Here is a 144179-nt window from a genome sequence, read left to right as displayed (position 1 = left end):
GAAAGCAGTCATGACTTTACATAAGCCTGAGACTATATTTTATAACTTTCTCAGTATGTTACTTTTTTCATATATGCAAATTCAATTAAAAATTTTTTAATTAAATAATTTGGTGCTATTCGAGCATTGACTGTCAGGTAGAGATAACTATTCCAAAATAAACTGAATATAATATTGAGTTGCATTTCTAGGTAAAAACATCTTTGTGTTGGTGAAGTGCCAAAATTTTGTCAATGCCTTATTTTTAAGTGAGCTTCCCAGGCAGTGGTAAAGAACGTGCCTGCGAATTCAGGAGATGAAAGAGACCTGGGTTCAGTCCCTGGGTTGGGAAGATCCCCTGGAGGAGGGCACGGCAACCCACTCCAGTATTCTTGCCTGGAGAATCCCATGGACAGAGGAGCCTGGTGGGCCACAGTCCATGGGGTTGCAAAGCTGGACGGAACTGTAGCAAACTGCACGTGTTGTCATATTGATCTTACACGTTGCAGTACAGTCATCCATTGGTGCCGGCCCTTTGTGAACACCGAAACCTGCCAGTGCTCAAGACCTTGTACAACAAAATGGTGGAGCATCTGCGTGAGCCTACACATCCTCCAGTATACTTTATTATTTCTTCCAATTTTATTGAGATATAATTGATAAGGGCTTCCCGTGTGGCTCTGCTGGTAAAGAATCCACCTGCAATGTGGCAGACCTGGGTTTGATCCTTGGGCTGGGAAGATCCCCTGGAGAAGAGAATGGCAACCCACTCTAGTATTTTGGCCTGGAGAATTCCATGGACTGTTATAGTCCATGGGGTCGCAAAGAGTCGGACACGACTGAGCAATTTTCATGTAAAAATAGAGATTCTGATTATGTATTATGGGCTTCCCAGGTGGTGCTAGTGGTAAAGAACCCACCTCCCAATTCAGGAGACGGAAGAGACGTGGGTTCAATCTCTGGGTCAGGAAGATGCCCTGGAGAAGGAAATGGCAACCCCCTCCAGTATTCTTGCCTAGAGAATCCCATGGACAGAGGAGCCTGGTGGGCTACAGTCCATGGAGTCACAAAGAGTCGGACACGAATGAAGCATGCAGGTAGTTGATATGCAACATGGTATGTTTTAAGGCATACATCATAATGATTTGATTTATATACATTAAGAAGTGATTGTCACATTAAGTTTTAGTGGACTTCCAAGTTTTGTGAACATCATCTCACATAGATAAAAAAATGAAAGAAGCACAAAAATACCTTTGTCTTGTAGAGAACTCATGATTTACTCTTCAGAACTTTGATAAATAACAGCAGTATGAATTATATATTTATCACATTGTACATTATAGACATAGTATTTATGTATCTTATAACTGGAAGTTTGTGCCTTTTTGACTGCCTTGATCCAGTTGCCCCTTCCTCCAATTCCTGCTTCTAATAAACACAAATCTGATCTCTTTTTATGAGTGAGTGAAGTGAGTTTTAGAAGTATAATTGAACTACAATAGTACGTTAGTTCTTGCTACACAATATTGATTTGATACTTCTACCATTTCAAACTGATCACCCTAAGTCTGCTTACAATATGCCACCACACAGATATTACATAGTTGTTGATTATATTCTCCACACTGTATGTTTCATAATGACTCACTTACTTTGCAATTGGAAGTTTGTACTTCTTAATCTCCTTCCTCTATTTCTTTCCTCCCTTTACCTCCCTCCTCTCTGACAACCCACCTGTTTATTCTCTGTATTCATAACTCTGTTTCTCTTTCCTTGTTTTTTGTTCATTTGTTTTGTAGATTGCATGTATAAGTAAAATGCAGTACTTGTCTTTCTCTGACTTATTTCACTTAGCCTAATACCCTCTAGGTCATCCACATTGTCACAATGGCAGGATTTCTTTTTTATGGCTGAGTAGTATTCCATCGTGTGTGGGTATATGCATGTTTTCTTTATCCATTCATCCATCGATGGGCACTTTGGTTGCTTCCATATCATGGCTATTGTAAATAATACTGCAGTTAGCATAGGGGTGCATATATCTTTTCTAATTAGTGTATGTGTGTGTTTTGCTTTCTTAGGATAAATACCCAGGAGTGGAACTGCTTAATCATATGGTACTTCTACTTTAAATTTTTTTTTTTTTTGAGGAATCCCCATACTGTTTTCCATAGGGGCTGCACCAATTCACATTCCCACCATCAGTACACAGGGTTCCCTTTTTTCCACATTCTCATCAGCACTTGTTATTTGTTTTATTTTGCATAACTGCCATTCTGACAGGTGTGAGGTGGTATCTTATTGTGGTTTTGATTTGCATTTTTGTGATGATTAGTGTTCCCCAGGTCTTCCTGGTGGCTCAGATGTTAAAGCATCTGCCTGCAATGTGAGAGACCAGGGTTTGATCCCTGGGTCGGGAAGTTCCCCTGGAGAAGGAAATGGCACCCCACTCCAGTATTCTTGCCTGGAGAATCCCATGGATGGAGGGGCCTGGTGGGCTACAGTCCATGGGGTCGTAAAGAGTCGGGCACGACTGAGCGACCTTACTTACTAGTGCTTCCCAGGTGCACTGGGGGTAAAGAACCCGCCTACCAGTACAGGAGACAGAAAGAGATGCAGGTTCGATCCCTTGGTCAGGAAGATCCCCTGGAGAAGGGAATGGCAACCCACTCCAGTATTCTTGCCTGGAGAATCCCATGGATGGGGAGCCTGGTGGGCTACAGTCCATGGGGTCACAAAGAGTCAGACACAACTGAGTGACTTCGCACAGCACAGATGATTAGTGATTTTGAGCATCTTTTCATGTCCCTGTTGGTCATCTGTATGTCTTCCCTAATGTCTTTTGCCCCTCTTGAACATAGAGTGATGGGAAGGTACCATGTAATTGTTGAATATGTCAACATATTGCATGCATGGTCCCTGAAAGTGGATTCAGACTCTGGTTAAGTCAAAATGGGGAGACCTCTAGGAAGAGAGGGATGTATTGTAGCCCACACATGGCCCTGGGAAGCTGTCTCATGAAAATGCATTCAGCTACTGCTCATCTTCACCAAACATTCTCTTCGTGCTATGCTATGCTAAGTCACTTCAGTCGTGTCTGACTCTGTGTGACCCCATACACGGAAGCCCACCAGGCTCCCCTGTCCCTGGGATTCTCCAGGCAAGAACACTGGAGTGGGTTGCCATTTCCTTCTCCAATGCATGAAAGTGAAAAGTGAAAGTGAAGTCGCCTAGTCGTATTGGACTCTTAGTGACCCCATGGACTGCAGCCTACCAGGCTCCTCCGTCCATGGGATTTTCCAGGCAAGAGTACTGGAGTGGGGTGCCATTGCCTTCTCCGTTTTCGTGCTAAGTGAAAGTCAAAGTTGCTCAGTCGTGTCTGAGTCTTTGTGACACCATGGACTGTACAGTCCATGAAATTCTCTAGGCCAGAATACTGGAGTAGGTAGCCTTTCCCTTCTCAGGGGATCTTCCCAACTCAGGGATTGAACACAAATTTCCTGTATTGCAGGCAGATTCTTTACCAGCTGAGCCACAAGGGAAGCCCAGGAACACTGGACTGGGTAGCCTATCCCTTTTCCAGTGGATCTTCCCTACCCACGGATCAAACGCAGGTCTCTTGCATTGCAGGTGGATTCTTTACCAGCTGAGCTATCAGGAATTAAAAAGATATGGTCCTTGTCTTGAAGAGGTCACAGTACCAAATAATTAAGCCCATTCTTATGAGTTATATGAATAATGAAAAGTGTATTTCCCTTATATTTAAGTGTATTTCCCCTTAAATCTGTGGATTTAATATGCAGTGAGCGATTTCACTTTGACTTTTCACTTTCATGCATTGGAGAAGGAAATGGCAACCCACTCCAGTATTCTTGCCTAGAGAATCACAGGGACGGGGGAGCCTGGTGGGCTGCCGTCTATGGAGTCGCATAGAGTTGGACATGACTGAAGCGACTTAGCAGCAGCAGCAGCATGGAGTATGTTGCTAGTAGTTTCTGGAATAACATTTAAATCTTCCCTAGTAAAACACACAACTCTAGACCTTAAAGGAAATGAGACGTATTTTTTGTTAATAAAAAGGAGATGATACCTTTCTCTCCCAATTTCCACCTCTAATCTGAGGACAGGGCCTTTTCTACCTCTGGATGTGTTTGGCTGTACATGGATACAATGTTAATTACTCTCTTCTTAACCATACCTCAGCTGTGTGGGTCCCATGTCTCCTAGATGTGGGGTGAGGGGAGGAACGGGACACATCATCCTAATGATTCAGTTGTAATTCCACCCCTTACTTTTACTAAACCACCACTCACATGCTGCTTACTACATGCCAGACACTGTCTTGAGTTCCTTGCAAATATTAACTCACTGAATCTCTCACCTCTAATGATACACGTTGCATGGTTCACGCCCAAAGTGCTGATGCTTATAGCACTTTGCATCACTGCTGTCCATCAAAATAGACACATTTCTGCCCAGTCTTCCTCACAAGGCTGTATCATAAGAGGTGAAAGCTTTTATATCTCATTGGCTTTATCCCGCCTGTAACTGGCATGAGCATCAGATTGTTTTTGACTCCATTGCTTTGTTTTACTTTAAAAATCTAAGTATTGTTTTGTTCAGGTTTTGCTGATTTATACATATATCTATTTTTTTTTTAATGTGACATTTTAACCAAAATATGGGGCTTCTCCCTGGCTCAGTGGGTAAAAAATCTTGCAGTACAGGAGACACAGGAGACCCAGGTTCGAGCCATGGGTTGGTAAGATCCCCTGAAGGAGGAAATGGCAAACCATTCCAGTATTCTTGCCTGGAGAATCCTATGGACAGAAGAGCCTGGTGGGCTACAGTCCAGGGAGTTGCAAAGGGACATGACTGAGCGATTAACTTTAACCAAAATATACTTAAATATTATTGTTATTTAAAATGTCAGTTTTCTTTTGTTGGAAAAAATGCAGTTTGCAAGCACTTTGTGCATTTTCTCCCTTGAATCCTCAAACTGAGATGATCACAAACATTTGGTTCTGAGGATCAGCTAGACAACTTCTCTTTCCATTGTTAGGTTATCATTAACTAGACAGTCTGAAAAAACTCTCTCACTACAGGCAAAGAAACAAACACTAGATCAAATCTAACAAATGTAAGTATATGTCCTTTAAATGCAGAACTGAACTCACAGGAAGAAAGGGAAATCTCTAAGGCCAAAACCAGAAAAGGGTTTGAGAATCAGAGAAGCATCTGAGCAGATGTCAGTGCTGCCCAGGAGAAAGCTGGACTGGTTCAGGTAATGAGCAAACTAAGGATGAGACCCCCCAAAAAAAGACTTAAAAACACACCTACCCTCACTGGGTTACTCGGGTTATGGCAGCAAGCACTGCATATCAGTGGGTGCAGAATAAGCTCTTCAATAAATGGTGACAGGACAACTGGTCATCCATTTGGAGAGAAAGACAGTGGAATCTCTACCTGACACCGTTTAAACAAATCGATGTCAGATGAATTAAAGACCTACACATAAAACTTTTAGAATCCAGGAAAAGATAAGACTTTGTTCTAAACAAGATACAAAAAGTGCTAACACTTAAGGAATAGATAGATAATTCAACTACCTGAAAATGTAAGCTTCTCTACATCAAAAGATACCATAAAGAACATGGAAAACTAGGAATAAAATAAATATAAAAAATAAAATTAGAAATATATAAAATAAGATAAAAACCTTAAAAAACTAGGAATAAAGCCACAATATGACCCAGCAATCTCACTCCTAGGCATATACCCTGAGGAAACCAAAATTGAAAAAGACACATGTATCCCATGGTTCATTGCAGCACTATTTACAATAGCTAGAACATGGAAGCAACCTAGATGTCCATCGACAGATGAATGGATAAAGAAGTTATGGTACATATGCACAATGGAATATTACTCACCCATAAGAAGGAACGCATTTGAGTCAGTTCTTATGAAGTGGATGAACCTAGAGCCTATTATACAGAGTGAAGTAAGTCAGAAAGAGAAAGATAAATGTCATTCTAATGCATATACATGGAATCTAGAAAAAATTTATTTACAGGGCAGCAATGGCAAAACAGACATAAAGAATAGCTTTTGGACATGGGGAGAGGGGAGGAGAGGGTGAGATGTATGGAGAGAGTAACATGGAAACTTAGATTACCATATATAAATATGGGAATTTGCTATATGGCTCAGGAAACTCAAATAGGGTCTCTGTATCAACCTAGAGGGGTGGGATGGGGAGGGACATGAGAGGGAGGCTCAAAAGGGAGAGGATATATGTATAACTATGACTGATTCATGCTGAGGTTTGACAGAAAACAAGCAAAGTCTGTAAAGCAATTATCCTTCAATTAAAAAGTAAATAAATTAAAAAAAAAATGTGAAAAGACTGGCCCCCTGGGGGAAGATGGGGCAAGATGTTCATAACATGTAACTGATATAAGGTGTATATCTGGAGTTTATACAGGACTGTTTCAAAGGAATAAAGAACACCATGCAACAGAAAAATGGATGGACCATTTAAACAAACGTTTCCCAGAAAAGGACACCTGAACGATTTTCTCTTTATGAGGAGCTTATTAAATGAAGCTCTACCCTAATCCAGGAAATACATATTGTAACTGTGATGAGACCCTATTTCACAGCCATCATCCAGTTGGCAAAAACAAACACTGTATAAAGTGTCAGTGAGATTTAGAGCCCAAGAAACTCCAGTATACTGCTACTGGACTCTGGACTACTACACCTGCTTTGGGTAGCAAGGTAGTGAGATCTAGAAAGTCAAAGAGGCATGTGTCCTTCAGCCAGTAATTCCACTCTGAAATATGCAGCCTACAGAAAACTCCACTATAAGTGCATAAAGACAATAACCAACAAAGGCATTGCTTGTGATAGGAAAAGAATTAGAAATAACCTAATACTCATCAACAGGAGAATGACTGAATAAATCATGATTTATTCATACAGGAGCATACCAAACAGCAGGGAAAAAGAAGGCATTACCATTACACGTATCAACAAGGATATGTCTCCAAAACACTGACTAAAAACTAAAGCCAGTTGTGACAGAGTACACAGAATGTACTCTGTGTTTATAGAATGTTTATAGAAATAGAATGTTTATAGGAATGTTTATAGAAAGCTTAAAGAACTGCAAAACTAAAGATAGTGTTTAACAGACACAGTGAGGTAAAACTGAAGAAAAGCAAGGGAAGGGTTGTTGCAAAAGACAAGACAGTGAGTCCTTCTGTTGGGATCCTGGGAGAGGATATACAAGAACGGTAAGGCTTTTGCAAAGCTTGGTGGAGAGCATGCGTGTGTTCACTCATTATTCTCTGAACTGTACATGTCAACTACCTATACTTATTATGTGTCTCACAATTGTAAATCCAAAGAATATTCAATGCAGAAAAAGTTTAAGGAAGTTTAAACACGCATACCTTGCCTTTAAACATACATACTTAAACACACTGTTTAAGAAAAAATGGAAAGCATGCGTAACTATAACATATTGTGTTGTCTGTGTATCTATATGTAGTAAAAATAAAAAGCAAAATCAGGAAGGTTGGACAAGAAGGGAACACAAAGGGCTTCAACTGTATTTGATACATCATATTTCTTTATTTCTTGAATAGTGGATGGAATAAGAGTTGATTACAATATTCCAGAGACAACTTTGCTTCTTTACTAAGGTTAGCACTTAACCCTTTCTAAAAACTCCGTTCCCCCTCTTTCCTGGTTATGTTGAGGAAGACGGTCAAGAGAGTGAAATAGTGGAAGATGTGACAAGGCTCCCATCATCCGAAGTGAAATCGTGACTCATTCTCTCGTGAGCAGATCCTCAGTTTGCACAGTAAGTTTCAAAAGACATTTGAATGTGTTAGTCGCTCAGTCATGTCTAACTCTTTGCAGCCCCATGAACTGTAACCCTCCAGGCTTCTCTGTCCTTAGCTTTTTCCAGGCAAGAATCCTGGAGTGGGTAGCCATGCTCTCCTTCAGGGTATCTTCCCAACCCAGGGATCAAACCCCAGTTCTCCTGCATTGCAGTCAGATTCTTTACCATCTGAGCCACCAGGGAAGCCCCCAAGTAAACTTCTACTTGATCTTTGAAAAGGGATGTGATTGAAATAAATACTCTCTTAAGTTTGGGGAAAAAAACCTCATATTTCCTTAGGGGGTCTTCATTCCAAGTATTCCCATGCTGTATGTAATTTAATGGAATATATATATAAATTATATATTAAGATTTCTTTAGACAAATTAAACAATTTATCATGACTCCACATACATCTTCAGTGGTTATTGACCAGGTCATAAAAATGTCTCATCTAATTAAAAATTAAAAGAAGGCTTTTCACTAAAGTTTTAATGGACAGTTTTAAATGTACATTGTGCTTTACATAAAGTGGAGAAAAGAGATAACAAGATTTTCTTTCAAGAGGCGTATATCAGAAATAAACAACATAAAAAATGCATGTAATAGTCTCATTGAGTGAAAATGTTTATACTATTAACTCTTATTTTTAATAATAATAAATTTGTGGCTCAGCTGGTAAAGAATCCGCCTGCAATGCGGGAGACCTGGGTTCAGTCCCTGGGTTGGGAAGATCCCCTGGAGAAGGGAAAGGCTACCCACTCCAATATTCTGGCCTGGAGAATTCCATGGACTGTAGAGTCCATGGGGTCACAAAGAGTCAGACACGACTGAGTGACTTTTACTTTCACATGATACATAATTTAAAAAATTATGTATACTCCATCCAATTTTTGTCCCCCGGTAACAAAGTTTCTCTTCTTGGAGGCAAACCATGTTATCAGTGTGTTCCCACTGATATATTTCAGTATACTTCTATTGATATTCCATACATATACAAACATGAATACCTCTTTCAGTGAAAATGGTATCACACTGTATATACAGTTCTTTACTTTGACTTTTTTCATTTACATGTCTTTGCTGTCTTCCCATGAGAAGAACATTCTTTCCAATGTACAGATGTAAAGTTAAGACTCTTAACCAATCTTCTACTGATGAACCTTACTGTTTATGGTGCTGCTACTGCAAATAATGTTGCAAAGAATGAACTTTGGTTTGTCATTCCCCAGATTAGAGGTCTATTTTCAGGGCAAATCACTAGAATTAGAATTGCAGGGTTAGAAGTGCTTTACACAGTTATACAAATGTGTGCTTCTCCTAACAGTGAGTGAGGGTCCCTCCACTATACCTTTCCCATTGTTAGTTGAACTGGCTTTGTATGGTGTCAACTCGCTAACCTTGGAATGACTTCTCCAATTTTTATTTCCTGTAGGGAAATTTGCACAGTAGTTGAAGGCAGAAGAGAAGGAGCTCTGAGTAGCTCACTGGTACTAGGGCAGCTTGCAAGGCATGCTGGTTTGCTGGCTCGCCTTACTGGTGCAGGGAGGCATCCAGGCTCATAGCTACCTTAAGCTCCTCCAGATCCTGCCAAATTTCCTCCTTCACATTCTTCGCTCACGGATTCTTTGCTTACAGCTTGATGGCAAAGGACCCCAGCTTTTCCTGCAGGTCACCAGCAGCATCAAGCCTGCAGAGGGTGAAAGATACCCTCGTGGGTTACAGCTTATTCTCATCCTCCCCATTTCACATCCAGCTTATCTTCCTGACTTTCAGAATGAGCTGACTGCAGAGGCAGCAGCTTTGCACAGACCTCTCCCTCAACTCCCACAATCCCGTGAGGTCTACTTCCTCTAGAAAATTGCTTATTCGTTATCACAGTGACTTTGCTTCTCTAACTGAACTCAAACTGATAACAATGGTGCTTCAAACTTTTTTGCTAAGAAATAGGTGAATCTCAGTATCTTTTACTTTTTATTTCTAAAAATTTCCCCCAATAATTTTGATTCGCATTTCTCTTATGAATGATGTAGAACATCTTTGAAAAGTTGAAAGTTGGTTGCACAGTTGTGTCCTCCTCTGCGATCCCATGGACTGTAGCCCGCCAGGCTCCTCTGTCCTTGGAATTCTCCAGGCAAGAGTCCTGGAGTGGGTTTCCATTTCCTCCTCCAGGGAGAACATCTTTATGTTTGTCTAAATGCCTTTTGAGGGCTTCCCCTGGTGGCTCCGCAGTAAAGAATTGTACCACAATGCAAGAGACCGCAGGTTGGATCCCTGGGTCAGGAATCTCCCCTGGAGAAGGAAATGGCAGCCCCCTCCAGTACCCTTGCCTGGGAAATCCCATGGACAGAGGAGCCTGTGGGCTACAGTCCATGGGGTCACAATAGAGTCAAATACAACTTAGCAACTAAACAGCAAAAAAGCCTTTGAATTTTCCTCTCATTGATCCTTCATATCCTTTGCCTAATTTTTCCAATAGGTTTTGGCTTTTTCCACATCAATTTGTATGAGCTTTTACTATATTTGGGAAATTACGTTTTGCTTATATGTTGAAGCAATGCTAGTTGCTACAGTAGATGACCGCACACATAAGTTTCTCGGTAACAAATCCCATTGCTGCTTGCAATCCTCCAAGCAAAAATCCAGGAACCAAGAGTCCCCCCATTTTGTGGCTCTGGCATCTTCAACATGTCATTTTCAAATACTCCCAAGACTTTTGTGTTCATCTACATTTAAGCTAGCAAATGGGTAAAGGATTTGGAGTATCAGTTGTAAAAAACAAAAACAAAAACAACTTGGTATACTAGAAACAGAGGAGAACTTCTTCCACATGATAAAGGGTGTTTTTAAAGGACCCAAAGCTAACATCATACTCAATGGCCAAAGACCGAAAGCTTTTCCTCCAAGATCAGGAATAATACAAGGCTGCCCACTTTCACCACTTCTATTCACCAATGTATAGGACGTTCTAGTCAGAACAACTGGGCAAGAAAAAGAATTAAAAGGCATCTACTATGAAGAAGGCTGAGCGCCGAAGAATTGATGCTTTTGAAATGTGGTGTTGGAGAAGACTCTTGAGAGTCCCTTGGACCACAAGGAGATCCAACCAGTCCATTCTGAAGGAGATCAGCCCTGGGATTTCTTTGGAAGGAATGATGCTAAAGCTGAAACTCCAGTACTTTGGCCACCTCATGGGAAGAGTTGACTCATTGGAAAAGACTCTGATGCTGGGAGGGATTGAGGGTGGGAAGAGAAGCGGACGACAGAGGATGAGATGGCTGGATGGCATCACTGACTCGATGGACGTGAGTCTGAGTGAACTCCGGGAGTTTGTGATGGACAGGGAGGCCTGGCGTGCTGCGATTCATGGGGTCACAAAGAGTCGGACACAACTGACTGAACTGAACTGAACTGAACACTGGAAAAGAAGACGTAATATCAATTTTGTTGACAGATGCTTATTAGTTCTAACATTTTTCAAATGGAATCTTTGGAGTGGAAAACAAAGACACGGGATTAAAAAAAAAAAATCAACCCAAAAGCTAGATGCATTTTCTTAAAGATTTTTTTTGGACTTGGACCATTTTTAAAGTTTTTATCAAATCTGTTACAATATTGCTTTGGCTTCCAAGTATGTGGGATCTTGGCTCCCTGACTAGAGATTGAACCCGCACTCCCTGCATTGGAAGGCGAAGTCCTCCACTGGACCACGAGGGAAAGTCCCAAGTTAGATGCATTTTATACGCTGACAATGAACAATTCAAAAAGAAAATTAAGAAGTTCCATTTACAATAGCATCAAAAAGAATATAATACTTAGGAATAAACTTCACCAAGGAGGCAAAAGATTTGTGTACTGAAAACTGCAAAGCACTGCTCAAAGAAATAAGACACAAATAAATGGAGAGACACCTTGTGTTCACAGACTGGAAGACTTAATATTGTTACGGTATCAATAGTACGCAAAGCCATCTACAGAGGCAATGCAATCTCCATCCAAATACCAGTGATGTTTTTTTGCAGAAGTAGAAAAATCAACCCTACACTGAAAATTCAAGCGCTAATCATGGTTTCCTATGTTTTCATGAAAGACTCCCCAGGTGGCTCAGAAGTAAAGAACCCACCTGCCAAGGAGGAGATGCAGGTTTGATCCCTGGATTGGGAAGATCCCCTGAAGAAGGGAACAGCAACCCACTCCAGTATTCTTGCCTGAAGAATCCCATAGACAGAGGAGCCTGGCACACCATGGTCCTTGGGGCTGCAAAGAGTCTTTGTTAACTAACGTAATCCAACTAGTATTTCTCATACTTTAATGAATTTATAAATTTAGGATCTTGTTAAAACACAGGTTCTGACTCAGTCGGTCTGAGGTAGAGCCAATGGGTCTTTTCTGTCAAGTCCCCAGATGATGTCTAGACGCACTGGCATCACCTAAGTACTTATTATGCCTGAGTAGCTCAGGATTTAGGAGACATCTACCTACATGGCGCCCTACTCTGGTCTATGAGACCTGCCTCCCCTCACCCTCCCCATACCTCTTTGCTTCATCTCTTGCCATTCCTGCCATCCCTCATTCACCTCAAGCCACACTGGCCTCCCTGCTGTTCCTCATAAACAAGAAGCACATTCCTGTCTCAGAGCTTTGGAGCTGACCATCCTCAGCCTGGAGCACTCTCCCCACATGCCCTGTGGGCAAGGCTTGCTCCGGGGTGTGCACGCTAAGTCACTTCAGTCATGTCTGACTGTTTCCGACCCCATGGACTGTAGCCTGCCAGGCTCCTCTGTTCATGGGATTCTCCAGGCAAGAATACTGGAGTGGGTTGTCATTCCCTTCTCCAGGGGACCTTCTGACCCAGGGATCGAGCCTGTGTCTCCTGTGACTACTACACTGTAGGCAGATTCTTTACTGCTGAGCCAATGGGGAAGCCCGCTTGCACCTGTACTTCCGTTTGCTGCACAAATGGCACTGTATGGGCAGGTTTTCTCTGACCATCATTTATAAAACAGGACTCCCGCTACCCAAAGACCTAACACTGGAAATATGTTTGTGTTTACTGACTGTCCCCCATCCGAATTGTAAGTTCCATGTCTATTTTATTCATTAGTGTATGGCCAGTGCCAAGAACAGTCTGAGCTTATAGTAGGTAGTTAACACATACTAATTTGAGTGAATATTAGACAGCCATTTAGCTATATTACAACTTAAAAATCCAAAATCAGGTATCAGTTGTCACCATGTTTCTTACTTAAAATTGCTGGCTTATTTTAGTATAATATCGTATTTGTTGATAATGGGATAAAGTTATAGGCAAGAAGTTTTGAAAAGTTCTCCAAATGATGTGTTTGGTGAGCTATCATTCCGTCTTTGAAATGCATATAGCATGTGAGAAGATTACATATATGAGGCTGGCCCATCTCCACTAGGAATTCAAGGACAATTGAAGGCCACCTTTTTTCAGACTTGGTATTTAGAATCTGCTGACTGTGTCATGCGTTCTGTATGCCCACTTCAGTTAAGATCTCTTGGCTAAAAGAAACAAAGACTGACTCCAGCAAGGATTCAAGGAAAAAAAGGCTCTTGCTGGGAAGTATAAAACTGGGAACAAGAGCACCATTTTGCCTCGTAGGGATGGCGGTGCTAGAAATCTCAGTGTCAGGAGCTTTTGGATCTTAATTCTAATGTTGAAGCAGGAATACGATCAGTTCCTTTCCGCACATCTGTTCTTCTCTCTTTGCTGTCTGACTTTCTCAGCCTCGTTTTCTTTCTTTAACGCACTGCTTATGCTAACTCATGGCTTCTTTTCCTTTATAACCTTCTGGCTTATACATATGCATTATGGCCCATCTCGCCTCTCTTTCCATTATGATTGTAGTTTCAGCTCCCATAGTTAACTTCTCTTCTTTTTTCAGGCTCCCAACAGCAATTCTGCATGAGTAAATGGGTTCGCACCAGCTGGTATTTTTGCATCTGGCCTGGGTAGTTGGAAAAGGCAATGGCACCCCACTCCAGTACTTTTGCCTGGAAAATCCCATGGACGGAGGAGCCTGGTAGGCTGCAGTCCATGGGGTTGCTAAGAGTCAGACACGACTGAGTGACTTCACTTTCACTGGGTAGGATGGCTGCCTTTGGGCCAGCTTCCTGTTGCTTGTCCAGTCAGGAGTGGCCAGTGGCCTGGGGACAAGTGGTTCTACCCTGTGATGACCTTTGTATCCGTAAAGCAGTTCTCTTTCGAGGGGCTGCATGTATGACTGAGGTGGGGGAGTACCCACATGCTTCCTCAAAACTTTTTTCCTTCTCCTTTTCATTGATGGAGCGGACTCTGGAAATTTCTTATGACTCACCCCCGGTCCAGGAAGACTTTCCTCAGGCTGGTTAGAAGCCCGACTTCTGTGAGAAGCTTTTTGTTGGGACCTATCTCATACTGTCTAATAAGTGTTTCATACTTGTACCTTCCACCTTAGTGTGAGCATCTCTGGCTAAGAAAACTATACTTTTCATTTAAAATATTTATGAAATATCAAATATTTATGGTAATTGGTGATAATCATCAATTTCTTGCCTCTTACACATCCACCTTTCTTTGCCCCTTTTCATGATAGTAGAGCTGGTCCCTGGAAACATCTTTCCTTTGCCAGCTATGAAATGCCAAACTTCGCCAATAGAGGGCGCAGAAGACACACTGCAGAGCCACAGCAACAGGCTTGCGGATTCTGGTGGGCTTCCCAGGTGGTGGAGAATCCACCTGCCAATGCAGAAGACGCAGGTTGGATCCCTGGGTTGGGAAGATCCCCTGGAGGAGGAACCGGCAACTCACTTCAGTACTCTAGCCTGGAGAATCCCATGGATATAGGAGCCTGGTGGGCTAGAGTCCATGGGGCCGCAGAGAGTCAGACATGACTGAGCATGCATGAATGCACAGATCAACAGTGGCCCTTTTCCTCTGGCAAGCTTCTTCATCACTGCCAGGATGTGTGCTCCATGCCCTCTTTGAGGAGTTCTGAGTCTCAGCCACGGGGAGTTTCCTCTGGTAATCTCTGGGTCTTTTAATGGCCACTCTCGCTCTAGCTGGAGGAAGTAGATGCATTTTTTTTGCACCTGTTACTCTAAGGATGCCTTAGAGCACAGGTCCCCAACCTCTAGGAACCTAATGCCTGATGATCTGAGATGGAGCTGATGTAATAACAATAAAGGGCACTATTAATAAATATAATGCCCTGAATCATCTTGAAACCATCCCTCCCACCCCCAGTCCATGGAAAAATTGTCTTCCATGAATCTGGTCCCTGGTGCAAAAAAGGCTGGGGATCACTGCTTAGAGCTCTACTTCTTTCAGTAGTAAACCACCTTCCAGAAGCTAAAAATTCTTTACATTTTCCCTCTTCAACTAGCTGAGTAATAGCTGTCCTCTGAATGGACCCTGGCTAACATAACATGTAATGAGGCTTTTATGGTGTTTTTAAATGGACCCATAAATAAATAATTTTCTCCATTTTAATTTCTAACATGGTAAATATTGACAGATATAATCCATACAGAGAAAAAGTTTTAGGGGTCCTCAAAAAGTTTTAATAGTATAAATGTTTCCTGAGATATAAATATTTGAAAACAGCTGCTTTATTTCAAGTCTTCTCCGTGTTTTGTTTTTTTCAGTATTTATTTATTTTTATGGCCGTGCTCGGTCTTTGCTGCTGCTGCAGCTACTCTCCAGTTGTGATGGGTGGGTCTCTCGCGGTGAATTTTCTGGTCGGGGAGCCCAGGCTCCAGGGCACATGGGCTTCAGTAGTTGTGGTGCGTGGGCGTAGTTGCACTGCAGCATGTGGAATCTTCCCTGACGAGGGGCTGAACCCATGTCTCCTGCACTGACAGGTGGATTCTTAACCACCGGACCACCAGGGAAGTCCCTTCTCATTGTTTTGCCATACTAATGCACATTGCATATCTGAATTTAAACACAGATCTAATGTATATAAAGCTGTAGGTGAGGCTGACAAAATGTTTAACTCTTGAAAACTTGAAACCTTTTTGTCTCATCCAGAACCTTCATTAAAAAAATAAAAGAGACCACTCCTTAAAGTTAACAATGTGGCGGTGGTGGTTTAGTCGCTCAGCCGTGTCCAGTTCTTTGCAACCCCATGGACTGTAGCCTGTCAGGCTTCTCTGTCCATGGGATTTTCCAGGCAAAAATACTGGAGTGGGTTGCCATTCCCTTCTCCAGGGGATCTTCCCCGCCCAGGGATCAAAACCCTCACCTCCTGCTTGGCAGGCAAATGTAAAATACATCAGCTGGGATTACTTGACATGATAAGGAAGCTATAAGGAAGGATTTGGTGAAACTTAGAAGGCAGAGAAGATTCTCTGGGAAGGATACCTGGAACAAACTGAGAGGTGGTGGGTGAAAGCTCAGTTTTGCCTGAGATCCTGACTTCCTTCCTTCCTACCACAAAAATCTCATCATACTGTGTCAGAAACTGCAGCTTAAACGGTAAAGTTTCTGAAAGAAACTTAGAGTCCACAGGGAAGACTGGGAAGTAAGGAAGATACCAGGAGAATCTAGCAGGAGGATCAACCAAGAGGATGTGGGGATGTTTGCTGGGGAGAGGGTCATAGAAGACTTCTTTGGGCAAGTTCTTCCCCCACCTCTTTGCCTGGCGAGAGGAGACTGGCATCCAAGAAGTCAGGTGTGGGAAAAGGACGGTGGTAGCTAGGAGTGATGCCAACCAGGGGGCACATCACGATGCGACTTCTAGTTCACGTCTATGTTTTATTCTGGGGACACTGAGGGAGAGGAGGGGCATATGGTGGGTAGGAGGAGGGCATGGAACATTTTAAGTATGCAGGAAACCACAGATTTTTGTTTTGTAGAGGCAAACATCAAACAAACCACATGAGGAAATATTACATTGAGAACAAGACTAGGAAGCATATCATTGTTATTATTCGACACTCCCTTGGAGATCATATCTCACCAATGCAATAAGACTACAAAAACACATGATCTACAAATCCATTCATTCAGTTGAAAATATTTATGAAACACCTACTGTGGGTCAGGCATTGGCCCATATTTAAGGATATAGCAGTGAACAACAACAAAAGAGCCTTCATTTCATCAAGCCTCATTCTAGAAGAGCCAAACTGAAATCTGACCTCTCAGCATTTCATGTAGTTCAACGCTTGGTTCTTGACTTCACCTGTTTTGATTTTTTTTTTTTTTTTTTTGCCTTGGTATCCTGACTTCACACTTTTTGTTTTTTCCCCCTATCTCTCCAGCCTCTCTCCTCCTTCCCCAGTTCCACTTTATTGGCCTTTTTTTCCTATGCTACCGTGAAATGCTGATGTTTGATATGGGCTCTTCTCTCCTAACCGTACTTGCTTTCCTTCCATGCTAACATCCAGTCCTACGCTGTGTTACGAAGTGCAGGTAGAAAGGTAATATAAAACCTAGTTTTTATTTCACTTTCAAGTTCTATTAAATCTTTCTTGAACTGTTGATCTTTGCCATCTCCAATCTTCCCCATTACTGTGAATGCAATCACTATCCACCCAGGATCTCAAGCTATAAATGTGAGAGTCACTCTTAACACTTCACTCCCTAAGCTGCTTGGCTCAATTTGCCACTAACACCCACAGATTTTTACCATCAACATATATTTCAAATCTGCCCACGGCTACTACGCTGTTTCAAGCCACCATCAACTCTCACCTGAAACAGCCACTCAACTAGTTTCTCTGTTGCCTTGTTTGCCTTTTCTAAGTTCATTTCCACACAAGAACTTCACTGGTCTTTAGGAATGTACGTTACTCAGAAAATGATGGACATACCTCAAAAGGATACAGGAATCACCTTAAAAAGGAGTTCTTACTGTCCAAATCTGGGACAGTTTTGAGAATCAAAGAAAGTCATGACACAGATCACAGCCCATTGACTAAAAAGGAATGCACAAATCCATGCTGATACATACTTAAGTGAAACAGAAAAACTACTTTTTGCAACAGAATGTCAAACAATAATGTAGAAGAAGTGAGTTTTTAAAAATCACTATGGATGATACCACTCTAATGGCAGAAAGTTAAGAGGAACTAAAGAACCTCTTGATGAGGGTGGAGGAAAAGAGTGAAAAATCCAGCTTAAAATTAAGTATTAAAAAAAACTAAGATCATGGCATCTGGCCCCATCACTTCATGACAAACAGAGGGGGAAAAAGTGGAAGTAATGACAGATTTCCTCTCCTTGGGCTCTAAAATCCTTGCAGATGGTGACTGCAGCCATGAAATTAGATGACTGTTTCTTGGCAGGAAAGCTATGACAAACCTAGACAGTGTGTTAAAAAGCAAAGACATCACTTTGTCAACAAAGGTCCATAAAATCAAGGCTATGGTCTTTTCAGTAGTCACGTATGGTTGTGAGAGCTGGACCGTAAAGAAGGCAGAAAGTGTAGTCACTTAGTCGTGTTAGACTCCTTGCAACCCCATGGACTGTAGCCTATCAGGCTCCTCCGTCCATGGGATTTTCCAGGCAAGAGTGCTGGAGTGGATTGCCATTTCCTTCTCCAGGGGATCTTCCCAACCCAGGAATCGAACCCAGAATTGAACCCGAGTCTCCTGCATTGCAGGCAGATGTTTTATCATCTGAGCCACCAGGGAAGCCCAAAGAAGGCAGAGTGCTTAAGAATTGGTGCTTCTGAACTACGGTGCTGGAGAAGACTCAAACCAGTCAATCCTAAAGGAAATCAGTCCTGAATATTCATTGGAAGGACTGATGCTGAAGCTCCAATACTTTGGCCACCTGATGCCAAGAGCCGACTCATTGGAAAAGACCCTGATGCTGGGAAAGATTGAAGGCAGAAGGAGAAGGCAACAGAGGATGAGATAGCTGAATGGCATCACCTATGCAATGGATATGAACATGAACTTGGGCAAACTCCCGGAGATGGTGAAGGACAGGGAAGCCTGGCATGCTGCCAGGCTTGGGGTCTTGATGAGTCCAGCACAACTTGGTGACTGAACAACAACAAACAACAAGTTCTGTGGTGATCACAGTAATAACTGACTCAGCCAAGAGTCATTAATGGATGCTAAAATTAATAGGGCAAAGCTTGATGAAAAACAAGATATTTATACAGATATAAATATCAAAATATGTTCCATCACACTGCTTATTAATTACAAAGAGGAAAAACAGTTAACTTTACAGTGAGAAACTTGCCATATACTAATTTAAGCAAGTGATCAAATTTAAGGTAAACTGTAATTATTATTCAGTTCAGTCCAGTCGCTCAGTCGTGTCCGACTCTTTGCGACCCCATGGACTGTAACATGCCAGTTCTCCCTGTCCATCACCAACTTCCGGAGTTTGCTCAAACATATGTCCATTGAGTCGGTGATACCATCCAACCATCTCATCCGCTGTCATCCCCTTCTCCTCCTGCCCTCAATCTTTCCCAGCATCAGGGTCTTTTCAAATGAGTCAGCTCTTCGCATCAGGTGGCCAAAGTATTGGAGTTTCAGCTTCAACATAAGCCCTTCCAATGAACACCCAGGACTGATCTCCTTTAGGATGGACTGGTTGGATCTCCTTGCAGTCCAAGGGACTCTCAAGAGTCTTCTTCAACACCACAGTTCAAAAGCATCAATTCTTCAGCGCTCAGCTTTTTTTATAGTCCAACTCTCACATCCATACATGACTACTGGAAAAACCATGGCTTTGACTAGATGGACCTTGATGGCAAAGAAATATCTCTGCTTTTTAATATGCTGTCTAGGTTGGTCATAACTTTCCTTCCAAGGAGTAAGCATCTTTTAGTTTCATGGCCACAGTCACCATCTGCAGTGATCCTAGAGCCCAAAAACATGAAGTCTGCCACCGTTTCCACTGTTACCCCATCTATTTCCCATGAAGTGATGGGACCCAATGCCATGATCTTAGTTTTCTGAATGTTGAGCTTTAAGCCAACTTTTTCACTCTCCTCTTTCACTTTCATCAAGAGGCTTTTTAGTTCTTAACTTTCTGCCATAAGGGTGGTGTCATCTGCGTATCTGAGGTTACTGATATTTCTTCCGGCAATCTTGTTTCCAGCTTGTGCTTCATATGCAGAGTAATTGTTATTATATTATTACAAACTAACATAACATGTCTCCTAATATGACACAGAGTGTATAACATCACTTATGCAGTATTTCAGACAAAAGGCATAACCTGAATCTGCTTATGAGGAAACAACAAACAAACCCAACTGAGGGCACTCTACAAAATAAATGGCCTGTTCTCTTAAAAAATGGCAAAATCATGAAAAAGAAAGGCAAAAAAACTGCTCTAGATTGAAGGAGACTAAAGAGATATAAAACTGTGCACAGTCAATGATTCAGGATTGAATCCTGGGTTAGAAAAAAACTTGCTATAAAAGAACAATATTGGGAAATTGACAAAAATTGAAAAAGATCTGTTGATTTAAGATCTATTGACTAAATAGTTGTATCGATGTTAAGTTTCCTAATTTTGTTCATTGTACTGTGGTTATATAAATCCTTGTTTTTAGGAACTATAAATTGAAGTGTTTTGGGGGTAATGCGGCATCTTCAACTTAATTTCAAGTAGTTCAGGGGGAAAGTGTATATAGAGTTGATTTTCATTATTTGCGGTGATTATGTTCTATTAAGTTGCAGAGCACTGAATTAGCAAATACTCAAAAAATTGTGCCTTGGGGAAACACAGAGTTAAGTTCCTGTAAGCCTCTAGTTATGTTTTTTTTTCCACCTGTCAATATGTTTTGTTGACACTTGTTTAATACACTTGTGTTTAATGACACTTGTTTTATGTGTGTTTCTGTTTCTGCGTGTGTGCATGCGAAGTCACTTCAGTCGTGTCTCCTGTGACCCTATGGACTGTAGACTCCCAGGCTCCTGTGTCCATGGGATTCTCCAGGCAAGAACACTGGAGTGGGTTGCCATGCCCTTCTTCAGGGGATCTTCCCAACTGAGAGACTGAATCCGCCTCTCTTGCATCTCCTGCGTTGGCTGGTAGGTTCTTTACCACTAGTGCCACCTGGGAAGCCCATGTTTAAAGATACCTTATTTAATATACATTGTTGATTCATTAACACTGAACTCATAACCAACAGCACTATTACTCATGCCTGAATGAAGCATCTCTAACACATAAATTCTCTCTGAAAGGCATCTCACAGCCTTCCTGTGCTCAGGGACACGAGGCAGCAGCTTAGTACTGTGCCTGGGCATTTTAAACAGTGACACCATCAACAGGAAGGACAAGAATATGAAAAACATGGCACTAAACAGACTCCAAAAAGGATACTTGCTCACAGTAGGAGTGCTAACACAAAAAGGCAGAGCACCACCGTGTTTGAGCTCAACTGGGAATGCGCACATTTGGCAACTAAAATTTTCCTGGCTCTGCAAATGTCTTCAGTAGACCTTGAAAGTACCATGGGGGTACAAATAAATTGTAGCAAGTAGGTAAATTTGCAAATACAGAATGTGTGAGTAATGAGGATTGAGTGTGTATGTTTACTATATATGTATACACACACACACTTATACTTAATGAGATTGAACAAATGGCGAACAAATCAAAATATTAAAACTGGTGGATCTCCATATGGAGAGGATATGGGAGTTGTAAATACTGTTTCTTACAACTCTTCTCTAAATTTGAAATTACTGCCAAATAAAAATTTTTCAAATATAAATTAATTAATTTTACTCCTCTGCTTAAAATATTTGAATTGCTTTCATTTGTACATCACATGACCTGTAAGCCCTGAAGGTGGTCAAGCCCCTTTGGGCCTATCCAAAGGTCATCTAGGCCACTATTCCTCTAATTCAGTCTCATAAACCGAAGTGAAGTTGCTCAGTCGTGTCCGACTCTTTGCGACCCCATGGACCGTAGCCTACCAGGCTCCTCCATCCATGGGATTTTCCAGGCAAGAGTGCTGGAGTGGGTTGCCATTTCCTTCTCCAGTGGATCTTCCCGACCCAGGGATTGAACCCGGGTCTCCTGTGTTGTAGACAGACGCTTTACCATCTGAGCCATCAGCAAAGTCCAGTTCAGTCTCATAGGTATTCTTTAATTCCTGGAGTGCTTCTTTCTCTAACTCCTGAGCTAAATTAGATCCTGTCCATTAAGGTGTCCTGAAGCACCTTGTTCTTTTTCTTCCACAGCCTTTATCATAATTTGTACTTATACTTACAAACAATGATGTGTTCTTGTTTAATAAATATTATGTGTAAAACAATCATTAAGACATTTTAGAAGTATGGAATTATGCAAATGACTTGATTTAAATGTTTAGGCATGGAAAATTATTGAGGCAAAGATAAGGTCTAAATCGTGTACAAAAATCATACTTGTCCTTCACATAGGAGCAAGCATACAATGGATAAGGATTAGAAAGTAATATGCAAAAATGAGAATTCAGCTAGAATGATGAAATTATAAGCAGTTAAAAATAGATATTGTTTTCTTTTTGGTTCCTTTTAGTAAGAAAGAAAAATAGTTCTAAATCAAAGGATGATGATAATAACTACAATGTCAAGAATAGTTTGAAGATAATCTCTCTTACTACAGACCAGAGAATAGAATGGAAAGCCACGGTTGGAGGCATGAAGCGAGCCCAGTTAGCATAATTTAAATAAACACACTTGGGTTTGAACTAAGAGTGATGGTGCAAATGAGAGAAGTCGATGGATTACAGAGATATTATAGATACGCCAGGACTGACAAGATCTAAGACTAACTGAACAGGGTGAAAAAAGAGGGAAAACTCAAAAACTCTAATTTTAAATCTTAGGGAACTAGAAAGCAATTCACTGGTTCACTGCAAAAGGGATCATAGGAGAAAAGGCAGGTTTGCAGGTGGCATAATAAATTTACTTTGAACCTGTGGGACATCCAGGTGAAGACAGTAGGCAGCTGTCTACATAAGTCTGGAAAAGGGAGAAACTGGGCCAAAGATAGATAGATCTGGAAGTCATATAAAGACAGAAATTAAGCCAAGGAAAGTATAGGCTTCCCAAGTGGCGCTAGTGGTAAAGAACCTGCCTGCCAATGCAGGAGACAAAAGAGACGCAGGTTTGATCCCTGGGTTGGGAAGATCCTCTGGAGAAGGGCATGGCAACCCACTCCACTATTCTTGCCTAGAGAATCCCATGGACAGAGGCAACTGGCAGGCTACAGTCCATAAGAGTTGCAAAGAGTCAGATACAACTAAAGCAACTGAGCACACGTGCACGCAAAGATAGTATAGCCTGAGTACACAGAGCTGAAGTATTAACCCGATTAGACACCAGGAAGACACAGACAAGATGGAATTTCTGCCCCTAGTGGCCGGTCTAGGGATAGAGTCGGAGAAGTAATCTTTGTCTTTCTTCTATGTATTCGATACTCTCTTCTAGTTCTGAAATGAACATGACAGAGTCTCAGCTACCAGGAAGTTCACAATCTAGAGAGAGAGCATAGACAGAAAGAACAACTCGGGTACAATAACGTAGTCCGTACGATGGTAAGGTGCTGTGGCAAAGAAGAGGCACTGAATTCATCCAGTGCAGGCTGTAGCCTGTTGAAGGGTATACTGGAATTGACCAGGTAGAATGTTTCAGATGGGGAGGGCTTTTAAAGGGAGGTGAACCACTGTATGAAAAGGCATTGGTTTTCATACCAATGAGGTATGAGAGAAAGGCTGAGAGAAAGTTTAGGACATCTGGGAAGCTACCGTAGTTGTATATGGGGCCAGTTGAAGGTGCCCAGCTTTGTGAATTCAGTGAAGTTTACTGGATATTATGGACAGGAGATGAGGGAGAACTTAACTGTGTTTACAGATTTCAAGTGTTACTAAGAATACATACTTTAAGTCTGCGTTAATTTTTGATTATGTAAATATTCATTCATTGTTTAAAAAAATTAGAGCATACGAGAGAAATTTCTTTAAAAACGACCACTTGGACTATCCCTAAATAGAGATGTCCTCTGTTAACAAGATTGGTGTATATTCTATATTTTCTTCTGAGCATATATCTGTTTATTGGTTACAAATGTTTTTTAATTTACAAAAAAAATGGAGTCATACTTTGTATACCAATCTCTTTTTTTCATTTAACTACATGCCATGATCATTTTTCTCATAAATGCACCTCTAAAAGTATATATCTTAATGCTGATTAATATTTCATAGTGTGAATAGATTTCTTATGTTAGGATCATTCAGCTGTATCCAATTTTTCGAGGAGCTTGACTTTCAAATACTAAAAATTTTAAAAAGTGGCTCAGACTTCATTAACCTTTAATGAAGCCACCCAAAATTGAATTTATTCATTAAGTCAAAACTCTTTAACAGTTTGAGCAGGAATTCCCTTGTGGTCCAGTGGTTAGGTCTCGGAGATGTAGGGTGGGGGGCAGGATCCTCCAAGCCGTATGGCAAGACCAAAACAGAAAGAGAGTGAGCCACATTCCTTTAAGAGGATAGGAATGACACAGTGGTGTTCTGTTGCAGAAAGTATGTAAACCATCTGATGCAAAACACAGATACTGGACTAGGCTCAAGGTACAGAACTTGAAGGCGCACAGTCATTTCTGGCACACTTTGAAGGTGAGGCCATAGCCATTTTAGTCAAATAGTTATGTTTTCTTAGGCAGATTTTTCAGCTGATCTCATTTCACAAATAAAGACGGTTTCCTATTTAAATCCTAAGGAGTAATAAACTTCTACTCATTTTGTGGAGACTGTAGGTACTTGGAAAATCAAATGGCCAATAATTGACACCTTCTACTTGGTAACTGTGCATGTGTGTGTGTGCACGCGCGCGTGCACCCAGTGATGTCTGACTCTTCGTGACCCCATGAACTTGTGGCCTGCCAAGCCACTCTGTCATTGGAATTTTCCAGGCAAGAATACTGGACTGGGTAGCCATTTGCCACTCCAGGGGATAACTATAGGGCTTCCTAGATGGCTCAATGGTAAAAAATCTGCCTGCCAATGAAGGAGAGACAGGTATGATCCCTGGATTAGGAAGATCCTCTGGAGGAGGAAATGGCAACCCACTCCAATATTCTTGCCTGGAAAATCCCATGAACAGAGGAGCCTGGCAGGCTACAGTCCATAGGATCGCAAAAGGTTCGACATAACTGAGTAACTAAGCATGTATGCAGTATGTAAAATAGTAAAATAGTCAGAACATAGATTTTATATTTGTTCAGTTTTATCACCTGAGTTAATAAGGAGAATATCTGGACAATAAATGACTTAATCCCTCATTTAGAAGGTGCTAAGGGCTTTCCTGATGGCTTGGCAGGTAAAGAATCTGCCTGCAATGCAGGAGACATGGGTTCGATTTATGGGTCAGGAAGTTGCCCTGGAGAAGAAAGGGCAACCCACTCCAATATGCTTACCTGGAGAATTCCATGGACAGAAGAGCCTGGTGGGCTGCAGTCCATGGGTTATAGAGTCAGACATGACTGAGTGACTAAACATTCACTCACACTCAAGGGCTTCCCAGGTGGCGCACTGGTAAACAATCCACTTGCAAAATCAAGAGACACAAGAGAACTGGGTTTGATCCCTGGGTTGGAAAGATCACCTGGAGGAGGAAACAGCAACCCACTCCAGTATTCTTGCCTGGAGAATTCCACGGACAGAGGAGTCTGGCAACCTATAGTCCATGGGGTGGTAAAGGGTTGGATAGAACTGAGTGACTGAGCACATACACACATGATCTGAATACGTGTAACTCCCCAAAACTCATATCTTGAAATCCTAATGCCCAAAGGTGATAGTATTAGTAAGGTGGGGCTTTGGGGAGGTGTTAAATCATGAAGGTGGAACCCTCATGAATGGAATTAGTACACTGGACTAAGGCAAATGAACAAGGATTTTTTCATCTTTAATTTGAATTTGAACATCTTTAATTTCACAAATACTTTAACAGCTAAATCTAATAAAGTGTTAGTCACTCAGTCGTATCTAATAAAATCAAGATACAATCTCCCCCCTACATTTTTCTTTTCTTACATAGAATGCATTTTGCCTCACTATATGAACTGTTTTATTATGATAAATTTCTATAGAAAGGAAATGTAATAAACACAATTATTGCTAAACTCCAAATTCAGGACAAGTATTGTAGTTACTAGAACTGGGTAAAGAGCAGTAAATTTTTAAGTAGAAAATTAAAGCTCCCATTAGTGCAGCAAATTACCAAGCAAATGTAAACAATTAAAAAAGAAATGTCCAAGGTCACCTTAAAGAGAAAGTATACTTCCTCAGTCAGGTCTCTTTGTAACTTGAAAGAAGTTATTTACATACCTAAATACAGTATGTGAATTGGGGGTGGGGTTTAATGGAGTTTTAGAAAAGGGTAGTTTGCAGAGCAAACTTCTGAGACTTTCTTTCTTCAGCTGAACAATTTGTCCACTGTGGAAAGAGCAGGTCTAAAATTCATATCCACTAGGTGGTTTTGCTTCCCTGAAAATGTTGCATTGTCGTTGTTTGGTCACTAAGTTGTGTCCGACTCTTCCAACCCCATGGACTGTAGCCCACCAGGCTCCTCTGCCCATGGGATTTCCCAGGGAAGAATACTGAAGTAGGTTGCCATTTCCTTTTCCAGAAAATGTTGCAAGGCTCCATTTAATTCATTTACTTAGCAAATATTTACTAAATACCTTTTCAGTGCAATGTATTTTGCCAAGAGTTGTGTGTGGAGGATACAAGAATCACTAGTGGAGCAGTGGGAAGAGATGTGCTTTGGGATCAAACAGACTGGTTAGATCCCCAGCTTCATGGATAAATTACTCCTTTGCAGTTTTTTTTAAGCCAGTACAAACCCACTCCAGTATTCTTGACTGGAGAATCCCATGGACGGAGGAGCCTGGTGGGCTACAGTCCACAGGGTCGCAGAGTCGGACTCGACTGAGGGACTTCACTTCAAGCCAGTAAAATGAAGTTTTTTGTTTTTGTTTTAAAAAGGAAGAGGAAAGGAAGAAAGCAAGAAGGAAATGTAAATATCTGTGACAAGAACACAAGAAGTACTCAATAAATCAGGTTTTCCTCTCTTCAACTCCACTTGGAGTTTCCTATAAGGTAAGTGATCAAGTAAGCCTTCATAAAGTGGGGAAGGGTGCAATTGATTTGGGTCTTAAGAAGGGTTCTTGATTTGGACTGGTTGAGATAACGGGAGAAGACAAACTCAGCGATTGACGTGTTTGGACTGGAAGTAGATCCTATTCTCTGGAACAGACTAGGAGGGTGAGAACTGGAAGCTGCAAAGGTCAGGATGCCTTTTATAATCTCATTCAGTATAGAGCAGGTTCCTAAAAACACAAAGTTATGAGGACAGTAGCCTGAAATCAAGGCATCTTCTCTGATTAGATCTAAGGGGCAAGTTTTTCCGTATTTGATTGTATTATTGATTCATTCACCACACACTTTTGATTTATTCAAAGAATAACACAGCACTTAAAATCTAAACACTAGAATGTGACGATACAGGAATCAAAAGACACTGTCCCAGTTTTGAAGCAGACAGACACATAAACAATTTAAATACGTTTAGGGGAGAAGGCAATGACACCCCACTCCAGTACTCTTGCCTGGAAAATCCCATGGACGGAGGAGCCTGGTAGGCTGCAGTCCATTGGGTCGCGAAGAGTCGGACACGACTGAGCGACTTCACTTTCATTTTTCACTTTCCTGCATTGGAGAAGGAAATGGCAACCTACTCCAGTGTTCTTGCCTGGAGAATCCCAGGGACGGGGAAGCCTGGTGGGCTGCTGTCTATGGGGTCGCACAGAGTCGGACACGACTGAAGCGACTTAGCAGCAGCAGAGGTGATAAAGAGTCAGGTAGAGCAGCTCCGAGAAGAAAAATATTTTTTTCTTGGGTCAGTTCAACTCTAATTATACGAAAATAAACACATTTTACCAACTGTAAAATTATACGCCACGCTTAAACATTAAAAAAAAAAAAAGGACATTAAGTTTTTTTTTTTCCCCGAAGTGTCAAACGTAAAGCTCATTCTAGCGATGCTTCTGGAGCTAAACCCGCAGAAAAACACTGAGGAAGCGTGACTGAGTTCTTACTGTTACTGCTCTCCCAAATCGGTCCTCCACATCGTTTCCTTAAAAAGTAGAAGCTTGTGGGAAACACAGTCTTGGCTCCTCAAGGAACACGCAACTGGAGACTGCAAGGAGAAAGCAGAACGCGGATACCGCAGTTTTCCAAGTGCGGTCGGCCCTTCCCACGTGGTGGATTTTTGGCAACTGGCCCAACCTTCCTCCGGATTCCGGGGAAGAGTCTAACGCCCTCCGGAGCCGTCCCTAGTGACGTCACGAGCGCGATTCCAGTCTGCGGCCAATCACGCGGCCGGATTCCGGGGGAAGCCCGGGGCGGCGGCGGCGCCTTATGCGCGTGCGCGAGGTCTCCGCGTGGCTATATAAACATGGCTGGCGTGGCCGCGCGGCGGGGCCGTGCGGAGCGCGCGTAGGGGGCTTCGGGGCGCTCTGGGTTCGTAGGTTTGAAATTTCTGGCGGGGGATCCGCCGCGGCGAGTTTCGGTGGGAGGTGGGAGCCGACGTGACGCCCTTCCGGGAGCCGCGCAGCCGGACTCCGCTGCCTCTGGTCCCGGGGCTGAGGCGCCGGGTTGAGCCGGCGCACGTGTGAGCGCCGCCGAGGAAGCGGCGAGCGGCCGAGCAGGTGTGGCAGCCGGCGGGGCCGCGCGGACGGGAGGAAGGTCCGGGACGCCGGGGTCCCGCTGTCCAGCGCGGCGTCGGTCACTGACTCCTGTGTCGCGGCCCCGGCGCCTCTCCCTAGCGATGCTGTGGAGCTGGAACTGCACCGGAGTCGGCGGCCGCTTGTCAAGCCTCCTCTCGCCTCTGCTCCCGGAACGGCAGCGCCGCGGCTGCCGCTGATCCACCTAGGGGGATGCCCGCGGGCCTCACGGAGCCGGCCGGCGCCGCTCCCCCAGCCGGTGTGGGCGCCTCTGGGACCGTGACCATGGCCCCCGCCGCGGCTCTGCCCGTCCGGGTGGAGAGCACTCCGGTGGCCTTGGGCGCCGTGACTAAGGCTCCTGTCAGTGTCTGCGTAGAGTCCTCGGCGTCCCAGCCGCTGCGGTCCCCCGTGGGGACCCTGGTGACCAAAGTGGCCCCTGTCAGTGCCCTTCCTAAACTCAGCAACGGCCCTCGTCTACCATCTCCTCAGATAGTCGCCGTGAAAGCCCCCAACACCACCACAATCCAATTGCCTGCTAATCTGCAGCTTCCTCCAGGTACGTGGCTCACCTTGATAGCTTTAGCGGGCCAGCCGGCTGTGACAGGGGAAACGTCGCAGCCGATCGCGCCTTGTCTCTGGGAGTTCCAAAACACTCAGCCCAGAGAACCTTTCAACGTCTCGACTTTGCGGGGCAGTGATTTGTCTTGACAGTGGAGATAACCTCTTTGAGTCCTTACTGCATAGTTTTTCTTTTCATATTTAAGGAAAGCATTTTTCACCTAAGGGGCCACAGTAAAAGCTGGAGCAGCATGTTCGAGAGGGCCTTTGAGGCACTGGCTCTTAGATTCGGGAAGATAGAGATTCGCTCAAGTTTTATTTCGTATGGAGAAAAGATCAGTTTTTATATCCACATACTTAGATTACTGTGTTTAAAAAAAAAAGTGTTTTTAAAAGGTTCTTATGTGTTAAGACCGAAAGAGAATTTTAAACTGAAGCAAGCCTAAATAAGTTTACTAGAAAGAGGTGTGATGATTGTAACCTGCCAGAGTTGACAGGTCAGAGCCAGAAGGTTATTTGTGAAGCAATGTGTGAATTTCTGCAGTTAATGAGCCTGTGACTACTTTTTATACTAAAGTTTGCTCTGTAGGGCTGTTTTTCTTGACTGAGGCAAAGTTTTTGCTTTGTGATGACTTACATATTGTAAATATGCTGGAAGGTGTGTAAGTATTTTATCTTGTTTTCTTGCCTCCAGTGAAAGTCACTTGGAATTTCTGTGGGAGGAAAAGGCACATTTTCTCTTTGGAAAAAAATTCTGCTAGTAATTTTATTGTATTCTATGTGTTTTGCTTAGCAGCAGTGGGAGCTCTGACCAGCAAAGGTGGTAAAGAAATGGAAACCTTTTGGTTCACATGATGTCAGTTTCCCCTTAGCAGAATGAGGAGGCCTCTTTTGTAACTAATGTTCTGTTTCCGTCAGGAACATTGTGGAAAGATTAGTTCTTAACTTATGATGAACTTGTGTTTTAGTTTTGTATGGTACAGGAGGTACTTATACTTAAGACTGTGTGCTCCACTGGATACTTTTTTTTTTTTTTTTTAATGTTCTGGAAGGACATCATCTATTAAGAGAATCATCATTAATTAACCCTGTACAGAACACAGGAGCTAGGTGGACAGAGACTATAGTCTTTTGTAGGACATTGCTTCCTACTAACCAGTCCCTGCAGGGCTTGCTTTTTTTCTTTCTTAACTTCTATACAGAGTTACTGTGCTGTTGGAAAAATTATCTTTCTCAAAAGACCTGATGTCAGTTTCCCACTGTCTACAAATTCCAACAAAAAGTAAACCCAAGTGTGCTCACAAAGTGCTCTTAGTCAACATTGCTACTCATATATAGTTTTGAGGTCTCCCCTAAATTGGTAAAATAAACAAAATCTTACAAGAGGAATACTAAAATATACACTAATACTTTGCTCAGTATCACACAGTAAGTTAGGTTTCCAGTCACATACTCTATGGCTGTACGATCCACCTCATCTGTACTGGTTCCTAGGACTGTGTCCGCTTGGAGGTTTAAAAGAAAATAAGCCAACCTCTGTGGCTTAGGAGTCATCTCTGGAAGACAGTACTGGCCTTCTGAATGCTGGGACTCACGGACTCGTTGATGTGGTTTTCTGCTGTGCCAGGATGTCCTGGCAGCTCCTGTACATTTCAATCAAGCAGTTCCACTGAATATATTTTCTGCTGGTTCTAAATTGTCACCCTACATACCCTCTTATAAAGTAGTTTTGAATTTGTTTAGATGAAGTACTCCTGATATGTTAAAAACGAAATTCCTATCTAGTCACCGAAGTTTGTTTAGAAATGATCAAAAAGTATTGAGAGGAAAACTTTCAAAAGTGGGAACTTGCTGGTGAGAGGGACCCGATCACTTACTGAGAACATACTGTGCTATGAAAATTGAGGTAAAGTTGACATACAATATTATATCACTGGCCTCTTTTTATACATTTAAATTATTTTGTTTGTTGGTCAAAATAGATAGCAAATAAGGAAAAAGTTCTCTAAGGGTAAATAATTCGTCCAGTGCCAGACAACTCCTAGATATCAGAGGGAAATTGAATCCAGCTTTGTTTGACTCTTTCCACAGCACTGTGCTTACCACTTGATGTGCATGTATAATATGCCTCCTGAGTAGCAATGTTAAAAGGTGATTTATAGAATTTTAGAGCCTAATCTTTTTATTACACAGAGAAACCAAAACTGAAACTTGCTAGAGCGAAAGAGCAGCAAGCCAGGACCACAGCTTAAGTATGCAATACGCTAACACTTGTTTTGCCGTGGGAGTGCTGTACTGTGCTTAGTCACTCAGTCGTGTCCGGCTCTTAGCGAACCCATGGACTGCAGCCCACCAGGCTCCTCTGTTCATGGGAGTCTCCAGACAAGAATACTGGAGTGGGTGGCCATGCCATCCTCCAGGGGATCTTCCCAACCCAGGGATCGAACCCAGGTCTCCCGCATTGCAGGCGGATTCTTTACCTGCTGAGCCCCCAGGGAAGCCCATGCTGTGGGAGAAACATCCACAAAAGAGAGGAGATAAATTGTCTTTAGGAGTTACTTAGGAGGTAGGATGGTACTTTGAGGAGCAGCTTTTGAAACTTCTGCTCAAGTGTAGCAGAAGAGCATACTCAGTTTGCACTCTCTTGGGTGCACAATAAGATAACTGATAACCTGAGGTATGACATAGAAACACTGATTAAAATAACACTTGGACACTGATTAAAGTAATGTTTTAAAGAGTTTATCAGTCTTGTACTAGTTCTTTTATAGGCCAAGGATTAGCAGAGGATTACTCAAAGATACTTAAATTACCTAGGAGTCAGCTCTGATTTTTCCAAGGTAATGAATTCTTTGTGTTTGCTTTCTCTTTACTTCAAAATTTCCTCTGTAAACTGAACTATTTTTTTAAAATGTACATATGTACCACAGGTTTTTCTTGGGAGCAGGAGCTGGAAACAAAAAGAGGGGCATTGTGAGGAAATGAAAGAAACTGTAGCAAAGCCCTGAAGATTATTCTGTGGAATATTTTTGCTAATCTCTTCAGTCTTTTCTCTTTTATGAATTTGTGGGATTCAGACCAGACTGTGGCTCTTTGTATTTTTGGTATACTGTGCCTCTTCTATCATGTATTTGAGAGTGATGAGGAAGGACTTGATTGCTTCTTTTATGTCACAGTTCTTTTATGAACTGTGCTTCATAAATTCTGCTTCCATAGTCTTACTGTACAGAAGTTTGTAAAAGTTGCTGGTGAAATGGTTCACATCCTTTTTTATCAACTCCTTCATGCTGAGACATGGTGTGGGTTTTGCATCTTTCTCGAATTCTGAATCAGTACCTGGATAAACTTGAGGTTCTTGTTTTCACCCAGCTTTATCAGAGGGATATTACATGATCATCTGCTCCCAAGGTTGTCCCAGTACTCCGGGACACCATGGAAAGTGTTGGCAGTTGTCTTCAGTGGTCACCAATGCCCCGGTAACTCATCTGGTAAAGAATCTGCCCGTGCTGTGGGAGAACTGGGTTCGATCCCTGGGTTGGGAAGATCCCCTGGAGAAGGGAATGGCTACCCACTCCAGTATTCTGGCCTGGAGAATTCCATGGACTGTATAGTTCATTGGGTTGCAAAGAATCTGACACAACTGAGCAACTTTCACCTTCAGTGCTCACCATATGTACCAGCCATAGTTTGGATTTCAAGGGCTGTGAAGTCACTTTGACTCACATTTACCCTTACAGCATTAATAACAACTACTACTGACAACTTTAAAATTCATGAATTTGCTCAGAAGTATTGTCTCATTTGATCTCTTTAACAATCTTGCAAAGTAGGTATGTCTCTCAGTCCACAAACATGAGATGTCTTCCCATTTATTTTAGATCTTTAATTTCTTTAAATGACATTTTATAGTTTCCAGATATTGCTTTTGTACTTATTTGGTTAAATTTATTCCTAAAGTGTATTATTTTTTATCTTATTGTAGGTGGAATTTTTTCTTAATTCTGTTTACAATTACTCATTGGAAATGTATAGAAATACAGTTGATTCTTCTTTATTGATCTTGTATCCTGCTTCCTAGCTGAACTCATTTATTAGTTTTAATAGTTTTTTTTCATAGGTGTTTGGATTTTTATATACAAGATCATGATATATGTGAATAGATGGTTTTACTGTCTCTTTTGGATGCCTTTTATTTTCCTGTATCATTGCCCTGGTTAGAACTCTGAGTATAATGTTAAGTGGTAGTGATTGTAGGCATCCTTGTCATGTTCCTCATCTCAGGAATCCTGATCTTAGGGTAAAAGAATTTAGTCTTTCGCTGTTAAGTATGATGCTAGCTATGAGTTTTAAACCAACCTTGCATATTGAGATAAGTATCACTTGATCAAGGGTATAACACTTTTTATATGTTGCTGAATTTAGTTTGCTAGTAACTTTGTTGAGAAGTTTTGCATTGGTATACATAGGATATTTTGGTTTTAATATGAGGGTAAAACAGACCTTACAGAATGAATTGACACATGTTTTCTATTCTTTTTTTAGAATAATTTATGAAGACCTAGCATTTTTTTTTCCTTAGATATTTGATATGGAGAGTGAGTGAGTGAGTGAAGTTGCTCAGTGGTGTCCGACTATTTGCAACCCCGTGGACTATAGCCCACCAGGCTCCTCCATCTGTGGGATTCTCCAGGCAAGAACACTGGAGTGGGTTGCCATTTCCTTCTCCAGGGGATCTTCCCAACCCAGGGATCAAATCAGGTCTCCCGCATTGCAGGCAGACGTTTTAACCTCTGAGCCACCAGGAAGCCCTGATATGGAGAAGGAAATGGCAACCCACTCCAGTACTCTTGCCTGGAAAATCCCATGGATGGAGGAGCCTGGTAGGCTGCAGTCCATGGGGTCGTTAAGAGTCAGACACAACTGAGCGACTTCACTTTCACTTTTCACTTTCACACATTGGAGAAGGAAATGGCAACCCACTCCAGTGTTTTGCCTGGAGATGGGGACAGGGACAGGGGGAGCCTGGTGGGCTGCCGTCTATGGGGTCGCACAGAGTCCAACACGACTGAAGTGACTTAGCAGTAGCAGATATTTGATAGAATTCATTAGTGAAGCCATGGGGAACTGAGCTTATCTTGTGGATACAATTTTAGATTATTCATTCAGTCTGTTTGTTAGAGGTCTATTCAGGTTGCCCATTTTCTTAAGTTAGTTTTAGTAGTTTATTATGTTTCTAGGAATTTGTCCATTTCATATAATTTATCTAATTTATTGGTTTATAATTGGTCATAGCATTCAACTAGAATCCTTCTTTCCGTAAGATTAGTGGTAATATCCCCTCTTTCATTCCTAATTTTAGCAATTTGAGCCTTTTCTACTTTTTTTCTTGGTTAATCTAGGTCAAGATGTGTCAGTTTTTTTGATCTATTCAAAGAACCAACTTTTGGGGTTTTTTTTCTCAGTTGTTTCTCTATTCTTGATTCTCCTGACCCTGCTCTAATCTTTATTAATTTTCTTTCGTCTGCTTGCTGTCATTTTTGTTTAGTTTTTTTCCCAGTGTCTTTAGATAGAAGGTTATAAAACTATTACTTTAAATTATCCTTCTCTTAAAATACAGGGATTTACTTTCTGTAGTCTGTTTTCAGTCTGAAGAACTTAATTTAGTGTTTTCTGTCTGATGCTAGCACCCAGTCCTCTATGTTTTTATCTGAGGATGTCTTTTTTTTTTTTTTTAACTTTTTATTGGGGTATAGTTGATTTGCAATGTTGTGTAAGTTTCAGGTGTACAGCAGAGTAAATCTGTTATACCTACACATATGTCCACCCTTTTCTAGATTGTTTCCCATATAGGCCATTACAAAGTATTGAGTACAGTTCCTTGTGCTATACAGTAGGTCCTCATTAGTTGTCTATTTTATGTATAATAGTGTGTATATGTCAGCTCCAATCCAGGATGTCTTTATTTTGTCTCCTTTTTTGAAAGATGTTTTCAATGAATATCTGATTGTTGGTTGATAATTATTTTTGTTTTTCTTTTTCCCCAGCAAGTGGAATATGTCATACTCCTGATGTCTGGCCTCCATTGTTTCTGATGAGAAGTTAGCTGTTAATCCTGTTAACGCAGTTCTCTCGTATATTTTTCTCTTATTGTTCTCAAGGTTTTATCTTTGTACATTTTTATCATGATGTGTCTTTGCATTTATCTTATTGGGTTGACCAAAAAGTTTGTTCAGGTGTTTCCATCTTATGAAAACTCAAATGAACCATTTGACCAATTCAAAACTTAAGAGTTTGTTGAGCTACTTTGATGTTTAGATTATTTTTCACCAAATTTGGGAAGTTTTTAGCCATTATCTCTTTGGATATTTTTCGGCTCCTTTCTCTCCCTCCCTCCCCGTTTCTGTCCCTCCTCTCCTTCTGGTATTCACATTAGGCCTGTGTTGATGTGCCTGTCACTGTGCCAGGTTTCTGTGAAGCTCTGTTCATTTTTCTTCATTCTTTTTTCTCTTCATTCTTTGGATTGCGTAATCTCTATTGAACCGTCTTCAAGTTCACTGACTTATCTTTCTGTTCATTCAAGTTTGCTCTTGATCCTCTCTAGTGAAATTTTTATTTGAGTTTTTGTACCTTATAATTACAGAATTTCTTTTTTTTGGTAATATCTGTTTCTCTAATGGTATTCTCTACTTAATGACAGAATCATCATCATCATATCTTCCTTTACTTCTCTAAGCATGATTTCCCTTGGTCTTTTGACATATTTATAACAGTTACTTTGAAATCTTTGTTAAATCTAACATCTGATTTCACTCAGGTGGTTTCTGTTGCCTGCCTTTCTCCATGTGTCATTCTTTTTTCTTTGCATGTCCTATAATTTTTAAATTAAAACTAATATATTGACACTTTCAGTGGCTAAAGCTCCATGCTTCCAATGCAGGGAGCCCAAGTTCAATCCCTGATCAGGGAACTAGATTCCACATGCCGCAACTAAGACTCAGCACAGGCGAATAAATGAATATTTTTTAAAAGTTAACAGAGTGACTTTTTACTCCCTTGAGTGGATTATTGTTGTTTGTTTTTTAAGTGTCTGGCTGAACTATTTTAATGAAATCTGTTTCCCTCAGAGGATACAGCTTTAGGCATAAGCACAGCCTCCCTGGGATAACAGAGGTTTCAGCAGGGCTCTTTTCGATTGTTTCTTTCTCTGATAGCTCTGTTAAGCTTTCTGCCTCTGCTGGTATCATGCCTAGACTCCACTCACTGCCAGTACCTTCTTGTTTTCAACAGCACCCTGAGGCCTAACTAGCTTCACAGTCCAATTCAGTTAAATATGGACTCATCTAAGGGAAGTAGTTTCTGAGGTCATTGAGGTTCTGACCCCAGTAGGACCCTTCTTAGTTGTTTCTTTATCTTGTTCTCTGTGGTAGACCAGAGGTAGACCTGTGACTTAGCATAGCTTGTATCTTTTAGGAAGATATCAGAACCCTTTCTTTTAATTGTTCATTGTATTTGAGAATGCCCTTAGTTTGACCTTTCCCACACTCTGAAATAAAGTCAGTTTCTCTTGGGAGATGTTTGGAGCAGGTACTCAGGACCGTGGCATGCTTCTTTCTGAGTGATGTCTCTGCTTTAGAAGTGGAGAACTGGGCTTGGGTGGTGACCTCTAGTCTGCTCTGCTTATCTCTTCCATCATGGAACTCCCACCCCATGAAAGAGCTGGGGTGAGGGTGATGGCGGCCCAAGTATTCTCAGTCGAGTCTTCCCTTTATGAGTAGGGATGAGTAAAACAAGAAGCCTGGAAACCCTTGGATGCACTTGTCTCCAGTTTATTTTCTTCTGTATTCAGCTTGAGGTGGCAGAGATGCAAAATGCTGTCCCTGAAAAGTAGCATAGCCCTCAACTGGAAGCTTGGGAGAGAGGGACACCCTCCGTTGGCCACATTGCCTGAACTGAGAAGGCAGAGGGGTGGGTCATGGTTCAGATGCCACAGATTCTTGTTGTTCTTACTGAGTTTTAGTAGATTCTTTTTAATAAATTGTCTAGTCATTTTCTGTATGCCTTTGGGCAATTTCTGAAGACTTTAAATAGTTGTTTTTAAAAATAATTTTTACCAGTTATGCTTGTTTTGCTGGGGAATGGCTTTATGGAGCTCTTCGTGTCCAGGAATGGAACTCCAGCTATGACTGTTCTTGCTTGTGCCTACTACTTACGTAGACAAGAATTTCTTACAATAGAAATACTGGGTTAGAGGGTATGCAAATGGGAACCAGTTTGGCACAGTCGTGTAGAGTTAAATGAAGCAGTTGTACCAAACTATACTACCAGCTTTAAGATTTTAAGAGTTTTTGTTGCTACACATCTCTGTAACACTTAATATTGTCAATGGACTTCTTAATTTTTGTCTGCCTAGGTAGACATAAAGTGATATCTCACTGTGGTCTTAATTTACCTTTCCCTGTCATTGGTATCTGTGTTTCTTTTGTGCATTTTGGATGTTCATTCTTCGAATATATGTGAACTAAATTTTTCTTTCCTATTTTGTGCTTTGTCTTTTTACCTCATGGTATCTTTGGCTAAGCAAAAGTTTTAAAAATATAGTGGTATGTATCAAGTTTATTTAGTTAAGAAATCCTTCCCTGTTCCAAGTTCAGAATGACAGTTTTCTACATTGTTTAAGAGGTTAAAAGTTTTTATTCTTGTATCCTTAATGTCCTTGGGTTTTTGTGCATGGTGTGGAACATTTCATCTTTTCCATTTAAGTAACTAATTATATAGTAGCTCTTTTTCTCACTGATCTGCAGTACTCTTAGAAGAATTTCATATGACATATCTGGAGGCTATTTGGGATTTTCTATTCCATTGGTCAAAAGCAAAGGAGAAAAGGAAAGATATAAACATCTGAATGCAGAGTTCCAAAGAATAGCAAGAAGAGATAAGAAAGCCTTCTTCAGCGATCAATGCAAAGAAATAGAGGAAAACAACAGAATGGAAAAGACTAGGGATCTCTTCAAGAAAATCAGAGATACCAAAGGAACATTTCATGCAAAGATGGGCTCGATAAAGGACAGAAATGGTAGGGACCTAACAGAAGCAGAAGATATTAAGAAGAAATGGCAAGAATACACAGAAGAATTGTACAAAAAAGATCTTCACGACCCAGATAATCACGATGGTGTGATCACTGACCTAGAGCCAGACATCCTGGAATGTGAAGTCAAGTGGGCCTTAGAAAGCATCACTACAAACAAAGCTAGTGGAGGTGATAGAATTCCAGTTGAGCTATTCCAAATCCTGAAAGATGATGCTGTGAAAGTGCTGCACTCAATATGCCAGCAAATTTGGAAAACTCAGCAGTGGCCACAGGACTGGAAAAGGTCAGTTTTCATTCCAATCCCAAAGAAAGGCAATGCCAAAGAATGCTCAAACTACCACACAATTGCACTCATCTCACACGCTAGTAAAGTAATGCTTAAAATTCTCCAAGCCAGGCTTTAGCAATACGTGAACCATGAACTTCAACATGTTCAAGCTGGTTTTAGAAAAGGCAGAGGAACCAGAGATCAAATTGCCAACATCTGCTGGATCATGGAAAAAGCAAGAGAGTTCCAGAAAAACATCTATTTCTGCTTTATTGACTGTGCCAAAGCCTTTGACTGTGTGGATCACAATAAACTGTGGAAAATTCTGAAAGAGATGGGAATACCAGACTACCTGATCTGCCTCTTGAGAAATCTGTATGCAGGTCAGGAAACAACAGTTAGAACTGGACATGGAACAACAGACTGGTTCCAAATAGGAAAAGGAGTACTGTATATTGTCACCCTGCTTATTTAACTTATATGCAGAGTACATCATGAGAAACGCTGGACTGGAAGAAGCACAAGCTGGAATCAAGATTGCCAGGAGAAATGTCAATAACCTCAGATATGCAGATGACACCACCCTTCTGGCAGAAAGTGAAGAGGAACTCAAAAAGCCTCTTGATGAAAGTGAAAGAGGAGAGTGAAAAAGTTGACTTAAAGCTCAACATTCAGAAAACTAAGATCATGGCATCTGGTCCCATCACTTCATGGGAAATAGATGGAAAACAGTGGAAACAGTGGCAAACTTTATTTTGTTGGGCTCCAAAATCACTCCAGATGGTGATTGCAGCCATGAAATTGAAGGACGCTTACTCCTTGGAGGAAAGTTATGACCAACCTAGATAGCATATTCAAAAGCAGAGACATCACTTTGCCAACGAAAGTCCGTCTAGTCAAGGCTATGGTTTTTCCAATGGTCATGTATGGATGTGAGAGTTGGACTGTGAAGAAAACTGAGCGCCGAAGAATTGATGCTTTTGAACTGTGGTGTTGGAGAAAACTCTTGAGAGTCCCTTTGACTACAAGGAGATCCAACCAGTCCATTCTAAAGGAGATCAGCCCTGGGATTTCTTTGGAAGGAATGATGCTAAAGCTGAAACTCCAGTACTTTGGCCACCTCATGCGAAGAGTTGACTCATTGGAAAAGACTCTGATGCTGAGAGGGATTGGGGGCAAGAGGAGAAGGGAATGACAGAGGATGATAAGGCTAGATGGCATCACTGACTCGATGGATGTGAGTCTGAGTGAACTCTGGGAGTTGGTGATGGACAGGGAGGCCTGGTGTGCTGTGATTCATGGGGTTGCAAAGAGTCAGACACGACTGAGCAACTGATCTGATCTGATCTGATATGATTCCCTTGGTCAGTTTGCATAGTCTTGTACTGTTACCATACTGTCTTAACTGTAGCTTTATAAATAGTTTGATGTCATGAGGAAAGTGTTTTGCCTTTTTCAGGAATATCTCATCCATACGTTTAGACTTTTAATATTTTAAATAGCTTTGAGTAACAACATTTTTCTGTATTATATATTGTAATTAGTAGACATGGAATTCAGTATTTCCTAACTATTCACTTAATCAAAGCATTTTACAGCATTGAAAGAAATGAGAGAACAAAAAACGTGAAGATTATGCTTCATTTATTAGCTCACATTTTGTTTTCTGTTAACTATAGGAACCGTTTTGATCAAAAGTAACAGTGGTCAGCTGATGTTGGTATCTCCTCAGCAAGCTGTAACAAGAACTGAGACCACAAGTAACATAAGTTCAAGGCCAGCTGTACCAGCAAATACGCAAACCGTCAAAATCTGTACCATGCCGGTAGTATACATTAATGTTTTTTTCATCCTTCTTAGTTTTCTAGCAATTATCTTCATATAAGTGTGTATGTATTTGCCAGTAAAAATAATATAAAAGATCATTCTGCTCAACTGTTTGAATTAAGCTACTTTCCTTGAACATGTTAATTTTATCAAGATGTTTGGTTTTGTCATTTGGTAAAATTAAAAATTTAATCTTCATACTCATATTTTGTTGTCCTCAAGGGAATGTTCAAAGGGCTATTTGCATCTCTAAATGGGAAGAAAATAACCATTCTATTTCAATTTTAATTTGTGGTAAGACATTAACACTACAGTTTACAGTATTCATTTTTATCTATATCATATAGGAGTTATCTTTAAAAAATTAGAAATCTACTGTAATATTTCATTAACTTGGCTTTTTTTTTTTTTTTTACAATATTGTATTGGTTTTGCTATACATGGACATGAATCTGCCACGGGTGTACCTGTGTTCCCGATCCCATCCTTCTGGGTCATTCCAGTGCACCAGCCCCGAGCATCCTGTATCATGCATCGAACCTGGACTGGCGATCTGTTTCACATATGATAATATACATGTTTCAATGCCATTCTCCCAAACCATCCCACCCTCGCCCTCTCCCACAGAGTCCAAAAGACTGTTCTATACATCTGTGTCTCTTTTGCTGTCTCTCATACAGGTTTATCATTACCATCTTTCTAAATTCCATATATATGCATTAGTATACTGTATTGGTGTTTTTCTTTCTGGCTTACTTCACTCTGTATAATAGGCTCCAGTTTCATCCATCTCGTTAGAACTGATTCAAATGTATTCTTTTTAATGGCTGAGTAATACTCCATTGTGTATGTGTACCGCAGCTTTCTTATCCATTAATCTGCTGATGGACATCTAGGTCCACGTCCTGGCTATTATAAACAGTGCTGCGATGAACACTGGGGTACACGTGTCTCTTTCAATTCTGGTTTCCTCGGTGTGTATGCCCAGCAGTGGGATTGCTGGGTCATATGGCAGTTCTATTTCCAGTTTTTTAAGGAATCTCCACACTGTTCTCCATAGTGGCTGTACTAGTTTGCATTCAAACCAACAGTGTAAGAGGGTTCCCTTTTCTCTACACCCTCTCCAGTATTTATTGCTTGTAGACTTTTGGATTGCAGCCATTCTGACTGGCGTGAAATGGTACCTCACAGTGGTTTTGATTTGCATTTCTCTAATAATGAGTGATGCTGAGCATCTTTTCATGTGTTTGTTAGCCATCTCTATGTCTTCTTTAGAGAAATGTCTGTTTAGTTCTTTGGCCCATTTTTTGATTGGGTCATTTACTTTTCTGGAATTGAGCTGCAGGAGTTGCTTGTATGTTTTTGAGATTAATCCTTTGTCAGTTGCTTCATTTGCTATTATTTTTTCCCATTCTGAAGGCTGTCTTTTCACCTTGCTTATAGTTTTCTTTGTTGTGCAGCAGCTTTTAATATTAATTAGGTCCCATTTGTTTATTTTTGCTTTTATTTCCAGTATTCTGGGAGGTGGGTCATAGAGGATCCTCCTGTGATTTATGTCAGAGTGTATTTTGCCTGTCTGCCTCTAGGATTTTTATATTTTCTGACCTTACATTTAATGGTGTTAGAAAGTGTTCTAGTTTCATTTTTTTACAAGTGGTTGACCAGTTTTCCCAGCACCACTTGTTAAAGAGATTATCTTTTCTCCATTGTATATTCTTGCCTCCTTTGTTGAAGATAAGTGGACCATAGGTGCGTGGATTTATCTCTGGGCTTTCTGTTTTGTTCTGTCTTTGTGCCAGTACCATACTGTCTTGATGACTGTGGCTTTGTAGTAGAGCCTGAAGTCAGGTAGGTTGATTCCTCCAGTTCCATTCTTCTTTCTCAAGATCACTTTGGCTATTCGAGGTTTTTTGTATTTCCATACAAATTGTGAAATTATTTGTTCTAATTCTGTGAAGAATTCTGTTGGTAACTTGATAGGGATTGCATTGAATCTATAGATTGCTTTGGGTAGTATACTCATTTTCACTATATTGATTCTTCCCATCCATGAACATAGTATATTTCTCCATCTACTAGTGTCCTCTTTGATTTCTTTCACCAGTGTTTTATAGTTTTCTATATATAGGTCTTTAGTTTCTTTAGGTAGGTATATTCCTAAGTATTTTATTCTTTTCGTTGCAATGGTGAATGGAATTGTTTCCTTAATTTCTCTTTCTATTTTGTCATTATTAGTGTATAGGAATGCAAGGGATTTCTGTGTGTTGATTTTATGTCCTGCAACTTTACTATATTCATTGATTAGTTCTAGTAATTTTCTGGTGGAGTCTTTAGGATTTTCTATGTAGAGGATCATGTTATCTGCAGACAGTGAGAATTTTACTTCTTCTTTTCCAATTTGGATTCCTTTTATTTCTTTTTCTGCTCTGATTGCTGTGGCCAAAACTTCCAAAACTATGTTAAATAGTAGTGGTGAGAGTGGGCACCCTTGTCTTGTTCCTGACTTTAGGGGAAATGCTTTCAGTTTTTCACCATTGAGGATAATGTTTGCTGTGGGTTTGTCATATATAGCTTTTATTATGTTGAGGTATGTTCCTTCTATTCCTGCTTTCTGGAGAGTTTTTATCATAAATGGATGTTGAATTTTGTCAAAGGCTTTCTCTGCATCTGTTGAGATAATCATATGGTTTTTATTTTTCAGTTTGTTACTGTGGTGTATTACATCGATTGATTTGCAGATATTGAAGAATCCTTGCATCCCTGGGATAAAGCCCACTTGGTCATGGTGTATGATCTTTTTAATGTGTTGTTGGATTCTGGTTGCTAGAATTTTGTTAAGGGTTTTTGTATCTATGTTTATCAGTGATATTGGCCTGTAGTTTTCTTTTTTTGTGGCATCTTTGTCAGGTTTTGGGATCAGGGTGATGGTGGCTTCATAGAATGGGTTTGGAAGTTTACCTTCCTCTGCAATTTTCTGGAAGAGTTTGAGTAGGATAAGTGTTAGCTCTTCTCTAAATTTTTGGTAGAATTCAGCTGTGAAGCCATCTGGACCTGGGCTTTTATTTGCTGGAAGATTTCTGATCACAGTTTCAATTTCCGTGCTTGTGATGGGTCTGTTAAGATTTTCTATTTCTTCCTGGTCCAGTTTTGGAAAGTTGTACTTTTCTAAGAATTTGTCCATTTCTTCCACGTTGTCCATTTTATTGGCATATAATTGCTGATGGTAGTCTCTTATGATCCTTTGTATTTCTGTGTTGTCTGTTGTGATCTCTCCATTTTCATTTCTAATTTTATTGATTTGATTTTTCTCCCTTTGTTTCTTATGAGTCTGGCTAATGGTTTGTCAATTTTATTTATCCTTTCAAAGAACCAGCTTTTGGCTTTGTTGATTTTTGCTATGGTTTCTTTAGTTTCTTTTGCATTTATTTCTGCCCTAATTTTTAAGATTTCTTTCCTTCTACTAACCCTGGGCTTCTTCATTTCTTCCTTTTCTAGTTGCTTTAGGTGTAGAGTTAGGTTATTTATTTGACTTTTTTCTTGTTTCTTGAGGTATGCCTGTATTGCTATGAACTTTCCCCTTAGGACTGCTTTTACAGTGTCCTGCCGGGGTCCAGCCCCAGCTGATCCAGGGTATTCGAAGGAGAGACGGCCTAGGCAACTATTTATATGCTAATTAGAGATGTAAAGAGTAATAGAATGAGGATAGCTCAGTAGGAAAATTCAGTGGAGAAAAGAGGCTGAGTAGCTTGGTTTACGCAGAAAATCAATATAACCCGTGACACCAGGTTAGCCCTGACCACGAAGGCCGCAGGCACCCTCTCGAATAGCAGAAGGTGCCCCACCTTAGACACCTTCTCGAGTGGGTCTTAGAAGCCCAGGCAAATAAATGGCCGCAGAGGACCTCCGTGCTCCAGATGGAGACTTCAGCCAGAAGTTAAAGGGAAGAATGACATGGGGAGACCAAGCGTTGGTGAGCAAGGCCCGTAGCTTTATTTTCAACAGGGGTTTTTATACCCTAAGTTACACATAGAGGATAATAGGGGATGCAAAGTCAGCAGTTTTTGATCCTTATCAAAAACCAGGGTTTCTTTCCTGCAAATTTATCATATACAAATGGTTTAGGTGATTTACATCATCTTCTGGCCAGAAGACCTATTAACATTTTATGACTCTTGACAAGGACTTATCAACAAAGACTTATTTTCTCTAAGAGTAATTATTTTAAGGTTTGGTGCCATCTTCCAAAGATAAAATTGCATTCCTATAGGGTGGATGTGTAATGGGTTTACAACAAAGGAAAGAATTTATTACCTTAAGGGTCTAAAGTTACTAACACCAAGGCCACTACTTATTTTTTCTATATACCAACTATTAATTAATACATATTCAAGGATACAATTCAGGGGATGTGAAAACTTGGCAGCAAGCATTGGCTCATCAATGAAATCTTTTACTAGTTTTATTCTGACAGTTTCTAACTCTCTAAGAGGCTCTAAGCTATTTGAATATCTTAAGCTTCCTGTGTCTCTCGAGGCTGGGAGACTGTAAACAATCGTATGCATAGCTGTGGGAGTCCAGGTAAACTTGTCAGGCGAGTTAGAGAGCCATCTGAGGGGTTTGGATTTAAACACTCCTTATTGCCCAGGAACTTTATTAATTGGAGCTGTAAGTTAACTCTTTGACAGAGAGAGCAAGATGGTGGTGGGGGACAGCCCCCAGTAAAGTCAGAGGTGAGAGCACAAAGCAATAAAGTAGGCAGACTCTGGTTTTTTGGGGGGTAGATGCTCGAGAATATCCAGGGGGACTCCTGAGGCTCGATCCCGCCTTTGCCTATGCCAAGCTTCCTTCCTCATGACCTTTGTCACGAGTGGAATGCCTCACCGGCTCCCAGCAGTGTCCCACAGGTTTTGGGTTGTTGTGTTTTCATTTTCATTCATTTCTATGCAAATTTTGATTTCTTTTTTGATTTCTTCTGTGATTTGTTGGTTATTCAGCAGTTTGTTGTTTAGCCTCCATATGTTGGAATTTTTAATAGTTTTTCTCCTGTAATTGAGATCTAATCTTACTGCATTGTGTTCAGAAAAGATGCTTGGAATGCTTTCAATTTTTTTTGAATTTACCAAGGCTAGATTTATGGCCCAGGATGTGATCTATCCTGGAGAAGGTTCCATGTGCGCTTGAGAAAAAAGTGAAATTCATTGTTTTGGGGTGAAATGTCCTATAGATATCAATTAGGTCTAACTGGTCTATTGTATTATTTAAAGTTTGTGTTTCCTTGTTAATTTTATGTTTAGTTGATCTATACATAGGTGTGAGTGGGGTATTAAAGTCTCCCACTATTATTGTGTTATTGTTAATTTCCCCTTTCATACTTGTTAGTATATGTCTTACATATACATGTTGGGTGCATATATAATTGTTATATCTTCTTCTTCTTGGGTTGATCCTTTGATCATTATTTAGTGACCCTCTTTGTCTCTTTTCACAGCCTTTGTTTTAAAGTCTATTTTATCTGATATGAGTATTGCTACTCCTGCTTTCTTTTGGTCTCTATTTTCATGGAAAATCTTTTTCCAGCCCTTCACTTTCAGTCTGTATGTGTCCCATTTTGAGGTGGGTCTCTTGTAGACAACAAATATAGGGGTCTTGTTTTTGTATCCATTCAACCAGTCTTTGTCTTTTGTTTGGGGCATTTAACCCATTTACATTTAAGGTAATTATTGATAAGTATGATCCTGTTGCCATTTACTTTATTGTTTTGGGTTCAAGTTTATACACCCTTTCTGTGTTTCCTGTCTAGAGAATATCCTTTAGTATTTGTTGGAGAGCTGGTTTGGTGGTGCTGAATTCTCTCAGCTTTTTCTTGTCTGAAAAGCTTTTGATTTCTCTTTCATATTTGAATGAGATCCTTGCTGGGTACAGTAATCTGGGCTGTAGGTTATTTTCTTTCATCACTTTAAGTATGTCTTGCCATTCCCTCCTGGCCTGAAGAGTTTATATTGAAAGATCAGCTGTTATCTTATGGGAATCCCCTTGTGTTTTATTTGTTGTTTTTCCCTTGCTGCATTTAATATTTGTTCTTTGTGTTTGATCTTTGTTAATTTGATTAATATGTGTCTTGGGGTGTTTCACCTTGGGTTTATCCTATTTGGGACTCTCTGGGTTTCTTGGACTTGGGTGATTATTTCCTTCCCTATTTTAGGGAAGTTTTCAGCTATTATCTCCTCAAGTATTTTCTCATGGTCTTTCTTTTTGTCTTCATCTTCTGGGACTCCTATGATTCGAATGTTGGGGCATTTAGCATTGTCCCAGAGGTCTCTGAGGTTGTCCTCATTTCTTTTAATTCTTTTTTTTTTCCTCTCTGTTTCATTTATTTCTACCATTCTATCTTCTATGTCACTAATCCTATCTTCTGCCTCCGTTATTCTACTGTTGGTTCCCTCCAGAGTGTTTTTGATCTCATTTATTGCATTATTCATTATATATTGACTCTTTTTTATTTCTTCTAGGTCCTTGTTAAACCTTTCTTGCATCTTCTCGATCTTTGTCTCCTGCCTATTTATCTGTAACTCCATTTTGTTTTCAAGATTTTGGATCATTTTCACTATCATTATTTGGAATTCTTTATCAGGTAGATTCCCTATCTCTTCCTCTTTTGTTTGGTTTGGTGGGCATTTATCCTGTTCCTTTACCTGCTGGGTATTTCTCTCTTTCTTCATCTTGTTTATACTGCTGTGTTTGGGTGGCCTTTCCATATTCTGGTAGTTTGTGGTTCCTCTTTATTGTGGAGGTTCCTCACTGTGGGTGGGGTTGGACATGTGGCTTGTCAAGGTTTCCTGGTTAGGGAAGCTTGTGTCGGTGTTCTGGTGGGTCGAGCTGGATTTCTTCTCTCTGGAGTGCAATGAAGTATCCAGTAATGAGTTATGAGATGTCATTGGGTTTGGAGTAACTTTGGGCAGCCTGTATATTGGAGCTCAGTGATGTGTTCCTGTGTTGCTGGAGAATTTGCATGGTATGTCTTTCTCTGGAACTTCTTGGCCCTTGGGTGGTGCTTGGTTTCAGTGTAGGTATGGAGGCGTTTGATGAGCTCCTATCGATTAATGTTCCCTGGAGTAAGGAGTTCCGTGGTGTTCTCAGGATTTGGACTTAAGTCTCCTGCCTCTGGTTTTCAGTCATATTCTTACAGTAGCCTGAAGACTTCTCCATATACAAGGTTAATGATGTAAAGTTTCTCCACAGTAAGGGACATCCAGAGAGGTACACAGAGTTACATGGAGAAGAGAATAGGGAGGAGGGAGATAGAAGTGACCAGGAGAAGAACAGGGGGAATCAAAAGGGGAGAGAGCAAGCTAACCAGTAATCACTTCCCTATGTACGCTCCACAGCCTGGATCCCTCAGAGATGTTCATGGAGTTATACAGAGAAGAGAAGAGGAAGGAAGGAGACAGAGGTGGCCAGGAGGATAAAAGAGGGAATCAAAAGGAGCGAGACGTATCCAGCCAGTAATCAGTTCCCTAAGTATTCTCCAGCGTCTGGAACACACAAAGAGATTCACAGAGTTGGGTAGAGAAGAGAAGGGGGAGAGAGGAGATAGAGGCGACCTGGTGGAGAAAAAGGAGAGTCCAAAGAGGGAGAGAGCAGTCAAGCCAGTAATCTCGTTCCCAAGTAAAAATGGGAACTGAAGATTGGGTTCTTAAAGGTACAAAATTGATAACAAATATCAAAAAGCAAAGATTAAAAATCTAGAGTAGAGGTTAGATTCTGAAAAATACAATATTAAAGAAAAGAACAAAGTCACAAAAATTATAAAATATATATATATGAAGTTTGCTTTAAAAATAGGGTCCTTTTTTTTTGCAAAGTAATAGTAGGTTATAAAAATTAAAATTAAAGGTGTAATAGAGGACTTAAAAATTAAAAATTTTTTTTAATTTAAAAAATGATAATAGTAAAAATATATCTAGGACTTTCTCTGGTGTCGTTGTGGACAGTGTAGGGTCAGTTCATATTCAGATAGTTCCTTGATCTGGCTTACACTTCTCAATATCTATATGCCCATTCCTAGGTAGTCCATGCTAACTGCAGGGTTTTAATCTATTGCAACTGTCACTTCCAAAGCGGTTCCCTCTGTTTATTTTAGCTTCTGTTTGCTGGCCTCTTCAGTATCTAATTTCCACCCTGACACAAGGGGGCAGTGGTGTCTCTTTTTTTAGGCTCACTTCTTCAGTCGTGCTGTGGGGAGGGAGGAACACTGCAGACAAATATCCCTGGTGTCTGTGGGGAGTGCTCCCAGTGTCTCGGCCACACTGGGTATGCCCCAACTCAGGGCGTGTGTGCTTTCCCATTCTACACTGCTCAGGCTCTAGGTTGCTCTGCCAGGAACTGTCTGAGGCAGGTCCTGGGTTGAGTGCACTTCCCAGGCCGAAGCTGCTCAGGTTCAGGTTCTCGGGTATGCCACAAAGGCGCAGACTTGATTGGCCCTGCGTTTTGTGCCCTTCCCTGGTCCGAGCGGCTCAGGTGACCAGGTACTTGGTGAGCTGGGACTTACTGCCTCCCCTGTCCCAGGTGCTCAGTTTTCTGGGTGTACAATGGGCGCACCTTTTCAGGTGTGCCCTGTGTCTCCTCTGGGGAGCTGATCTCTGGCTGCGACCCTCCCGACGGATGTCGACCTTCCAGAATCTCAAGGAGTCTTGGTTAGCAACGAAGCCTCCTTGTAGTTTGGTAGATGATGCCTCTCTGGGGCTGCGATTGCCCCCTTCCGGCTCTGGCTTCTCTCGCCTGCCTGTCTCCGGCGGGGGATGGGCCTGTCCACAGCCAGCTAGCTCTGCTCAGTCCTGTGAGCGGGCCTGGCAGTGTTTTAGATTAGGGCTTTTCACGGTTTAGCTATCCCACAGTCTGGTTTTTCTCTCTCAAGTTAGTTCCCTCAGATTGCCCTCGGGCCATTGAGGCCTGTTCCTTACTCTAAGCAATGCAGAGGGCGCCTCCCTGCCCAGCCCCCGCTTGCTAGTGGCGAATGCAGGCTTCTGCACCGCTTCTCCGCTGGGGGTTCCCTTAGGCACATAATCTGTGTGTTTTAATTATTTATTTATTTTTCCTCCCGGTTATGTTGCCCTCTGAGGTTCCAAGGCTCGCCACAGATTCGCCAGTGAGAGTGTTTCCTGGTGTTTGGAAACTTCTCTCTTTTTTAAGACTGCCTTCCTGGGATGGGTCTCCGTCCCTCCCTTTTGTCTCTCTTTTTATCTTTTATGTTTTTTTCCCTACCTCCTTTCGAAGACAATGGGCTGCCTTTCTGGGTGCCTGATGTCTTCTGCCAGCATTCAGAAGTTGTTTTGTGAAATTTACTCAGCGTTCAAATGTTCTTTCCATGAATTTGTGGGGGAGAAGGTGGTCTCTCCATCCTATTCCTCTGCCATCTTAGGACCACCCCCTAACTTGGCATTGTTAAAAGGTGATTTATTTTACATACATGATTATCTTTCTAGATATCTAAAGCTTATCCTGTGTGTGTCAGAGTTAAAAAAATATATTTTTATGGGCATCTTTCTTTGGTTAAACAGAAAATACAGAATGTAGTATAGTAATGTCTTCATGAATCAGGCTCATCCTGATAAAAAGGTTCATTGTATTCTGTGGTAATATCATCTTTGCCAGTCTTTCCCAACCCGCTGTGTTCTGTGCTCCCCTAATTTGATTCTAGGTGCTTAACCAGTCATTTTCTCTATTTCTGTATCAGTGATAGCTACTCCTTCCTTTTCTTGTTTGCTGTGGGTTGAGAAGATAGGTTAGCAGACTTTTGTTTATAATCACATTTTAAATAAGAATCTAAAGGGAAGGGGCATGGATAGTGGTAGAAGATTTAAGAGATACAAACTACCATGTATAAAGTAAGTAAGCTACATGGATATATTGTACAACACAGGGAAAACAGACAATATTTAAAAATAGTTATTAATGGAGTATAACATTTAAAAGTTAGGAATCAATATATTGTAAGCCTAAGACATATAATATTGTACCTCAACTATACTTCAATAACAATGAATGATAATTATGTGATAAGATGTAGATGTTAGTGAATGTTACAGAATCATTGCATTATATAAATTCCCATTCATGTTAGGGAATCATATTGCATTATATAAATGTATCAAATCAACACATCACACACTTTAAACTTATGCAATGTTATATTTCTATTATATCACAATAAAAAAATTTAATTAGTGATTTTTTTTAAAAGACTGAAAGGATATCAGCAATGGAAATGACAGAAAAAAAAGAATATGTTTTCTGTGAGAATCAAAGAGTAAAATTCAAAGATTTTAATGCTGAAATACTGTGATATTTAGGAATCTTAAGTCAACTCTTTACCTGCTGAGCCATCAGGAAGCCTAGTAACAATTTACTAGTTAGGTTAATAGTAGAAAATATGCATAAAGTTCATAAGATTATAAAGCAAGTTATAACAAAGAAGTTTGTTGTGGTAAAGTGTTTGGATGTTTGCTATAATACTGATTGATTTTAAATTGCTAATATTGATGACTCTCTATCATCTCCCCCTTCCCCAAGAATTCTAGTTCACAGTTAATCAAGAAAGTGGCAGTGGCACCTGTTAAACAATTGGCACAAGTAGGAACTACTGTGGTAACCTCTGTTCCGAAGCCTTCCCCAGTGCAAGTAAGTTGTGACTTGTGGTCATGTGCACCCTGGTTATATTTTCATATTTTGTTATTATTTGTTGTTAGCTATTCCTGAAGAGAACAATCCACTGATATATAAGGACACTTACTAAACTGGAAACTGTTGGAAGTATGGGAAACACAAGATGAACATGGTATATATTCTTGGAATATCATGTTTATTTGAATGTATTAAATTAATACAAGGTGTGTCTAATGTTTATGTGTCCCAGGGTCTATAAGCAGGTGCTGGGACAGAATTTTGGTGTCTGGGATGTTTATAAAGGATTGATAGCTGTGGAAGGGAAGGAGAACAGGAGTTTGAACTAAATGCAGGCTCAATAATGCCTTGGCCACCCTGATGGGGAACTCTGGAGCAAGTGTGGCCTGTCAAGAGTTGTCTCACCGAGTGCCACCTTGGTTGGGTGAACCACAACTCCCCCTCTGTGATCATTCACTGGATGTGGACTCTCCAGGGAGAGTTGTGTTCATGGCAAGGTAATGCTCTGTAGCTGTGAGAGATTCTGAAGGAATTGACAACTATCATCTTCGTAAATAGCATCCTCTTGGAGAAGGCAATGGCACCCCACTCCAGGACTCTTGCCTGGAAAATCCCATGGACGGAGGAGCCTGGTGGGCTGCAGTCCATGGGGTCGCTAAGAGTCGGACACGACTGAGCAACTTCACTTTCACTTTTCACTTTCCTGCATTGGAGAAGGAAATGGCAACCCACTCCAGTGTTCTTGCCTGGAGAATCCCAGGGACGTGGGAGCCTGGTGGGCTGCCGTCTATGGGGTCACACAGAGTCGGACATGACTGAAGCGACTTAGCAGCAGCAGCAGCAACAGCTAGGATGACACACATCTTTCTTTGTGATGGTATATCGCAGTCTCCTCCTTTGAAGCACTGGGACCTATGTCCTCATACATGTTGGAAACCAACTCTCCTTGGATTCTAATAGGTTTCTTCCTTGGGGAAGCAGAGAAGAGGAAGTTAATAAGGTGTGTACGAAAGTCCCCACCGCTGCAGCTGACATCATTATGTCCGTCCACCATCCATTCTGGATTCCTCCCATTCTTAACTACAAATTCTGTTGGGTCTTAACTGGTAGTGTGATCAGACTTTTATCCCTGAGGGATCTGAGGTCCAAATTGCAGTCTTTTTTTTTAATAGAAGTTTATTTATTTCTTTATGGTTGTATTGGGTCTTCATTGCTGTGTGTGGGCTTTTCTCTAGTTGCAGAGAATGGAGGCTAACTCTCTAGTTGTGGTGCACAGGCTTCTCATTGTGGTGACTTCTCTTGTTGTGGAACACAGGCTCTAGGGTGTGTAGACTTCAATAATTGTGGCACGTGGGCTCAGTAGGTGGGATCCCTGGGCTCTAGAGCACAAGCTCAACAGTTGTGGTGCACGGGCTTAGTTCCACAGCATGTGGGATCTTCTTGGATCTGGGATCAAACCCATGTCTCCTGCAATGGCAGGTGGATTCTTTACCACTGAGCACCAGGAAGCCCTACCACAGTCTTTTTAGGCAAGAGTTGTGGCACTTGTCCATTTATCGCCATAATTGGACAAGGAAATAACCAAGAGCCAGTAAGTGAATCACCCGTTCACTGCATAAACTCCTTGACCTTCACTGTATAAAAGGAACCCTCCCTAAGCCAGATGTCAGGTCTGTTACCCCTGTCATGGTAATGATTCTCTTTCCTGCTGATTGGTAGATAATACGACCTTGAAGTCCCCATGAGGCAGCCATAGTGTCTACTTCCTTGGGACTCCTGTTATGTTCTTTGGTGAAAGCGTGCGCACTGTGGGCAGGAACGGAAAGCACAGAGGCCCCCAGTGGGTTTTTGGGAGTAATAGTAAGTAGATCCATTCATCCTTCTACTCTGATTTTTTGGTTTTTCTTGTTTTTGTCCATATAAAATTTTTTGATTCAGTGAGTACACCTAAGTCTTAGAAGATGGAGGATGGAATTCTGTCTTCAAAGAGTATTGTCTTTGAGTTCTCACTGCACCTGGTTTCTGCAGGCTGTTCTAAACTAAGCAGGCAGCTTCTGGGTCCTGCCAGATATGACACAGTCAGTGGATCCCATGGTCATGGGACCACTGTTGTCCTTCCTTTGCTGTATAGAAGGGACATCTTTCTGGAACATGTTATGTGAAATCCCATGCTTAAACTTGGTGTTTAAGGTTTCAAAATTGTTTAACGATATTACTTCCTCTAACAGAGATGATGAGCAGTGAATCTGATTTTAAACATAGTTTTTCTTTTCCCTAATAATGGCTACCATTTATTGAGCACTTAATATGTTGACCACTTTAAGTGTTTTACATCCCTCACCTCACTTCATTTCGTCCTGTGACTACTCTATGAGGAAGTATTATCTCCATTTTATGTGTGTGAAAATAGGTTTAGAGAAGTTAGGAAATTTGCATGATTTCTGCTAATATGTAGCAGAGGGCCATTTGAGTCAAGGTCTCTGTCTGACTCTGGAAACTGTTCTTTATTACCTCTGTGCTGATTGTCCCAAACTCTAGGTTCCCCCTAAACTTGGGTTATTCTAAGGAGATCATTGGGCCAAAGAGCATGAATTTAGGCCTATTGATGTCTGCTCTGTATTGTAAGAAGTAATTATGTTTCTTAAAAGGGGATTTTGTTTTGATGATCAGTCAGATGTGGACACCAAATACCACCACAGGGAGGTATGTGAAAGTGAAAGAGGTCTTAGAAGAGGGGGCATGGCACACCATTCAGGGGGGCATTTGGGAGGAGACCTGGGGCAGGCTTATCCAAACAGGTGGTATCCCGAGAGAGAATGAGGACCTGGGGGGCAAGTGGCTTTGTTGAGAGTTCGTATGGATTGAATTTCACTGGTGTGTTTGAATGGCACTAGGTCACAGTCAGGAGGGCAGAAAGAGAACTTGTAGGAGGGACCAGCCTTATCACACGGGGTCACCTGGGCAAGGTGTTCATAGCCTGTTTGTGGGATGTTGAGGCACCAGGAAAATACGAAGTTGAAGAATTTATAAGATTATTTTATGAAAGATTTTCTCTTTTGCAGTACTTTGAGTATATCATTTCTTTTACCTTTTGAAAAATATTCATCTATTTTTGGACATGCTGGGTGGGTCTTCGTTGCTGCATGGGCTTTTCGCTAGTTGCGGCAAGCAGGGGCTACTCTTCACTGCGGTGCGCGGGCTTCCCTTGTTGTGGAGCACCGGCCCTAGGAGCACAGGCTTTAGCAGTTTGGCACATGGGCTCAGCAGTTGTGGCATGTGGCCTTAGTTGCTCTACAGCAGGTGGATTCTTCCTGGACCAGGAGTCAAACCTGTGTCCCTTGCATTAGTAGGTGGATTCTTATCCACTGCGCCACCAGGGAAATCCTATCAGTTTTTTAAATTGTATCTATTTCTTAAAGATTTAGTACATGTAGTTGTTCCAAAATGATGTATATATGTGTTGTTTCATTCTTTTCTACCATTGCTCTTTCCATGTAGTGCGTGCATAACTTTTCTTAATTTAGACTGATGCATATTTTAAACTGGGTCACTCCTTAGTGGTAGGCTAAAGCAATAGAAATATCAGTGAATTAGTGAATAATATCTGTGTCCACTCCGAGAGGTCAGTCAGTTCAGTCATTCAGTCATGTCCGACTCTTTGCAACCCCATGTATCGCAGCATGCCAGGCCTCCCTGTCCATCACCAACTCCCAGAGTTTACCCAAACTCATGTCCATTGAGTCGGTGATGCCATCTCATCTGCTGTCGTCCCCTTCTCCTCCTGCCCTCAATCTTTCCCAGCATCAGGGTCTTTTCAAATGAGTCAGCTTTCTGCATCAGGTGGCCAAAGTATTGGAGTTTCAGCTTCAACATCAGTCCTTCCAATGAACACCCAGGACTTATCTCCTTTAGGATGGACTGGTTGGATCTCCTTGCAGTCAAAGGGACTCTCAAGAGTCTTCTCCAACACCATAATTCAAAAGCATCAATTCTTCGGTGCTCAGCTTTCTTTATAGTCCAACTCTCACATCCATACATGACTACTGGAAAAACCATAGCCTTGACTAGGTGGACCTTTGATAACAAAGTAATGTTTCTGCTTTTTAATATGCTGTCTAGATTGGTCATAACTTTCCTTCCAAGGAGTAAGCGTCTTTTAATTTCATGGCTGCAATCACCATCTGCAGTGATTTTGGAGCCCCCCAAAATAGTCAGCCACTGTTTCCCGTTTCCCCATCTATTTGCCATGAAGTGATGAGACCGGATGCCATGTTCTTAGTTTTCTGAATGTTGAGCTTTAAACCAACTTTTGTCACTCTCTTTCACTTTCATCAAGAGGCTCTTTAGTTCCTCTTCACTTTCTGCCATAATGGTGGTGTCATCTGCATATCTGAGGCTATTGATATTTCTCCCGGCAATCTTCATTCCAGCTTGTGCTTCTTCCAGCCCAGTGATTCTCATAATATACTCTGCATATAAGTTAAATAAGCAGGGTGACAATATAAAGCTTTGACATACTCCTTTCCCAATTTGGAACCAGTCTGTTGTTCCATGTCCAGTTCTAACTGTTGCTTCCTGACCTGCAAACAGGTTTCCCAAGAGGCAGGTCATGTGGTCTGGTATTCCTATCTCTTTCAGAATTTTCCACAAGTTTATTATGATCCCAATTTTAGGTATTTTTTTAAGAAATGAGAGTCTAGAACCTGGATGACTCTCTGTAGTCTGTTAAATTTGCATACAGTTCATTTCACTGACTATGTGTAACTGATTTTTCACAATTTATTTCACATATACCCAAGCTTTTTTCTCTCCTGTCCCCTAAACATGCCTATCAGTGCCAGTGTGGTCTTGAAAAGCATGGCAATAGCATTGCCTGGTCTGTTGCTGCTGCTGCTAAGTCGCCTCAGTCGTGTCCGACTCTCTGCGACCCCGTTGACAGCAGCCCACCAGGCTTCCCCGTCCCTGGGATTCTCCAGGCAAGAATACTGGAGTGGGTTGCCATTTCCTTCTTCAATGCGTGAACGTGAAGTGGCCCAGTCGTGTCCAACTCTTAGCGACCCCATGGACTGCAGCCTACCAGGCTGCTCGGTCCATGGGATTTTCCAGGCAAGAGTACTGGAGTGGGGCGCCATTGCCTTCTCCCGCCTGGTCTAGCATATGCAAAGTTAATGATTAACACAGTTCATCCATTATAGCAGTGTGATTACACGTAGTGTAAGGCTGGGATCGTGTGACTCCATGCCTCTTAAGAGGTGCAAGTATCAGGTGAGGTACAGGTAGTAGCTATATTAGAAAGAGTTACAAAAGACAGATTTTGTGCTGGGACAGGATAAAATATTGACAAGGAAAGTAGAAACGCTATAAATGCTTCTACTCACAAAAAATAGGACTCTTCCTGAGATTTGCCTTATTTTGCTTCATAAGGAAAAGGGACAGTAGTCCCCCCGAGGAACTTCTCTCATCAGTCCTAAAGCTGAAGTTCAACATCACTTTCTTAAATATAGTAGTACAGAGAATTAATGGCAGAGTACAAAACATTCACTGAAGAAGGAGTATGTATTTACTGTCTGTAAACCTAAAAAAGTTTATTAGAAAATCTACAAAAGGATTCAGAGGAAACTGCATAGTACTTTATCTCAATATGGTTGTCTCAAATAATACCCAATTTGTGATTCCTTGTATTTAACTTTTTATCCTGCAGGTGGTGCTGTAATTACTCCTCTTCCTTTAATAGAGGCTAGAAGAAACACCTGAGATTCTTTTCCATGTGAAAATAACACAATCACATAATATTTGTTATTACAAATTTCAAAAATATTACTTCTCTATTAAGTCTACATAAAAGCAGCTTATCTGAATATAAGATGATCAGTAGATCTCACAGCTTTGTACTTACTAAAAAGCAGAATATTGTAGAATAGGAAAGTCTGTATTTTCATATAAAAACTTACTATTTCAGATCCTTTTTGGAGACATATTAATATGTTTAAGGACTGTGCGCTTGGCACTGTTTTTTAAAAACAATCCCAAGATAGTAGGTACCGTTGCCATCCTTGTTTTCTTACGGACAGGAATCAAGAAGGTTAGCAAGATTAAGTAACTTACCTGAAGTGGATGCTTGGGTGTCAGTGAAAAATAGGTAGTAATGAAACCCAGAAATGAAACCTACAAATAGGTGAGAATGAAACCCAGAGGTACTAGAGTCCAGACCTGGTAAATGATTTTACATTGCCTTAGACTAGTAGAGCATAATACAAAAGCAAGGAAGTCAAGATCCATCTGTAGTCTGAAGTGTGAACATGATACATAGCATAGTAACATGATACATAGCATAGCATAGTGATGCATATCTCAGTGTCTACTGCTTTCAATTTCAGTCTGTGGCTGTGCCAACTAACGTGGTCACAGTTACTCCTGTAAAGCCCGTGAATACTGTAACAACCCTGAAGCCTTCAAGTTTGGGAACAGCATCTGCCCCCTCAAATGAGCTCAATCTCAAAACAGAGAACTCAGCCTCTGCTCAGGCTAACCTTTCTCCGGTAAGGTCTCACTTGCACCATACATAAATCAAGCGTTCTACACGTTTTCTTGAATCCTGTTTTCTAGCCAACATTTGTGACTGTTTGTATTTCTGTATTTAGACGATGCTAGAAAATGTGAAGAAATGTAAGAACTTCCTCGCAATGTTAATAAAACTAGCGTGTAGTGGATCCCAGTCCCCGGAGATGGGGCAGAATGTGAAGAAGTTGGTAGAGCAACTTTTGGTAAGTTCGGACAGTAAAAGCTCTGTAAGAGTCTACACAACTGGTTTTAAGTGGGGAATAAATAAATATTTTTAAATGAAGTTTATCTTAAATGGATATTTGGATAAACTTTACTTTTGCTTCTTGAAAGCTCTGTAATGATATAAACCTTAGAGTCGTAAATCTTGTCTATCCGGTCATTGCCCTGTATCGATGGGGTTTGGTTTTAGGAGCCACTGTAGATACCAAAATCCCCGGATGCTCAAGTCCCATAGTTGACCCTCCCTGTCTGTGGGCTCCGTATCTGCGGATTCGACCAATCACGGGTTGTAAATCTTGTAGTACCCCATCCTTAACTGGTTGAATCTGGATGCGATTCTGCGCACACGGAACACGGGGATCCAGAGGGCAGTGTGTGTATTACTTAGTCTTGCTTCTCTTAGCCTAAAGACAGCTTTGGAGAGAAGGTTGACTTTTTTGTTTTTTTGGTCAGATAAACTTATGTGGGGAATATTTGGCCTCATGGAAAGAGGTAGTTGAGAAAGTACTTTGAGAGCGTTTCTCCAGATCATTATAGGTATTCTTTATAGTCCACTGGTTTATTTTGTACCTTGAATGGATCTTTCAACCATGTATGATTTTTGAAACAGCTCACATTTGGTCATCTGGAAAATAACTGGTTCAGTGGGTTGTATAGATCTTCCAAATGTTGACAAATCTGTTTTTTTAAATATCAAAAAATCATACTTGTAATCTAATAATCACATCAGAAGATTTTTTCAGTACAGAGAAGCTATCAAACTCAGGATTATGGTTACACATTTTCCAAAATTCTAATTTTGGCTTGAGAGCTCTGATTTTTATCATTAGCAGCCAAAACTGACAGTTGTTTCCTTACAATGACAGGTTTGGTTCATTTGTTTTTTTCCTTTTGAGATAATGTCTCTCAAAATACCCCAGTGTGAATAACCACAGCTGGTTTGATATTCTTTCCGGTAAACGAAAAAAAAAAAAAAACCAACAAAACACAGCTAATTCAGCTAGCAGCTCATTGGAAAAGTGCTTTTCCTTGAGTATCTTACTTTGGCCTGCTCTGTGTGTGGTTCCCATTAGGTTACACACAGTATTTTAAAAAGATGGCTACTAAAGTGTTGGGATTTGGTAAAATTAAATTTTACTGTTTGGTCGAAGACATTTTCAAGTGGAACTGGTTCTGTTTTTTGTTTTTTTTTTTTACCACACCTGCTTTGCAATGTAGAATATGACAGATATTTAAAACTGCCAGCAGTTTTATTCAGTGTTGCTTTTGTACCATTGGTGCAAATCTCAGCACAGTGAAAAAGGCCCAAAAATGATTAGTTATTAATGTGAGAATAATTTAGACCTCATAGACCCCTGCAATGTTTAGAATCCAAAGTGGCATGGAAGAGTTCCTAAGCCCTTTGAAACAATGGCATGTATATTATTGTGGCCTTGTAATAGCATTCTAGAAATATAGTCTAGTCACAGTTAAAGTAATTTAAAAATTGGAAAGGTAAACCAAAACAAAATCCCAAGCCCCACACCAGGTGACTGTTCAGTTTTCTGCCCTAAGTAATGTAGGACTCCTGTGTTTTTACTTCTTAGTTTGTTCTTAACAAACTGTGGTCTTAATACTGTCGCCTTGCCATTTAGCCAGCTCTCATCTCACTTTCACTTTGCTTACTGAGATCTTAAAAAATAATAATAATTGCTTCATTGTATTCTATATGAAAAAAGCATCTGTTTATTCACTTTGTAGGGGACAAAAAAAACCCACCTGTATTTAATGATAGACTTTGACTTTATCGCTTTTAGAAGCTTGCTATATCCCCAGTCATGAATTACACACTTTTCCTCTTGTAAAATATTTGTAAACCTAAAAGTATTTTTCTTTTTCCTATTCTTCAGGATGCAAAAATTGAAGCAGAAGAGTTTACTAGACAACTGTATGTTGAACTCAAGTCTTCACCTCAGCCTCACCTAGTTCCTTTCCTTAAGGTAAAGTTATGTGTTACTTTGAAGAAATTGTTTGGATTTGATTACTTTAAAGTAATTTAAAATCTGAATATTTCAATATGACAGCAACTTAATATGAAGATAGTAACAGTAGGAGAAACCTTTAGGGCTGTTGTAATCTGTAAAGCACATTTATAATCCATATTCTTTGGATTGGAACATGCTGAGAAAACAAAAGTAACATCTTCATGAATATAACTTAATGATTATATTATTTAATGCTTGTATCCTGAAAGATTCTTAACTTAAAAAAAGTAGGGTCTCTTCTTTGTCCTATTATTTCTTAGTGTCAGAAATAGTCAACCTCATGGTGCCAAATTTAGTGGGAAAACTGTTATATTTTGGGTTAGGGAAAGCTATTATCTTTAAAAATTAATTTATAATGTTAGACATTCTCTTAAGATTTATTGAATTAAATAGATTTTGATGGAGAACAATATCTTTGATATCTTTGTTATCTTTGATAACAAGAGCTTTGATTGGCAGGTTGAAAAATTATGTTCCTTTTGTATATTTAGTGTCTGGAAAAGAGTTGACTTGAAAGTTATAAAGTTATTAAAGACCTGAGATTATAGTAAACCAAGAGTCCTCCCATACATTTTGAAATAACAGAATGAAGAGTTGCCTTTAGAAAAATTTGGCATGGTTGTCTAGGGGAGAGGAGTGAGACCTCGTGGAGATGAAAGAAGAGTGGGAAAGGGGTGGGGCACCGCTGTTTCCGAAGGCTATTAAGATAGTGGAAATTGTCACCAGGAGGCTGACCATGTTAATTAGGAGGGTGCCAGATAGGTGATCTGAACTGAGAGTGTTTTAGCCAGAGCAGTCTTGGTCTGGGAAGGGAAGATTAAAGAGTTAGCACAGTGCTGAACGTCAGATGATGCTGAACATCAGATAACATTTCCAGGTAGCCCTCATGATTGGGAAGTCGGCAGCAGTTCTTCCTTAGGTGCTTTCAGTGCAAAAGGTCTGTGAGCTCTAGGTACTCTGTGACACTGACACTGTGTAACATGAGTCTATGTTTCATACTCTGGAGACACTGTAGGGGAGAAGATGGGGGATAAGTAAGTACCTACTATGTGTTCTGTGCTTTGCTAGCTACTTCTGTTTTTTTTTTAATTTGCATTGTTTGGATTTAATTTTCCATTTTGGAGGTGAGAAAATTGTTCAAGTTAACTTTTTATTAAACACACAGGCCTAGAATTTAGCCTGACTCTGTAGCCTATGAAACACTACTCTGAAGTTATCAAATATTACCATTAAGTATTTGCATTTTGTATAGTTTTCTAAGGACTGTAACAGAGCCATTTTTTTTTCTTGAGAATATTTTTTTCATATCCTTGAGCACTCTGGTGGTTGGATGGTGCACTGGGATGAGGGATTTGGCATTTAAGCTTAACTCTGGCCAGATAATCAAGAGATAATTTAGCATACATATTGTATTTATTTAACATACATATTTTTATTGCTATCTCTTTAAGTCATATTACTTTAACATGTCTTTCCAATTGTGTTTTTCCCAGGTCTCCTCCATCTTTGATTTCTTACTTAAATTTAACTAATCACATCACTTCCTATGTTCATGTATTTTCAAAGCAGCTTATTTTCTCCCGTTTTTACAGTTTGAGAAAATAACGTTGAGAGACTTTCTTTCCTTTGATACTATTTATAGATATATAATTGAAAATCTTCAGTTTAAAATTTTTTCAATCTTTTTAAATAAAAAAAGTAAAAGAAGTAACTAAAAGGAAAAGAAGGAAAGAGGGGCCATAGTTCTCATTTGCTTCTTAAGTAAAGTTCTCATTTGCTTCTTAAGTAAAGGTGGTCTGACTGAATTTAAGTACCAAAACATGGAAATCTTCCATAAGAGCTCAAGAATTCACCAAAAGATAGTCTACTTGCCTTCTCCTTTTTTATCTTTTTTTCTAACTTAAAAACAAAAGCAAATAAAAATCCCAGGGATGAAAAGGGAGAACCTTCTACTTTTTAGTTTAAGCTGTTTTTATTTTTTTCAGCAAGATACAAAGAGACCCAAACTTTAAATCCAGTCAGAAAATACTCTAGCTCAATTAAGAAAATTGTCCTTGTTTCTGTTATTTTATTTTCATGTAAAGACTGTTTCTGTTCAAAGTCTGAAAGTTATTTAACAAAAACGTTTTTTTAAGATTCTGCTGTCCTGTAAACAAACTTGTAGATACTGAAGTTATGAGTGATCTATTAATGGGGTTTAGATAAATACAAATAAGTAAGATAAAGTGTTTTAATATTTGATACCAAATTGATACTATGGTCTATAAGCTTAATACTGAGACATAATACTTATGAATTGAAAAATGAAGCACTTTGGAGCTTTATTTATATCCTGGATATTGACAGAAGGTAAATGATTGATATTAGATTTCCTCAGCTGAAACATTGATATACTTTTTATGTTGTCAAGATATGACACGCAAAGTAGTTCTATTTTACTAGAGCTCACTTACTCGGTTATCAGTGCTGGTTTTTTTCCTTTCTTGTTTCTAGAAAAGTGTGATTGCCTTACGACAATTGATGCCCAATGCCCAGAGCTTTATTCAGCAGTGTGTTCAGCAGACTTCTAGCGAGGTGGTCACTACTACCTGTCCCACGACATCAACGCCTTCTCCCGTGGTAACAACGGCAGCTTCTTCCATCCAGGCTGAGAAGCCTGCTGTTGTTGGTTCAGAAGCAGGGGTGCCTGGAGTTGTGTCCGTACAAACTCTGAAACCACTTGCTGGTCCAGAGGGAGCAAAAACTGGAGTCGTGACTCTTCACTCTGTGGGTCCGGCTGCTGTGCCTGGAGGGACAACAGCTGGAACTGTCGTGCTGCAGACTCCAAAACCTCTGGTGACATCCCTGCAGAACACGGTGACAGCAGTCTCTCTGCAGCCTGAAAAGCCGGTTGTCTCCGGGACAGCAGTGACGCTGGCACTCCCCTCGGTACCTTTTGGAAAAACCTCAGCAGCAGCTGTTTGCATTCCGTCCGTGAAACCCATTCTTACTTCCTCTGGGACCACGTCCAACAAGCCCGTCCTTGGCCCTCCACTCCAAATTAAACTCGCGCAGCCGGGCCCCGTGCTTGCGCAGCCAGCCGGTATCCCACAGGCAGTTAAAGTCAAACAACTAGTGAGTATCTTTTCATTTCTTCCTCAGTTTCTTCTTTAGAAAAAGTCCGACATTCAGAAAACTGGCAAGACTAGTAAAATCAACCCCTGTGTACCCTTGACCATTGTTGATCAGTTGGTAACGTTGGAACATGTTGGCTTTGTCTCTTTCCCCTCTATTCACAGGTGCAAATACACACATAGTTTTTTTCCTGAACCATTTAAGAGTTGTTTGCAGAAATTGTGACTTTGCACCATTAAATACCATGTATCTCTTAAGGAAAAGGGTTTCTTTTTCTTTGCAGTAACTGCAACGTACTACCATGCATGGGAAGTTATTACAGGCACAGTATTTCCTTTGTTGTCCCAACAAGTTCCTGGCTAGTTTGCTTCCTGAAGTTGTTTCTAGTAAAGAATTGCGTATTACCCTTATTTGTCATTTTTTTTTTCAGACTCCCTTAATTTAGAACGGTTCTTAGCCTTTTGTGGTTGTTCATTGTGTTGTAATAATTTTAAGTGCTAGTTGTTTTTCAGAATATCCTTTTGTGTAATCTTTTCCTCAAGATTAGATTCAGATTAGATATTTTTGGTAGGCTTGTTATTAATACATAGGTGATGTTATGGTAACATTTCTTTTAAAAATTGCTAAGGAGAGAAGGTGACAATGAGGGGAGTAGATGAGTAAGAAGTGATGTTTTCTCTGGAACTCTGTAAGTTGGGAAGTTCTTGGGTAAAAGAACTTGGGTGAAATCTGAGCTGTTTATCTATTCGTGTTTAGATAAACCTTACTCAAAACCAGTTTTATCAGAAGACTGAAAGTACTGTTAAGCTGTGGGAGACAGTACATGGTGAATTAATTGAAAATTATGTTTTTTAAAACAAGTTCTCACCTACCTTGTCCTGTAACAGAACTGTTTTTTTTTTTTTTGATCGCACCTGTTCTTTATAAACCTCCATGTTAACGGCTATGTTTTGAGTCTCTTTGTTTTAGTGTTCTCTGCTTTTTTGGAGTAGTAAAATCTAAGTAAACTTCTCAGCCTTGTTTATGTGATCAGGACAAAACATTAGTATCTGTGGGTGATGGTCTTTGAGGCAGAGGGCAAACTTTGGGTGTAGAATGAAGGTGTAGAATGAAAGAGGAAAGATCAGTTTGGACAGTAGTCAGACTCTTTTTTTTTTTTTCATCCCTTCCTACTCTGGCTCTGATTTTCAAGTGGAAAAATGTACCTGCCTCATTATGTTTCTCTTGGGTGTTTGAATTTAATATAAGAGATAAAATCTTCTTTAGAAGCAGTGATTCTTAAACATCTATCTGAACAGCCAGGTTTGGGAGGTGCTGGAACCGTAAATGCCCCAGTGGAAGGTTGCTTTTGGTAACACTGAAGAGAATGGAGACCCTAAATGCCCCAGTGGAAGGTCACTTTTGGTAACACTGGAGAGAATGGAGATCTCTCTCTGTGTCATAGCTGATTCTTGAATTAGTGCTCATCTTTATTGAAAATCTGTAGCATATCCACCCCTAAGTGATATAACACTCCATAGCTACATAGAGTTTTAAAAACATATCTTGTATGCAGTATGGATTTTGAAATAATTTTGATGAAGGTAAGACAGGGAGAAAACTAAGAATCCCAGAATTTTAAGGGAACAATCTGCTGGCACTCAACAAGCAATAGATCTCAAAGTAGAATCCATTGTCTTTCCTATTAGATTATGGTGCTCATGGCAAGAACTTATAGGTTTCTAGAATGTCTTGAAACAGAAAACTGTCAGGTAATAATATCTTGTGGCCTGCAAGGTGACTCAGTGGTAAAGAATCCACCTGCCATGCTGGAGGCACAGGTTTGATCCCCGGGTCAGGAAGATCTCCTCCTGGAGAAGGAAATGACAGCTCACTCCTGTATTCTTGCCTAGGAAATCCCATGGACAGAGGAGCCTGGCAGCCTACAGTCCATAGGGTGACAAAGAGTTGGACATGACTTAGCAACTAAGCAACAATAATATCTTGACAGCATTTACACTCTATAAGCTTGACTTGTTATACATTAGAAACTATTTCAATCAAGAAAAATGTAACAAAATCCATTGGTAAATTTTAGGGATTTTTAAACTTCTACTTTCATTCTTAAAAGAATGGCAGTGATTTAGTTTTCTTATGAATTCTGCTTTCTTGTTTGGCCTTTGTTTCAATTTTAGTCAACAAATTTAATGTCAGTATTCCTACCTTCCTGTTTAAAACAGCAAAAACCAGAGCAGCTAGACTCTGAAGATGCATTGTAATCTGTTTTACAGCAGATTTTTACCTGGGGCACAAAACAGCATAAGCTGTTCTATATGGTAATGCCACAGAGAGGATTGAACTTGAATGCTCTTTCAAATCAACTAATTTAGAAAATTAGTATTACTTAGGTTTGAAATAGTATTACTCAGGTAGTTTAAGAATATCATCAGTGAATTCCTTACAAACCATAGTCCAGTTTAATCCTGGGTTGAAGTGAGGAGGAAAACACTCAAGGTGCTAGAAACAAGACGGTAATCAATGTAGCTTATAAGAAACATGGTGAATAATTATTTACAATGTGAGAATGCCACGCTGGATCAAATCTGTGGTCCTAAAACTCAGGATGCAGTCTCCAGTAATGGTCTGAACAATGCATATGTGACTGTTGTTCAGTGTCAGGTGTAAAAGTTTGTGTGGTTTGTTTCCTTTAATAATCATGAATTTAAAAATTCCCATTAGTACTTTATCCTTTTCTAGCTTGTACAGATTTTCCTGAAGAATTCTATAGGTTTTCTTCCTCCTTGATAAGATGTTTTAAATGTCACACTTTTAAGTTGTAAGAAGCTTCCTAACCTACCATTGCAGGGTTTAGTTTTATCATAGATATTTCCCTTATTTCAGATGTATATTTCCCCAGGTGACTGTATTACTTGCATTTCTTTCTTACAGAATTGTAGACATTTGATAAGTGGCCAAGTACATTCAACAAATCATTGTCCAACTACTATTGTTTTGTGGGTATAAGAGAAAAACAACTAATTAGTACATTATTAAGGTGGTAATTCGGAGAAGGCAATGGCACGCCACTCCAGTACTCTTGCCTGGAGAATCTCATGGACAGAGGAGCCTGGTAGGCTGCAGTCCATGGGGTCGCTAAGAGTCTGACACGACTGAGCGACTTCAGTTTCACGCATTGGAGAAGGAAATGGCAACCCACTCCAGTGTTCTTGCCTGGAGAATCCCAGGGACAGGGGAGCCTGGTGGGCTGCTGTTTATGGGGTCACACAGGGTCAGACATGACTGAAGCGACTTAGCAGCAGCAGCAGCAGCAATGTGGTAATTTTCAGTTTTATTATACTGAAGTGAAACTGATCTAAAATAAATTAATCTAGAATATTAGGAAAGATTTGTTGTTGTTGAATAGTATTTTTGTCTTATAGTAACTAATTATTTTGAAGGAGAACCATAATGTGTAGGAAACAGAACAAGGATTATTGTTTTATTGAGTCAAGTAGTTCATTCTCAGTTTCTTATTGGACTGACCTAGATCTAGACTTGAGTTATCAGTTTGGTTTTTTTTTTTCTCCCCTTTTTTGCATGTTGTTAAAAGAATGAGACAGAGAAGGCAATGGCACCCCACTCCAGTACTCTTGCCTGGCAAATCCCATGGAGGGAGAAGCCTGGTAGGCTGCAGTCCATGGGGTCGAGAAGAGTCGGACACAACTGAGCGACTTCACTTTCACTTTTCACTTTCATGCATTGGAGAAGGAAATGGCAACCCACTCCAGTGTTCTTGCCTGGAGAATCCCAGGGACGGGGGAGCCTGGTGGGCTGCCATCTATGGGGTCCCACAGAGTTGGATATGACTGAAGCGACTTAGCAGCAGCAAAAGAGTGAGAGGAGAGGTAGAATTCAGTTGTTGATTGTAATCCCACTAAGATAGGAATAATGAAAGTTTGGGTGAAGAGACTGAGTCCAAGTAAGGCCTACTGCCATCTATTTGCCATATATAATTAGGAATTGCATAGAAAAATCTTCATGGGCTATAATTTAGTCAGAGTTTACATAACAATAGTCTTAACATAGGTTGATTAATGCCAGCTCATTTAAATTTACTTGAAGAATATATATTTTTTTAGGTTTTATTTTGATACAGGGACATCAGAATTCACAGAAAATAAACTATTGAAACTATATTTATAGGGTATATGTTGTCTTATTTTTTCTTTATTCAAGAAAATGTTTTATTATGAAAATTTCCAAACATAGCAAAGTTGAGGTTTATTGTGAACACTGTATACCAACCACCTAGATTCTACTGTTTACAGTTGCTCTACTTGATTTATCCATTCATCAATTATCTTAATTTTTGATACATTTCAAAGGCGTCTTCCTAAAATATTTTAATATTAATGTGCATATCATTAACTGCCAATCAATATTTCTTTACTCTTTTCTTGTTTTTAGCTAAAATGTATATACTGTGATATGCACAAATTTAAATCTATCATTGGATAAATTCTGACAATGCTTAAGAGAAAGTGAAAGTGTTAGTCTAATGGCTTAGTTCATGTCCGACTCTTTGAGAGTCCATGAATTGTAGCCCTCCAGGCTCCTCTGTCCATGGAATTCTCCAGACAAGAATACTGGGGTTGGTTGCCATTCCCTTCTCCAGGGGATCTGCCTAACCCAGGGATCATACCCACGTCTCCCACATTGCGGGCAGATTCTTGACCCTAGGAGCCACAAGGGAAGACCCTTGACGATGCTTACCTCTGTAACTCAAATCTGCTTTTCAGGATACAGAGTGTTACCATCACCTTGAAGATTCCTTCTCTCCCTTCCCAGTCTTTCTCTACCTGCATACCCCCAGAACCACTGACTCTTCTAATAATAGCTCTTTGTTTGGCTTGCCAAGTAGGAGCAGATCTATCATCCTTGGACCAATTTCCATCTCTCTTAATATCAGTCTCTGTTATATGCCTTATATTAGAGTCTAAAACTGTACTTTCTTTGAAAGAACACTGTTTAATTGTTTTATATTTTCTCACTCGTATTTTATTTTGTTCAGCAAGTGTGCAGGAATATGCTGCGCATATGCTCCCAGGTGTTACAGTCATTAGTACAAGGAACGATGGGGATCCAGGATTGTTAAATCAGTCAGCGCATTTGCCTCCTGCCATATACATGAACTTGCACTGGATTGGGCCTAGATTGGGCCATGCACAGCCCTGGTCTTGGAGCCCATGTGAAGGCTCACCTCCCCACTTATTCTGTGCCACGGTCACATGCTGATGCTGGGTTCCTTTGGCTTTCCTACCCCATGCCTCCTGGCTGGTCCCCTAGAGGCCTGGAACCTCCATTCACCTTAGGGGCCAGCCTCTATGCTGTAATTATCATTATATATATATATAGAGAGAGAGAGAGAGAGAGAGAAAGTATCAAAAGTAGTTTGAAGACTAACTCAAATTTCTAATAACATTGTATTACTACCTTTCTTTGTCTGCAATGCAAGAGACCCGGGTTCGATCTCTGGGTTGGGACAATCCCCTGGAGAAGGAAATGGCAGCCCACTCCAGTATTCTTGCCTGGAAAATCCCATGGACGGCAGAGCCTGGTAGGCTACTGACAGTGGGGTTGCAAAGAGTCAGACACGACTGAGCAACTTCACTTCACTTTCATAATCAAAACATGAAAAGAATACCAAATAAAAGATAGTAGGGAAGGGAATAAACAATAGGGAGATAAGTCAGAGTTGTTAGGAGTATTTGTTTTGAGTTTTCATCTGAATGCATGAGACTCTGAATGTATATTACTTTGTAGAATTTAAATCTGATTCCTAGAACTTGAGGATATAGAAGTATGATCTCAACTGAAATACATCTTTATTTTCAAGGGTTTTTCTTTCTTTCAAGAGTCAGTTCTCATAGAATCATGGCAATTGAATTATTCCAACTTGTATTTCTCCTCTAGGGGCATTAGTTCCTATATGATTATTTACTGGGACATTTTGGATTTCTTGTAAGTTACTCTTGTTTAGTAATATGCACTAGATTTAATTTTATTTGTAAAAGAATGTAGAATAAATTATGGGCTTCTCTGGTGACTCAGACGGTAAAGAATCCGCCTTCTATGCAGGAGACCTGGGTTCAATCCCCATGTTGGGAAGATCCCCTGGAGGAGGGCGTGGCAACCCACTCCAGTATTCTTGCCTGGAGAATCCCCACAGATAGAAGAGCCTGATGGGCTGCAGTCCATGGGGTTGCAAGAGTCGGACACAACTGAGCAGTTAAGCCCAGCGTATAGAATAAAGTAAATACCTCCAGAATTGTTATGAAACTAGATCATTTATATTAGCCATATATGAGTTTGAGGACTTAAAAATAGTTCACTATCAATAGCTGGCTCAAATATATAGTGACTGTGTTTTTCTTTGAAGTGAAAGAACTGTGTTTTTTCCTTCTTTGAAGCTAAAAATAAGGCTCTGTTATTATTTTAATTTCTCTTCTTTTATCCCCAACCCTCACCCTGTGGATTTCTTGATTATCTTGGAGAATGCCTTTAGCATTGCTGTCTTTCAGATACTTTTAAAAAACAACTGATTGAAAGTCATTATCTTTTAGAGGTATATTTTGAAATATTTATGGGTTAAAAGATATACCTGAGATTTGCTTTAAAATAATTGAGAGTGGGAGAAGTGGGTAGGGATAGAGATGAAATAAAATTGGTCAAGAATTAATCATTGCTGAAGCTATAATAATGGTAACAATGGTATAGGTGTTTTCATTTTTGTTGTTGTTGTTGTTCCCTCTGCTTTTGTATATCTTTGAAATTTTACATGGTAAGTTAAAAGGATGAAAATAAGATCTATTTGGAGATTTAAATTGAGCTGTGTATAAGTTTGAATTCCACTCTGAAAATTACAGTGTGAGATGGTCATGGTTTTCAGTTTTGAGCTAAATAAATTTACCGCATACAAATTTAAACTTTAGGCTTTCTTCTGATGCTAAGGTAAAGGTATGTATGGTTAAGTGAGGACAGTCATTTGTTCTCTTGTTACAGTTGAAAGTTTGTTCTTTTCTAAAGCAGGTCTAGTTGGAGGACTGTATTCATAGTTCTCATTGTTTCAGGTAGTCCAGCAGCCTTCAGGAGGCCTTGCAAAACAAGTGACCACTCTTACCCATTCCCCAGCACTGACCATCCAGAAACCTGGACAGAAGAAGGTGACAGTGAGCACTGCAATACCTACCAGTCAGTTTTCTCAAGGTAGATAATAACTAATCTCTGCCTCGTCATGTTGGGTTTGGAACATGACAGGTTTCTTTGCTTTTTTTTTTTCACCATTCAGAGAAGAGAGATTTCTTTTAAGTTGAGACCTATGGAAAATAGCTTTATTGTATTCTTTGTACATAGCCACTTTTTAGGGATGTATGTTGTTTTAGATTAAATCAACACCATTCATGGTATTTTGTAACTAGATAAAACAATCTACTAGTAAATACAGTACTTTTTTTAACTTATAAATTTTGCTATTGCCTTATTTCTTTTATTAAAATGTACGTTTTTCTCTACATTTGGAAGTCAGTCTTACAAATTATAAGTCTTTATGTATTTTTAAAATCTACCAATATAAAAGATATAGTATTAACATGTTTCTTTTCTTCATAGTAACAGCTTTTCTTCATAGTATTTTTGTAATGCTGGTAATTCTCTACACAATTTGGGGAACATATAAAAAGAAATGGAGAGGTCTTGATTTTGTGATTTCTTTTGCAGGGAATAAATTAATTGTAATGTTTGAATTTAAATCTAGAAAGCTTTGAAATTTTCTTTGGTTATTCTATATGCACTGAAAATAGCTATTGTCCTGAATTTTTTCCTAATGTGGTATGATTGCTTTTTTTTCATTTTACTTTTTCTTTCTTCTTTTGTTTTTATAGCTTCCATTCTAAAGCAAGTTACCCTTCCAGGAAATAAAATTCTGTCACTTCAATCATCTGTTCAGAAAAACAAAATAAAAGAGAATGGAACAATATCCTTCAGGTAAAGAAATTAAATGATCAAAATTTTGCCTGATTTAAGAAATTAATATTCTTTTTAAAAACATAAAAGAGATGACAAAATAATACTTATGTAAAATAAATTTAATGATGCCTTTTGAAAAAGCTAACAGTGCTTTTGAATATAATTTATAAGTAGTGAAGTGCATAGATCTTAAGTGTAGAGCTCAAGGAATTCTGACAAACGTATACCTGTGTAATCTTAATTCAGACCAAGATGCTAAACATATCCATCATCTTTATGCTCCTTTCAAATCAGTTACTTCCAACTCTTGCCTCTGGCAGCCACTATTCTTATGTCCATCACCAAAGATCATTTTTGTCCATTCTTGAACCTTACATAAATGGAAAATTACATTATCTACTCTTTTGCATTTGATTTTTTCACTCAACATGTGTTTGAGATTCATCTACATCATTTTGATTATTAGAAGATTGCTCTTTTGTTCTGGTGAACAGTACTCATTACCTGAATGTAAATTTGGTTATTTGTTTTCCTGTTGATGGACATTGAGTTGTTCCCAGTTTTTAAATGATTCTATAAAGTTGCTGTAAACATTTCCATACAGATTTTTATATGAACATAGGTTTCATTTCTCTGTAGTTAACATCTAAGAGTAGTATTGTGGGGTCACTAGGTAAGTATGTGTTTTACTATTTAAGAAACTATCAAATTGTTTATCAGAGGGACTGTACCATTTTTCATTTCCACCAGCAATGAGGAGAGTTCCACTCCAATTTTAGTACTTGTTATTGCCAATTCTTTTGACTTTTACCATTCTAAGTATACAGTGGTTATTGTCACTGTCATTTTAATTTATATTTTCCTAAAGACTTAAGATGTTGAACATCTGTTCTTGTGCTTATTTGCTATCCTTAACACTACCTCCTTTGGTGAAGTGATCTTTTGCCCATTTTTCTTTGGAGTTGTTTGTTTTTCTGTGATTGTGTTTTTAGAGTTCTTTATATATATTCAAGATCCAAGTCATTCTCTTACCAGTATCCTTCACAGAGCAAAAGTTTTAATTTTCCTGAAGCCCAGTTCATTAATTTTTTCTCTTGCAGATTATGCTTCTCATGTTTTATATAAGAAATGCTTGTATAACCAAAGGTTATAGAAATTTTCTCCTGTTCTTTGTTCTCAAAGTTTTACAGTTTTATGTTTGTCCTTCTTGGATCGATACTTTAAAAATTCACCAGTTGCTTACTTAAAAATATGTGTGTGGATATTCTGTTTTCTTCTTTATATGCTCCCATTTTTAGTTGCATTATTTGTCACAGTATGTAAGTATCTGTACATTAATCCCCCTTCCTCATCCCCACCAATACTTTAGTTGTAGTTCTACTTTTATATTAAAATGCTCACCTTCAGTCTGTTCTCTGGAGTTTTCTCAGTCATCTCTTGTTTGGATGAAATTAGTTGAATGTGGTCCATGCTTTGATCTACCAGGATACCTCTTTAGTATTTTTTGACTTGGGATGTACTTAGTCTTCCTGCCAGTGGTATATTTCATCCTTTATTCTGCGACTAGTTCTCTGGTCTCTCTCCTGCAATTTTTATTCAGTCTGCTTTTGTCCAAAACCTTTTGAGATAGGGTGAGTGAGTTGAGGAATCAGTCGCCACTGGAAAAGAAAGTGTGCACTGGAAATTGTTGTTTTGCTTTTTCATTTATTCTTGTTTTGAAGTTTGGATATTCTTTGTCTTCACGTTGTGCTGAGGCTGTGGTGTTTGTTGTTCTGTATTGCTTGGGGGAAGTAAATGCTGAAAGATGGTGACCTAGACAGACGTCATTATCTTCCAATGCAGTGAGTTTTGACAAAAGACTAAATTCATGTACCAAGTACCTCAGTCAAGATACATAGAATATTTTCAACACCCTGAAAGCCTCCTTTGTGATACTTCCCAGACAGTCCCCTTATTATACCTTAGGCAACCACTGACTGGCTTCTTATCATTGTTGATTTTTCTTTCCTAGGGTTTTAAATAAGTAGAATAGTATAATGTGTATTCTTCGCTTGGTTTCCTTTGCTCAGCATAATGTGTCTGATACACACCCAGTGTTGTTGCGTGCATTAGTCATTTGTTGCCTTTCATTGCTGAGTAGCATTCCACTGTATGGTGCACTGTGGTTGTTTGCACTGAATTGTTTATCTCTTTAGCCATTTGTGGGTATTCAAGTTGTTTCGTGTTTTTGACTATTGTGAGTAAAGCTGTTAGAAACATCTGTATCCAAGTCTTTGTATGGACATAAGTTTTCCCTTGTGTAAATATATGAGCAGAGTTGCTGAATCATTTAGTAGGTTTATGTTTAACTTTATAAGAAGCTGCCAATTTGTTTTCCTATGTGGTTGTACCATCTACAGTCCTACCACAAAGTATGAGAATTTATTCCAGTTGTTCTGCATCCTTGCTCAGTGGATGGGTAAATCAGGTTAAACCTGACAGCCAGCTGAGTTTGCTTTACTCCAGAAAAGATCTGTAACTGTGTCTCATAGGAACCAGGGAGGATTTGGCACTACATTAGCAAAAACAAGACTGAGAGCTGACTGTGGCTCAGACCATGAACTCCTTATTGCCAAATTCAGACTTAAATGGAAGAAAGTAGGGAAAACCACTAGACCATTCAGGTATGACCTAAATCAAATTCCTTATGATTATACAGTAGAAGTGAGAAATAGATTTAAGGGACTAGATAGAGTGCCTGATGAACTATGGACAGAGGTTTGTGACATCGTACAGGAGATAGGGATCAAGACCATCCCCATGGGAAAGAAATGCAAAAAAGCAAAATGGCTGTCTGGGGAGGCCTTACAAATAGCTGTGAAAAGAAGAAAAGTGAAAAGCAAAGGAGAAAAGGAAAGATAAAAGCATCTGAATGCAGAGTTCCAAAGAATAGCATGGAGAGATAAGAAAGCCTTCTTCAGCGATCAATGCAAAGAAATAGAGGAAAAAACAGAATGGGAAAGACTAGAGATCTCTTCAAGAAAATCAGATACCAAGGGAACATTTCATGCAAAGATGGGCTCGATAAAGGACAGAAATGGTATGGACCTAACAGAAGCAGAAGATATTAAGAAGAGATGGCAAGAATACACAGAAGAACTGTACAAAAAAGATCTTCACGACCCAGATAATCATGATGGTGTGATCACTGACCTAGAGCCAGACATCCTAGAATGTGAAGTCAAGTGGGCCTTAGAAAGCATCACTATGAACAAAGCTAGTGGAGGTGATGGAGTTCCAGTTGAGCTATTTCAAATCCTGAAAGATGATGCTGTGAAAGTGCTGCACTCAATATGCCAGCAAATTTGGAAAACTCAGCAGTGGCCACAGGACTGGAAAAGGTCAGTTTTCATTCCAATCCCAAAGAAAGGCAATGCCAAAGAATGCTCAAACTACCGCACAATTGCACTCATCTCACATGCTAGTAAAGTAATGCTCAAAATTCTCCAAGCCAGGCTTCAGCAATACGTGAACCGTGAACTTCCTGATGTTCAAGCTGGTTTTAGAAAAAGCAGAGGAACCAGAGATCAAATTGCCAACATCCACTGGATCATGGAAAAAGCAAGAGAGTTCCAGAAAAACATCTATTTCTGCTTTCTTGACTATGCCAAAGCCTTTGACTGTGTGGATCACAATAAACTGTGGAAAATTCTGAAAGAGGTGGAAATACCAGACCACCTGACCTGCCTCTTGAGAAATCTGTATGCATGTCAGGAAGCAACAGTTAGAACTGGACATGGAACAACAGACTGGTTGCAAATAGGAAAAGGAGTATGTCAAGGCTGTATATTGTCAGCCTGCTTATTTAACTTATATGCAGAGTACATCATGAGAAACGCTGGACTGGAAGAAGCACAAGCTGGAATCAAGATTACCAGGAGAAATATCAGTCACCACAGATACGCAGATGACACCACCCTTCTGGCAGAAAGTGAAGAGGAACTCAAAAGCCTCTTGATAAAAGTGAAAGAGGAGAGTGAAAAAGTTGACTCAACACTCAGAAAACTAAGATCATGGCATCTGGTCCCATCACTTCATGGGAAATAGATGGGGAAACAGTGGAAACAGTGGCAAACTTTATTTTGTTGGGCTCCAAAATCACTCCAGATGGTGATTGCAGCCATGAAATTGAAAGACGCTTACTCCTTGGAGGAAAGTTATGACCAACCTAGATAGCATATTCAAAAGCAGAGACATTATTTTGCCAACAAAGGTCCGTCTAGTCAAGGCTACGGTTTTTCCAGTGGTCATGTATGGATGTGAGAGTTGGACTGTGAAGAAAGCTGAGCGCCGAAGAATTGATGCTTTTGAACTGTGGTGTTGGAGAAGACTCTTGAGAGTCCCTTGGACTGCAAGGAGATCTAACCAGTCCATTCTAAAGGAGATCAGTCCTGGGTGTTCTTTGGAAGGACTGATGCAGAAGCTGAACTCCAGTACTTTGGCCACCTCATGGGAAGAGTTGACTCATTGGAAAAGACTCTGATGCTGGGAGGGATTGGGGGCAGGAGGAGAAGGGGACGACAGAGGATGAGATGGCTGGATGGCATCACCGACTCAATGGACATGAGTTTGGGTGAACTCCAGGAGTTGGTGATGGACAGGGAGGCCTGGTGTGCTTCGATTCATGGGGTCGCAAAGAGTCAGACACAACTGAGCGACTGAACTGAACTGAACTAGCACGTGCTCTGGTGAACCTGACTTATTTTCTCCACTCTAACAGAGGCCAGAAAACTAGTGTCAGCCTCAGGCATTTGACCTTGAGGCAGTTCTACCTTTAGAGTGTGTTCAGTGCTTATTTTTACTGATACTTTTTGACAACTTCTGTGTGGCCAACATTGGAATAAAAAACTCTTAAACTTGTCTAAATTAGAATGCCAGTAATTTCTCATGGGTACATCTAGTCCACTTAATGCCTGATGGAAAAGTGTCACCATTCGCAGATTTTAAATCAGAAAACTTGCTTTATCAGTCTCCTCCTTTATAACTTTTGAATTTTGCATTATTCTAAGAAATCTTTTCCTATCCTGAGCTCATAATGAGGAGCTTCTGTATTTTCTTCCAAAATGTCTATACACACCCCTTATATGCAGTAGACCTTTACAAAATCATCAGTAGTGCTTGATTCTAACTGTATAAATAGCTGAAGCAGAAATAACCTTTTCCTGGCTGGGTTGCTTACGTCAACAAGTTACTGAAGATTTCATCATCTTTACTTTTCTGATTTCAAATGCTCCTTTACCTTTCAGTAAATCCCCAGTTGTTCAAGGGTATATTTGTAGAATTTCATTTTATTGTTGTTTTTGTTTCATTTCTGTATTAATATTTTTGCATTTTCAGTTATCTTCATTATTTTTATATCTGGATAAATTCTCTATTCCTTTCTTATCAAAAATGTCTTGACTTGTTCTTCTTTTACACATAAATTTCAAAATCAGCAGGGCAGTTCTTTTAAAATTTTTTGTTGAGATTACCTTGAACCATAGTTCTATTTGTTAGAGTTCAATAAGGTTGTAGCTGACAGAAAACTGAAGAATAGTGGCATAAGCAAGATAAGATTCTTTCCCACATTTAGGAAAACTGGAAGTAGGCAGAGCGTTACAGGCATGGCATTCTCTTGGTGTTAGGGACCCGGGAGTTTTCTCCCTTCCTTTCGGCTCCTCATACACACTAGTCGGGCCCCACTGTACAGTGTTTAGATGTGGTTATTTCCTGCATTTTCTTTCCCCATCTTCATATGGACCAATCCAGTTTAAAAGTTTCTGTTTATAGCACTTATTATTAATATTTCAGTTTAAAAGTTATCTGACTAAAGAGTCTTTGTTTGGCCAACCCTGTAAAGTAGCTTTTTCAGTCACATCTGCTGTCTTGAAGCACTTATCTAAAGTTACTCTATTTGTTTACCCTTCTTTATACTCCCCAGTCTCTCTGAGAGTTCGTTGTAACTTTACCATTGTGTGCTTAATGTGTAGAACAGTGCCTTGTTCATAATAAGCATTCAAAAATTTGTTGAAATAATGAATTTCAAAAAAGAACAGGCATATCTATAATCTTAGATATAATCTATTTTAAAATAAGTTTTATTTTAGCTCTAATATGCACTTTTCATTTTTGTATAGTATGTTCTAGTTATTTGGTTCATATGTGACTTTATGCTTATCTTTTTATAGTGATATCTTTTTATTAAGTTTGCTTTCTCAGATACTTAGTATTAATTTCACTTCATTTACTGTTTAGGCAAGAGACTATTTAGGTAAGAGACTCTATTTAGGTAAGAGGAGGTTATAGTGTATGGTATTTGATCTTGTCTTGAGTTAACTGGATGAGGTTAATAGCAGAGTGATAACCGCCTGTATTTTCAAAACTACTTGTTTAAGTGAAAATAACATTTTTGTGACTTTTTCCCTGAGTAAATCATATTTTCTGTTGTGCTTGTTGGTACATCTGGGATAAATAAGGGGAGCTATATAGTGTTTAAACACCAGAGGGTGCCAGAGATTCGTGTTTTATTCTTTATATTTCAGAAGCAGAAGTGACAAATATTACAGTACCTCTGCATGTTTGTGTTGTTAACTTTATTTAAACTGGAAACTGGAAATTTGATGATCATAAGAAGTTATTGTCGATTTTTTTTGAAGAGGTGATACTGTCTTATGATTAAAGTTTTTCTTTAGAATCCTTATATTTTAGAGAGATAATAAAATATTTGTGGATACATATTATATATATGTGGATATTTATGTATACATGTATAACTTAGGAGGCATTATAGCTAGAGGTTAAGTGTTTTTTTTTTTTAATTTGCCTTAAAAGACACTTAGAAAATAACATAGGACAAGGTTACATACTGTTTGTACAGATATCACTCCATCAACTTTAATGTCTCATTTTCTTCTTATTGCAGGAATCAGATTCTCTAGTGTAGATTAAACATGTGCTCTGTCTTGATTCATATGTAATTAATTGTTTTATTATGTATTTATACATAATAACAGATGGTTAATCATTCCAAGGAAGAACTTAGAAAACTGTCTGTGGTGATAAAATCTTGGAAGGACAGGAGACAGAAGAAGCACCCTTCTGAGCTGTGCAGATTAAATCTAGGGTTAAAGTCAACAAAAAAGTCTTGGAGGAATTGCCTTTATGCTAAATCTTATTAGACATTAGGTTCTTAAATATTCCTCACAGCGAAATTACATGAATGAAGACTTAGAGATGTGATTGTGAAAGCTTTCAAAATTATTAGCCAAATTTTATTACAGTAAAATGCTATTTAGGAAAAATTATCTTTGTGCTTACATTCAGAATGAACTGGTAAGGAATATACTCTGAAGTAGTTCCTAAAGTCACTAAAGTTTGAGAAATACTGCAATATCCTATGCTATATTTCTTAAAAAGAAGAAAGATGATTTCCCATGGGGAAAAATACCTTTAAAAAAGCATAAAAGGAGAGTAAGCAGGATGTTGTATGAGTTTATATACTGGCTGTAGTAGGTAATGCAGAGATTATGCTCAAAGGTGATGAAACAAGAATATTGAAGGTAACCTTATTCTACCAGGGATTAGTAATGTAAAGGAAGAACTTGATCTTAAAATGAAAAGAAATGTACCCTCAGAAGTTCAAAAGTTGTAGCAATTGGACAGACACTTTAAAAGTATGAAAACAAACTAACATTTCCAAAGTAGGCAATTGAAGTCGATCTGGAATATGGATGGGGCATTGACAGCTGAAACGTAATAAGCAAAAGGAGCTGAAGACTAGAACAAGAAAGGGAGAAAAGCCTGAGAAAGTCCAGGGTCAGTAGGAGCTATTTGATGGTGAGAAATGGGAGGGAAGAGTGTGCTAAGTTAAGGTCATTACCTGGAAGGCCTTGAATATCAGGTTGAGTTCATGGGATCATGAAATGTTTTGTAACAAGAAAGTAATGTGATTTTTTTCTACTAGAGAAGAATTAGTCTGATGCTATTATAAATGTTAAGAGGGCAGAAGCGATTTTAAAAGGTAGGCACAAGCAGTGGTTAACTTTATTAAAAGCTGAAGAATTACATCAGTTTCAGAAACCAGAATGCAAGCCAGGTGATTGGATAATACTTCTTTAACTTTTGCATAGCAGCCTATTGACCCGACAGAATCTTGAGTTGGAAGCCTTTCACTGTTAAATTCCCTTCTTGTATATCTTTTAGAACAAGACAGGCTTATATCTTTCATAACACCTTCATTAAAAAATATACTGCATCAGACCAGAGGTCTTGAAGACATGATTCAGAGATTCTCACTTTCTTTGCCTCTAAAATTAAACCAACCCAGAATCACAAATATACCTCAGCAGCAAAGCCTTTATTACTGCCTTGGCCTATCTTTTTTAGCCTTATCAACAATGCTGCTATGACATTGTGTTGTCTTTGCTTTCCTTTAGTCTGCCTCCTCTCTTAGAGGAAGTTTTAAATGGTTCGGGTACTGTTGATCATGGTACCCTTTCCTCTTCCCTCCTTAGGCTCTCCCTCTCTTCATGCTGCCCTCTGTAACCATAGCGGCTGAGAGCTGAACTAGAGGGAGCTGTGTTCAGCTTGGGGCCAAATAGAAGGGGCAGTGATGGCTAGGCAGGAACAAATCTTATAGGGTGGTTAGCTCCCTGCTGATTTCAGAGAAGCGCTGCAAGAAGATTCTGAAAGATGTGGGACAGTCTCTTCATTGACGAATTACATTCAGTTCTAGTACTGTGCATGGGACTGCTAGTAACAGGAGGCCTGGTACTGGTCTCTCGAGTCTGTATGTGAGACTTCAGCAGGGGCTCAGTGGGAACACTCACCTATGGAAGCAAGGTGCAGTGTACAGGGCCGGTGGACCTGGCACACAGCTGACGTTGTGACCATGCCATGCTGTGTGCAAGTGTGTAAAGGCCATGTGCTGTATACCTTAAGGAAGTCTGGGGGTTTTTTTAAGGGAAGGATGAGGCCATGTTCTGAACATCATTATATTTCTCTGTCTTCAGTTTTTTTTTCTCTGTTTATTAACATTATTTTTAAAATATCACTAACCATTTGATTGAGTAATCCATGTATATAGTACAACATTCAAAGGGTAGAAAAGATTGCATGCTAAGTCACTTTAGTTGTGTCCAACTCTTTGTGACCCCGTGGACTGTAGCCCTCCAGGCTCCTCTGCCCATGGGATTCTCCAGGCAAGAATACTGGAATGGGTTGCCATGTCCTACTCCAGGGGATCTTTCTGACCCAGGGATCAAACCCATATCTCTTAATGTCTTCTGCACTGGCAGGCAGTTTCTTTACCACTAGTGTCACCTGGAAAGCCTGTAGAAAAAGAGTATGATATGATATAAAATGTCTTCTTCCTACTCATGCTTCCCAATTTCCCCCTCCAGAGATGAATTTCTTGTGTATCCAGAGATATGCCCATAGAAGTTATGCCCATATAAGTGTGTATTTTTTTTCCCAAGGTACAGTCTGTTCTATACCTTGTTTTGTTTAGTTTTTCCCATTTCGTAATACACCTTGGCATTTGTTCTGTATCTGGCCGAAGAGAGCTCCCTTATTCTAAGTGGCTGAGAGTGACGTTAGAAAGTACCCTAATCAAAGTTATTCATTGTTTAGAGGAAGAAAATTTTGTCCTAAAGGTGTTAAGTAACTGGTTGGGATTCTATTTCAGAGTGAACAGGTTCTGTTTAGGAGTGAACAGAGTTTTTAATCGAATGTACTTGGCCTCTTTTTTCTTTTTTAATAGATGGTTTTTTAGTGCAGTTTTAGGTTCACAGGAAAATTGATTGATATGTTGTAGAAAATTCTAATACATGCACAGCCTCGATCATTACCAACATCCCCCACCAGAGTGGTCTATTTGTTATGATTGATGAATCTGCACTGAGACATCATTATCAACCAAAGTTCATCGTTTACTTTACAATTCACTCTTGTTGTGTGGTGCGTTCTGTGGGTTTTTACATTTTCGTGTGATGACATATATCCCCCATTATAGTGTCATACAGATACTATATATTTCACCGTCCTAAAAAGTCCTCTGTTTTCTGCCTAGTCATCCCTTTCTGCTAACCCTTGGCAACTACAGGTCATCTTATTGTCTCCATAATTTGCATTTGCCAAAATGTCATATAATTGGACTCATCAGTATGTAGCTTTTTCAGTTTGGCTTCTTCACTTAATAACGTGTATTTAAGTTTCCTCCACATCTTTTCGTGGTATGGTACCATTTCTTTTTAGTCCTCAACAATATTCCACTTCTGGATTTACTACGGTTTGTCCAATCACCTGCTGAAGGACATCTTGGTTGTTTCCAGGTTTTGACAAGTAGGAGTAAATCTGCTAGAAACATCCATGTACAGGTTTTTGTATGGATGTGAATTTTCAGTTCCTTTGGGTTAGTATGGAGGAGTATAATTGCTGGATCATATGGTAAGAGTACGGAGAAGGCAATGGCAACCCACTCCAGTACTCTTGCCTGGAAAATCCCATGGATGGAGGAGCCTAGTAGGCTGCAGTCCATGGGGTCACGAAGAGTCGGACACGACTGAGCGACTTCACTTTCACTTTTCACTTTCACGCATTGGAGAAGGAAATGGCAACCCACTCCAGTGTTCTTGCCTGGAGAACCCCAGGGACAGCGGAGCCTGGTGGGCTGCCATCTGTGGGGTCGCACAGAGTCGGATACGACTGAAACGACTTAGCAGCAGTAGCAGCAGCATGGTAAGAGTATGTTTAGTTTTGCAATAAACCGCCAAACTGTCTTTCATGGTAGCTGTACCATTTTGCGTTCCCACCAGCAATGAATGAGAGTTCCTGTTTCTCCACACCCGCATCAGCATTTGGCGTTCAGGGTTTTGGCCATTCTGATAGGTGTGTAGTGGTATCTCATTGTTTTAATTTGCATCTCCTTGATAACATAGGATGTGGAGCATCTTTTCATATGCTTGCCATCTTTTTGGTGTGTTGTCTTTTAGGTCTTTGTCCCACTTTTCTATCTGTTTGTATTCTTATTGTTGTGTTCTAAGAGTTCTCTATATATTTTGGATAACAGTCCTTAATCAGATATGTGTTTTGCAAATATTTTCTCCCAGTCTATGGCTTGTTTTTCCATTTTCTTGATACTTGATTTTTAAAAAGTATTTTTTACTCAGACCTTTTAAAATATTTTTTTTTAACTCGGATCTTGGTCCATCTTTAGGTTTACAGTTTCTTTTGTACTTACATTTAAGCTTTAAGTGTTCAGATGTTTCTGGAATAGTTCTTTGTTTACATAGGTGGTAAATTAGTTCTTAGAACCATTCTCAGCATCCCATACCTCTGACAGTACCTCTGTGACATTTGTTAAGATGAAGACCAACCACTTTTACACAGTTTCTTTATATTGTATATTTTGTTTGGTTGATTTGAGATACTAATTTTAAAAGTTTTCTTTTCCCTAATACCGAGACACAGTTTATAGGTTAGGCTTTTAAATATACCGTTCAGATTGTGGAACCATATTTCTTTCTCTTCACTTGAAACTGCTGTGTCTAGCATTTAACTTTCTTTCATTTAGTTTGAATCACTTATACCTATGTGAGTGGGGTCTCTCTCCCTCTCTTACCCCTAACATGCTGCTTTTTAAAGTTGAACACCAGAGGCTTTCATATCTTAAACACTTAACTGGTATAGTTTATTTCCCTCTTTTGTATACAAATGCATTACTACAAGGAGGTTCAAATCTATTGATATGAAACTATATGATAGATCAGTTGGCCCATGCAATAAATAGAAGGAAGCAATATCTTTTTTATAGAATCATGTTTGTGTAAATTGTTATGCATCAGTACTTGAATTATGGTCAGTGACATGCCTCTTATTACATATAGTGTTAAGGATGCCATTAGAATTTTAGTATTTCTTTGGTCTTTCTCTTCTCTCTCCTTAAACATAATATACTCATCTTAATAGCATAGCCATGTAGCAATTCTGTTAGATAAAAACAACTATTTAATTTTGCTGGCACAATGCAAGGAGCACAAACATATTTTGTGTTCTTATATGTATGTCTTTTACATATGTGTGTATAATTTTATATCTTAAATATTAGCCCTTTGCAGCCATTTGCTCGAGGAGGTGGTTTAATGAATTCAATTGGTACAGATGGAGCACACCAAAAGTCTGAAGCAGAAAAACAAAGATAGTTTTAACCATGTAGTTTCAGAATAGCTAGTCTAGAGAGATTCTTCTCAAGGGCCTTTTCATGGGTATGGACCTTTCAGGATCGAAGGGTTTCTCCTCCTCAGTGGACCAGTGGAGGGCACTGGGGATATTTCAGGGTTTTTTAATCATCTTGGATGAAAAAAAAGAAGCCTGTTTTTATTTCATTGTCTTTCATTGGAGACAGTTTGTGGATAACTTAGACTAACTTCCAAATCCCTCTTTTTTGAAAAAAATTATTTTAATTGGAGGACAATTTTTCCACAATATTGATTTGACATCTGCCATACATCAACGTGAATTGGCCATGGGGATCCTGTCCCTGCCCCCGCCACAAACCTCGCTCCCACCCCTCTAGTTTGTTACAGAGCACTGGACCAAATCCCTCTTAGTGCACCCTATTTACTAAACTGCGAGAGGGAGAGATGGGCACCAGGAGACAAAGGTGTCTGTGATCCATTTTTTCTGATATTAAATGTACTAGTGGTTAGAGATACCAATTAATTTTAAAGACAGAGAGGGATAGCCATGCCTCACTTCTTCTCTTGCTTGGATAAATTAAGTAAGATAATGTCTTTAGTTATATGGAGAGATCTACACTTCCTTGCTCTTTGAAATCACTCATTCACATACCACCACCACCATCAAAAACCTTTCCTTTTTTTTTTTATATTAGAGATGAAGATGACATCAATGATGTGACTTCCATGGCAGGAGTCAACCTCAGTGAAGAAAACGCCTGCATCTTAGCAACAAACTCTGAATTGGTTGGCACACTCATTCAGTCCTGTAAAGATGAACCGTTTCTTTTCATTGGAGCTCTACAAAAGCGAATTTTAGACATTGGTGAGTACGATTATTGACCTGATAAGACTGTCTGATCCAAGGAAAATGTTATCAAGAGTTAGATAGCCTGGGTTGGTTTTTCTGGAAACTCTGAAGCTTAAAACAAGTTCTGGAAGTAATCAAGATTTCATGGGTGTTACAAAAGAAGTATTTTATTTTAAAAATTATTCAAATAACTTAAATCATACAACCTGTGGTTTCTGGTATAGGTAGTAGTTAATATCATAAGCATATAAATATACTTATGATATTTTTTTTTTCTGTGCTGTTCTTCCTTGGTTGGCCTTTAGGCATGTAATTTATGTTACAAATTTGTGTTTATGAAACAAAGAAATAGCCAACGAGATTAAGTCCCTTTTTCCTCATCTTCATCCTGGAACTCAAACCCATCCTTACGGTAAAAGAGCGAAACTAGAATATCAGGGTTCTCTCTGGCCAGTAGTTGTTAAATGGCCTGAAGTATGTGAAAGGAAATGGTAGAGAACATACCTGTTTTATTCTGGAGCCAAACATCTTTGTTGTTAATAGCAAATTCACAATGGTAACTGGAAAAAGAGACAGATTGAAGAGACATTGTTGTGTGTGTGTCTTCTTGTTTCTTGTGTCCTGACGCAGGGGCTTGCCAGAGACTAACTCTCCTCCTTCACACATGTCCAACTTGAGGGGCCAGCACCGGTGACCTTTTAGTATGCTTGAGTAAGAACCTTTGCATTCTGTGTTAGAGACTTCACACAAAACTGTGAAAGTTTCAGATGTTTGATACATCCATGGTATATTTAAGGACTGTAAAATGCATTGCTGTTATATATTCTAAGTCTACTTAAAAATTACTTAGTAAATATTTGAGCTCCTACTGTATGCTGTACAAATTATCACTTTTTTCACCTCAGTATATGTTATCCTTTTATTTTGAAAAAGTAGAATTTCACTTCAGTTCAGTCGCTCAGTTGTGTCCAACTCTTTGCGACCCCATGAACTGCAGCACACCAGGCCTCCCTATCCATCACCAACTCCCGGAGTCCACCCAAACCCATGTCCATCGAGTCGGTGATGCCATCCAGCCATCTCATCCTCTGTCGTCCTCTTTTCCTCCTACCCCCAATCCTTCCCAGCATCTGGGTCTTTTCAAATGAGTCAGCTCTTCGCATCAGGTAGCCAAAGTATTGGAGTTTCAGCCTCAGCATCAGTCCTTCCAGTGAACACCCAGGACTGATATCCTTTAGGATGGACTGGTTGGATCTCCTTGCAGTCCAAGGACTCTCAAGAGTCTTCTCCAACACCACAGTTCAAAAGCATTAATTCTTCTGTCCTCAGCTTTCTTTATAGTCCAACTCTCACATCCCTACATGACCACTGGAAAAACCATAGCCTTAACTAGACAGACCTTTGTTGGCAAAGTAATGTCTCTGCTTTTGAATATGCTGTCTAGGTTGGTCATAACTTTCCTTCCAAGGAGTAAGTGTCTTTTATTTATTTTTTTTTTTTTTTAAAAATTTATTTATTTATTTATTTTTATTGCTTCCTTTTTTTAAAAATTTTATTTAATTTTTAAACTTTACATAATTGTATTAGTTTTGCCAAATATCAAAATGAATCCACCACAGGTATACATGTGTTCCCCATCCTGAACCCTCCTCCCTACTCCCTCCCCATACCACCCCTCTGGGTCGTCCCAGTGCACTAGCCCCAAGCATCCAGTATCGTGCATCAAACCTGGACTGGCATCTCGTTTCATACATGATATTTTACATATTTCAATGCCATTCTCTCAAATCTTCCCGCCCTCTCCCTCTCCCACAGAGTCCATAAGACTGTTCTATACATCACTGTCTCTTTTGCTGTCTCGTACACAGGGTTATTGTTACCATCTTTCTAAATTCCATATATATGCGTTAGTATACTGTATTGGTGTTTTGCCTTCTGGCTTACTTCACTCTGTATAATAGGCTCCAGTTTCATCCACCTCATTAGAACTGATTCAAAAGATCAACTGATTAAAAAGAATAAATGTATTCTTTTTAATGGCTGAGTAATACTCCATTGTGTATATGTACCACAGCTTGCTTATCCATTCATCTGCTGATGGGCATCTAGGTTGCTTCCATGTCCTGGCTATTATAAACAGTGCTGCGATGAACACTGGGGTACACGTGTCTCTTTCCCTTCTGGTTTCCTCAGTGTGTATGCCCAGCAGTGGGATTGCTGGATCATAAGGCAGTTCTATTTCCAGTTTTTTAAGGAATCTCCACACCCTCTCCAGCATTTATTATTTGTAGACTTTTGGATAGCAGCCAGTCTGACTGGTGTGAAATGGTACCTCACAGTGGTTTTGATTTGCATTTCTCTGATAATGAGTGATGTTGAGCATCTTTTCATGTGTTTGTTAGCCATCTGTATGTCTTCTTTGGAGAAATGTCTATTTAGCTCTTTGGCCCATTTTTTGATTGGGTCATTTATTTTTCTGGAGTTGAGCTGTAGGAGTTGCTTGTATATTTTTGAGATTAGTTGTTTGTCAGTTGCTTCATTTGCTATTATTTTCTCCCATTCTGAAGGCTGTCTTTTCACCTTGCTAATAGTTTCCTTTGATGTGCAGAAGCTTTTAAGGTTAAATAGGTCCCATTTGTTTATTTTTGCTTTTATTTCCAATATTCTGGGAGGTGGGTCATAGAGGATCCTGCTGTGATGTATGTCAGAGAGTGTTTTGCCTATGTTTTCCTCTAGGAGTTTTATAGTTTCTGGTCTTACACGTTTAGATCTTTAATCCATTTTGAGTTTATTTTTGTGTATGGTGTTAGAAAGTGTTCTAGTTTCATTCTTTTACAAGTGGTTGACCAGATTTCCCAGCACCACTTGTTAAAGAGATTGTCTTTAATCCATTGTATATTCTTGCCTCCTTTGTCAAAGATAAGGTGTCCATATGTGCGTGGATTTATCTCTGGGCTTTCTATTTTGTTCCATTGATCTATATTTCTGTCTTTGTGCCAGTACCATACTGTCTTGATAACTGTGGCTTTGTAGTAGAGTCCGAAGTCAGGTAGGTTGATTCCTCCAGTTCCATTCTTCTTTCTCAGGATCGCTTTGGCTATTCGAGGTTTTTTGTATTTCCATACAAATTGTGAAATTATTTGTTCTAGCTCTGTGAAGAATACCGTTGGTAGCTTGATAGGGATTGCATTGAATCTATAAATTGCTTTGGGTAGTATACTCATTTTCACTATATTGATTCTTCCAATCCAGGAACATGGTATATTTTTCCATCTATTAGTGTCCTCTTTGATTTCTTTCACCAGTGTTTTATAGTTTTCTATATATAGGTCTTTAGTTTCTTTAGGTAGATATATTCCCAAGTATTTTATTCTTTCTGTTGCAATGGTGAATGGAATTGTTTCCTTAATTTCTCTTTCTGTTTTCTCATTATTAGTGTATAGGAATGCAAGGGATTTCTGTGTGTTGATTTTATATCCTGCAACTTTACTATAATCATTGATTAGTTCTAGTAATTTTCTGGTGGAGTCTTTAGGGTTTTCTATGTAGAGGATCATGTCATCTGCAAATAGTGAGAATTTTAATAAGTGTCTTTTAATTTCATGGCTGCAGTCATCATCTGCAGTGATTTTGGAGCCCCCCAAAATAAAGTCAGCCACTGTTTCCACTGTTTCCCCATCTGTTTCCCATGAAGTGATGGGACCAAATGCCATGATCTTAGTTTTCTGAATGTTGAGCTTTAAGCCAACTTTTTCACTCTCCTCTTTCACTTTCAGAATTTACGTTAGTTCAAAAGGATTGGAGTTCAGAAAAAGTAATGGTAAAATGTTTGTTTGCTGTTTGCTTGTGTTTTGTTTGACTACTCTCTTCTCCAGCCCTCCCTCTCCCTCTTTCTCCTCCCCACTCCTCTCTTTCTTTCTCTTTCGTTTTCTTCACTGCATTCTGTTTTGTACTGTACAGGAGGCAGTTCCTTAATTTGGGATTAAGCCTGAGCACATACCTTTCTCTGATGGCTTGGGAAATTTGCTGGTGTTTTAACGGCTTTTAGCCACATAATTATTTAGAACTCTGGTGGAGTACAAGTAGATTCGTACTTAATTTTATCAATACCCTGCCCCCTTCTAAATTTTATTTCTAGCTTGATTTAGACTGTGTGACAGGAGAACTTTTAGTATTGAAAGAACATTTTTGATCTTTTAGGACAGAGATTGACAGGTTTTTTTTTTTTCCTGCAAAGGACCAGATAGTAAATGTTTGCTACTTTGTGGGCAAATATAGTCTGTCGCAACTGCTCACCTCTACTGTTATATTACAAAAGAAGCTGTAGACAATATGTGAACAAATACGAAAGACTGTATTCCCATCAAACTGTATCTATAAAGAGAGACCAGATTTAGCTTGCTAACCTCTGCTTTCAAGAATTCTGGGGATAAGTCTTTGTATTTTCAGTTCTTAGGGATAAAACACAAACTTGTCATTTAATATGATGGAAAACTGCAAAACTTCTTCCTTCTCAATTACCTAAGCTTTTAAAACAAAAACCATAGAGTGAATCGAGTTATATATTTCTAGGAATGTTCTTCATTTATAATAAAATTTCGTGTTCACAGAACAGGTCAGAACCAAGATCATTTTTTAATAACAGGAGTTATAAATTAACCCAAAGAATTTGGGGAGGAAGATTTTCTTACTTGGATGTGGTAGGGGAGTAAACATGCCAGTGTTCTTCCTTTTTTGTCAGTTACCTAAATTAAATGACACAGACTTTCTGTAAAATCACATAGTAAGCTTTTGAACACCAACTTGATCTCCTTAATCAGTTAATGAACTTTACCAAAGAGAGTGTTTTATTTTAAAGTGAGACTTTAACTTTGGAACTCTGTCATGTTTTATCATCAGTTTAGTGAGGATATTAGAAAATGTGATTGTTCACTAAGCCCTGAAATTGTTTGCAACTCCCAACATTTGTTTATTTTTAGTATTTTAGAAATATGGATTTTTCTTTAGCTTAGGCTTCTGTTTTATATATATGCAATTATTTTCAAAGTTTTTTCCCAGACACTATATTATTAAATGTTCGTTTTTCTTAAAGTATCAACTGGCATGTCATCCTTTATATACCCATGTTTGCTTATAATTTTAATTATTGGATTGTTTTGAAATTGTATTATTGCTGCTATACAAGGCCCCACTATTTATTTATGCTGACTTAAAGTAGATTTGACTTTCCAGTTTTTTCCCCTTCCTTGAATCATATATTGGTGATGAATTCAGTTTTGCTACAAAGTAATGAACTACATTTTGAAGGTTTGGTACAGATGAAGCTGAATCGTTTTATATTCTTTTTCTGTCTGGTTTAACATAGCCCATGTTTTGAACTAAAGTTCAACATTTCTTATGGCAGCATTTATGATCAAACAATATATTTAAGATTTGTTGGCTTTTTAAATTAAAGCTTATTTTTTTTTGCAATCCTTATTCACACTTTGAATATATAAGAATGTATTTCAGATAGAGTGCAAGTTAAGTATTATATTTTTAAGTTTGTGTAAATGCATATGTTAAAAACAAACACAATAGCACTTAGAAAACTCATTTAGATGAGATTACGTAATTGCGTATATCTTTAGGGTTATCATCTCTGATGATACAGGTGGTTTCACTGAGCTGGAGAACTGCTGTTTAAATACTGATGAGGTTGTTTTATAAGTAAGCTTCTGTTTTGGGGTATGTGGTCTAAATTGTTTTCCTGAAACTTTCTTCCTAGTTAGCAGAAGGAAGAATAGAAGTTTGGTTTATTTATAGAAAGAGATATAGTGAAAGAGAAGTTTTTAAAATTGATGAGTAAAATGATGAGGCTTTGAACTCACTTCAACTTGTAAATTATCAAGTCAATTTATAGAACATGAGTTAGTGCAAAGTAAGCATGATTGGTATTGTACAAAAAGTATAGGTGTGTCATGTAGACAAGTTATTAACAGAGACTCACAATCTGAATTCATGGAAATAAATGTTGTAAATTGCTAACAGTGTCAAACAGGGCAAAATGTAATTTTCTATTTTTTTAATTACTAAAATTAACAGAATACAGCACTAATTTCTGCAGTTACCATTTTCCTCCCTGAACACTAGACTTGATTTGTGTTCTTATTAACTTTGTCCTATAAATGACCTTGCAAGGAGAATGATTCTAGAGGCTAAGTGAAACAATGTCTATATTTTCTGAGGCTCCAGGCTAGGTTTTATTAATGTAATGTCTAAGATCTTTGAAGTTGTGACTTTACCAGGAAAATCATAATCTCCAAACCTTTATTCGTAATGGGTATGACTTCCAGGGGGAACAGAATACCTGCTGTGCTAATTATTTCAATTATCAGCCTCTACTAAAACACGTAATGGATTTTCCCTGCTTCCACAGGTAAAAAGCATGACATTACGGAACTTAATTCTGATGCTGTGAACTTGATCTCCCATGCAACACAGGAGCGATTACGAGGCCTTCTAGAAAAACTGACTACAATTGCTCAGCATCGAATGACAACTTACAAGGTAAAGGAAATCATTAGAGAAAACCAAGCTCTTCTCTCTCCTTTTTGTTCTGTTAAAGGTAGCTTTTTGTTATGGATTCATATTCTAGGTACACTTTTCAAGGAAATGGTTGAGACATAATTCATATTGGTAGAAAATCAAATTCTCATTCCTAATGTGCCTTATTTAGATATGTTTACATGACAAATAAACAGAGTTTCAGTAGTATCCAAAGCTTCTGTGTTAGTGTAGACTGAAATACGCATCTGTTATGCCTGAGGCTTCTCTTCCTAAAGCTCTTGACTGGAAAGGGGAGGATGTGTTAGAAAGAAATATTGGGTAGCTGTGTTCTCTTCAGTGATCCGTACTCTGCTGGCAACTCCCGTTTCCTTTCAGTGAGTTAAGTGATTGCATTGAGGACTTTTATTTTAAAAAAATTACATGCACGAATAGCTTTATCTTATGAACCAAATGGTATGAACCAGATCACTTGCCATCATCAAGATGAAAGCACTAAATTTATTTGTATTATGGTTTTGATGGAGAACAAATATATTGGTTGATGAAGGTTAAAAGAGAAAAAGATAACCTTTCCCCTCATATCAAGAAATGTTCACAGCTAGATTTTATACAACATGGTACATGGGTAACCTTATAAGGTTTTGAGTTTGCAAGAATGGTCATTGTCATGATATCCTAGACATAGGTTAAAAGGAATCTAGGGAAGTATCATCTATGCTTAGGGTAAATTTCCTGGAGGAAATCATTCTATTTTCTCCCCTTTCTGCTTCATTTAGAATTTTGAGAGAACTGTTTATAGTTGCATAAATCTTTTTTGAGAATTTGCTATACTGACTTAAATGTCATCAGAAAAAAATGAGGAAAAAAAGACCCCTAATGTCAGTATTTATTTCTGTGTACTGCTGGAATTTGTCCATTTCTTTTGGGTTATTTAATTTATTGGCATAATGTTGTTCATAATATTCTCTAGTAATCCTTTTTATTTTTGTAAGGTCAGTGATAATGATCCTACTTTCTTTTCTCATTTTGTTTCCTGAAGATATAAGGTTGGTTACTTATTTACAATCTCCTCTTTTAATGTAGGCATTTCTTTATTGCTATAAAATTCCCTCAAACACTGCTTTTGCTGCATTCAATAAGTTTTGGTACATTGTGTTTTTGTTTTCATTTATCTCTTAGTTATTTTCTGATTTCCCTTGAGACTTCTTTTATCTATTGGTTATTTAAAAGTATGTTGTTTAATTTCCACATATTTGTGAAATTTCCAGTGTTCCTTCTGTTGATTTCTAGCTTCACTCCATTGTTGTCAGAGACTATTCTTAGCACAATTCAGTCATTTTAAATGTATGAGGCTTGTTTTGTGGCCTAACATATGATCATTCTTAGAGGCTATTCCATGCACACTTGAGAAGAATGTGTATTCTGCTGTTGTTGGGGAGGAGTGTTCAGTATGTCTGTTAGATCTAGTTGGTTTGTAGTGTTAGTCCTGTTTTCATATTGCTATTCTGTCTAACTACTCAATCCAGTATTGAAAGTAAGGTATTAAAGACTTCAACTACTGTTGTAAAACTGTCTCTTTCTGAATTCTCCCCTTTTCCTCACCCTGTTGTTTCAGAGATACACGAGTGTACTTTCATTTACAGTAGGCAGTTTCTGTACAAAATGTAGCATATACATTTAGTATGGGATAGAATTTTTCCAATGATTGATTGTAATGGAATGGTTTCCATTACAATTTCCAATGTAATGTTTACTATCCCAAATACCATCCAAAGCTTTATTATGTATTACCTTCAGATGGAGTGGTTCTTGTAAGGTATGTCAGCAGCACATATTCCAAAGATTTAGTTGCCTCAGGCAAAATGGATAGTATCTACTCCACTTAGAAACTCAGTAACTTAGGCTTTAAGCTAATACCTCCTTAATTTTCTGCCTTAATATTGTCTATCCTGATTGATTTTCACCCCCTCTGCCTTTCTCCACACTTACTCTTTAACATAGCTAATGCCACTGTGTGAGTTCATGCATATAGAAAGGCAGCTGCATGATCATCCTTCTTTAAATAGAAATGATAATCATTTAATTATTTTTGGATCTAATTCAAAGTTATACTTATTTTGTAGACTCTGATTATAATAACCTTTTTGTCACAGATTGAGCCTTGTCCTTATATTTTGGTTCATCCTGATAGGATTTGTTTATCTGTACAGTGTGGGAAAATTTACTCCATGAATTTCATAACAATGAGCTACTTTTATTAAAAGAGATGGCGGGATTTTGCTTTTGATTTGAAATCCATCTACTTTTGATAATCTTTCACCTGGTTAGATATAATTCTCTAATTAATCATAGTCCATAAATTGAAATTTAAATAAAGAGGTGGAAAGTAAACACATGCAAAGCTTCTGATCTTGCTGCCAGGTTTTTCCCCACTGAAGATATATTAAGAGTCTTCTAGTGCGGTGGCTGTGGAAAAGCTTCAGTGTTTTCCAGTCGAAAGGGGCTGTAGTGCTTTCTTTAGATGGGATTCACTTGATGATGTTATCATTTGGTCTGAGTCCTTGTATTTTCATTACTAAACCACCCTCCTCTGTGATCCAAGAAGACTTCAGTTAGACCAGCTGGATAGACAGGAGGGATCATGATAAGATTGGGGTTACTGTTATTTAAATAAAGTTAGAGACTCAGTAGAGATAGGGAAGACACTCATTTGTTTAGGATCTGGAAGAGTAAAGGAAGGATGCATTAAGCAAGAGGTAGTTGCACTGAGCTGAAAGAGAGAGAGAGAGAGAAGGAATCTTAGCATGGAAATGAGATTGGGTTCAAATTTAGAAAGTCTCTGCCCCTTTTTAATTTAGCATTTGTTGTCCTTTTAAATTAAATCCTCTCAGTAAACTATCTCCAGAGTGTATGAACACAAAAATGGTAAAAATGAAGTATTTAAGAAACCACTGGTTATTTTGTTTATGCCTCTATGGTTGGCCCATAATGTATTCCATATTCTATCTTGTATTATTTAACTTTAAAAAACATTTGAGAATTCTTCTTTGTATTAAACACAAAGTAAAATAAGTAGCACTAATACATCCTTGTTCGTTATACTATGTAATACTCCTTTGATCTGGTTAAATACCAACAATAAAAATTTAATTTAAAAAGAATCTTGGGCATATGAAATCTCTCAGTCCCAGTTAATTGAATCAGCCATGAGCTTGGGATAAAACAAAGATGGGAATGGTACGGTAACCAGATTTCCAAGCCAGGCACTGACTGTTGGACTAAATGTTTAAAAACATTCAGTTTTCCTGTTATACAGTCTCCCTCCTATAGCTTAGATGTCTGAATTACTGAGATGAATAGATGGCAGGAAGTCACCCCCCACCCCAACAAGCATATGTGTATTAATATTAAGAGAGACGGGTGGTCATTATCAGATGAAGAAAATAAAGTATTTAGATTGTAAAGCACTGTTTTATACTTTAGCATATCAGAATAAATGAAACTGTAAACTTTATCCTTTTATGGAACATTGAAGATGAATAATTACACTTCTTGTTATAACTCTAATTTATGGAAGTTTCTGCCCAAGTCCATAGCTTAAGGAAATCCTCACAACAGGGTTTAGGATTTTAATGTTTGCCATTTGATCTTATGTTGTCTTTTGATAGAAGTTGCATTTGTTTGTCAAAGTTAGACCAATTCAGCAATAGAAGCAAAGGTGATAACTTTCATCTTTGGTATGTTTTTCAGGGAGGTGATTGTTTTTTTTTTATCTTTTATGGGCCTAAGATTTAATTAATCATTAAAGTCTGATGAGATTGACAGTAGTTTAACTAGAAAGATTTAGATGATAGGTAAACAATACACTGTTTTGCTTTCTATTCCTACTATCAGGATCCACTGGGCTTAATTCCTTTTTCCTCCCCTCTGGATGAAGCTTACTAGGAAAGCTCTTTGAAATTTTTGCTTAATCGCCTCTCACATTTTAAGAATGAGGGCTTCCCTAGTGGTTCAGACAGTAAAGAATCTGCCTGCAATTCAGGAGACCCAGATTCCATTCTTGGGTCAGGAAGATCCACTGCAGGAGGGAATGGCAACCCACCCCAGTATTCTTGCCTGGAGACTTCAATAGACAGAGAAGCCTGGCGGGCTACAGTCCGTGGGATTGCAAAGAGTTGGACGTGACTGAGAGATTTTCAAACTTCTTTTTAAATTGCCTCTCAGATTTTAAGAATGGTTAACATACTTGCTTTGTTGTTCGTTTAGCAGAAATAAAATATTACGTCCTAAAAATTTACCTCCCTATGTATCTTGGTGTAACTGTCTTTAGTTGATTTATAACAAGACCTAATGTAGAATGTGTTGCCTTGGATCATCAGAAGACTTTTTTTTTTCCCCAGGCAAGTGAAAATTACATCCTGTCTAATGACACCAGATCACAGCTCAAATTTCTTGAAAAGCTAGATCAACTGGAGAAGCAGAGAAAGGATTTAGAAGAAAGAGAAATGTTACTTAAAGCAGCCAAGGTAAGATCCTGTGTGATTTATGAGTGAACATGGCCTGGCAAGGAGGTCAGAATCAGCTTTATCATTGGTTGACTGTCTTGGTTTTGTTAGGCCATTAGATGTCTCTGAAGGATTTCTTAAAATGGAATAGTTTTTAAAAGTTTATTTATTTTGAAATCATCCCATACTTACAGAAAGGTTGCCAGAACAACACATCTCCTTTTAGTTGAGGTTCCCATTTTTAAGATTTTAGTGTACTTGCTCCATCTCCACTGTTTCTGGAAACAGGTACACACTCCCATCATCATTATTCTTTTCTTCTGTTCTCTTTCAATTCAGAGGTTTCTCGTACTGTTTTCTCTAGTCTTTCTCTGAACCTTTGAAAGCAAGCTTTAGACATGACATCTCATCATCACTCCTGAACATTGTAGCATGTGTTTGGAAAATCAGGGACAGTCTTCTGTATAACCTTCCAAGTCAGGATGTGACTGATATGACACGACCATCTAAATCCTTAGACCCCAGCCAGCTTTCACCAGCTGCCTCAAATCTTTTTCCTTCAAGGTCCATTTTCCCGTTCAGCTGTATGTGTCTGTCCAGTTGTCATCTCTTTTCAGACTCCTTCTTTCAGATCGCCTCACCCTTTTCCTTTCATGTCTTTGACAGGTTTCAAGAGTACAGGCCTTTCCTTCTATAGGTGACTCTGAACCAGAGTTCATCTTGTGTTTCCTCGCGATTTGATTTAGGTCATGCATTCTTGGTGGTTATACATACATAGAAATGATGCTGTGTTCTTCTCAGCTGATTCTTTCAAAAGGCAACCTTGATCAGTTCTCTCTATTTTAAATTTGCCCTTTTCCCCTTTGTAATCAATTAGTTTTTTGTAGAAAGGTATTATAGGATTATACCAATAATCCCATATGTTATCAAACTCCACTTAGCAACATTAGCATCTATAGATGATATCTATGAATCAGCTACATCTACGATGGCTGCCAAATGGTGATTCTTTATTCTTGTCACGTCTTCCACATTTGTTAGTACTGTCTTCTATGGAAGAGCTTTTCTTTCTCTCATTCATTCACTCATTTTTATCAGTATGGCCTCTCAGATTTCTGTTTGATTCAACAGGTTGTAACCTGTTATTGTCATGATTTATTCTGATGCTCAGATCTCTTGAGTGGGAGACCCTTCTAGCTGGCACCTCTGTTCTTTTGTCTGATTAACATCATTCACTGAACATGTCCTTACTTTCAGGCACAAGATACTCCAGGCCCAGCTTTCATTCATCTTCCCCAGCCATAGAATCAGTCATTTCTCCCAGGAAGCCTATATTTTTTCAGTTGAAGATAATGCCCAGAAACAAGATTAGAGCCTACCGTGTGCCCCTTGCTCAGAGGGTATTATTACATGTAGACCCTGTCAAATAGACAGAGGTAGAAAGTATATGTATGGTATGTATATATGTGTACATATGCATATAAACACACAGATCAATAAGTATTTTTCTGTGTGTGTATGTTATAAAACCATAAATTTATATTATAAAACTATAATTTTTTATATGAATACCTTTGACACTATTTTATATCTTAGGATTCTTCCTACCCTTAACCTTTCCATGTTTATAAGTATTTACTCTGTAGTCAGAAACTTGGCTCTCATTATCCTTGATATATTTACTTATATTTGCTATTTACTTATTTGATCAATGTAACTAATCTTTCAAGCAGCCATGTTGACTGACTCTTCTGTCTATTACCACTGTTATCCCTACCCTCATTTCATGGCACATGCAATTGGCTGCCATGCTTGCTGGCCCATGCCTTGGCGAGCCTCCACAGCCCTTCATCTCCCTTCTTTCTTGGTCTCTGGTCTACACCTTCATGTGTCAGGGTGCACCAGAGCTGTGTGACTGAGCAGCTTCTCATTGCCCACAGTCTCAGTCCCCATTTTTGACCCCTCTTGCACTGGGAAAGGCAGCTGGGACAGGCAGATGCTCTTTCCTGAGCCTGTGAGTGTTATAAGCAAGCATGCAGCCTCTGTAACGAGGTGGTTTATTGGGATTTTATTTCCAATTACTATGCTGTAAACAAGGTTATAAACTATTAAATACTCGTTTAGTTCTTGTTGGATGTAGTATATTATATTTGCTCTCACTTTCCCTTCTTTTCACCTTGTAGTCTTGCAGGTTTTCTTAGCCAGTAAATGACATTGTTACTCACCCAGATGTTCAAGCCAAGAAACCTAGGACGTCATTGTTAACTCCTTTCCTCTCTTCTTGTCCTGCATCCAGTCACTTCCTATTCAGTTCCCAAAATGTATCCATCACCCTGTCTTCATCACTGTTGTCACCACTCTAAGTCATCTTGCCCTTGAACATCTATATCTTCTAACTAACATCCTTTTCTTTCTACAATCCATTTTTCATACTGTTGTCAGGATAATGTTTTCATAACAAATCATGTATGTGTCTCTGTTGCATAAAATTCCTTCAGTGGCTTCCCCTTGCACTTAAATTAAAATCCAAACTTCTTACCAAATTTTAAGTGGCACCCACCTCCCTCTCTGACCTTGCCTCGTGATTTTCCCTTCTTCGCTCATTCAGCTCCAGTCACAGTGAGCTTTCATTGCTCTCTAGGTTTGTATCCTAGACTACTGATGAGGCATCCAAAACTGATCGCTGAGTTCCCTTCCCCAGATCTAGCGCAGTTTTGACCTTCTCGGAAAGTTGGAACTATCATCCTTCCAGTTACTTAGACCGCAGTCCTAGGCGTCATCCCTGACTCCTCTCTTTACTTCACACCCTGTGTCCAGTCCTTCTGTAAATGTGGTTGGCTCTGCCCCCAACATGTGTTTCAATCTAATTATTTACTGTAACCTTCTCTGCTCTGATGCCGGCTCAAGTCATCCTCATCTCTGTCCCAGTCTTGTATTCACAACAGTTGTCTTAGAACAGTCTCCTAATTGCTCTGTGTTCCTGTGCCTCCAGTCTTGGGTCCCTTCAGTGCACCCTGTACACGGCCTCCAGGGTCCTTTCAAAAGTGTCTTGTCGGTGGCATCTCACACCCGTGCTTCAAATCCTCCAGTGGCTTTTTCTTATAACAAGAATCAAACCCCAACTCCTTACCGTGGCCTGCAAGGCGGCCCCTGGTATCCAGCCGCAGCAGCCTCCTTTTTTCCTCAAGTGTGCCAACCAGATTCCCATTTTTTGGCTTCTGCAGTGACTTCTGCCTTCTGCTTGGGGTGTTTTCCCTCAGATCTTTGTGTGGCTGCCTCCTGCTTGTCATTCAGATCTCCACTCAGTTTTCACTCCTTAGCGATGGATTCTGTCCCATTCTAGCAGTAGAAGTACTCCCCGCTTCTATCACATGATCCTGTTTTCTTTATAGCACTTACCATTCTCAGTCATTTTTTATTTTTCCCCATCGTAAATATTTTGTGTTTCACAGCTGTGTTTAATTTCTGTGAATTTTATTATTTTTATCTTCTTAGGCAGGGACTTTGTCTTGTCATCTCATTTCTGTATCTCCAAGGCCTAGAACAGTGACAAGTCAAGTAGGATACATACTGTGGGTAGTCACTAAATGTTGGTTGACTCACAAAAACTTGATAACAAAATGTGCCCGTTTTATACTGAGACAAAGTATTATATACACAAACATGTACATGCACACATATACACATGTTTTTGTGTGAATACATACATACACATACTCATTCTCTCCTAACGTAGATATAATAATAAAGGAGTTTTCTTAGTTTCAGTTGGAGTGAAGTTGTTCTATTAGATTGGACACAAAGTGAAGAAAAAATTACTTTGAATAGAATCTTATGTAAGTATTAAGGTGTTTAAAATTAGAAGGCACTCAAATCTAAACAGTTTCTAGTATTTTCCTTTAACAAAATTCTATTAAATTAGGAAAATACATTTAGCTTTTATTTTGTTAGCCTATCTTTAGTTAGCTAATATTTCACTTTTTAGAATAAATATTCAGATTTATAAGGAATTAGGTAATTTTGTTAGAATGAGAAAAAGGATACACCTGTCCATAGTGTCTTTTTCAGCAGACAAATGTCCAAGGTGTCAAAAATAAAATTCCTTCCTTACCTTTTGATCCAACATAGCATTACATGTAGAAGGTAGCTCTCTTCTTATAGCAGTCTTCTAAAATTATTCATTTTTGGAATGTTGAACTGAATTAGCATGGAAAGAAACATTCAATAAACAGTTTTTGAACTTTTACTTGGGCAGAGCATTCAACTAAGTGCAATAGAGAATCCAAAGAAGATAACATATTCTAGTGAAAACACTGTGGGTATTTCTTCCTTAATTCTTAAAAATTACACTTTTGAAGAGAGAGAAATTCAGTTCAAAGTCCATCAGTTTCTTGATTGTAATAGTCTTTGAAATACCATATGTTTTACCAAAATGGCTTCACCTGAGGATTAGCCAGTGTTGATTGTTTTCATTCATTTAAGCTAACAGTTATCCTCCTTTGCTTGCCTTCCTCTGTACCATCCATGTTTCAGTTTTTAGTGTTCCAACAAGAACAACGTCATGCCTCAACTGGACCTGACCGACATTGTTAGCATCATTTTCTGTATAAACTTCCTCCAGGCTAGAACCGCAGCAGCCAGCCCAGATGATGAGGTGGGAGGAGGTAGGGGGAGCACGGGACTGGATTGAGGCATTTTCCCCCAGAGCTAAGGTTTTCAATCACAAGAGAAAATTGTCATTTATTAAATATTTAACGGCAACTATGGTGTTTAGATGCTAGTAATTTCTATTAAAATTTTCTTTTCCTTTGATAGAGTCGTTCCAATAAAGAAGATCCAGAACAGCTGAGATTAAAGCAGAAAGCCAAAGAGGTAGGACTTTCAAGTTACCATGCTTGTCTTTGTGTTGGAGGGAAGGTTGGCAGCTTTCTCCTGGCAATTAGGTCAGGGTTTATTTTGCTGTTGCATACCATTTGCCGAAGCCTTGGGGAAGGACAGGAACTGCTGAAGGCAAGGGCAGTGCTTCAAATGAGGTCAATGAGTTATGTGCTCTCTTTTTAAAATTTATTTTCAAGGCTTAGGCCTGTCTAGAAATGGCTCTTTGTAAACTCCAGCAGCCCAGTTGGAGGAATATAATGTGGGATTAAAAAAAAAAGAAAAAAAGAAACTTCTGAGATTTAGCATCTGGGACTGTACAATAGGCTACATTTTTCCAGGGTAATTGTTCGTTTTGTAAATCTGATACTGCTTATAATTCTTTGGCTGGGAGGTGGTACTGGGATTTAGTTTTAAATGGAAAACGCCTCTGGCTTTTAATTTTCTGGGCCCAGCAGTTTTCTGTTCTGGAATGGAGCCCTTGTTTCTCACAGTTCATGTTTAGCTGCAGGGGTTTTAGTTTATAGCTTAGACTGGTTAAGCTTTTACTCCCAGAGGCCTCTGCATAGCAACTGTAGAAATCAACAAATAAGTTCATTTATGTCTGCAGCCTCCTCTCAGTAGCTGACTTTTTACATTTCCCAATATCCATTTCCTGACTTTTCTAGCCCCAGAGAAAAAAGCTCCACTAATTGGAGCTTATTTTAATTGAGCCTTAATATTGGATCTCACTGGAGTTGCCCCCAGAGCTGCTGAGAACAGAAGGAAATGAAAGTACCTAAGGTTGAAGATGGGGTGTGTGTGGATGGATGGGTGGGTGGGTGGGTGGGTGGGTGTGGGTGTGGGTGTGTGTGTGTGTGTGTGAAATTTTTCACTTGACCTACAGATTTCTTTTCCCTGCTGAATAAATCATCAAGCCTGTTCACATTTCTGATTAAGGATCTGACAGCAGACGATAATAAAGACAATTGAGGTGTGAGACGTGTGATATGGAGCTGAAGAAATTGGTTTCTATAGTTACTTGACTGATTTCATGCAATTTTTAAGGATCTTTGTGCTAAATAAGAGTGATTTCCTGAGCAACCTTTTTCCTTAACTGTGCCTCTTGAACTATGAAATTTGTTGTTGCTTAACATTGCTGCACTCAGCTCCTAGGTGCCAGCAGCAGCAGGTTATTTATGAATGTTTTAAGGGCCCTTATTGTTTGGATTAATGTAGGAGCTGAGGCAAAACAAATGGAAATCTAGTAAGATCCTTACAATCAATGTGGTGTGTGTTCACTAAAACAGAAAAGGAAGAAAACGTGAACTCTGGATGGAGGAGTTTCTGGATTGGGGTGAAGAGAACTATGAAAGGAGAACGTTAAAAATGATTTGAAACCAGAATCATTGTATTTCAACAACAAAAAGATTTCTGGTACTCGTTTCTTTCCAGTGGAAAATTTACCTAAAAATATCACCTGAAAAAAGGAACCACAAGAACTATACCTATACTCTTTCAGCAAGCCTGGCTTGATGGTGGATTCTGTGGCGATGGACACTCTGTGGTTGCTTTGAATCATGTGTGGTCCTCTTTGTTTTCATTAAGGACGGATTAGATGGTTATCTTGCTTCCAATTCCAGCCACTTTTGGAAAATATGTATCAGAAATCTTACCCTTTTATCATTAAAGGCCTTATCCTGTCTGTTCTTCCTTCATAAACCTTCAAACCTCTGAATGAGTAGATTCAGTTTTCCTTCAAATTTATATGGAGTGGTTTTGGTTGGTTGGTTGGTTTTTCTTTTAATTGTGTATGTGTGTGTGTGTGTGTGTGTGTGTTTTTAAAATTCCTGAGGGATGAATAGTTGGATAGGATTTTTCAAAAAAGTCTAAAAGCAAATATGAAGGAGAAAAAAACTTCTCCATGAGAGCAGGTGGTGGCAAACCTGTTCTTTTTTCTCCCCACTCTTTTCGCGGCTCCATTTATTTCTTTTTCCTAGCAAGATTTAAAAGACTGTATATTTTCTTTCCAAAATATTTGGAAGGTTTTCTGGTTGCTTGCTATTTTAAATCCTCTTTGATTAAAAAAAGAATCAGATACATTGGCCCGGTTCCAAGAACAGGGCCACCCTGTATTTGTTGCACATGTTTAATAAAAGTAAAATATTGTCATTTTTGTCATCCCTTTGCCCCCTAGAACTCTTGATAACTAATATTCTTAGGGCCTCTAGTTTAGAATCAAATATACCATATTTTTTTAAGAAAAATCTTTTATTTTGTATTGGTGATATAGCCAGTTAACAATGTTGTGATAGTTTCAGTGGACAGCAAAGGGACTCAGCTATACAAAAACATGTATCCATCTTCCCCCAACTCCTCTTGCATCCAGGCTGCCACATAACAGAGTTCCATATGCTCTTCACTAGGTCCTTACTGTTTATCCATTTTAAATATAGCAAAACACCGTATTTTGTTTGGTTGCAATAATCATTGACCCTGTCTTTTTTTTTTTTTGAAGTTTACCACTTCAAATATTTATTTAATAAATTTGAAGGTAAATATGGAAAAGCTACAAAATACAGAAATTTAGTTTATTAAATTCCTTTCAATTATAAGAAAAATATGAAGCGTGCTTCACATCTGTATTTTTTATTTTGAAAATATTGTGCTAATAAATCCTAAAACGAGATGCCAGTCCAGGTTCAATGCCAGACCCTGTCTTATAGAGTTGAATTGTTATATCGTCATTTGTAAGGTTATCATTTGGAATGTGTTAATTGTTATCACACTGGTATAAACTATAAAGCTTTGGTTTTGTAATGTTTTAGTATTTGGCTGTTTAGGAAGTTTTCACTGTCCAGTCACGAAAATTAGTACAGATGCCTTCCAGTTTCCCAATTAAAACTGCTTTGGTCTCCTTTTCCAGGTAATTACCTACCTACCAAGCTGGGCACAGGAAATAGATTAATGACCGTATCTTACAAATATACAACTCCAAAAAACTATTTAAAGAAGCTGTAGGCTTTATTGATCCTGAGAAATGTTTCAGCAATGATGTCTGTCATATAAATATTAAAGCACAGCTTGAGTCCCGTTTGTACATAGGCTTATACTTCATGATTGCTTTTAGATGTTAAGGGCTAGAGTTTTGATCTTGGTCATTTCTCCCCTTGGTTTTCTTGTCTCTAATACAGTTTTAGAATCTATGCATTCCTTCTCGACAAACTGTGTTCAATTGAGCAGGTTTTTATAAAGGTGTCTAATTTCTTTTCATCCTTCCTGTTGACTTCTTCCAATTTTGTCATTCTCATTCAGCACATTAAAAAAGAGTAAACTGGGTACTTCCCTGGTGGTCCAGTAGCTAAGACCCTGCGCTCCCATTGCCGGGGGCCTGGGATCGATCCCTGGTTGGGGAAACTAGATCTCATATGCCCCAACTAAGATCCAGTGCAGCCAAATAAAAATAAAGTAGGCTGCCTTTGGGTTTGCCTTCAGCTTAATCTCAATCCAGTGAAGTAGCTCCTGCTACATTCTATTCTTATTGACCTGACAGGTTATCTGTCTATTTGAAAACCTTGTTGTCTGGCTAAAATGGCTGTGGATATCAAACTTTCTTTAAATTTATTTTTATTGGAGGATAATTGCTTTACAGTGTTGTGTGGGTGTCTGCCATACAACAATGCAAATCAGCCATAAGAATACATATATCCCTATATCCCTTCCCTCTTGAATTCTAATTGCAACTCGGGGCCATCTTTTTCCTGTTTTCTATTTTTTCCTAGAAAAACATCATTATACGTGTCCTCTCTTTTTATTGCAAGTTTATATTTTAAATATGGTCACTTTTAAATTGTGATGGCTTTTTTATTCCCTTAGATACTTTTACAAAAATGTAAGTACTGACATTCTTCCATTTCACTGTCCGTTTGTGAAAGGTTTTAAATAGATTACTAATTGCCAGATTGTGACTTCAAACAAGCAGGGGCATTTTTGTTCAGTGCATCTGCAGACTTGTCTGAAATGTGTGCTGTGTGTCCTAGATTACCATCTAGCCTTCAGTGTTTTCCTTTCTTACCACATCATCCAGAATTCTATGGAGCAAGCCATCTGACCTTGGAGTTCAAACAGCCTGACTCCTTAAACATTTGTTATATATATTGTGACTCTTATTTCCTTTTAAATATCTTCTTTCTCCTGTGGGAATGTGAGTTCAGTACATCTGTGCAGAGTGAGACAAAGAATTCATTTTCTGTATAACAATTCCTAGCATTCCCATTTTCATTTGTTATCAGACAATAGAAGAAAGAAAAAGGAATGCAAGACATGTAGCTACTGGCACATTAGTCTCACAGTGCTACCTCTGGAAACTACAAAAATAAGTATTAAATGATTAAAATGCATAACAGTACCCTGAAGTACTTGGGGTTTTTGATTGTATAAGATAGAAGAACTATAAGAAATACAATTCTCCATAAAACATTATTGTGCAATAAATAGAATACTGACTCATAAGACTCATTACTGATTAGAAAATATATTATTTAGGTACAAGAAGGGTAAGGGACTTTTTTATAATGAAATTTTAAAAGATATGGAGTCAATGAAATGTGATGGTGAAGGCTAACTGTTAAATTATAGCAAATTGTGTTTAAACTTTATGCTAGTTCTACAGGAGTCAAAATTCATGGAACACTGAACAGGGCAAAATGAAATTTGTCATTAAAAGTACATTCTAGCAATCAAATTAATGTAGTATGGAGAAGGTGTTCTTAAAATGACAAGTTATAAAGAACTTGTATACATAGCAGAGAAACAGAATTGCCGTGTTTCAAAGCATTGGTAGTCTAAGTGGTTCTCAAACTCAGGTATACATAGAATTATCTGGAGGACTTGTTAAAACACAGATTGCTGGGTCCCAGGCACCTATGATACAGCAGGCCTGGGTGAGGCCTGAGAATTCACATTTCTGACCAATTTCCACTGATTTTGCAATTGCTGCTGCTGCTCTGGAGACTACACTTATAATCCTTGGTCCAGGAGGAGGAAGAAGGTGGCCTTTAAAATCTATCACTTTTCTTTTCCCATTGACTGCATAGTCATAGAAGGTTAAATTAAATACTATGATTTGGGGACTCTGAGAATTGGCACAGTTCAGGCCCCATCCAGTTACCATTCACTTGGTTCTTTTGGACACAGGAAAGCTACAGTAGGTTTTTTAATGGATATTTTCACAAGAGACCTTTTTGGTTGTATCTCTGGATTGGTGTACGTGAAAAAGATGACATTTTATTTTTTATTTAGAGCTTCTTCAGAAGGGAGTATGCATCTTTAATTTTGAATATGGGATCTGTGTGTCTTGAGAGACATGTTTTCCTTTTGTGGGAAAATGTATGTATTATAGTGGAGGGAGCATTGAGGTAGGAGTCAGGGGTCTTGGATGCTAGATTCAGTCTACCATTGTCTCGATTTCACTGTGGGAAAGTCACTTGACCTCTTTAAACTTACCCATTTTCTTGTATTTAAAATGAATGTGACAATACATACTCTGCTTGTATTATAAAGCTGTCATAATTTAGGGAAAGGTGAGGTATTAGAGGGAAAACCAGTAGCTTAAAAACATTAGCTATGGAGACCTTTAAGAAAGATGCCATCAGGCTTTTAAATACAAGCCTGAGATTGACCATGGATATGTCTGTTTCCAAAAACTAACTAACATACCAATTTTGTATGTGTGTGTTGGGGGAGTGGTTTCCTTCCAGAGGTTGAGAATAAAAAAAGAATATAAGAGTAAGAACTGGGGAAAAAGTTCTTAATCTTATATCAATATAGTATATTATATTTCTTTTCAACAGTATATAAAGAACTGTGTTTGAGTGTAAGGGGGAAAGTGTCCAGTTGAGATTATGTGGAATATACTATTTTCCTGAAAGCTGAGGTTGAATTATAAAGGCTAATAACTAGCAAGATAGCTCCTCTGATTCTGCCTAGTAAGCTTTTGGTTTCTGTTTTCATACTTGCTGCTTGATCCTAGACATGGACACAGTCACAGAACTACATGGCCAAGAAGAGTAACTAAAGCCCCAGCCTTATAGCCAGAGAGACAAAAAGAGGAGTGAGCCCCAAGGAACCAGGAATTACTGGGAAGAGGAGGTAGAAAGGGAGGAGCTCAGGAAAGCAACCCCATATTCTTCTGTTTATTTCTTGTTCCCACTCGAGCTACACACTTGTCATATGTGACCCTGACCTAATCTGCATACCAGCCAACAGTATAGATCAATATGCCTCATGAACATAAGTGTAAACATCTTCACGAAAATATTAGCAAAACAAATCTAGTGATACCTAAAAATAATGTATCTTGACCAAGAAGCAGTTATCCCAGCAAGGCAAATCTGGTTCAGTATTCAAAAATTAGTATGCCAAAGGCTTTGACTGTGTGGATCACAATAAACTGTGGAAAATTCTGAAAGAGATGGGAATACCAGACTATCTCACCTGCCTTTTGAGAAACCTGTATGCAGGTCAGGAAGCAACAATTAGAACTGGACATGGAACAACAGACTGGTTTCAAATAGGAAAAGGAGTACGTCAAGGCTGTATATTGTCACCTTGCTCTTTTAACTTATATGCAGAGTACATCATGAGAAACGCTGGGCTGGAAGAAGCACAAGCTGGAATCAAGATTGCTTGGAGAAATATCAATCACCTCAGATATGCAGATGACACCACCCTTATGGCAGAAAGTGAAGAGGAACTAAAAAGCCTCTTGATGAAAGTGAAAGTGGAGACTGAAAAAGTGGGCTTAAAGCTCAACATTCAGAAATGGCATCCAGTCCCATCACTTCATGGGAAATAGATGGGGAAACAGTGGAAACAGTGTCAGACTTTATTATTTCTGGGCTCCAAAATCACTGCAGATGGTGATTGCAGCCATGAAATTAAGACACTTACTCCTTGGAAGGACAGTTATGACCAACCTAGATAAAATATTAAAAAGCAGAGACATTCCTTTGCCAACAAAGGTCCATCTAGTCAAGGCTGTGGTTTTTCCAGTGGTCATGTATGGATGTGAGAGTTGGACTATAAAGAAAGCTGAGCACAGAAGAATTGATGCTTTTGAACTGTGGTGTTGGAGAAGACTCTTGAGAGTCCCTTGGACTGCAAGGAGGTCCAACCAGTCCATCCTAAAAGAGATGAGTCCTGGGTGTTCATTGGAAGGACTGATGTTGAAGCTGAAACTCCAGTACTTTGGCCACCTGATGAGAAGAGCTGATTCATTTGAAAAGACCCTGATACTGGGAAATTTGAGGGCAGGAAGAGAAGGGGACGACAGAGGATGAGATGGTTGGATGGCATCACCGATTCGATGGACACGGGTTTGGGTGGACTCTGGGAGTTGGTGATGGACAGGGAGGCCTGGCGTGCTGCGGTTCATGGGGTCGCAGAGTCAGACTTGACTGAGGGACTGAACTGAACTGAACGTAATAATTGTCCAAGAAAGAAAAACCATGTGACCATTTCACCGGAGGCAGATCTATGTTTGCAGATTTCACCATGCATTATTAATAAAACTCTAAGCAATCTAGAAATAGTAGAGACTTTCTCAGTCTGATATAGGACCTCTGTTAAAACTCTCCCACTAATACCATTCTTAATGATCAAAAGTCTGAATGCTTGCTTCTAAAGATTTGTTTCCTAATGGAAACATTATATTGCTAGTACAAGATTTGTTTCCTAATGGAAACATTATATTGCTAGTACAATAAGGCAAAAAAAGAAAAAGCATATAAATTGAAGAGAAAAATAGTGTGTCCTTTCTTTCTATTAACTGTCTTTTACAGAGCAAAAATTTTTAATTTTTTTGAAGTCAAACATGTCAAATGCCAAAGCCTTTGACTGTGTGGATCACAATAAACTGTGGAAAATTCTGAAAGAGATGGGAATACCAGACCACCTGATCTGCCTCTTGAGAAATCTGTATGCAGGTCAGGAAGCAACAGTTAGAACTGGACATGGAACAACAGACTGGTTCCAAATAGGAAAAGGAGTACGTCAAGGCTGTATATTGTCACCCTCTTTATTTAGCCTATATGCAGAGTACATCATGAGAAACGCTGGACTGGAAGAAACACAAGCTGGAATCAAGATTGCCAGGAGAAATGTCAATAACCTCAGATATGCAGATGACACCACCCTTATGGCAGAAAGTGAAGAGGAACTAAAAAGCCTCTTGATGAAAGTGAAAGTGGAGACTGAAAAAGTGGGCTTAAAGCTCAACATTCAGAAAACGAAGATCATGGCATCCGGTCCCACCACTTCATGGGAAATAGATGGGGAAACAGTGGAAACAGTGTCAGACTTTATTTTTTTGGGCTCCAAAATCACTGCAGATGGTGACTGCAGCCATGAAATTAAAACACGCTTACTCCTTGGAAGGAAAGTTATGACCAACCTAGATAGCATATTCAAAAGCAGAGACATTACTTTGCCAACAAAGGTCCATCTGTCAAGGCTATGGTTTTTCCTGTGGTCATGTATGGATGTGAGAGTTGGACTGTGAAGAAGGCTGAGCGCCGAAGAATTGATGCTTTTGAACTGTGGTGTTGGAGAAGACTCTTGAGAGTCCCTTGGACTGCAGGGAGATCCAACCAGTCCCTTCTAAAGGAGATCAGCCCTGGGATTTCTTTGGAAGGACTGATGCTAAAGCTGAAACTCCAGTACTTTGGCCACCTCATGCGAAGAGTTGACTCATTGGAAAAGACTCTGATGCTGGGAGGGATTGGGGGCAAGAGAAGGGGACGACAGAGGATGAGATGGCTGGATGGTATCACTGACTCGATGGACGTGAGTCTGAGTGAACTCCGGGAGTTGGTGATGGACAGGGAGGCCTGGCGTGCTGCGATTCATGGGGTCGCAAAGAGTCGGACATGACTGAGCGACTGATCTGATCTGATCTGATGTCAAAAAAAAAATAGACCTGCTCTGGCTGTCAGTGGCTGAGAATTCTTTGCTGGGCCATAAGTCATGAAAGCTTTTCCTTACACTTTTTGTTAAAAATTTAGATCTTACATTTTGAGGTTAATTTTTGTATAATGTGTGAGGTTCAAGGTTCATTTTTTTTTTTTTTGCCTGTGAATGTTCAGTTGCTCAATTTGTTGAAATAACTGCTCTCTCAATTGAGTTGTTTTTCACCTTGGTCAAAAATAAACTGGCCATGTTTACATGAATCTGTTTCTCGATTCCCTATCCTGTCTCATTAATCTGTGCCCATTCCTTTGTCAAAACCACATTATTTTGGTTACTATAGCCTTATATAAGTAATTCTTAAAATTGCATGGTGTAATTCTTCCAATTTTATTCCCTCCCCCCCCAAATTGATTTAGATTCTGATTTCACTTTCCATATAAATTTTACTATCAATTTATACATATCTACAAAAAAAAATTTTATTGGAATTACATTGTTTGAAGGTCAGTTTGGAGAGAATTGAACCTTTACTGTTTCTTACAGTCCACGGATTGTTGAATCTTACAGTCCATGAACACAGTGTATCTCTCCATTTATCTGTTTTTATTTCTTTCATCTGCATCTTGTGGTTTATAGCATACAAGTATCTGTATGTATTAGATTTATACTTATTTCATTCGGGGGAAAGCTATTTTAAGCAGCATTTTTAAAAATTTAAGTTTCTGACTTTACCTTAATGGTATTTAGAAATGTGATTATTATGTGTATTGACTTGCATCTTGTAGCCTTGCTTAAACTCATTATTAGTCCTGGGAAGTTCTTTAATTTTGTTTTTTATAACTACCTTGAAATTTTCTGTGTAAATAATCATGTCGCTTGCAATCTTGTTTCCACTAGGAAACCTCTAATTCAGTGACTGCTTTTATCACACAGAAAGTTTACATGTCTTCATCCACAGTGTATTGTGCTGGCCACGATATATTGAGTTTAAGAGTTTATTGTAAATACAGGACCCACCTAACTATGGTCAGTTTCTATTTTTGTTAAGAGTTTTGCAAAATTTTCTACAGCATTGTGTGTGAGATTTCTGAAAACCAAAGTATAATTTGCAGAGAGAAAATATTTTACTTTATAGGGAGAGGAATCTGATGACAGAGGTCAATTTTAAAACTGTTTGATGTGACTGTCTTGCAGATACCATTTCTCTACAGGGAAAGACTTTAAAATATAGCTTGTTGTTTGATTTGTGCTACAGGTAGATTAGCTAAAATTGTATTTTGTCACCCTGAAGTTCTGTATTGTGACAGCATCAGACTCTAAAACTGTAAGACCAGCCTCAACAAAAGATAGTTTACAACTCCCGAAAATAGTTTTCTAACAGTTTGCTGCTGCTGCTGCTTCTAAGTCACTTCAGTCGTGTCCGACTCTGTGCAACCCCCTGGACGGCAGCCCACCAGGCTCCCCCGTCCCTGGGATTTTCCAGGCAAGAGTACTGGAGTGGGGTGCCATTGCCTTCTCCTTCTAACAGTTTATATATACGTAAATACATAGTTTACAGGACGGATTTCTGCCCTGTGATTTGTGGAGTAAAAGGGAAGTGGTTCCTAGTTCATTTTCTTCAGCTTTGTTAGACTCAGTTACCTATAGCTTACTGGCTTGTTCTTTGTCTTTCCTTTGATATTATAAAGTAATTTGAAGTTATCTCTCTGAGATGGCCTACTTCATCCCAAACTGTTTCCTGCTTTTATCTGGTCTTTTTTTTTTTTTTTTTCAGTGTTAAAAATTTGGATAGTGCTCTTTTAGAAGAATACTCTCAGGATATATTTATGGTTCCCCAATAGGTTACTTCAGTTGACTATTTTGGAGTCTGATCTTGTTTGAATATTTATCTAGCAATCACTACCTAGTTCTTTCTCCCTTTTTCTCCACAGTAACAAGATTTTTGGTAGGAATTGAACATTATTTCTCTTCTGGAAAAGCCCAAGAATCTGTGTAGTGATATTTTATTTTGACTTCTTTACTTTGTTTTCTTTTTAAAAAAAGAATACCGTTTGACACTTGCCTTGGTGAAATGATGCAGTGTTTCATGCATTTATTTCTCACTTATATTATTTACCTTAATAGAACATCTTTGATAGATACTGTGTACAGCTTAGTGCCCAAATATCAAAAAATTATACCTTGTAGATTTCATCATTCTGGTTAACCATAGTAATAGCAGTACACTCACTTTCAATTTTTCACGTGAAGATAAATATAGAGTAAATCCATAAAAAGTGTGATATATTGAAAAGGTTTTTATGGCTCTGAGTTCCGTTTTTATCACTTATTACTTGTGTGACCTTTATGATGTTTTCCCAACCTCTTTAAAGCCTCACTGTCTCCCTTAGTTTAAAAAAAAAGTACATGTATACTTTTCATGTTGTTATAACAATATATACCTTTCAATGTGATTGTAAGGATTAAATGAATTAATGTTAAGGAAGTGCTTTGTAAATCATATACAACTATTTCCTATAATACATAAAAACTATCCATTTTTAAGTACAGTTGACCTTTGAACAACACAGGTTTGAACTGTGTGGATTCACTTAAGTGTATATTTTTTTCACTGAGTACCTAGTACTACATGACTTGCAGTTCATTGAGTTAATGGATACATAGATATGCAGAAACCTCTATAAGTTATATGTAAATTTAATTATGCGTTGTGTATTAGCTGCTCAGTCATGTCCAACTCTTTGCGTCCCCATAGACTGTATCCTGCCAGACTCCTCTGTCCATAGAATTCTCCAGGCAAGAATACTGGAGTGGGGAGCCATTCCCTTCTCCAGGGGGTCTTCCTGACCCAGAGTTAGAACCCCGTCTCCTACTTGCAGGCAGATTCTTTAATTTAGTTATATGTTTGTTATAAGGTATATGGAACGCCAACTATAAGTTACATGTAAATTTTCTACTGCATAGATAGCACCTCTAACCCCACATTCATTGTTCACGGGTCAACTGTAATTCACTTTTAATCTGAAAAGTTTGACTGTAGTTTGGCCGCTTTCACTACAGTTTACGGTTCAACTTACTCTTTAGGCATTTCTTATCTGTGCTTAAACTTATGGAGAGATTAAGCTCTAGATGTCTTTCTTCTGTTCTATTCTGTACTTCTTCCTTACCTAAATTCTGCCTCTTCTGTTTAGAGATTCAGGACTAAAGAGTTTATCAGAGGAAAGGAATCAGAATATGATGTACACTTGGCTGTCAGGGAAATCTGATACTTATTTTGATCTGATATTTATTTTGCACTGTCACGTATTTGGGAAAGAACAGAGAAGTGGGCTTAGTGGTCAGTTTCTTTCCCCTCTCTGAGCATGGCTGTGTGTAAACACCGATTTTTTTTTTTTTAATTCTGTCTTCCAGTTACAACAGTTGGAGCTTGCACAGATACAGCAGAGAGATGCTAATCTCACAGCTCTTGCGGCTATTGGACCAAGGAAGAAGAGACCACTAGAGTCCGGGTCTGGAAGTGAGGTATGGAAACAAAGTTTGTCCTTTTATTTGTCATGTCAAAAAAGCAGGCCTAAAGGAAACAAAGAATGCAGATAATTTACTCTGCCTTGCACACTGTTGCTGCCAAATGCTGGTTAAAGCTCTCCTTTGCCTATTTTATAAAATCTTAATTTTTGCTTGTTCGTAAAAATATGTATCACCTTGAACTTTCCTCCAACTTACTACTTGTTTTATACTTCTTCCCGTCCCCCACCACTGGTCATACTGAGTTTCACTATCTCAGATTTTTCCTGTACATTCTTCCAGGCAGTTTTATATAATTTTCTCCTCGCTGGGTGTCTAAATCCAGCTCATCTGTTAAGATCAAGTCTGCCCTCTTTTTTCTACCATGGCTTTATTCTGCGTACCCACACTAACTTCTCTTTTTCTCTGCATGTAATGTGTTTGCATGGCATTAACCGTTCTCTACTCCTCACATGAGTATTTTCTCTTCGGTTTATTATGAGAGATTATGAACTTCTTGAGCAAGACTGTAATCCTTTTCCTTTGAATCTCCCACAGGACCAGGTACATATTAATATATATTCAGTAAATATCATTAATTGTTTGATTAACACCAAGGAAGGATCTTACATCTTTAGAGCGATTATTCTAGATTAATTAATCTATAATGCTAGATTTTCAGATTGGTCATTGGGGCTAAGATACAAGAGTGAGAAAGAGCCCTGAGTTGGGTCAGTAATAAAGAAACTGTGGCTCCTCTGTTCTGCTCTATAAAACTTAAATGTGCTCTGGGACAAGCTCTTCCCAGCTGACCCAAAACATTAACAGTTCCTGATAAATGATAGTCATCTCTGTAGAGGAGAGATTTTAAAAGTCTAGTTCTTTTTATTAATAAAAATGTAATGGATATAATACGTTCACATGCAAAAAAATTCATAGTATAAAAATGTTTGAAAAAGATGAGTTTCCCCCTCCCAGATTTCTAGTCCCCCATCCCCTGCCCAACCAGATGTAACCACCGTTCAGATTCTCACATATCCTCATAGAATTTATTATGAATATAGATGTGTATCTCATGTGCCTTCACAAATTCACATTTGATTTTGTTTTTACCAAATGCAATCAAATTGTATCTGTTGTTCTGCTCTTGATACTTTTCCCCTTTTCCATAATCTCTCTCATATAATTTACCTCCATTTTTTTAAAGGTATGTTACATCACTTTGTTTAGATAAACAATTTATTTAGCCAGTTCTCTAATGGAAATTTAGTTGCTTCCAGATGCTTCCGTTACCTCAGAGAGTGTCCTTGTACTTCCACTGTTGTACTTGTTCAGTGTATCTATAAGCTAAATTCCTAAAAATGAAATTCCTGGGTTAAAGAGTGCATGATAGGAACAACTTTGGAAAAATTAAAACATATTCAAAGATAGAGTAGTATAATGAATCCCCTACATACTTACCATCCCCATGCAACTACTATCATTTTATGCCAAATTTTGTTTTATTTATATCTGCACCAACTTTCTCAGGTAAGTTTTTTACTCCTCAGGTTATTTTCAACACAATCCTAGATTCAGTATCATTTTACCCATAAATTATTTGTTGCTTTTCACTTTTGATAAATATTTTTAAATTGCCCCCTAAATGATTTGTATCAGGTTTTGCATCCATTCATGCCTGTTTTTCCACACAGTCATTAACCCTGGGGATAATCTTTTCCATCTGATGACTGGAAGTGCAATTTTTAATAGTGTTTAAATTCCAAGTGAAATTGAGCAATTTTTTCATGGGTATATTGACACTTTCAATTTATTTTCTCCCCCCTATGTTATATTTTTTAATAGATTTAAAAAAATGGAACACTCCACACCCCCCTTCACTTTTTTTTCAGTTTGTCTGGGCTTTATTCATATGAAAGTTTGTATTTTGTTAAATTAAAAAAAAAATCAGTCATTTTCTTTTGTCCTTCTCGAATTCCATTGTGTTTGGAAAGCCCTTTCTTAATAATTAGACTTATGAGTTAGTCCTTTTATCATTTCAGCTTTAAAGTATAAGTCTCTGATTCATTCAGAGTTTGCTCGGAATAATGGGTGAGATCTGCTTTTAGCTTTACTCGCTTTCTGCCTCCTCGTTCTCCAGACGAGCAGACTGTCCCAACTCTGTTTCCTCGGTAATTCTTTCCCCACTGATTGGTTGTGCCACCTTTATCACAGACAGTTTTGTGTCAAATACAAATTCCCGTATATATTTGAGTCTGACCCAGTGCTATCTAATAGAACTTCCTGTGATGAACACTTACGGAGTCTGAGCTGCCCTCAACAGCTACATAACGACTGTTGAGCAGTTGAGCTATGGCTACTGTGATTGAGGAAATGAAATTTTAACTCTAAAAAGTTCATGTAAATTTTAATAGGCACACGTGGCTAGTAGCTGCATATAAGTGCATGGGACCAGTCTACTGTTTATAGATTATTTTTATCTGTTTATGATTATTTATGTATTGCTGCCAAATCTTTTTTCTTAACCATCTCAACCATTTTTATGTGCACAGATCAGTGGTGGTAAGCATATTCACATTGCTGCACCCCACACCCGCAGAACTTTTTCATCTTGCAAAACTGAAACTCTATACCCATTGAATAACTCCCCATCTTCCCCTTTCCCAGCCCCTGGTAAACAACACTCTACTTTGATTCTGTAATTTGATTACTTAGATTCCTCATGTAAGTGGAATGAATCATACAGTATTTGTCTTTTTGTGACCTTGAGGTTCCAAATCTTAGTATATTTTAAAAATATGGTAAAACTAGTCCAGTAGAAATTTTTATGTTCCTACTTCTCTACCACAGGACAACCCACTGTCCTTTATTATTGGTCTATTTGTATATAAATGTGTGCAAATATTTTATTAAAAGTGGGGCATGCTCTTTCATCATTAAGCACATTCCTATAAATATGGCCTCGTTAGCATACTTTTTTCTTTTTGGCAAGAACAGTTATTTGTAAATTTCTTCATCCACGTAGTTATTCTTTATAATATCATAACTCCTTTGAGAAAGATACAGGAATGTCTGAGTTCCTGCCCTACTTTTTGATTAATTTTTTCAAAGCTTCATTTTTATGTGTCATTTGAGTTTGTCACAAATCTCAGAAACATTAAAGGTTCCCTGGTTTCTAATAATCAGAGATTGTAAAGTACTTTTCATTTATTGTATGTTTGAATCTGAGAAAGTCTATAGGTTACAGGGGGCAGAAATGAAATGTACTATTGATATTCAAAACGGTGATTAAAAAAAATCAGTTTATATCAGTATTAAAATGGAAATTTATTTAATTTTTATTTATTTAATAGAAATTTAAATTTAAATTTTTAATTTTTAAATTTCAAAACAGATATATGTTCTAACTTGGCTATAAATATATTGAAGTGTTTGTTTCCTTGGTGCTTCTTCAGTTTTGAGAATTTAGGCACATATATTTTCCCCTTTATTCCTGTATTTTTAACTTAGATCGTTGTCAGACTTTTTCTGAACTATAAACAGCCAGTACTTTAAGTAATCCAACTTGAATTGAAAATGTCCATTTCTTTAATGAGTTGGTGACATTTTAGTACAATCCTTATTTTGAAATTAGCTGAAAACTACTTTTTTGTGTTGATTTGTATTCATGGTGTTTTAACTTAAAGTTAAATTTTCTTTGAAAGGCAATTTTCTTTGAAAAATGGGAAACTGGAGAGAACCTTCCTATATGCTCTTTCAGTGTTTACATAGACTGCTGATTGATTTGCCCCTCCAGTCGCTTAAATTGCATGAATCAGGATTGTTAAAAACCCTTTAACAATTTGATTTTTTTATTCTCACAAATAACACAAAATTGATATTTGAAACCATTTATATTTTTATTACTCTGTACCTAAAAATTGAGGGTCTACTTAGTGTCTGCCTCTTTCTTTATAGATGGAAACCTGAAATGTTACCTGTTTGGTCTGAATTTGCTGGAATAAGCATAAAATCCCAGAGGGGAGTGGGGTGGAGTCTTGCTCTTTGAGGAGTAAATCCTTGGTTCAAATGCAGGTTTTTCTAGTACCGAAGGGGAGAGCTTTCAGTTTGGAACGCTGCATAAAGTAGTGGCAATTTTTAAAAATATAAATTTCAGAGAATTAAACTTAGAACATTCAGCATTCATAGCTTATCATTTTTGTTGATAATGAATCAACAAAAGTAAATTTGGAGAAATTTGTTTTAGACCTTCTTCCTTTAGACTTTTTTTTTGTTATGCCAAACTCCCTCTTATCCTTCAAAAATCTTTCTAGTTGTACAATTTATATATTAAACTATCCTCTATGTAGATTTACATTTAATATTCTCAGAAGTCTTGCTAGAGTTGAATAGCATCAGCCACCGTCTCCGGGTGTTACTCTGGCAAAAAGCAACAAGTACCAATTATCATTTAGAACCAACTATTTATTCCATAAGCCTGTTGCGTCTAAGGGAGGGGGACTGTTAAAATTTGCTACTTTGGAGTATTTAATTTCTCCTTAATTTACTTCTGTGCATTGAAGTGTATGAAATCAGTTCTTAGATTAATATAGACTGTATAGATACCTATGTGGTAATTTAGAACCTACTTAAAGATTTAGAATGTTTGCATGTTTGTGTTTTGTATATATATTGCTTAGGTGATGTCTTTGGAACGTTAAGTCCTGAATAATTTTACTTCCTCCATTAATTTTAGGTCCTTGGATTAGAAAGAATCTCTTTTTTGGATTAGCAGTACTTTTTAAAATTTTTATTTATATTAATTGGAGGCTAATTACTTTACAGTATTTTGGTGGGTTTTGCCATACATTGACATGAATCAGCCATGGGTGTACATGTGTCCCCCATCCTGAACCCTGCTCCCACCTCCCTCCCTATCCCATCCCTCTGGGTTGTCCCAGTGCCCCAGCTTTGAGTGCCCTGTTTCATGCATCAAACTTGGACTGGTCATCTATTTCATATATGGTAATATAAATGTTTCAGTGCTATTCTCTCAAATCATCCCACCCTTGCCTTCTCAAAACAGAGTCCAAAAGTCTGTTCTTTATATCTGTGTCTCTTTTGCTGTCTCATGTATAGGGTCATCATTACCATCTTTCTAAAGTCCATATATAGGTGTCAATGTACTGTATTGGTGTTTTTCTTGCTGACTACTTCACTCTGTATAATAGGCTCCAGTTTCATCTACCTCATTAGAACTGATTCAAATGCTTTCTTTTTAATAGCTGAGTAATATTCCATTGTGTACCACAGCTTTCTTATCCATTCATCTGCTGATGGACATCTAGGTTGCTTCCATGTCCTAGCTATTGTAGACAGTGCTGCAGTGAACGTTGAGGTACACGTGTCTCTTTCAATTATGGTTTCCTCAGTGTGTATGCCCAGCAGTAGGATTGCTGGGTCCTATGGCAGTTCTATTTCCAGTTTTTTTAAGGAATCTCCACACTGTTCTCCATAGTGGCTATACTAGTTTGCATTCCCACCAACAGTGTAAGAGGGTTCCCTTTTCTCCACACCCTCTCCAGCATTTATTGTTTGTAGACTTTTTGATAGCAGCTGTTCTGACCAGTATGAGATGGTTCCTCATTGTGGTTTTGATTTGCATTTCTCTGATAATGATTGATATTGAGTATCTTTTCATATGTTTTTTAGCCATCTGTATGTCTTCTTTGGAGAAACGTCTGTTTAGTTCTTTGGCCCATTTTTTGATCGGGTCATTTATTTTTCTGGTATTGAGTTGAACAAGATGCTCATACATTTTTGAGGTTAATTATTTGTCAGTTTCTTCATTTGCTATTACTTTCTCCCATTCTGAACCCTGTCTTTTCACCCTGCTTATAGTTTCCTTCGTTGTGAAAAAGCTTTTAGGTTTAATTAGGTCCCATTTGTTTATTTTTGCTTTTATTTCCATTCTCTGGGAGGTGGGTCATAGAGGATCTTGCTGTGATTTATGTCGGAGTGTGTTTTGCCTATGTCTTCCTCTAGGAGTTTTATAGTTTCTAGTCTTAGGTTTAGATCTTTGATCCATTTTGAGTTTATTTTTGTGTATGGTGTTAGAAAGTGTTCTAGTTTCATTCTTTTACAGGTGGTTGACCACTTTACAGGTGGTTTCCCAGCACCACTTGCTAAAGAGATTGTCTTTTCTCCATTGTATATTCTTGCCTCTTCTGTCAAACATAAGGTGTCCATAGGTGTGTGGATTTATCTCTGGGCTTTCTGTTTTGTTCCATTGATCTTTATTTCTGTCTTTGTGCCAGGACCATATTGTCTTGATGATCATAGCTTTGTAGTATAGTCTGAAGTCAGGCAGGTTGATTCCTCCAGGTCCATTCTTCTTTCTCAAGATTGCTTTGGCTATTCGAGGTTTTTTGTATTTCCATACAAATTATGAAATTGTTTGTTCTAGTTCTCTGGAAAATACCATTGGGAGCTTGATAGGGATTGCATTGAATCTGTAGATTGCTTTGGGTAGTATACTCTTTTCACTGTATTTATTCTTCTGATCCATGAACATGGTATATTTCTCCATCAATTTGTGTCATCTTTGATTTCTTTCATCAGTATTTCATAGTTTTCTATATACAGGTCTTTTGTTTCTTTCAGTAGATTTATTCCTAAGTATTTTATTCTTTTCATCTCAATGGTGAATGGGATTGTTTCCTTAATTTTGCTTTCTGTTTTCTCATTGTTAGTATATAGGAATGCAAGGCATTTCTTTGTATTAATTTTATATCCTGCAACTTTACTATATTCATTGATTAGCTCTAGTAATTTTCTGGTGGTGTCTTTAGGGTTTTCTATGTAGAGGATCATGTCATCTGCAAACAATGAGAGTTTTACTTCTTTTCCAATCTGGATTCCTTTTATTTCTTTTTCTTCTCTGATTGCTATGGCCAGAACTACCAAAACTATGTTGAACAATAGTGGTGAGAGTGGGCACCCTTGTCTTGTTCCTGAATTTAGGAGAAATGCTTTCAATTTTTCACCATCGAGGGTAATGTTTACTGTGGATTTATCATATATGGTTTTTATTATGTTGAAGTATGTTCCTTCTGTGCCTGCTTTCTGGAGAGTTTTTATCATAAATGGGTGTTGAATTTTGTCAAAGGCTTTCTCTGAATCTATTGAGATATTCATATGGTTTTTATGTTTCAATTTGTTAATGTGGTGTATATATCACATTGATTGCTTTGTAAATCTTGAAGAATCCTTGCATCCCTGGGATTAAGCCCACTTGGTCATGATGCATGATCTTTTTAATATGTTGTTGGATTCTGTTCGCTAGAATTTTGTTGAGGATTTTTGCATCTATGTTCATCAGTGATATTGGCCTGTAGTTTTCTTTTTTTGTGGCATCTTTGTCTGGTTTTGGTATTAGGGTGATGGTGGCCTCATAGAATGAGTTTGGGCGTTTACCTTCCTCTGCAATTTTCTGGAAGAGTTTGAGTAGGATAGGTGTTGGCTCTTTTAATTTTTGGTCTAATTCACCTGTGAAGCCATCTGGTCCTGGGCTTTTTGTTTGTTGGAAGATTTTTTATTACAGTTTCAATTTCTGTGTATATGTTAGGTCTGTTAAGATTTTCTTTTTTTTCCTGGTTCAGTTTTGGACGGTTATACTTTTCTAAGAGTTCATCCATTTCTTCCAAGTTGTCCATTCTAGTGGCATATAGTTGCTTATGACCCTTTGTATTTCTGTGTTGTTGGTTGTGATTTCTCCATTTTCATTTCTAATTTTGTTGATTTGATTCTTCTCCCTTTTTCTCTTGATGAGTATGGCTAATGGTTTGTCTATTTTATTTATCTTCTCAAAGAATCAGTTTTCAGTTTTGTTGATTTTTGCTTTAGTCTCCTTTGTTTCTTTTTCATTTATTTCTGCTCTAATTTTTATGATTTCTTTCCTTCTACTAACCCTGGGGTTCTTCATTTCTTCTTTTTTTAGTTACTTTAAGTATAAAGTTAGGTTATTTATTTGATTTTTCTCTTGTTTCTTGATGTAAGCTTGTATTGCTATGAACCTTCCCCTTAGCACCGCTTTTACTGAATCCCATAAGTTTTGGATTGTTGTTTTCATTTTCATTTGTTTTTATGCATATTTTTATTTCCTTTTTGACTTCTTCCTTGATTTGTCGATTAGCAATACTTTCAAATAGTTTACCTAACTTATTAATGATCCAGCCATCGTAACAATATTTATTTTGTTGAAAATAAAGATAGATTTTGTTTTGACCTTCTAACACATTGGCTTGAAAATGCTGGTATTTCTTTTAAGATTAAGTGGTTAAAATGTCAGATCGACTACATGGTGCTTATAGTATTTATATGCCTAATATGTGTTTCTTTAAAGAGTGTTCGTTTGCTAAACAAAGCAAAGAAATTATTGCCACATAGATAAGTGTATACTCTTTCTGTCTAGAAGCTGGTTAGAGTACTGCCCTGTAAAATTTTGAAGATTTTAGGGGAAGAGAAGGGATTTTTTTGAAACTTTGCTTAGTAATAAATACAAATTTTATTGAATCAGAATTGCTTTCAGACAAATATATTTTTTTCACAGTTGAATTCTAATTCAGAAATGAATGTCAGAGAATGATAACAGTTTTTCTATTTCTCCCAGGTATTAAAGGTACATCCCTAAAATTCATTTCTTCTTTATTGTACTTTTTAAGTGTGTATACCTTCAAAATAAGGCATTTCATTTAAGCAGACTTGTAACTATTATTAAACCAAGGATTCTTTAAATATTATTAGCCAAGCAAATTTTATTTGGACAGAACCTATAAAATGATTCTACAGCAGAACTGTAAATCTGTATGGTTAACCGTTTATTGGTTAATGGTCTCTCTGTAACATTAATAATAGAAATCATCACATTGCAGTATTTTGTGAGTAGACGTTTAGGGGAAAAAAGGTGAGAAAGGACCATTTTAAAATAGTATGTTGACAATACCATAAAGAAATTATGCTTCAATTACAAATAAATAAATTTTTAAAAAAAGAAATATTGGAGTCCATATTTACCTGCTTATATGCCAGGAATTGTTCTAAGCATTAGGAATATGACAGTAAGTAAAAAAAGGGAAAGAGAAATAGGGTATTGAATTCCATTGGCAAGAATGTTTCATGCCATAGCTTACAGAAGTGTGATTTCTGAAAAAGTTATATTAATTTTTATGTGTATTTAGAGTTGAACTTTTGAAAAAATACTATACTTCAAATAGTGTTTCGTAACAGTTTGGTATAGATATTATTGGAACTTTTTTGTTCAGAACTTGGGAGTCTTATGATAGTATCTATTGTAGCAACCTGCCCTTCTCTTTAGCTCCAATTTGATGTTTAAAGTATTAGAGTACTTTGATTTGAGGGGCAACAGGGTATGGAGAGGGAAGGGAATTTTCAGAAGACTCCAGGCAAGAACACTGGAGTGGGTTCTTGGAGTGAAAAGTTAAAGTGAAGTCGCCTAGTCGTGTCCAACTCTTCGCAACCCCATGGACTGCAGCCCATCAGACTCCTCCGTCCATAGGATTTTCCAGGCAAGAGTACTGGAGTGGGTGCCATCGCCTTCTCCGAATCACTTCATAGATAGCCTGAAATCACTTGAGCATTCTACTAATTTGAATATACCTGAGAAAAAATTTACCAGAATCATAGTGGCACAAACATTTTCCCTTCCTCGTGATATAATATTAAATCCTCAGTGTCTTGAGCTTCCCCTGTGGCTCAGTGGTATAGAATCCACCTGCCAATGTAGGAGAGGCAGGTTCGATCCCTGAGTTGGGAAGATTCCCCTGGAGAAAGAAATATCAACCCACTCCAGTATTCTTGCCTGGACAGTCCCATAGACAGAGGAGCCTGGCAGGCTACAGTCCACGGGATTGGAAAGAGTAACATGACTTAGCAACACTAAATAACAACACCTCAGTGTCTTAGGATGCCTGCACCTATTCAATGAAAGAATAGCTTAGTGAACCCCAAGAACTATCTCCGAGATTCTGAAGAAATCTGTGTGATAGGTAGCCATTTTTTTCCCTCCATGCTAATCCTAACAACAGTATTTCCTGTCCCCCTCCCATTATTTCTGTTCCTTGCTGGTATGCCCCTTCAAGGAAGTGAAAATTAGCTAGTTAAGTGTCAGGTAACAATGTACCTGTTTTTTAAAACAAGGACTTAGCAGCAACTTCCTGCTCATAGCCACAAGTGAAGTCTGGGAAAGGTGGAACATCCTGGAAAGGTAATGATGGTACCAGAAAGTGTTCTGTCCAAGAACAAATGGAACTATGGTGGTTCGTGTGTGTCTGTCAGATAAGAGGAAACATCAGGAGGCAGAGTGAGATGGGTTCCATTGCTTTGTCTTCGGAGAAGATGGTTAGGGAATTTCTGGATTTTATTACTAGAATTAGGAGAATTCCTAATTACTACTTTTCCAAGAATCATTTCAGGGACTTCCTGGTAGTCCAGGAGCTAAGACTCCAAGCTTCTAGTGCAGGGGGCTTGGGTTCAATCTCTGGTCAGGAAACTAAATCCCACGTGCCACAACTAAGACCTGGCATAGCCAAGTAAATAAATAAATAAATTTAAAATAAAAGACTCATTTCAACACGGAGCATGCTAGGGCTTTCAAAGCACTAGGCCTGTGGTCTCAAACACAGAGTGCCCACAGATTTCTTTGTACCTGTCAGAAAATATGATTGTTTTCATTTCTTGACTTTTCTTCTCAATTCCCTCCCACCTTTATATAAGGATAGTTATATAGAATTATTAAAACCAAAGCTCTTTAGAATGTAATATTAGGCAGATTTCAGTGGTAACTTTCTTCCATTGTTTAAACTAGTTTAAGTTTACTTAGGTATGTAATCTCTTAAGATCCTTTCCAGTACCTACAAGTTTCTTATGAAATGAAGAAGAAACAATTTCCAGAAGAGTATAATCAAAAGGTGGATTATTGATTGAGGGGGTAAGAAAGAGGTCTCCTGTGTCTGCGAGAGTAAATAGCTTTTTATTTGGGAGAAGGAGTGTTAACTCTGATCACGTTGAAAAATGTCAAAATGATATAAAAGTATTAAAAACAACTCATGTTTCTTGAGTTACCCTTTCCAGAAATATCCATGCATATATTAGGTTAAACCCTATCAACTTGCCATTTTCATAGATGAAAATCTATCAGGTATTCGCAATTCCATACCTATGATCAAATATATATATATATATACACACACACACACAAATTGCATATTAATAACTATAGTTTACTTTTACCAAGCACTTAGAATGTATTATCTTTGTTAGTTTTTGTTAACTCCTCTACTATTATTTTCTCTAAATGAAAAAATTCAGGTATAAGGAAGATGACTTTTCCAGAGTTCCACAGTTAGTAAGTAGAGAACCCCAGATACATATCAAAAAATTTGATGTTTGTCTGTACTCTTAACCACTATAATGGGATCATCCTAAAAGTACTATTTTACAACTTGTGAAACAGTGTATATGGACATTTTCCTGTGTTGGTTATATACTTTTGTGCCAATTCTGTTATCCACTGATAGACATTTAAAATATTTTCATTTGTTTATTATAAATAGTTAGCATTCTCTGTCATCATGTACCCATTTATTTTGCCGACTTGATTTCTAGAAGTGGGACTTCTGGGTCAAAGGATATTCACATCTTAAATTTTAATAAATATTTCCATGTTAATTTCCAAGAAGTTTATGCCAGTTTCCACCACTGCGTGAATGCCTATTTTCCCATCCATTTGTTAGTAACAGATGTGATCAGACATTTCAAAATGTTCCAGTTTCTGCAACTTTTCATTTATTGTATCTATGCCACTTCTCTCTGCCCTCTTCAAAGGTTGAGGTTCTGTTTATGTATGGAACATGGTGCAGGAGTGTGAACAACCTCTAAGATAGCCTATAAGGAGAATACTTGGATTTTTGAAATTTTATTTAAGCATTAAAAATAATTTATGGACAGTTTTTTTCATACCTTAGAAATGGGTGTATTTTGAAACAGACAACCGAGTTGAATTCTTCAGGGTATTTGAACAATCAGTCTTACATAGATGTTATTTTGTTTACCATATTTACTAGTTTTCATGATTTGAGGGTGTAGGTAGATTAGAATTGAAATATTAAGCATGAAATGATTCGGGGAACACAGCAGTTTAAAATCTACTAGGGGACAAACAGAATTAGATATTTTAACAGGTTTGTTTCTATAAATATCATGTAGCTACATTAGAATTGAGAGCATGTATCATTTTAGATAAAGAAGCTTTTTATGTTTTGAGGTATATTTTTTCACATTTAATTTTGTTCACACTTTCATTAACAAATCTGCCTCTTTTTCATAAATGACTTAAACATAAATCTGAATTTTAGTTGGATCTTTAAAATTTTCCAGAGATTCAAAGGCTGACTCTTTATCAGCTATCTTCAGGGACTGCCTGTGAAATAAGTTGAATTGCACATTATGGGTTTATCTTTCATCCTTCCCAAATCCCCTTTAAAAGATAGTAAAGGAGAGAAAAAAACATAAAAACACAAGAATAAAGAAAAGAGAAAACAGTAATACAAGTATTTACTTAGTTAAAATAACCCTAAATTTCTCTGTGAAATATTCCTAAATAAAATATTCAGATTTTCAATTAATGTTGTCAGTTAAAACCCAGGTTTTCATGGAAAACAGTGTATCTGCCTTAAGTATTGCAGCAGTACCTAGTTAGAATATGTTCTTGAATTTCTATTTATGCAATTTTTACTAAGAATTGTAGACAGTTTTGAAAACAGTAAATATAAGTTGTTACTGAAATGTTTACTACAACTTGTTTGTTTGACTTATCAGACTGTGCCACTTGTTTGTATTTTTATTAAAAAAAATTTTTTTTTTTTGTATTTTTAGTTGAGATAAATTCATATATCACACCAGCACTTCTTATGCTTAGTATTTTCATGATTTATCATTTCTCCGTTCTTTTACTTCCAACCTATCTGTGTCTTTATTTAAAGCTGGTTTCTCTTGGCTAGGGCTAAGTCACTTCAGTCGTGGACTCTTTGCCTCCCTATAGACCTTTCAGTCATATCCTCTGTCCATGGGGTTCTCCAGGCAAGAATGCTAGAGTGGGTTGCTGTGCCCTCCTCCAGGGGATCTTCCCAGGGATCAAACCTGCATCTCTTCGTCTCCTGCATTGGCAGCAGGGTTCTTTATCATTAGTGCCGCCTAAAGTAGTGCGTAATTGAGTTTTGAATTTGTATCCAGTATGAAAATTTATTTGGACAATTGAGTTCATTTACATTTAATGCAGTTATTACTGTGATTGGATTTGAGTCTCAGTTCAGTTCAGTTCAGTAGCTCAGTCATGTCCGACTCTGCAACCCCATGAATCACAGCAGGCCAGGCCTCCCTGTCCATCACCAACTCCTGGAGTTCACTGAGACTCAACGTCCATCGAGTCAGTGATGCCATCCAGCCATCTCATCCTCTGTCGTCCCATTCTCCTCCTGCCCCCAATCCCTCCCAGCATCAGAGTCTTTTCCAATGAGTCAACTCTTCGCATGAGGTGGCCAAAGTACTGGAGTTTCAGCTTTAGCATCATTCCTTCCAAAGAAATCCCAGGGCTGATCTCCTTCAGAATGGACAGGTTGGATCTCCTTGCAGTCCAAGGGACTCTCAAGAGTCTTCTCCAACACCACAGTTCAAAAGCATCAATTCTTCGGCGCTCAGCCTTCTTTACAGTCCAACTCTCACATCCATACATGACCACAGGAAAAGTCATAGCCTTGACTAGACGAACCTTTGTTGGCAAAGTGATGTCTGCTTTTGAATATGCTATCTAGGTTGGTCATAACTTTCCTTCCAAGGAGTAAGCATCTTTTAATTTCATGGCTGCAATCACCATCTGCAGTGATTTTGGAGCCCCAAAAAATAAAGTCTGACACTGTTTCCATTGTTTCCCCATCTATTTCCCATGAAGTGATGGGACCAGATGCCATGATCTTCATTTTCTGAATGTTGAGCTTTAAGCCAACTTTTTCAGTCTCCACTTTCACTTTCATCAAGAGGCTTTTTAGTTCCTCTTCACTTTCTGCCATAAGGGTGGTGTCATCTGCATATCTGAGCTTATTGATATTTCTCCCGCCAATCTTGATTCCAGCTTGTGTTTCTTCCAGTCCAGCGTTTCTCATGATGTACTCTGCATAGAAGTTAAATAAGCAGGGTGACAGTATACAGCCTTGACATACTCCTTTTCCTATTTGGAACCGGTCTGTTATTCCATGTCCAGTTCTAACTGTTGCTTCCTGACCTGCATACAGATTTCTCAAGAAGCAGATCAAGTGGTCTGGTATTCCTATCTCTTTCAGAATTTTCCACAGTTTATTGTGATCCACACAGTCAAAGGCTTTGGCATAGTCAATAAAGCAGAAATAGATGTTTTTCTGGAACTCTCTTGCTTTTTTGATGAGCCAGCAGATGTTGGCAATTTGATCTCTGGTTCCTCTGCCTTTTCTAAAACCAGCTTGAACATCAGGAATTTCACGGTTCACATATTGCTGAAGCCTGGCTTGGAGAATTTTGAGCATTACTTTACTAGTGTGTGAGATGAGTGCAATTGTTCAGTAGTTTGAGCATTCTTTGGCATTGCCTTTCTTTGGGATTGGAATGAAAACTGACCTTTTCCAGTCCTGTGGCTACTGCTGATTTGAGTCTACCATATTGCTAATTTGTTTGTCCTTGTTTTTGTTGCTGTTATTGTTTCTCCATTCTTTTCATCTTTTGAGTTAATCAAGTAGTGTTTTAGTATACCATTCTATATCCTCTTTTAACTTTTTAACTATACCTCTTTTGTTTTTTTTTAATGGTTGCTATACAGATTTGTCTAAAGGTACAGTAAATATTGTTAACTGCTTACACTCAATCTTGAATGAATGCCACTTCACATACCATGTAAAAACCTTTTAACTGTAGAATTCCATTATATAAATCCCTCCCCTCCTTTGTGTTATTTGTCTTCACCTGTTTTACTTCTGTATGTTTTAACCTCCATAGTACATTGTTATTACTTGGTCATATATTGCTTAAAGAATTTATGAAAATAAAAACAGCTTTTTAACATTTATCATTTCTAGTGCTCTTTCATTTTCCCTGTAAATTCATTTCTTTCTAGTATCATTTTCTGTCAGTCTGTATGCAATTAGTCAACTCTAGAATTACCAGAGTTTCAATTAAACAAAGCTACTATTAATACATTTGAATATACTGGTAAACCTATCTTTGCTTGTGAGGCACAGCAATCCTTACAGATACTGTAGCTTTTTTTTTTTTTTTTTTAAACATTTACAATCCTGAAAGGATAAAATTAAAGCTGGCTCTGAAAGAAAAATCTTTTACTGGCAATCCTTTAAAGAAATTCTCATAGAATAATAGATAAAACTTGTTTCTGGACATAGTTTACTTGAGTTTTTGGAGGACGTTATAAGTGTCTTAATTAAATGTTAAAGAAAATAACCAGAGTATGAAGAGGAAAATCCTACTGATACAGGCTTTTCAGCTTGCAGTAAGTTACCACTTTTCAGAATTGACATTTATTTGGTTGCTTGCTGTTCTTGTGTGTTGTATTACTTGGTGGGTTGAAGACTTGCTGACTCTTTGGAGAAAGTGACAGAAAATAGCCTTTTGAGTAAATACCGTCTGGTGGCAGCTTTGTGGGGATGAATAATGTAGAAGAACAAGTCATCAAAAGACTTTACCTTTCAGGTGTTCTCCCAGATTTATTTGGCTTAAAGGTAAGAATAGCAGCAGGATCTTGATTTAAAAGCCCATAGTATGGCTCATTTTCACTGTTCTGGTCATTCACATAACTGATATTATTGAGTCATACTTTGTGCAGAAGTGTACATGTTGATTGGATAGCAGCTAAGTGCCATATATATAAAATATTCACAAGTCCAAAATCCTTCCTTTCCAGTGAGTGGGCAAGTTATTAGGTAGTTGTGTTGCATTGAACACATGTGATGGTAAAGTAGAGAGCACTGAAGTCCCCGGGAGATGCCCCTCATCTCAGCCAGGGCTAAGTGTGTTTGTAACACTGGAAAAACATGTTACCTGAGTTGAGTCTTGAAGAACTTAGTCAAGTGCTGTGATACAAGGGTTGGACAGAGATTGGAGAAGGAATCCCAAGAGGAGAGAAGTAACTCTCTCAAACAAACTGGAGAACACATGCTATGGCATGATCAATAGTTTGAGTAGTAAAAAGGAAATGAGAGATGAAAATGTGGAGAGAAGCTTTGTCATGCTCATGGTTGACTGTGTCTTGGTTAGATACTTGGACTTGGTACTGGAGAAGATTTTTAGCCACTGGAGTGCTTTAAATAGGAAAATGGTATTACCAGATTACTTATTTGAGAAAGATCATTCTCATTGCAGTGTGAACACTGTTAATACTGAAAATAGGAAGATTTCTTAGAAGGCTGATGAAGTAATCTCAGGCATGGAAGTGAAAATGTAGAAAGATGTGGATTATTTGGAAACTATTAATGAGGTAGAACTAATAAGAAGTGATAATTTGGATATAGAAGGTAGGCTTGAGGGTGACACCCAGTTTTCTGGCTTAGGCATTGGAGGTGAATGGTTTTACCACTCCTTTAAGTGAGAAAGAGAAGAGGAAAACAGGAGAAGTAATGACTTACAGCTGTCTTCCCCAGCCTCTGGTAAAGAATCCACCTGCCAATGCAGGAAACATAGGTTTGATCCCTGGGTTGGGAAGATCCCCTCGAGAAGGAAATGGCAACATACTCCAGTATTCTTGCCTGGGAAAGCCCATGGACAGAGGAGCCTGGCGGGCTACTCGCAAAAGAGTCTGACACAACTGAGTGACTAAACAACAACAAAAATGATTTGCCGCATTCTTTATTAGGAAGTTGAACAATGAGGTCTAGAATTTAAGACGGTGTTCTTTTGGAGGTAAAGATGAGAGTGGTTATTAGCACAGGGCAACCAGTATTGTCTTTATAGCTCTCATAATTGCACAGCTAGAATTAGAATTCAGCTTTACCAAGCTGAGCCACAGTGGAAGTCCAGAATTAGAATTCAGAACCCAGGATTACGTGTCACATCAGTCCATTTAGACATATTACTTCTGTAAAAGACTGCTGAAACACAGAAACTTAGAGATGACAAAATTCTAGGGTGGAAATTAACATGCAGGGTTGTCTGTGTTCTGAAATAAATGTAATAGAGGTGAAGGATCTATTACTTCAAGAGTTTTGCTTGTTGACCAGCAGAGGGCAGGCAACAACGCGGCTCAGTATCCGTAACTTCTGCTCCGTGTTGCCCTTCAGGCCTGGAAGCTCAGGCCTTCTAGTATAGACTTTCAGTGTTCTTGTTACACGAAAGCTAGACATCCAGGACACTTTTATCTATCCTTGCTTCCAAGACTTAGAAGGTGTTTTGTTTTTGTTCTGGAGCCAGATCTGCTTTCCACTCACTGTTCCCTACGTCTGGTTCTTATTTTTCCTTAAAGTTTAAGACTAGAGTCATCCCTTAAGAGCTGCCATGGTGACATGGGGTTAGAATAAGATCAAGAGAGTCTGAGAAATATAATGGCTCTTTGCCTTCTGGTACAAATGTCCAGCTTTTGTTCCTGGTTAACTGTTAAGATTCAAGGACATGTTTGTGTTTTTCTTGGTCTTACGATTCAGAGACTAGAATGGAAGGAATGGACATTGGCTTGTGGAGATAGTGCTGATACGCCTGGTTGGTTCTGTAAGGCAGCACTGCCACTCCTCCACTATTTGATGTGAGGAGCCCATGAAAACCTTCCTGTCCCAGGGCACATCCTTCATCCACTTGCTGTATGTCTGTAATACCCATTAGTTTCCTTTGTAGCTTTAAGCATTCAAAGCTCAACTTAAATTTAAAATTTTCACAAAGAGGGACACGGATGGGGTGGCAGGACAAATTATCGATATTTCTTTAACCAGGACTTACAAGAATAGGACTTAGGCAGGAACGTGTAATTGGATTTAACTAGGGGGTGCAAGAAAGATCTTGGAACTAGGGTTACACTGTTTCCAATTTACAAACAGTGCCTCCAAACTGACAAATGACATTTATAGAGAATATACTGTATGCCAGGCATTGTTCCTATTTAATCCTTAGGCCAGTCTTATAATCTCAGTTACTATTCCTGTTTTGCAGATTAGGAAACTAAAACACAGAGAAGTTAAGTAATTTTTCTGAGGTTACTGTGGAGGAGACAACCTATATGCACCACCATTCAATCCTCCTCTGTATTTTAATTTTTTCATTTATTTATTAATTTATTTTTGACTCTGCTGAGTCTTCATTGCTGCATATAGGCAGGGTCCGGGCTTCTCATTGCAGTGGCTTCTCTTGTTGCAGAGCACGGACCGTAGGGGTGCACAGGCTCAGTAGTTGTGGCATGTAGGCTTAGTTGCTCCACAGCACGTAGAATCTTCCTAGACCAGGATCAAACCATGTTCCCTGCATTGGCAGATGGATTCTTAACCACTGGACCACCCAGGAAGTCCCCCAGATGGCTAGAATTCGCTAGTATAGCAGTAACATCATTTAAGAAAACATAGGTAGAGACACTTTTAAAAGTTTTACCTCACAGCACCTACCTGCTGTATTGAGAAATATGCATAATTGGTTATTTTTAATTATTGATAACTGACAGTGTTCAAGTGTTCCTTATTAGATCAAAAAAGTTCCTCTAAAAATATGAAACTTTGTTTACTGATATAATTGAACAACTTAATGAAGAATATTCATTGGAAGGACTGATGCTGAGGCTGAGACTCCAATACTTTGGCCACCTCATGCAAAGAGTTGACTCACTGGAAAAGACCCTGATGCTGGGAGGGACTGGAGACAGGAGGAGAAGGGGACGACAGAGGATGAGATGGCTGGATGGCATCACCGCTCGATGCACATGAGTTTGAATGAACTCCGGGAGTTGGTGATGGACAGGGAGGCCTGGTGTGCTGCGATTCATGGGGTCACAAAGAGTCGGACATGACTGAGCGACTGAACTGAACTAAATGCAGGCTAACTTAATTGACCTGGAAGTTTTAGAGAATGCTTACATTTAGGTTTGGTTATGCTTCTGAAAACATCTGTTGTACACTTAGTAAGTGAATTATTTCTTTCATCTTCATTGAATTTCATCTTCTCTTTTCTCCTCTTTTCATCTAAATGAAGAATACAAATTAAGGAGTATCTTCATGTAGAAAGTCGATTGGGAAAACCTTCTATTTCAGAAACAAATAGTACATTGTCCCAAGAGGTTTTTTTTTTTTCCTTCTTACAACTTCTCGTCTCCTAACTACATTTGTGTTCTTTGGCATTGACTGAATAGCATAACCAGAAATCAGTCCTAGACAACTTTGGGCAAAAAGACTTGGTGAGAAAGAAGAAAATGAAAACTGATGGTGAGGGCAGATTTTGAGTTTTTACAACTCTGGGTTCCACCCTCCTTACCGTGGATAATTAAGAGGTAGTTGACTGTTCTTGGCCAGGTCAGTGGGAAGCTGACAAGTCAGACTGTGGATTTTCCCACATCATCAGCCTAAGAATAAAATTGTTATATATTTGTATCTAAGTTCAAGAAAGACTGGCTTTCCAAGCCAGCCACTGGTTTGGGAGAAGAGAATGCTGTCACCTTCATAGAGCTGTGAATTATAAAAGACATTTCTGTTGGGTTACTGCATGTCCCTTGGGGTTTGTTTCATTTATAACATTGCCTCAGGCCTTCTGCGGCATCCTGTTGGAATGACCTCCTTTTCAACCCTGTGCTGGCAGCTGCAATGTGGCTCTTTCCCGGGGATCCTTCAGGCTGCTCACGTGACCAACATGAACTGCGACCCCTTTGTTCCTTACCCAGATGATTAGTTTTCCTTCATTTTTCTTTTCTATTTAATAATTTTGCCTTATTTTCTGTCCTCTTTTTCCTCTTCACTTCCCTTTTTATTTATTGCATACACAAGACTTTGGGTAGCAATTTAAATTCTTTTATTGAAGTATACCATCAGTGCAGAAAAGTACACAGACCATAGGTTAGCTTACTGAATTTTCACAGCATGAACATACCCATGCAGACAGTCCTCGGGTCAAGGAAGAGAACATCACCAGAATCCCAGCAAACCTTTCCTGTCCCCTTTTCTGGTTACCATTCTTCTCCCTTAAAGAGAATCGTTGTCCTGACTTCTACAGCTTTGCCTGTTTTTAAATCTAGAAATGGAATCAAACCATGTGTATTCCTTTGCACCTAGACCCTTTCATTGAACATTTTTGTGACTTGTCCATGTTAATCTGTTTATTCCTGCTGTGTAGTATTCCATTTGTGTGCATAGTCCAGAGTTTATTCTGTTCTTCATGGGCATTTGGACTGTTTCTAGTTTAGGGCCATTATGAATGGTACTGCACACATTCTCATACATGTCTTTTTATCAAAAGACATGATATATTTCTGGATATTTACATAGAAATGAAATTGCCAAGACTTAGTGTATCCATCTAACCATTTAAATTTCATGTCAAACACTGCATGGGTGATTTTTGGTGAATTCTTGGTAGGAAACATTTGTAAACATACAGATTCAGCTTCAGCATGTCTAATCTTTGGCTATGAAAAATGCTCCTAGTTAAATGTGCTGTAGTTCTAAACAGATAACTCCTATATACAACAAAATTGCCACTCAGTCATGTGTTTCATTAACTTTCGTCCTAATGTGAACTTTTATCCAGCGTTTCAAAGCTGAGTTGGTGGTCCCATTCTGTAAAAATCTTAGACGGTGATAATTTACAAGAGTTAAGATTTCATGTTTGTTACACGGCCTCTAAGTAGCAGTGCTCTAAAAGCAGGGAAGAGTGATGTGCTGGTGCTTGACTGTCATGCTTAGTCAGAGCTACAGAGGCTGGCACTCGTATTTGTACAGATTTGTACCAAGACACCTGCAAAGGTGATGAGAGACAGGCTCTACACCATAGAGGGTCTCCAGGAGAAGTAACCAAGCAATTGTGTAGCCAAGAGTAATCTTGTTGTTCTTTTTTTAAAATCAGGACTTTCCAAAACTTGTTTCATGAATGGTTCTGAATAAGTTTAACTTAATGAGCGTAGAAATGTGATTGTGATATCATATGCCTTTGAAAGGGAATAGTATCTTTGAAGGAAAGTTTATTTGTGAAATAAAATGTTGCCAGTCATTCTGTGAACATGTATGGAATTAAGTTGACTTGCTTTGACCATAGTGTTTTAGAGACCTTCAAGGGAATTTCTTTACCTTCCATCAAAATAAAAGAAGAAAAAACAAAAACAGAAAGAGGTAATAATTAAAATTTGATGGTTATAAAAATTTAGTAATGGAACCATCAGATTCACTTCCCATGTTAGGTATATAGCTTTCCTTTAGAAGAAAGTCTTCTGAGGAGGGAAAGGAGAGTTGCTATTCCAGTTGAGATGGTTTTGAAACAAAGTATAGTAAAAATAAATAAAAGAATGAGAGAATAAAAGATTCATTTCTGCCAAATTATTCTGAGTATTCTATATTTTTATTTCTTCAGTCTTTTTTTAAATAGTGATGTATAGACATACTGATAAGAGAATTTAATATCTTAATACAGAAATACTGGATTTCATTCCATTTTGAATGACATTTAGAACTCACACTGGAGATTGTTCTATTTTAAATCAGTACATTCAATTGAGAAAGTATTGCTGATGATCTATGTTGTCCTGTGTACTTGGCTAAGCCCTAGATGACATAGAAATAATAGTTCCTGTCCTCAGAAAGCTTACAATCTAGTGTGTATGGCATGTACAAATTACAGTGTAAAGCAGTTGCCACAGAGAGAATTCTTGCAGGAAAGGAGAAGGCAAGTAGACCCATTTGAAGTGAGTCTTAAAGGATAGGTAGATTGGTCTGGAATGGCCTTTTGCTGATCTTGGCAGTGAGAAGTAAGGCTAAAGGGAAGCAGGTAATGAGTTTGTACCTGATATGGTATCCCAGGTGACACAGTGAATCTACCTGCCAAGGCAGGAGATGCAGGTTCAATCACTGGTCTGGGAAGATCCCCTGGAGAAGGAATTGGCAACCCACTCCAATATTCTTGCCTGGGAAGTCCCATGGACAGAAGAGCCTGGGAGACTAGAGTCCGTGAGGTCGCAGAATTGGACACAACTAAGTGACTAAGCAGCAGCACAACACAGAACAGACCAAGAGCATTCACTTTAGACCAAGTTAAGAATTGAGTCTTTGCTCAGTGTTGCTGTCTGACCTTAAACAGTTGTGTCAACCTATCCAAGGTCAGGTTCCTCATTTACTTAGTGGGGACACCCAGGTAACTAGCCGCAGCATTGTTGGAAAGATGAGAATCCTGTGCAGAAGTGTAGCTCTCAGAGTATATATACCACGTGCTCAGATAGCTACTCCGGACAGAGAGGGACCTTGAAGGTTTGTAAACCATGGAGTGGTGGGATCTGAGTCACGTGAGACTTTTACTTTTATAATTGACATACAAAAGATGGCACACATTTGAAATGTGTAATCTGAAAGTTTCTTCCGCAAATACAAGCCAGTGACATCATCGCCACAGTGGAGTTATGACCACATCCAGCACTCCCAAAAGTTTTTCTAAGACCTTGAATGAACGGTCAGCCCTGCTGTGTGGGCAAAGAATGGAGTGCAGTGGAGAAGTCAGTTAAGAGGCTCTGGCTGTGGTCCAGGTAAGAGAGAGAGTGAGGGCATGAAGCAGGTGTGCCGGCTGCGGCTCCCCTGACAGCCTGCAGTGCTGGAGGACCTGGTTGAGCTCCATCGTGATGTGACCTCCAGCACCGAACTCAGGAGCCAGAGGAGAGCAGCCTCTTGCTGAGCTGACAGATTTCTCTTTGAAAGATGGCTTACTTTATACTTGCTTCTCCCTTTATTTTGTTTAGGGTTTAAAAGACAACCTGTTTGCTTCTGGGACGTCCAGTCTGACAGCCAGCAAGCAGCTGGTTCGTCCAAGAATCACGAGAATCTGCCTCAGGGACCTGATCTTCTGTATGGAGCAGGAGAGGGATATGAAGTATTCCCGAGCTCTATACCTGGCCCTCCTGAAGTGACCACAGCCCCGTCATCCAGACCCTTGCTACTTACTGCCAAAGAAGATGTCGAGAGCGTTGTTGCACATTTCAGTTTCTAGAAAATAATCACCAGTAGGGGAGACCATTGTTTACAGTTATAAACTTTTACTAAATCGTGCTTATATATCCCATGAGGTTCTTAATGACTAGGATTCAGCTTTGTCTCCTGAAAATTGGTTGTGACATACGGTTTACACCGTAGTAGGCCTCTGCCTTCGTACGTGTTTAATTACAGCAAGGCTTTGTTTGTTACTGCCTGCTTCACTTGTTAACAGGTAAGGTGTCTCTCCCTGTTACATCCTGCACTGAGATGCAGGGGGACAAGAGGAGTCTTTACTTACCAGAAAACTGTATGTATTTCATCCTACACGGAACCTGACTCAAAGCGTTAGGTTTTCTGGGCTGGAATCAGAAGTTGCTAAGCTAACTATGACAGTCACCTTCTGTGGTTGAAGGTGACAAGCCACAGGGAAAGGCCCAGTGGTGACTTTGGTCAGCTGAGACCCATTGATGTCAAAACATTGATAAATGGTGATAGTTTGTGCCCGAGGTTCCCTGGTTCATGTCACTACGTGCTACGTGCTGCTCTGATACCAAGGGGACATCCTTGTCAGGGAAGGATGCTATACATTGAAGCTGCTGGTATACCTCATTGAAAATTGGAAAAGATAGTTTACGAAGGAATGATGGGGTACTGCCTCCAAACTGATGCTTTATACACCTAAGAGGAGGCAGATCAAATTGGAACTCCAAAGCAGCCCATACATGTTTTGTTAACAGGGAAAAAACAAAAATCACAGCCCAACCAAAAAGGAAAATGTGTCAAACATTTTCAAATTACAGTATTTCAAAAGAAAGTTATTCTTTGTTTTGTGTATTGCTTCAAATCTCAAGAAGGATAGTTTTATAAACTCTTTTAGCCTAAGTTTTAAGCATCTTGTTGAATTAAAAAAAATCCTAATCAGTGATTAGAAATTTTTAACAATGGATTCCATTTTGGGTTCTGTACACAAAAAGTAATGTCAGCATCTTACTCTTGGAGATCTTGGCTCTGCATATATTATGAGAAGCATGTTACATGTATACTCCTCTAAAGAGGAGGCTGACATTTTTCAAAGCAAACCCTCTATTTTTTTTTTAATTCGACTTTTTTGGCATGTAGCTGGTGAAAAAATAATAACTGTAGTTAGAATCACATACAGAAAGAGTCAGTAAATCCTCCAAAGAAGGTTTTTTAAAAAAAGGGGGTGGGGGAGGAAGCTGTGCTTCTTAGAAAAAGAGTTCAGGGAAAAAAAAAAAAAACCTCAAGTATGTTATTCTTCATCCTGTTCTTCCCTCTGGGACTGTTATGGCCATATTCTGTACTGTAGTAAGTTTTAAATTGGCCACATTTTCTGTTTCAGCAAGTTATTATGTAAAAATGCTATAAATTATGTATATGTTTAAAAAAAGTCCTTTAAGAAGAGATCTGTACCTAAAGTTGTTTTTGTATATTTAAATGCTTAGCTTTATTTTTTGGTAAAGTGCAGCACACTCCCATATTTGTGTATAATCTTCTTGATCAGATGTTTAAAATTATTGCAAATACTTCATTAAAATAATTATTTTATTATAAGAATAACGTTGCACAATCACTGACTTGGGCAACATCTCTGGAAGTCCGCCCATGAAGCTGGGGGCCTGGGCAGTGAATCTTTCTTGGCTCGGATTGTTACTCTGGAGAATGAGCATTCTAGAACCTCACTTCAGATCCAAGCTCCTGTATCACTTTCTTTGACATAGTTGTAAATTTGCATGGTATTTGACTCACAATGAAAGCTATGCATATTCATTACAAAAGCTTTTCTTGACTCATCAAAGTTTTCTTACACAGCTATTCCTTTTTCCAAATTTATGTTTATTATACATTTTAAACTTTGGGTCATGGAGTAGATCTTACACACAAAAGGACAAACACAGTGGACCCAAGGTATTCCTCCATTCAGTTTGCAGAATGGTGGCCCTGGTGCCAATTTGATCTCTTAAGTGAATTCTCTGTGACTCACATGTTGCTGCCAATATTTTAATTCACAAAAGTATATTTCCAGTTCTTTTGAAAAATTAGATGATCTGGAGTCATTAGTTGTACGCGTTTGTGTGACGACCTTCTGGAGTCAAACCACTGGCTGTCTACTTTAGATGTGAGGGCACAAGCTCACAATCCCTTGCCTGATCCCCTTAAGCACTGACGTTTGAGGCTCTCTGCCTTCATAATATATTTACTTTGCGTGATGAAAACTAAAAGAGCAAAGTGCCAGAAATTCTCCATCTATTTACTGTGTTTAAGCAACTTTATTGGGACATGCTTTACATATAAAATTCACCATTTTATTCGTTTAATTTTAATATGACTGATGGACCTTTTAAATTATCTCTTTGAGGATATCTATAAGATTCTTCTCTTTAAAAAGGTGAATTTAACATTCTTTCAAAGCCTATATTTGTTTTTGTCTTTTTTTAACTGAAAGTTTCAATTCTATAGTTCTTTAGTGTTTTACAATTTTCAGAAGTTTCACACATATGATTTCATGTAATCCTATAATAACCCTTTCTCCCCTCCCCTCTCTCTACTGGTAACCACTAGTTTGCTCTCTGTATCTATGAGGCTGCTGCTTTTTTGTTTTTATTCACTAGTTAGATTTCCATTTGTAAGTAATATCATATGGTATTTGTCTTTCTCTGACTTATCTCACTTAGCTTAATGCCCTCCCATCCATGTTACTGCAAATGCAAATTTTCATTATTTTTTATGGCTAAGTAGTACTCCATTGTGTGTATATACATATATACATACCACATCTCTATTCATTCATCTGTTGATGGACATTTTGGTTCCTTCCATACCTTGGCAATTATAAATAATGCTGCTATGAACATTGGGGTGCATGTATCTTTTTAAATTAGCATTTTGGGTTGTTTTTTTTTTTTTTTTTATCTATACCCAAGAGTGGAATTGCAGGGTCATATGGTAGCTCTATTTTTAGCTTTTTGAGAAACCTTCATTTTTCCAGTTGGCTGCACCAATTTACATTCCCACCAACAGTGTATGAGGGTTCCCTTTTCTTCATATCCTCATCAACATTTGTTACTTGTGGGTTGGGTGATTGTTTTGATTTTTTGGGTGATACCCATTCTGACAGGTGTGAAGTGATATCTCATTGTGGTTTTAGTTTGCATTTCCCTGATGACTGGTGATGTTGAGCATATTTTCATATGCCTGTTGGCCATCTGCATTTCCTCTTTGGAAAAATGTTCTTCTGCCCATTATTTAACTGGGTTTTTTGTTGTTTCTGCTGTTTTTTGATGTTGAGTTATATGAGTTGTTCATATATGTTGGATATTAAGCCCTTATTGGTCATATCATTTGCAAGTATTTTCTCCCATTCAGCAGGTTGTCCTTTTATTTTATTGATGGTTTCCTTTGCTGGGCAAAAGCTTTTAAATTTAATTAGGTTCCATTTGTTTATTTTTGCTTTTGTTTCCTTTGCTTTAGGAAGCGGATCCAAAAAATATTGCTGCAATTTATGTCAAAGGGTATTCTGCCTGTGTTTTCCTCTAGGAGTTTTGTAGTATTCAGTCTTACATTTAGGTCTTTAATCCATTTTGAAGTTTATCTTTGTAAATGGTGTTAGAGAATTTCTAATTTCATTCTTTTACAAGTAGCTGTCTGGTTTTCCCAACACCGTTTATTAAAGAGACTGCCTTTTCTCCATTGTATATTCTTGCTGCCTTTTTCATAAATTAATTGACCATCGTGTGTGTGTTTATTTCCTGTTCTATTGATCTGTGTGTCTGTTTTTGTGCCAGGACCATACTGTTTTGATTATTGCAGCTTTGTAGTATAGTCTGAAGTCAAGGAATATGATTCCTCCAGCTCTTGTTATTTTTTCTCAAGATTGTTGTAGCTATTTGGGATTTTTTTGTGTTCCCTTACAAATTTTAAAATTATTTGCAGTTGTAAAAAATGCCGTAGGTATTTTGATAGGGATTGCATTGAATCTGTAGATTCAGTGCCTTGAATAGTATGGTCATTTTAACAATATTAATTCTTCCAATTCAAGAACATAGTATATCTTCCCATTTGTTGGTGTCATCTTCAGTTTCTTTCATCAGTGTCTTATAAATTCCCAAGTACAGGTCTCTTACCTTCTTAGGTAGGTTTATGCCTAGGTGTTTTATCGTTTTTTATACAGCGGTCAATGAGCTTGTTCCTTAATTTCTGATAGTTCATTGTTAGTGTATAGAAATGCAACCGATTTCTGTATATTAATTTTGCATCCTACAAATTTATCAAAGTCATTGGTGAGCTCTAGTTTTCTGATAGCGTCTTTTTGGTAACATATCATCTACAAACACTGACAGTTTTACTTCTTCCTTTTTAGTCTGGATTCCTTTTATTTCTTTTTCTTTTGTGATTCTGTGGCTAGAATTTCCAAAATTATGTTGAATAAAAATTAAAGCCCGTATTTCTTGAAATCTGCTTTGAGGTAAATTTTGTTTCATTAGAATGTTGGCAGAACTTTATTTAGAATTAAAACCATTTATACCAGTTATATCGTATTTGCAGCAAAAAACAAAAACCCACAAGCAGTATTAGGGCATATTCTTTAGAAAAATAAGGAACCAAGGTCTCAGGATGATTGAGTTGGACTTCATACCTCCTTGTACAATGAACCAACTAAGTGTGAAACTTTAATGTTAACAGGAGTCAGTGATTCTACAGGAAATAAAACTATAATATAGCCTATGTTTATATATGACCTGGTAGCTAATTTTTGTTTTTAATGTCATTAGCCTTTCAGATATTTTCATATGCCTTGCTGCACTGAAACAGCTTTTTTTTTTAAACATTTAGGCACAGTTTACATCTAATAAGCAGAGTAATTCTTGTGTCCATGGCATTGCCGATTAACTTTCTTGTAGGGTTGGAAGTCGGAGAAGGCAATGGCACCCCACTCCAGTACTCCTGCCTGGAAAATCCCATGGATGGAGGAGCCTGGTAGGCTGTAGTCCATGGGGTCACTGAGGGTCGGACACAACTGAGCGACTTCACTTTCACTTTTCACTTTCATGTATTGGAAAAGGAAATGGCAACCCACTCCCGTGTTCTTGCCTGGAGAATCCCAGGGACGGGGGAGCCTGGTGGGCTGCTGTCTGTGGGGTCACACAGAGTCGGACATGACTGAAGTGACTTAGCAGCAGCAGCAGCAGCAGGGTTGGAAGTAGTAATGAAGCCATGCTGTTATTTTAAATTTTTTAATTGAAACTATTACAGATATTGTGAACAATCAAACTGTATAACAGAGCATGCCAAAGTAATTCTCCTGCTAACAGACTGCAGAGGTGCTGTGCTCCCCTCCCTGGGTTCACCCACTTTTTCCAGTTTCATATTTCCCTCACCAGACATAGTCTGTATACATATAAGCATGTAGTTGTGGATTCCTCCTTTATTTCTGTATGGGAGCATACTGATCTATCCATTGCCATTTTCACAATCTCATTATTCTTTATTCAGTTTATACTGTGTCTCAGCCCGGGAATCCTAGAAAAATCTTGCTGTAAATCTTTGAGAAAACTACACTGAAATTTTCCTTGAGGGATTTTAGTCTCAGATTTTCTTACTGTTCAGTAAATTTTCTTTTCTCAGTAGAAGAATCCAGTCATATCTGAGTGTGTCAACAATGTTCCTCTAATAAACACACATCATGAAGAAATCAGAAAGGGGAGTAGAGGTTTTCTCTAGTAGGAGGTAGGGAGAAGGAAAGGGAAAAATCACTTAAGCTAAGAATTGAGTGTGCCAGTTATAAAGTTTCACTGACAGGACCCTTCCACCATGAACACTAGGATTGCAAGTTAACCTGAATTGAGGGTCACTTCAACCTCTTTTTTTTTGTAAGATTGATGTTCTTCATTTAAAGGTAATAAGTAGATCTTAATAGGGATGATCTAAATTTGGGTTCCCGGGAGTGATCCCTGAAGGATTGCTTGATCCCGAAATATTCATTTGGCAAACTTATAAAAATATTCTGCACTGTGGGGAACAAGGGCTTTCCTGGTGGCTCAAACAGTTAAGAGTCTGCCTGCAATGTGGGAGACCTGGGTTCAGTCCATGGGTTGGGAAGATCCCTGGAGGAGGCATGGCAACCTACTTCAGTATTCTTGCCTGGAGAATCTGCTTGGACAGAGGAGGCTGGCAGGCTACATTCCATGAGGTCGCAGAGTCAGACACGACTGAGGGACTAAGCATGGGGAACAAAGATGCATAAGACAGAGTCCATGTCCTCGAGGGGTTCTCTAGTCAGAGATACGGACTCAAGATACATAAACACACTAATAATGTGAAGTAGCATATATTCCCTGAAGAGAGGTGTCATTATTTGCATTGGGCCTCTATGTGAGAAGGTAATGTGGGAGAAGAATTGCCAAAATTGCATATATAAACTACTGAGCAGAATCAAAGCTAGTGTGGAAATGTTACCTATGAGATTTAGACTATAGGACTCATAACTTTATGGTTTGTAATTTTAATGGAGGCTTTACCTGAAGATTAGAGGAAGGTAAAGATTTGCTGGTTGATTTCTTGAAATCTCCTGACTTAGGTTTATGCGTGTGCATGCATGTTCAGTCATGTCTGATTCTTTGTGACCCCATGGACTGTAGCCCGCCAGGCTCTTCTGTCCATGGAATTCTCCAGGCAAGAATACTGGAGTGGGTTCCCGTTTTCCTTCTCCAGGGGATCTTTCTGACCCAGGAATCAAACCCACGACCCTTGCCTCTCCTGCCTTGGCAGACAGATTCTTTACCACTGCACCGCCTGGGAAGCCTGTCTTAGGTTTTTATTTCCCTGAATAGAGGTGTGAAGTTGTGCCAGGCAGTCTCCAAGGAACCTTTTACCTTCAGATGGAGATACGAGTATCTCACAGGGTGCTTCCTGGGAGTGTTAATTCCTGTCAGAGTAGACAGTGGTTGCTGTTAATGCCAAGGAGAGCAATTGAGTAAATGGTGCATCTTGTCTTCTCCGTGTCTTCTGGTGTTATCAAGAAGTGTAAGTTGGGCGTGGTACTGGACAGACCCCAACCAAAGAACTATTCAAGTGCCCTTGATCTCTCCTGAGTTGGAGGAGGCTCCCACGGCTGCCATAACAAATTGCCACAACTGGGTGGCTAAAAACAGTTAAATTCTCTCAGTTCTGGGAGCCAGAAGTCTGAAATCAAGGTCCCACGGCAGTCCCACACTCCCTCCAGAGGCTCTTGGAGAACCTTTGCCCTTCTGACCTCCGGTGGTTTTTGCTGGCCTTGGCTGTGGCAGCAGAACTCGAGTCTGCTTCCCTCTTCACCAGGTCTTCTCTGTGTCCTCGCGTCTTCTTATAAGGACACTAGGCATGGAATTCAGAGCCCACTGTAGTCCGGTCTGATCTCATCTTGACCCTCAGCTAACATCTGCAAAGACCCTATTTCTGTTTGTTTTGTTTTGTTTTTTTTTTAACTTTATTTTGTATTGGGGTATAGCCAATTAACAATGTTGTGACAGTTTCAGGTGAACAGCAAAGGGACTCGGCCATGCGTACACATGTATCCATTCTCCCCCAAACTCCTCCCATCCAGGCTGCCATGTAACATATGCTCCACAGGAGACAAAAACCCTATTTCTAGATCAGGTCCCATTCCGAGTTTCCAAGCGGACATGGATTTGGGAGGGGAGACACTATTCACCCTACTACAGGGAGTAGGATGAATACTGTGTATGATTTATATTCCTGATACTTTATTTTCTGCCTCTGACTTGCAGAGTAATGAAAAAACATCATGGTTATTAAAATGAAAAGGGGTTGGTTGATTTTGTGTCTCCTGAAACAGGTAACTTAGAATCTGGTGGTCTGTCAAGACCCTTGTCTTCCCCTTCTCCCCACGTCTCTCCTCTTTAGGCTCAGAAGTTTCTAGTAGGTGACTCTGTTCTGAGCAACATGTCTGATGTGGTGTAGACTGCCATCCTGCTGTTTACAGAAGTGTCTTCAAGTAACTGTCTTCTGAAGCCTTTTGAGATTTTGCATGTTATGTACATGTTGACTGTTCTTAAGTAAATTCTCCACACGGTGAGCAAATCATAAGTTTATTTCATGTGGAAGTGCAGATTCTAACAGGTGTCAAGTATTAGACATTTTTTTTTTTTTTTTATAAACGTGACCTCGGGCCCCCTCTGCAAGAACTTCAAGAGATTACAGGCATGCCTTGTTTAACTTGTTAAAGAATGTGCTTTGCCTTCTGCAACTTTCAAAGGCCAGCCTCTGTCTACTTCTTATGGATTTACTGAATAACTAGGCAAAACAGTTGCTACGGGTTTGGGGGAAAGGCCCTTAGAAGAAGTCTGCATATATTCTAGGTAGAACCCCACAGAAAAATCTATCAAGTGTAATCTGTAAAGGTCAGAAACCAGCAGGATCTGCCTGAAATGTTAATGTAGGATCAATCATCTAGCAGATTCTCAAACTTGTTTTCATGACATAGTCTGCAGTTATCTCAAGGGAGGATTCAAACCTCAGGTTCCAAGGATGAAATTTTAATCCATCTTTTTTTTTTTTTTAA

General features: G+C 38.8%; 1 protein-coding gene across 1 annotated transcript; it reads left to right on the top strand.

Moving 5' to 3' along the window:
• The first annotated feature begins 28317 nt into the window (after nucleotides 1–28317).
• Nucleotides 28318–136786, top strand: TAF4B (TATA-box binding protein associated factor 4b). Its single transcript, XM_005905826.3, has 15 exons — nucleotides 28318–29145; nucleotides 40186–40331; nucleotides 50903–51010; nucleotides 57391–57552; nucleotides 57655–57777; nucleotides 59686–59775; nucleotides 62314–62934; nucleotides 70044–70179; nucleotides 70854–70956; nucleotides 83849–84018; nucleotides 90422–90552; nucleotides 94953–95078; nucleotides 99873–99929; nucleotides 112290–112400; nucleotides 135370–136786. Exons 1-15 carry the CDS (start codon nucleotides 28803–28805, stop codon nucleotides 135535–135537), a joined length of 2595 nt encoding a protein of 864 aa, XP_005905888.2. The 5' UTR covers nucleotides 28318–28802; the 3' UTR covers nucleotides 135538–136786.
• Nucleotides 136787–144179: the final 7393 nt, after the last annotated feature.

The sequence above is a fragment of the Bos mutus genome, chromosome 24, assembly GCF_027580195.1.
Source record: "Bos mutus isolate GX-2022 chromosome 24, NWIPB_WYAK_1.1, whole genome shotgun sequence".
NCBI lineage: Eukaryota > Metazoa > Chordata > Mammalia > Artiodactyla > Bovidae > Bos > Bos mutus.
Note: the sequence above shows the minus strand (reverse complement) of the source record. Positions and strands in the feature narration are given on the sequence as shown.

Coding starts and splice junctions, on each gene's coding strand:
- TAF4B (XM_005905826.3), top strand. CDS start 28,803: ATGCCCGCGGGCCTCACGGAGCCGGCCGGCGCCGCTCCCCCAGCCGGT. Junction 40,332..50,902: donor TCAAAATCTGTACCATGCCG/GTAGTATACATT, acceptor CCCTTCCCCAAG/AATTCTAGTTCACAGTTAAT. Junction 62,935..70,043: donor CAGTTAAAGTCAAACAACTA/GTGAGTATCTTT, acceptor TCATTGTTTCAG/GTAGTCCAGCAGCCTTCAGG.